The 144,179-nt window shown below is 33.9% G+C and overlaps 4 protein-coding genes and 8 long non-coding RNA genes across 68 annotated transcripts; 8 read left to right on the forward strand and 4 right to left on the reverse strand.

Moving 5' to 3' along the window:
* Positions 1 to 10,157: 10,157 nt before the first annotated feature.
* LOC144556443 (uncharacterized) lies at positions 10,158 to 15,020 on the reverse strand. Of its 4 annotated transcripts, none has more exons than XR_013512451.1 (9): positions 14,706 to 15,020; positions 14,012 to 14,101; positions 13,627 to 13,731; positions 13,324 to 13,410; positions 12,633 to 13,216; positions 11,987 to 12,100; positions 11,068 to 11,215; positions 10,357 to 10,821; positions 10,158 to 10,285 (listed from the first exon to the last, which is right to left on the reverse strand). It is a non-coding gene; the product is annotated as an uncharacterized LOC144556443 (long non-coding RNA). The 4 variants fall into 4 exon arrangements; XR_013512449.1 differs by lacking the exon at positions 10,158 to 10,285 and having other exon boundaries at positions 10,293 to 10,821; positions 12,633 to 13,061; positions 13,144 to 13,216; XR_013512450.1 differs by lacking the exon at positions 10,158 to 10,285 and having other exon boundaries at positions 10,293 to 10,821; positions 12,633 to 13,061.
* Positions 15,021 to 24,942: 9,922 nt separating this feature from the next.
* On the forward strand, positions 24,943 to 25,749 carry LOC144556607 (disease resistance RPP13-like protein 4). The gene has a single exon (XM_078304988.1). It carries the CDS (start codon positions 24,943 to 24,945, stop codon positions 25,747 to 25,749), a length of 807 nt encoding a protein of 268 aa, XP_078161114.1.
* A 29,085-nt stretch (positions 25,750 to 54,834) lies between these two features.
* On the reverse strand, positions 54,835 to 55,289 carry LOC144556542 (uncharacterized). The gene is made up of 3 exons (XR_013512473.1): positions 55,233 to 55,289; positions 55,075 to 55,149; positions 54,835 to 54,933 (listed from the first exon to the last, which is right to left on the reverse strand). It is a non-coding gene; the product is annotated as an uncharacterized LOC144556542 (long non-coding RNA).
* Positions 55,290 to 55,642: 353 nt separating this feature from the next.
* On the reverse strand, positions 55,643 to 56,697 carry LOC144556608 (uncharacterized). The gene is made up of 3 exons (XM_078304989.1): positions 56,432 to 56,697; positions 56,226 to 56,353; positions 55,643 to 55,883 (listed from the first exon to the last, which is right to left on the reverse strand). Exons 1-3 carry the CDS (start codon positions 56,561 to 56,563, stop codon positions 55,643 to 55,645), a joined length of 501 nt encoding a protein of 166 aa, XP_078161115.1. The 5' UTR covers positions 56,564 to 56,697.
* A 1,074-nt stretch (positions 56,698 to 57,771) lies between these two features.
* Positions 57,772 to 67,742, reverse strand: LOC144557383 (uncharacterized). 2 transcript variants are annotated; one of them, XR_013512642.1, is made up of 7 exons: positions 67,629 to 67,742; positions 67,152 to 67,424; positions 66,578 to 66,674; positions 60,322 to 60,474; positions 59,475 to 59,797; positions 58,780 to 58,875; positions 57,772 to 58,057 (listed from the first exon to the last, which is right to left on the reverse strand). It is a non-coding gene; the product is annotated as an uncharacterized LOC144557383 (long non-coding RNA). The 2 variants fall into 2 exon arrangements; XR_013512641.1 differs by lacking the exon at positions 67,629 to 67,742 and having other exon boundaries at positions 67,152 to 67,589.
* An 18,427-nt stretch (positions 67,743 to 86,169) lies between these two features.
* On the forward strand, positions 86,170 to 87,992 carry LOC144556890 (uncharacterized). The gene is made up of 4 exons (XM_078305381.1): positions 86,170 to 86,223; positions 86,530 to 86,775; positions 86,973 to 87,083; positions 87,474 to 87,992. Exons 2-4 carry the CDS (start codon positions 86,575 to 86,577, stop codon positions 87,618 to 87,620), a joined length of 459 nt encoding a protein of 152 aa, XP_078161507.1. The 5' UTR covers positions 86,170 to 86,223; positions 86,530 to 86,574; the 3' UTR covers positions 87,621 to 87,992.
* Positions 87,993 to 109,554: 21,562 nt separating this feature from the next.
* Positions 109,555 to 112,302, forward strand: LOC144557331 (uncharacterized). The gene is made up of 4 exons (XM_078305898.1): positions 109,555 to 109,696; positions 110,179 to 110,304; positions 111,111 to 111,521; positions 111,915 to 112,302. The coding sequence occupies exons 3-4, from the start codon at positions 111,113 to 111,115 to the stop codon at positions 111,926 to 111,928; spliced, it is 423 nt and encodes a 140-aa protein (XP_078162024.1). The 5' UTR covers positions 109,555 to 109,696; positions 110,179 to 110,304; positions 111,111 to 111,112; the 3' UTR covers positions 111,929 to 112,302.
* A 992-nt stretch (positions 112,303 to 113,294) lies between these two features.
* Positions 113,295 to 115,654, forward strand: LOC144557370 (uncharacterized). Its single transcript, XR_013512638.1, has 4 exons — positions 113,295 to 113,765; positions 114,278 to 114,670; positions 115,347 to 115,420; positions 115,513 to 115,654. It is a non-coding gene; the product is annotated as an uncharacterized LOC144557370 (long non-coding RNA).
* A 2,938-nt stretch (positions 115,655 to 118,592) lies between these two features.
* On the forward strand, positions 118,593 to 119,842 carry LOC144556456 (uncharacterized). Its single transcript, XR_013512458.1, has 5 exons — positions 118,593 to 118,680; positions 118,959 to 119,066; positions 119,186 to 119,287; positions 119,377 to 119,518; positions 119,734 to 119,842. It is a non-coding gene; the product is annotated as an uncharacterized LOC144556456 (long non-coding RNA).
* A 4,933-nt stretch (positions 119,843 to 124,775) lies between these two features.
* LOC144556536 (uncharacterized) lies at positions 124,776 to 125,642 on the forward strand. The gene is made up of 3 exons (XR_013512472.1): positions 124,776 to 124,936; positions 125,182 to 125,260; positions 125,539 to 125,642. It is a non-coding gene; the product is annotated as an uncharacterized LOC144556536 (long non-coding RNA).
* A 696-nt stretch (positions 125,643 to 126,338) lies between these two features.
* Positions 126,339 to 128,558, forward strand: LOC144557645 (uncharacterized). 4 transcript variants are annotated; one of them, XR_013512729.1, is made up of 6 exons: positions 126,339 to 126,421; positions 126,706 to 126,808; positions 127,087 to 127,195; positions 127,474 to 127,617; positions 127,861 to 127,969; positions 128,477 to 128,558. It is a non-coding gene; the product is annotated as an uncharacterized LOC144557645 (long non-coding RNA). The 4 variants fall into 4 exon arrangements; XR_013512728.1 differs by having other exon boundaries at positions 127,117 to 127,195; XR_013512731.1 differs by having other exon boundaries at positions 127,117 to 127,195; positions 127,867 to 127,969.
* A 122-nt stretch (positions 128,559 to 128,680) lies between these two features.
* Positions 128,681 to 134,282, forward strand: LOC144556433 (uncharacterized). Of its 50 annotated transcripts, none has more exons than XR_013512425.1 (13): positions 128,681 to 128,742; positions 129,027 to 129,734; positions 129,824 to 129,902; positions 130,186 to 130,893; positions 130,983 to 131,061; positions 131,346 to 132,053; positions 132,143 to 132,221; positions 132,506 to 132,831; positions 132,917 to 132,995; positions 133,280 to 133,382; positions 133,496 to 133,765; positions 133,883 to 133,984; positions 134,074 to 134,282. It is a non-coding gene; the product is annotated as an uncharacterized LOC144556433 (long non-coding RNA). The 50 variants fall into 50 exon arrangements; XR_013512432.1 differs by having other exon boundaries at positions 132,506 to 132,774; XR_013512423.1 differs by having other exon boundaries at positions 132,506 to 132,608; positions 132,727 to 132,831; positions 132,917 to 133,382.
* The last annotated feature ends 9,897 nt before the right edge of the window (positions 134,283 to 144,179 follow it).

Here is a 144,179-nt window from a genome sequence, read left to right on the forward strand (position 1 = left end):
GTACTAAAGAAGAGTGAATGTTGTCAGACCTGACCACCTAAAAAAAACTATAACCTAGACCTATCAGCTCAAACAAGTAACGGCCAAGTCAGCTTTTGCTGACTTCTACCGGTTATGTACACCAAACACCTACAAGCAGAAAAAATAAGCCGTGCAACAAGAGTAGAAGGGATATAGTGTGAAGGAAACTTAACTTACAAGCGAATCGCGAGGAAGCCATGGCTGTTGCATGCGTGCCGATCCAAGAAAGCATCCCAATTGAAGAAATACTCCATCTACATAAGCAAAACCACAACTCAATTATCGGTACTAACCAAGAGTGAATGTTGTCAGATCCGACCAGCTAAAAAAAACTATAACCTAGACCTATCAGCTCAAACAAGTAATGTCCAAGTCAGCTTTTGCTGACTTCTACCGGTTATGTACACGAAACAGATACAAGCAGAAGAAATGAGCCGTGCAACAAGAATAGAAGGGATATAATGTGAAGGAAACTTATCTTACAAGCGAACCGCGAGAAAGCCATGGCTGTTGCATGCGTGCTGGTCCAAGAAACCATCCCAATTGAAGAAATACTCCATCTACATTAGCAAAAGCACAACTCAATTATCGGTACTAAAGAAGAGTGAATGTTGTCAGACCTGACCACCTAAAAAAAACTATAACCTAGACCTATCAGCTCAAACAAGTAACGGCCAAGTCAGCTTTTGCTGACTTCTACCGGTTATGTACACGAAACAGCTACAAGCAGAAGAAATGAGCCGTGCAAGAAGAATAGAGGAGATATAGTATGAAGGAAACTTATCTTACAAGCGAATCGCGAGGAAGCCATGGCTGTTGCATGCGTGCCGATCCAAGAAAGCATCCCAATTGAAGAAATACTCCATCTACATAAGCAAAACCACAATTCAATTATCGGTACTAACCAAGAGTGAATGTTGTCAGATCCGACCAGCTAAAAAAAACTATAACCTAGACCTATCAGCTCAAACAAGTAATGTCCAAGTCAGCTTTTGCTGACTTCTACCGGTTATGTACACGAAACAGCTACAAGCAGAAAAAATAAGCCGTGCAACAAGAGTAGAAGGGATATAGTGTGAAGGAAACTTATCTTACAAGCGAACCGCGAGAAAGCCATGGCTGTTGCATGCGTGCTGGTCCAAGAAACCATCTCAATTGAAGAAATACTCCATCTACATTAGCAAAAGCACAACTCAATTATCGGTACTAAAGAAGAGTGAATGTTGTCACACCTGACCACCTAAAAAAAACTATAACCTAGACCTATCAGCTCAAACAAGTAACGGCCAAGTCAGCTTGTGCTGACTTCTACCGGTTATGTACACGAAACAGCTACAAGCAGAAGAAATGAGCCGTGCAAGAAGAATAGAGGAGATATAGTATGAAGGAAACTTATCTTACAAGCGGACCTCGAGGAAGCCCTGGTTGTTGCATGCGTGCCGTTCCAAGAAAGCATCCCAATTCAAGAAATACTCCATCTACAAAAACAAAAGCACAACTCAATTATCGGTACTAACCAAGAGTGAATGTTGTCAGTTCTGACCAGCTAAAAAAAAACTATAACCTACACCTATCAGCTCAAACAAGTAACGGTCAAGTCAGCTTTTGCTAACTTCTACCGGTTATGAACGCGTAACAGATACAAGCAGAAGAAATAAGCCGTGCAAGAAGAATAGAGGGGATATAGTGTGAATGAAACTTATCTTACAAGCGTATCGCGAGGAAGCCATGGCTGTTGCATGCGTGCCGATCCAAGAAAGCATCCCAATTGAAGAAATACTCCATCTTCATAACCAAAACCACAACTCAATTATCAGTACTAACCAAGAGTGAATGTTGTCAGATCCGACCAGCTAAAAAAAACTATAACTTAGACCTATCAGCTTAAACAGGTAACGGCCAAGTCAGCTTTTGCTGACTTTTACCGGTTATGTACACGAAACAGCTACAAGCAGAAGAAATAAGCCGTGCAACAAGAATAGAGGGGATATAGTTTGAAGGAAACTTATCTTACAAGCGGACCTCGAGGAAGCCCTGGTTGTTGCATGCGTGCCGTTCCAAGAAAGCATCCCAATTCAAGAAATACTTCATCTACAAAAACAAAAAGCACAACTCAATTATCGGTACTAACCAAGAGTAAATGTTGTCAGATCTGACCAGCTAAAAAACAACTATAACCTACACCTATCAGCTCAAACAAGTAACGGCCAAGTCAGCTTTTGCTGACTTCTACCGGTTATGTACACGAAACAGCTACAAGTAGAAGAAATAAGCCATGCAACAAGAATAGAGGGGATATAGTGTGAAGGAAACTTATCTTACAAGCGAACCGCGATGAAGGCATGGTTGTTGCATGCGTCCCGGTCCAAGAAAGCATCCCAATTCAAGAAATACTCCATCTACATAAACAAAAGCACAACTCAATTATCGGTACTAACCAAGAGTGAATGTTGGCAGATCTGACCACCTAAAAAAAACTATAACCTATACCTATCAGTTCAAACAAGTAACGGACAAGTCAGCTTTTGCTGACTTCTACCGGTTATGTACACGAAACAGCTACAAGTAGAAGAAATAAGCGTGCAAGAAAAATAGGGGGGATATAGTGTGAAGGAAACTTATCTTACAAGCGAATCGCGAGGAAGCCATGGCTGTTGCATGCGTGCCGTCGAAGAAAGTATCCCAATTGAAGAAATACTCCATCTACATAAGCAAAACCACAACTCAATTATCGGTACTAACCAAGAGTGAATGTTGTCAGATCCGACCAGCTAAAAAAAACTATAATCTATACCTATCAGCTCAAACAACTAACAGCCAAGTCAGCTTTTGCTGACTTCTACCGGTTTTGTACACGAAACAGCTACAAGCAGAAGAAATAAGCCGTGCAACAAGAATAGAGGGGATATAGTGTGAAGGAAACTTATCTTACAAGCGGACCTCGAGGATGCCATGATTGTTGCATGCGTGCCGTCTAAGAAAGCATCCCTATTAAATAAATACTCCATCTACAAAAACAAAAGCACAACTTAATTATCGGTACTAACCAAGAGTGAATGTTGTCAGATCTGACCAGCTAAAAAAAAACTATAACCTAGACCTATCAGCTCAAACAAGTAACGGCTTAATCAGCTTTTGCTTACTTCTACCGGTTATGTACACGAAACAGTTACAAGCAGAAGAAATAAGCCCTGCAACAAGAATAGAATGGATATGTTGTGAAGGAAACTTATCTTACAAACGAACCGTGAGGAAGCGATGGCTGTTGCATGCGTGCCGGTCCAAGAGAGCCTCCCAATTCGATAAATACTCCATCTACAAAAACAAAACCACAACTCAATTATCGGTACTAACCAAGAGTGAATGTTGTCAGATCTGACCACCTAAAAAAAATATAACCTAGACCTATCAGTTCAAACAAGTAACGTCCAAGTCAGCTTTTGCTGACTTCTACCGGTTATGTACACGAAATAGCTACAAGCAGAAGAAATAAGCCGTGCAACAAGAATAGAGGGGATATAGTGTGAAGGAAACTTATCTTACAAGCGGAACTCGAGAAAGCCATGGTTGTTGCATGCGTGCCGGTCCAAGAAAGCATTCCAATTCAAGAAATACTTTATCTACAAAAACAAAACCACAACTCAATTATCGGTACTAACCAAGAGTGAATGTTGTCAGATCTGACCACCTAATAAAAAACTATAACCTAGACCTATCAGCTCAAAGAAGTAACGGTCAAGTCAGCTTTTGCTGAATTCTACCGGTTATGTACACGAAACAGCTACAAGCATAAGAAATAAGAATAGAATGGCCAAGTAACGGCCAAACAAGTCAGCAAGGACCACAAAAACAATGCAGAAAATTCAAATTATTGTGCAAGAACAACAAAAATTGTACAGCTGGAAGTATTAGATTGTTGTATAGGGGCATGATAAAAATCGTGTGCAGCTCAATGATCAACATGCATGTTCTCCTTCCTCTAATACAATATAGATACAGTATCTAGCTGAGTGTTAATACAAAGTTATATTAGCAAATTTCTTTTAAATCATTTAGGACAGTTGGTGATGACAATATGTAGTTAGATAGTGTGCAGTTTTCCGTTTTCATTTGTTATTGTCATTACTATAACAAGGGATGAATACAATAGTATTATGCCTATGTTGGCTTTACCAGCTTTTATAGTTTTTCAAATCAGATTGGCCAGAATGAACAGATCAATTGAGATCGGTTATTATATAATTTTGTCCCCATATTTATAAACTCTAGACATAGTTTTAAAATGAAATAAATCATATTGAACAGTTATCTCCAACTTTTTCTTTCAGAAAAATGTACAGCAACTTGCTTGGTCTTTGTTGGGTTCAAACTGCGAATTCAGGAACTATACTAACTGACATTTTAAAGAAACATTAGTTAAAAAAATAATGATGTGTGGTGCATGTCCATATTCATGCTCTCTAAAGATGTGAGTACTTTTTAGTTGATTGTCGACTTCTTTTCCGTCAATTAAGAAAATTCATAATACAATATGTAGGTAGCACTACATTCTACAATACTGCTTAAACATTAAGCATAAGCTCTTTCCTAAGAAGAAAAAAAAAATTCAGTTGGGTGTATCAACAAATTATGAAGCTTGTACCATGCAGAGAAGTCGTCTGCAATGCACAGATCATCATCTCCTAGACCAGCTGGTATTATGCGCTTGGCACCTATTTTATGAAAATTAATATTAAAACTTTTCAACCTAATTACTAAATGACATAATATAAATCATATGTATGTGGTAAGTACAAATTCAGTACGTCTACTACCTTACAACCTAGTATCCACATCAACAGTAAAATATATCAAGGCATAAATAAAAAAAAATTTAAAGCACACTACAGTTTCGAATGAATTTCCATACAGTAAGTCACATACTAACCTTATTGAAATGCTCATATTGCCTATTTCCAATGCCAAACACAGCATATTGAAGACTGTTCAACCAAGCTCCTTTGTCTTCACCCTATGATTAAACCATAATGAAGCGCCCAAGTCCCAATTAGTATATAACAGCATTTTTTTTTATCTAAATGGTGTGAGCTTGATGTTTTATAGATGGCCTGTGCAACAGACATGAAGGGGATGATGAATTGGCTTTTCTTGATAACAATTCTCCCAATGGACATGAGCCTAAGATTATTATTTACAGCTCCCTTATAGCTCCCTTATAGACAGGCTTGCAAGAAAGAAAAGTGAAATTGAGAACCCCTTGGATTTTCTAAATGCCAAACATGTTAGTTCTTTCTTTCTCTTTGTGTTGTTTGAGGTCTTGCACTAAATTGGCTGAGTAAATCAATGCTTTCCTTTATCAAGATTTATATAGTGAAATCTATTGCAAGACCCTAAACCCTATATTGGTATAGCTGGGATTTATTGGAAAGCTGAAATTGAGAAGGTAGTGGTTTTTGTGGGTGATTAGATTTGAAAATGACATGAAGCTAATATTGTGATCTGCAACATTCTTATAGATCGAACCGTGCAGTAAAGGTGGGACTAAGAAGGCATTGGATACACAGGCAACATCTGATACATTTAGATCAATTGGTACAATACTAACCTGTATTAATACCAATTGTGTTTTTGTTAATGGATTAATACTACCTTAATACCCGATTGATTACGCCGAGGAAAGTTCCTGTACAGCTGTACCAGAGTTATGTTCTTTAAGGAGTTGTAGTATGAAAGTGTTGTTTTACCATGCACAACAGGTATCAATTCAAAACAAAGATTATTATAAGTTAGCAGCACTGAAATTAGTTCCATTCAAAATTGAATGTGAATTGAGGCCGCTATGAAATTCAATGGGTCGAACTCGATGTACTTGAGGTTTGCTGCAAAGTTGAGAGCAATAAATAAACATCCAAGGTTAAATATATCACAATAGATTTTAACAGTACATAAGGGAAAGAATTTCAGCTAAACTCTAAATTGGGTGAGAATAGAGAGTATTGAGGAAAAAAAAACAATTTCAGTTCGTGAAATGACACAGTGCAGCAAGGAGTGAAACAATTTTGGTTATCATCAATTAAACCCAAAATGAGTTGAGGAAATAGAGAAACATGTAGAAATAGGAATACCTTTGTCAAAGAGAGAGCAAAGCTGTTGAGACACGCCAAGATTAAACCCTCGTGTTGGAGCCTCTTTACCTTCAGTTATTTCATCCTAATAACCCATCTGAAATCATGTTAAAATCTAGATTGTATTAATCCTGTAATGAATAAATAAACAAATGAAAAGTCAAGTAAATAATTAGTTAGATAATAGAAATATAGTGTCAAGCTGTTAAGAGCTCAGGTTTTGTAGATTATTAAAAAAAAAAAAATTTAAGAAGTCACACTCAATAAATTATGATTTTTAAGTATCATGAAACTTGAACCTAAATTGAACTTAAATCAAGCTAAATTGATTTAGATACTGGGTTCCAAGTCTATAAATTGATTTAGAAACACACATGATTATTAAGACTAATTGATCTCTAATTGATTATTTGATCTTCAACAAAACAGACCTTCCCCCAAATAATTTGGCAAGCCAACCACCAGGTAATTGGCTGAGAGCATAGCCCCAGTAGAAAGAGGATTGCACCAATCCTGCTGTGGTTGAATTCCACCCAAATTGGTGTGACATTGGAATTATTGCAATGCTCAAATTCGCCTAAAATTGTCAACAATGCTTTAGATGCCTGAAACCGAGTGGTACCAAGAATGCATAATTTTTCTGTGACTCTATTTGTTTACCTTGTCCATGTTGCATATGACGAAGGCAGGAGAGGTGGCACCAATAAGCTTGTATTGCTTTGAGCTCCTTCAACCATCACTTACCTGGCTCCTCCTCTTGGACCTCTTCCTCAACCTTGTGAATTTTATCAATAACTGGGACGCCTCACCTGATTTGAATTTTTCTTCCTCAAGCTTGTATCTATTTCCTCTCTCTGGACCAAGACCTCACCTGATTTGAATTTTTCACCGGTGGAGCAGGAAACCCTAAAGCGATGATCGAGGTACAGAATTGTCGTAGCACAGGGTACAAGTAATAGAGGCCGGTAGCTCGCTACTGTAGCGGAAGAACATAGTTTAGAAATGTTTCACTTCTTCTCCCCTACGAGGTCAGGGTGAGGTTTCAACTGGTGAGAAGGGGACGGAGAGGGGTGAGGTAAGCGAGGCTGAGGCGGCGAACTCGATTTTGGGATTTTGGGAAAAAACGCAAGAGAGGAGTATTTGAAAGAGAATTTTATTTTTTTGATGAAAGAGAGAAGGCCAGTTCGATTTGGGATTTTGAGAAAAAAGCGCTGGATATCATCTGCCGAGGCGGTGGAAAAAAAGGCCGTTAGGGATAATTAATACCAAATCTATGCATAATCAAATCAAATCAAATCTCCTGTCAAAAATTATCTCTCAGATTTGTCATTTATTTGTAACGACAAGGTAAAAAACAAAATTAAAATTTTCTTTTCTTAAAAGTTAAGTATATAAAACTATGTCATTTTACCTAAATTCTTTTTTTTTTATCTTGTACATTATTTAATTTTCTAGATTAGATGTAAAATAGAAATAAATACAATGTTCATTATTTGTATTTCCATAAAACTTAAAAAAAAAAAATAAAGCTATCCCAAAAACAAAATATTTTATTATATCATATAAATCAGGCTTCTAAATAGCTAGCTATAGTGGCGCTATAGCTACGCTATAGCTTTTTCGGACAATAAACGCTAAGCTATGAGATAAAATTGCGCTAACTCAGCTACGACCGCTATAGCTATAATAGCTGACCGCTATTACCGCTATATGAGACCCGCTATAGCTACCGCTATGCTACATGGTTTTTTTTTTTTGCAATTTATATGGACTTCTGTACTTCTATTCTTATTTCTAATGCCACATGGTCTTCTACGATAAGTATACTAAACCAAACTATAAGCTTCTATTTTTATTTGTGATTTATTCTATCATTCTATATCGAGAAATATTCAAATACTAATTATTCATTTTGATTACTCTTTTTATAATATTCGTTTGTAAAATTATTATCGTTCGTTTCAATTGAAAGCTGATTTTGATTATTATTATAATTATAAAATGTTTAAATATGTATATTGACTTCATTTACCTTATAAAATTAATTGCTCTTTGTCTATTATAATATGTAATACCATGAAGTATAAACTATTAAATAATATTACTTTTTAGATTTTTTTCATTCTTATTTGCGTAATTGATAAAAAGTATAGACTTAGATTAGTTGTCATTTAGTTGTTACATAAATTCTCTAATATTGATTATGTTGATAATTAGTAGAAATATAGAATATAAAGTTTGAAAAGAGAAAATCGCTACGTGTGATAGCTTTCGCTATAGCTACGCTATTCGCAATAACTTTTTTTTTTGGTCTCCCCGCTATGCCGCTATAATCGCTATTTAGAACCTTGATATAAATACATTAATATTGTATACATTGATTATCGGTCTCCAATGACATTGACATTGGTCTTACTTGCATTAGTTCTACTCTAATTTTCTGGTGTCTTCACAAATTTATATTATATTTTTTTTCGTTTTCTGATTACAAGTTGAAAAGTTGAATTAATTTGTATTAATTGGTGGATGACAGTTACATTTTGTTGTATTATTTTATTAAATAATACAACAAAATTAAAATAGACTGGTATGAAATCTTAGCTAGATTTTGTTGTATTATTTTATTACATAAGATTATATTGATAATTCCAAATTTTGGCAATTCAATATGATACCGAGAAATTTATGAGATATCCTATCATTTTAAATTAGGTGCAAATAATTTTACCATAGTCGGTGTACACTTTTTTTATTATAGTGTTAGTTTAGATTGTTATTTTTTTTTTAATCATAAGGCACTTGTCATTGACCACGATTATTTGCATTTAATTAGTATATTTTATGGTCAATTCACGTTTAATTTATATAAGTAATAATGCCATTTTCTTTAGTGATTTTGTAAAAATAAAGATAAATGTTAATTGCCAATTATTTTTTTAAATTAAATTGTCAATAAAATTTAAGCATAGATAAAATAAAACAATATATAAAATGTTAATATATTTTTATAATATAATAAAATAATTATCTCTTTCATTATCTATACAAAAATTAAAGACGTGACGAAATAATTAAAAACCAAGTTGAACGGTTTATAAGTACATATTCAAAGTGGACCAATGGGCGCTATACATAGTACCATAGCCTCAATATATTTTTACCTGTACGAAGCAATTCATGGAGTTTCTTTTTGTAATAAGTTTTTAAATTCTCATCGATATGTATGTTTTATACTTAGGGCATGTAAACCAAATTGTCATGTTAGGCTATAATGCTAATTTAATAACATTTCTTCTTCCACTGCCCTTTCTGTGTTTTTTAGTACTTGCACCAGTTTTATAATAAGTAGTTATACGTATATAGAATAATTTGTGTGTATATATAGGGGAGTACATGATCAATTGTTTTATGGTATTCAACTGTACTAGTTCACAGGGAACCAAGTGTCTTGATTTTTGAAGGGCGCGCAGATTCGTTGTTAATAGAAATTTTACTTATCACGATAAGCTTTTGGTTGGGTCGCTAGTTGTAAAAATATCTCAGTATCTTCTGAAGAAATTTCTATGAGCTTATTCTTCATTTCATGAATTTATATATATGTTCGTATATCTGGTTAAATTTTCAAGTCCGTCATGGTTGGCAATTAAGTATTATTGTAGCCTGTTCCTTGGATACAAACCAAAACAACCAACTTTGAGAAAGATGAGAAAATATTGTATTGTACCCTAAAACTAAAAGGGTGTGGGCTGAGAGTGACCGCGATAAAGGACATATCAATCACGAATGACAGAAAACGACATACAATGATGGAGTATGCATGATAGCTTATCAATTATCATGTGATGTGCCCAATATTGAACCCAATAACCAACAATAACCCCAACATTTTAAAAAATTAGCGCAAGGAAATGACAAATTAACAATTTATCACATGCATGCTAATCCCCAAACCCCTTAAAAACACTTAAAATTCATAAAGGTAAACCCTAAACCCGCCCAGACCCGCCCGGACCCAGACCCGCATCAGGAATTTACAAGTCAGGTACTTCACATGACAAGCTGCTATTTCATGTTAAGAAGAAAAAAAATTGAGAAATTAAACACAAACTAGCTCCAAAGAACTCTGCATTTGCAGCCATCTGACAAAACCCAATGATGTTAGTTTGTTCATTAAAATTAAGATATAAGAAAAGATAATTAAAATTTTGACCTGGAAACCTGAGAAATCGAGGTTTTAGATCAGCTAGCATGGAAGCCAGATCTATCCTAAAACCATGTCTCTAAAATATGACAACAAAATAGTTTAGGAAAAGTAATGTGTACCTTACAGTAATCAAATACAACGCACAACATTGTGAAACAATGAATTTCTTATAGACCCTTTAAAGAATAAAAATTTCACATATATCCCTCCCATTCATTGTTTTTCAATTTTCACAGAACTGAGGAAGAAAAAAATATTCTGGCACTGAGGAACTATTAATGATTTCTAGGATATAATGTAAACAACAATAAGAGTATGCATGGTAAATTCTTGCTTTAAAGACTACATTACACTGACATTACTGCAGTTCTGTTATGTGTTATCATAGAACAGCTTACCATGAAGGTATCTGATGGCATGATTGATAAAGGGTGTATCTGTGTCTACACCAATCATCCTGATTCACCACCCCTACAATCAATTATGAAGACTCGGATAATAATGGAAAGAGCCAAAAGAGGATGGAACAAATACCAGCACTAACATACACGCCTATGGTACCAAGTGGTTCCAGTAGAATAGGTTAATATTACTGAGAAATACTTGCCTAAATCGTTTCAATATACTACAGTGGCTTTAAGGTAGTGAATATAGACACCAATACTCAATTTTCTCTTACTATTATACTTTTTTTCACTCTTCTCACATAAACCCCACCTGTCATTTATTTGATTCTGACCAATCTATTGTGAGAGCTGGAAGAATTTTTCTTTTTGCAAAAGCAGACGTAGCACATTCCCCACCGGCAGCCATATCAATTCGAAGCTTCAATTCTACCTGCTTACTAATAGCCATTGTGCGTCCCCTCGTAGCAATAAATTCCAAGAAAAATGATTAGATTAAGTAGGTAAAATTATAATCAAATGCAATGTGTAATGCTTATTATCTAAAAAGAACAAGTCACAAAAACAACCAAAGTAACTGAAAGCTTATCCCAAACAACAAAGACTGAGGCTATGGTAATACTTACTATGCATAGCGCGGATTGGCCTGTACTATGAATCAATATTTTCATTTTCAAAGTTCAAATAGTCGATCTAAACCGTTCATCATGATCTCCTAAATGAGAAGAGAGATGTTGAATGAAATGAATTCTCTATTATGATTCAACATATTACAATTGACTGTTTATATAGGCTACAGCTCACTGGTTCTATTGTAATTACATTCATCTCATTGATCTAACTACTTAGAGTTACACGACCAAATCTAGTCCAACTAATCTAACTGCCTTCATGCCTCTATTATCTCCATATGAATTTGTACTTGCAGACTAAATTTTACATTTTCTAGAATTTTTTTAAAAAGGTAGAAAATTACTACTTGTGAATGGTCTAGAATATTTAGCTGAAGTGATTTCTACCTATCTAAAAAAATAGTAAAAAAAACTGTTAAAAATTAAAAAACAATTCATATGGAGATATGTTGAAAGGTTTAGATCAACTATTTGAACTTTAAAAATAAAAATACTGATCCATAGTATAGACCAATCCTCCGCGCTATGCATGGTACCATAGACTCACTAAACAACAAAAATAATAAATAGATAAATAACAATAAAGGAAAAAGAATGCACCTCAGCTCTAATAATAGCACTCTTCATGTCCAGCTCAGCCTTTTCAAAAATGAACTTAGCAAGCTCCGCCTCCTGAGCAGCAACCTGCTTGGCTTCAATGGCACGAGTAAACTCCTTGCCATATGAAATAAATGATAAAGTTAATTTTCATGTCAATTGCATGAGCTATTCTATTGTATGCACTACTTTATCTGTTAGCATATATTTTCAATTTTGGAATGAAAACAGAAAGATTTCAAATAGAAATCATTAGGATCTTTACAATTACTTTCATGAAGAAAAATGATAGTAAATTAAGCTGTTCAATAATGCTTAAGACATCAGATACTTGTTAATAGAGAAATAAGACAACAAGACTTTGTGTATTGGGTCAAGATCCAGTACAGATGCTTTATTATATAATTTTATAGTGCGGTTTACTCCAATTTCACTTGGTTAATCATTCACTTAATCTTGCTATCTTTTGACTATTTTCAATCCGTGAAAAACATTTCAGCGTCTATTTATTGTCCTGAACAGCTCACATTAATTTCTAAAAAAAATGGACATACCTACTCCTAACAAGCACGGAAATCAGACAAACTAACTAGTGTCAAGCAAATTTCTTATTATTTTTCAACTTGCATTTACTAATAAAGAAACATACCCAGTGAGCACATTTGGAAGCCTGACTTTCATCCGGTTCCTTATCTGCTTCCCCAACATATCCACCAATGCCACTCTCCCTAGCTTGCTTGGTGGGGCCCCGCTCAAAATTGATTTCAGACTCTCGCTCTCGGCCCGCCAGGCAGTTTCTAGAGAATTTTCAGCCCCAGCTGAGCCGCCTGATTGTGCTGAGGCGAGCCAAACAGACTGCCCAATGAGCACAACCCAAGGAATGTCAGCTGTGTTGTGCGGGCCCTGGCCTGCAAGCAAGGCCTGCACTGCAGCCAGAGACTTCAGCTTTCCTGTCACCTGGTCGATCTTTTGACTATTTTCAAGCCCTGGCAGTACGTATCAAGCATGTGAGTGCATCCAGTTTTCTGAAGATACCTCGCTAGACCTTTATACATGTCCCAGTTTGGTTGATTTATCCCTGACAAAGCGCTGTATGAGTAACTGTCTTTACACATCATTTCATATGATCTACCAATATTTCTAGCTGGAGCTGATCTTACAAGCAAATCATAGTACTCTTAAGGATTTGCTTCAGTTACCCCCGTGCTCAAATATAACTATTTGAGATGCCATCTGTTTTTATATATACAAAAGCAGCAAGTAAAAGACAATTAAATAAACCAAAAAATAAGAAAAAGAACAAAAAGAAACATAGATTAAGTACTCAATTAAAGACCAACCTTGTTAGTTTGTACAATACCATAGATGTTATCTGGTTCATTGATTTGCTTGTACACTGCAACTAATACATCTATGTGAGGAGGCAACTAGAAAAATATGTAAACAGAGTTAGGAAAACATACAAGAGTAAACATACTAGCTAGCCCCTTGAAGAAAAAGATACCGGTAAAGCCTGGTACAATTACCAACTGCTATGTAACAACTTATTATCTAGCTTTTTGATACACAATTAACACAGCCTACTTTTTTGGGTTTTCCACATCTAAAAAAAATATAAAATAAAATAGGGCCAAAATAATAACCAGCTCTTCATGAGAAAAATCGGGTGAGCCGAGGGATAGAGTAGTGAAATGCTCTTCACACCATAGCTCAGCATATGGTACTGCTGTGAAGTATGATCCACACCTCTAGAGAAAATGTGAGAACCAGCAAACAATTTTTAAGTAAAGAACAAAAAAGAAAATTAAGAAACAATGAAACTGATTTTTTTGCTTTTAAAAACGAGAATGTGGTTCACTCGCCATTGCTTCTTTGGCGACCTCTAGGTAGCAATTGAAAGCCAATACACCTTTGACAATAATATATTGGTTCAGCGCAAAAGCAATACTAAATGTTTATGTATATCAAAGAAAAGTATAAAATAAGCAATTTTCTTGAAAGAAAGAAGAAAAAGAAGAAGAACTTCACCTTTCACCAAGAGGATGTAAATTGTTCAAGTTTAGGTGACTTGTCTTTTGATCTCACTGATGCTCTGTGCGGCCTCAAGGAAGAGGAGGCCTACAAAAGCTATCTGATTAGACATCACGTAATTTCATTATTGATATCAGATTTTGCCTGTTAAGGGAGAAATAGAAAACCATGCACAAGTATTCCACCTGAAGCACAAAATCAAAGATGCTACCAAAAATTCATTAAATAATTTATATAATTAGATACTCCAGATGATAAAATGCCCTTTCAGCCAAGGCAAAATAGAAAACTATACTACCGATTTGGTCCCTACCATTCTCTCCTTTATTTTGTTTAATGTCTTGGTGTAATAATTGAGGCTAAAGCATGGTAAAATAGCCCGAAAAGAAACACAAATCAGGTACCTAGCATACATCCAAGGTTTCGCTTAGGTGTAGATGGGACTGATCTAGCCTTTACAGCAATATAAAAAGACCTAACTTTGTTCAATGCTTCCAAAAAGAGCATAAACCAGCAACCTAAGAATAAACCAGTAACTATGCACGCAGGCACCAAAAGAGCATAAACCAACAACCTAATTAAGAATGTAAATATCCAATTTTTCCCAGAACAGGTCACAAAACCCTAGAAAAAATGACATCAGTGATAAATTCAGAGATAATAGGAGAACATTACAGAGCTATTGCCATACCTGACACCTCTTTTGGCGAATAGAAGGGAGGAGTTTCTCGGAACGAAGAGAGAAGAGAGCTCTTTGCTTGCTTGGGAGAGGGACAGCAGCACGACTCTTTTGCTTGCCATGGCAGATAGGGTTTAGGTCTAGGGTTTACGTCGGCGCGTCGCCAGAGAAGGTGGTCGCTCACTCTCTCTCTCATCTCCGATCTCTTCCCCGATCTTTCTTGCGCGCTCTCTCTCTCTCTCTCTCTTCTCCGATCGCGGTTTAGGGTTTAAGCTGGAATGAAGCTGAGAGAGAGAGCGGAGCCGTTGCGATGGAACGGAAAGGAGCAGAGAGAGAGAGAGAGAGAGAGAGAGAGAGGAACAGACAATCGGCATTCCATCAACTGACTTAGTGCGCTGGATGAAGTAAAAGATACTCTGTTAATATCTTTACCATTCAATTCCCGTTTGCTCCGACATCAAATGCTATGGACTTTTCTCATTTTGACCGTTGTTCCATCAAACGGTTCATATTTCATTCCGATCAATTAATTTCTCCGTTATATTTAACGCAACGTTTTGTCAGGGTTTAGGGTTTAGGCTAAATAAAGTTGGTACAACAACGTTTTCACAAAACAGTGAGCTAATTTAATTCTACAATTAATATTAATATATATGGCCAAAGTTTTAATATAAATAGTAAAAAAATTCAGAAAAATGTAAAATTTGGTCTCCAAGCAGATATTAATATGGAGAATAAGATAAATGGTTCGGATCGACCGTTTGGATTTTGAAAACTTGAATATTGAGCTGTAGCATAGAGGCCTCTATGCTATCCATAGCACCCCAGCCTTACTCTATATATATATATATGTAACTAAATTTCGTACATGACCATGTGAAGTTAATTACAATTCGCATTCCTCAGTCAATTAAATTAATTTTTAGTTGTTACGTACGTGCAAAATTCGGACCATTCATATCTTTTATGCACGAATCTCAAATATATATATATATATATATATATATATATATAGAGAGAGAGAGGAGGGTTTAAATGCACCCAAATGCACCCTATCCTTTTTCTTCATTTTCAAAGTTCAAATAGTCATTCCGAACCGTTAGATGCGATCTATATATTAAGATGTACTTGGAGACCAAATTTTACATTTTTTGGAATTTTTTTACTATTTATTAAGCCACTTTGAAAATCGCTGATCCAATGGTCCAGAAAATATAAAATCAGCGATTTTCAAAGTGGCTTAATAAATAGTAAAAAAATTCAAAAAAAATGTAAAATTTGGTCTCCAAGCATATCTTAATATATAGATCGCATCTAACGGTTCGGATTGACTATTCGGACTTTGAAAACGAAGAAAAAAAATTTAAAATATAGGATGTATTTAGGTGCACAAAAATTTGGGTGCATTTGAACTCTTCTCATATATATATATATATATATATATATGAATTTGGCTAATATGATATAATAACTAGTGTCTTGTGCATTCGCCATTCGCATTAAATTAATATGATATACTTGTTTTAGATAAACTATTTATCTTCAGTTATCTCAGAGGATGCACATAAATTAATTTGAAGATAAGTATTTTTTGTTTGGTCATGCGAAATAAATGTTTCAATTTAGTTCGGTGAAAATTAAGGAAAGATACCGTACGTGTGACGGGAATCTTTTTTTTTTTAATTAATTTCTTGCAACTTTGAGTTATGGACTTGCAGGAAATTGTCCAGCATAATCACAAATTTATAATCTATATAAAAAGAAATTAGATTCCCGAATGATTAGTGGTTACTTATTGCTAATGATTTACAGTTTGGCTATATTCCTATGTGTTAATTAATTAAGAAATTAATTTTTTTATTTATTTATATTGTGATACTTTTTATTAACTAATACATATTTTAAAAAAGAAAAACCTAACATACACAGTGACCAGTGAATTTAATTTACTGATTCAATTAAAAATGCCGGAAAAATGTAAAGAATAATAATTTCCAAGTTAACTTTTTGAACAAACAAACTAATATTATATAGTAGTATTAGTATACACTATACACCATGTTTTCACCCAATATTACCACACAAATGAATTTATCTGTAATCTTAATATTCTCCATAGGAATTAGCTAGGGATCGTATATATTATTTAATAATTGGACTCAATATATCTACTTTATTGAACTTTTTCTTTTAATATAATTGAAAGTTCGGTTTAATATTCTATGAAGAAAAATACAAAAATTCAAGTTAGGATACAATTAAAAATTGAATACTAGTTGTAGTGTTTGGTAAACGGGCCGGGCCGGGCGGTCCGGGCAAAACCCGGGCACAGGCACGGGTAGCCACGGTCACGGGCGTCACGGGCACACGGGCAAAACGGGCCGGGCATCACGGATTTTTTTTTCAAAAATCCTGCCCTGCCCGTTTAATACCCGTGCCCGTCACGGGTTCGGGGGCAGGACGGTCCGGGTACGGGGGGCCGGGCGGTCCGGTCCGGGTCCGGATCTGGTTTTTTTTTTTTGTTTTTTTTTTAAAAATAGAAATAAAAAACAGAAATAAAATAAACAGAAATAAAAAAACAGAAATAAAAAACAGAAATAAAATAAACAGAAATAAAAAAACAGAAATAAGAAAAACAGAAATAAAAAACAGAAATACAAAAAAAAACAGAAATACATAAAAACAGAAAAACAGAAATAAAATTCAGAAATAAGAAAAACAGAAATAAAAAACAGAAATAAGAAAAACAGAAATAAAAAACAGAAATAAGAAAAACAGAAATAAAAAACAGAAATAAAAAAAACAGAATTTAAAAAACAGAAATAAAAAACAGAAATAAGAAAAACAAAATTAAAAAAACAGAAATTAAAAAACAGAAATTAAAAAACAGTATTTAGAAAACAAAAATGGAGGGAAGTTGGGTTTAAATTTTGAATTTTAGACCAAAAGTAAAAAAAAAAAAAAAAAATATGCCATGGGTTCACGGGCACGGGCACGGGCGTCACGGGTACGGGTTACGGGTCCGGGGGTCCGGGTTCTCACGGGTATTTTTCTAAAAAACCGGGTCCGGCCCGTTTAATACCCGTGCCCGTGTACCCGTGTACCCGTGCATACCCGTGGCACGGGCACGGTCCGGTCCGGGCACGGGCACGGGCGGACCGGTCCGGGTTGAGCCCCCGGGGGCATTTACCAAACACTAACTAGTTGATCTCCGGTGAAATTTATATATCAGACAAAAAGCAATGATTTTCAGAGACCAATTTTCTATGGAATTAATTGTTGTAAATTTGTAAATTAAATTAATTGTTGTAAATTTGTTGGACTCAATTAATTTTGTGGATACTCAATTAAAGTTCGCTGAGATGTTGTAAATATCATAAATGCTCCTGTAAAACTTCAGATAATGTGAATACCCCTATAAATAGTAATCTGCTTGATTGGTATTTACATATGAGGAAAATAATTGTTTGTCTTCAAAATAAATTAATGTCTTATTTAGAATTGTATTAGCTTGGTCACACTAGAGTAGGAATGAAATTTTCCTTTTAGAATTTGTAAAGGGATGTGAATATTTACCTGACAAGTTTTGAAGAACGATTCAGATCGTCTGTTTGAATGCGTTACAAATTGAGATGACATCAGCGAATGTCATAGAAACATATCCAGTCCCTTGATTTTGCATCGAACGGTAACCAGAGGGTGTGCTACTGTTCATTGATGACGTCACAAACATCCAAAATTAAGGTATTTATAATAACAATAAAACAAAATCTCAAAAAAAGATGGTCTACTACAAATATGTACTCAAACTATCCATCAATTGTTAATAAAATGGGACCGTATATGGATGTATCTACTGTCTCTAATTCGTGTAGTACCTTGTTTTTCTTTTCTTTTTCTTTTTTTCTTTTTCAACACTGTATAAATAAATTAGAGATTAACATCCATGTAAACATTAATTATTATAACCCATGTATTTTAAATATTAAAATTAGAATTAGGATCATACAAATAAATATACAATCAGCAATTTGTATTATTGGCTCCTATTAGAAAATTCTCTGTCTGTGCTGCCTAAGATTTAGGCTCTGATTGGTAACAAAATTAACAATAATATTGTTTAATTCAATGAAGAAGAGATGAAAAGAGTTGATTCAGAATTGAATTTTGATGTTCTGATGAGGATATTATGATATAATGCATGGAAATTCCTATTATATTCAAAGCACACTAAAAATTCCTATTATATTGAAATACATTTAAAGCCCTACATAATTGAAAAGTAAATAAATCTTTATTAATTATCAGTTAAAAGATATATGAATCCTATTGTGTTGAAAACATAAGCAATTTAACATTATAATTTGTAGCAATTTAGAAAAGAGAAAATGTTTCTGTCCATTGGGTTTTGTCCACCATTTGTCCACAACACTATCCATTCCCAGTTTAACTGTCTTCAACTGTCTCCCCGCTATCCAATTTATAACGGCCTATTTAAACATCGACAGACGACGGAACCTTTCTTTTTTTGAATTTCATTTCCGATATTTTCAAATCCGATCTGATTTTCTCCGCATTTGGTGTTTGCCTTCCTCTTTCACGCGACGCCAGTTATTGATGGATATGGACTGGCGCATCATCTCGATTCCTTTGCTCCGGTTCCTGATGAGCAAATTAAGGTCGGTGAACAGTTTCAAACCAATCCGGCCTTCACTTCTTGGAGGATGCAAGATCGATTTCTTCTCGGATGGCTTCGTTCGACCATTTCTGGCTTCGTTCTGACTCAGTACGTCACGAGGCTCTCCTTTTACTCACGAGGCTCTCCTTACTCACGAGGTTTAGTTCTGACTCAGTACGTCAATTGAATCATGTATACGATATCGTAATTTATATGATTTTTTTGTATTTTTCTCCTCTCTCTCACCTCTCTACCGACGGCCGCAACGGCAACGAGAGTGGATAAGAAAGAGATGATCGGATCGGAAGAATAATCTGGATCGGTCGCGACGGCAAAATTCAAATCTAGTAAGTTATTTCTGTTGAATTTGTTGTTTTCGTTGTATGCAGTAACAGATCTAGCATTTCAAATGAAATCTGGAGAAAAGAGATGATAGAGGCGATATGGAGTATTGATATGTTAATTTTATTGTATTGCCCCGTTAATTTTACAGTATTCATCTTGTCATTTTACAGTATTCATCTTGTGAAAATCTGGAGGAAATAGATGATAGAGAGACGATATGGAGTATTAATCTGTTAATTTTACAGTATTCATCTTGTCATTTTACAGTATTCATCTTGTGGAAATCTAGAAGAAAGAGATGATTTGTTAATTTTACAGTTTTTATCTTGTAATTTTACAGTATTCATCTTATAATTTTACAGTATTCATCTTGTGAAAATCTGGAGGAAAGAGATGATAGAGAGGCTTCTTACTCATCCGAACAATGAACACAAGAGGTTTCTAATGTAAAAGTTATTTGTCCATAGTTTTTGTTGTTGCTATTATGCTATTCTGAATGTTGCGGTGAATATTTTTATCTTGTGTTGAACAGATGTTGTTTGTGGTGAACATATGTTGTTTTGTGGTGAACAGATTTTTTGTGTGATGATGGATGTATGTATAGATTTAGCAATTTTAGAGTATACATGGTATTATTTTATGATTTATATTTTTCAATTTTACAGTATACATGATTATTTGTAGGTTGTAGTTTAAACTGAAATGTAGCATTTGTTACATTTTATCTTACAGTATAGATGGTATTATTTTATGGTTTAGTTTTAGAAATTTTACAGTATACAAGATTCAATTGAAAATTTACAGTATTATGTGAAAATTTTACGGTATACAAGATTCAATTTTACAGTATACAATATTCAATTGAAAATTTTACTGTATACAAGATTCAATTTTCCAGTATACAAGATTCAATTTTACAGTATACAAGATTTAATTTTACAGTATACAAGATTCAACCCAGTGCAGACGCTAATAATTAACTCTAACTGCTAATAACTTCCTATAACTGTAATTTCCGAAAGTACAGTTTGAAAGTACATTTATTTTGTCATGTTGTGCAAGTTGCAATCTTTTTCTAACTATCATGGGACCACTTCAAATAGTTGCGGAATGTTTTGTGATTAACTGATATATTTTATGTGATATATTGTATAATTATACAACATGTAGAAGTAATTTTACAGTATTCGCGCAAGTCAAAGCTGTGGATAAATGGTGGACAAAAGGCTGTGGACAATTAGACGCTTCCTTTAGAAAATATGAGATATATATAACACCAATCTCTTTGCCATCTATCAATCCAAAATAAAATAGAATTTTCATTACCTACTATTTTATTTAGTCTAATATTAAATTATATTTTGCACTTGTTTCTTTATTTCTAAAATAAGATTATGAAATGAGATATTTTTATGTATTAAATTTTCGGCAATTTATGTCTTGACAAAGTTCCAAAAAAAAAAAGGTCTTGTAATTATCATTTCGATATTTTAAATTACTATTTGATAAGCCTTATTAAATTAGACAATCATGATAATAAATACAAGATATTTTGCAAACAAATACATTATAATTGTAACTAATATTTTAAATACAGATTATACCCCCTTTTGATTAACAACTCTATTTTCAAGATGATCGGCCTCCAAACCGACGGAGCATGAGATTTTCTGGTGAATTTAAAATAGCATTTCATTCTTTAAATTTGGAACAAATCTCTAAACATTTATACTTCCTATATTTTCATTAGATACCGATTTTTTTTTATCCGGTTAGAATTAAATACATATTGTTCTTTTCTAATCGTATCCTTAGATATAAGTAAGGAGATATGAAAAACATAGCCATTTTTAAAAAGGAATGAATAAATCAAGTGTATCCATATATTTAGAGAAAAAAAATAACATACAGCTCACGATTTAACAAAATATGAAAGGTTGTATTTTAAAAGAAGTTTTCTTCTCTCAAAAAACTCAAATGGCTCAAGATTAAACACACGCATATATTGTACAATTCTAATGAAATATTGGTCATTCAAAATATATTTTTTGTGAGAAACTTTGTAATATATTGATGCTATTCTAATTTTTGAAAAGAAACTTTGTGAAAACCTTCTTTTTGTGAGAAACTCTGTGAGCTTCTGCCTCTATGTTACTACGGGTTTTTACTGTCATAAAAAAAGTTAAATGAATTATGACAATTTAATAAATTATGTAACTCATAACTCGTGACTCGCTCACTAAAATTTTATTAACAAATCACTCATTATCAACTCGCTTATTAACTTAATGAGCCGAGCACGAGCATACCCCAACTCGCTCATGCTCCCTCATTAATCACCTCACTCGAGATACACAAAATTAAAGGACCGACCTTTCCGTGTTGAATTATAAATATGAGAGCACGTAACAAGATAATAAATCATTAATTTCTTACTTACATATAAATCAACAAATAATTTTATTTTTTTTGCTAAAAATGGTCACAATTAATATTTTAGAAAAATGATAAAGAAAATAATGCCCCCTAATACTAGCTCACATAAAAGCGCATAATTAGAGGAGAAAAAATTGGCCATAAGAAGTACAAAATTGTTCATGAAATAAAACTTTTTGCAGATAATTACAAAATCAAGGTAACATTATATATAAAGCTGTAATGTTGATATCGAGGCGTGATGTCCTTGTCTTTCACTAAATCATAATTTTAAGTGAGTTGGATGAACACAAATTTTTTAAAGAGTAAATTTTAAAGCCGTCCTCTTTTTTTTTTTTTTCTTTCTCTTTTCTTATATGTTTCTTAAAATTTTAAATTGGTCGAGTCAGGCTATGTTATGCATAGTACATTCTTATGTCCAAGTGCCCAAGTGCTAGATCATTGGACGAAATGGTATGTCATGAACAAGCAAAATTAATTAAAATTTAACACATTTATATACATGATTCAACGTATACATATCATGTCAATAAAAAACAGTGTTCTAAATAGTTAGTTATAGCTACGTTATAACTGCGCTGTAGCTTTTTCAAACCCTAAAAGCTATGACGCTATGGGCGATATATAACTAGCTACTTAGTGCAATCACTTTTTTTTTTAAACTGTCTCGCTATACCGCTATAATCTCTATTTAAACCATTGATAAAAAACGATGAGATTTGATTCATGTGTTTTATCATTCAATAAAAAATTAACAGATTATAATTAATGATATTTTGAGGTGATTTAAGAAACATATATGGAACAATTGGTAAAAACATTAATTTCTTTCGTGTTACTATTTTGATAATATACTATGAATTATTTCTGACAAATTGTATAAATAATGCATTAATATTATTGTATATTATTCACTAATTGTACGAACTTTTTGTTTGTTTCATAAAAATGTGGTATAATAATTTGTAATGGGAACTAGTGAGTATACACATTGGCCTTAATTTCTAGTAGGCTAGGCTATATATATATGTATAGAATTATAGAGAAACAATCATAGAAAAAGAGAAAAATGAAGTGCATATATAGTTGCATACAACATGTCAATGATGGATCACAGTCACAGAAAATGACAACTTGCCCAGGTTTCAAATCCATCATCTCTGAGTAGTTAAATTTGAAATGGTGAGAGATTGAGGCTCTGGTGTAGTTTACAGATGCTGACTTATTCATGAGTTATGAGAAGACAATTTATAATAAAGGAAATTTTGTGGAACTCAGATTGAAATAATAGATGACATATATATGAACTGACATGAAAATTAAGAGAGATTTTAGCACCAATATATAGAACCATAGACGGTGCCTTATCGTTTCCCCTAGAAGCCAACGAGGCAAACTTTCAAACCAAAATTATCAATGTAGTCCCATTGTCATTCTTTTATATAAATTTTTGGAGTGCAAGTCCCAATGTAGCTTTCGCAGGAATTTAAATTTTGGTCTTCAAAGTAAAGATACATTTACTAGACTATGCCCTTACTGTATTTAAATTCTAGTATATGGTTCTGTTTAGATAAGGGAATGAAGGGGAGCGGCAGTTGTATAGTGCCTACAGATTGATAACATTGAAATAAAATAAAATAAAATAAAAAAAACTCAACTAAATTTTAGTGACAATTATGTTCTTAAATTTTAGACACTATTAAAACGATAATAACAATAATTAACAAGAGTTCATAGTTGAAACCTATGGGGACATTGATCGTGATTCATGATCATATAAAAAAAATTTAAGCATTTTCCACACTACTTTATATTGAAAGTAAGCTACTAGCTTAAGTTAGTCGAGATTGTAATTTTATTCCTTATGAATAGGTATTAACAACTTAAATAATGATCATAGTTAAATTTGAAATGTTGTGAGAACTAATTTGATGTATTTTTTTTTTCTGATAATGAATTTTCCATAAGTTCTGAGAAGAGTATTACGAAGAATATATTTTATTAGTACATATTACGAAGATGGCATATGTGTATATATATAGAGCCATAGAAATTTGAGAGATTGTTCAATAATTAAATTACCTTTAATATTTTGATATTTGCAATTAATTTAAAAAAAATAAAAACATATGTGGGACGAAAATAATTAACACTATTCTATTTTACTCCTATTCTTAAATTAAGTTACAGCACTTCTAATGATAACAAAATTTGTATGGATTGCTTGAAACAATTCATATAAAATAGATACATATATCAGACTGAACTAACATCACTAACAAGCTTTCTAAAATTAACAACTCACTACTTTTTGAATATTAATTATATTATATGACTTCAAATAAATAATTAACTACATGTACTGTAAACATTATAAATTGAGTAACTAACATATGCAACACAAAATATAAAATTTGATTTCCAGACACATTTAATATAGATATAATGTTGTGCAATTTGAGTTAATTATTTGGGCTTAAAAAAAATGTGAGAAATAATTGAAACACAAAAACCGTAAAGCATTTTAATCCCCATTGGACAACGCTATATATGACGATCTGAGCCAATTAAGCCCCCCTTTTCCCCCACACTACAAAGTACAAACAGATCAAAGCGAACCCTCCCTAGACCCTAGTGACTACATCCTTTTTTTCTTAAAATTAAATTAAAAACATTACTCGGAGAAGAGAACCAATTGACAAGAACTAGTCGATCAAGCATCAGCATAAAGTCCTATTCAGCTACTGAGAGTGTGAATTAAGTTATGAGTCGACACAAGACAGTGCTGCCATGTCAGAGGTCAAGAATACAATAGACTGCCTCGACGGCCGCTTAAAGCAGTGTCTCTTATGCCTTGCCATCTTTCCAGAGGGTGCTGTCATAAAAAAACAGCTGTTGATTCATTGGTGGATTGGTGAGGGGATCGTGCTGGATACTGAGATCGGTAAAGGACGCTTTGAAGAGTTCGTGTACCATGGTCTGATAGTACCAGTCAAACATGAGCACTGTGATGAGGTCCATGCATTCAGAGTATATCCATGGATCCGTCAGCAGCTGATCGAAGCAGCGAAAGAAAACAATTTCTTGGAGCTTGATCCCATGGGAAATCCTGTTGTCGGTACAACTAATTGTGTGATTCTGATGAAGGGGCAAAAACATGTGCGAGCACGAGTGCGGTCTTTTGGTAGGTCCAGCAATCAGGGTTTGCTATCCGTATACAATGTCGACCAACAATATGTGCATCTCGACAGGTCATGGTTCTCTGGCCAGAAAAAAATGGGCACTTTCCAGGTTGGGAGGTGTACTGCCTCCAGCGAACACCATACCGAGCTTGTGAAAGAATGGTTGTTGAAGGGTATCGGGGCTTGTAGGAACTTGAGGTATCTCAGCCTCAGAGGAATCTCTAGAATTGAGTCCCTTCCTGTTTCAATTGGAGATCTTTACTGTCTCATAATTCTCAATGTTAGAGCGTGCCACAACCTCGAAAAGTTGACTGTTGCTGTCACATCATTGAAGAAGTTGCAGTACCTAGATGTATCAGAGTGCTATTTGCTTGATCAAATGCCTCGAGGCCTCGGTCAGCTCGTCAACCTATAAGTGCTAAAAGGATTTGTGATTGGGAGCATGAAAAGCAAAGACCCGTGTGGTCTGACAGAGCTGACGAGGCTAGAGAAGCTAAGAAAGCTCAGCATCAGCATAGGCTGTCAGTCGGTGGCAACCGATGAAGAGCTCCAACAATTGGCCAGGTTAGAAAACCTGCGGTTTCTTTCAGTAACATGGGGAGTGGTAGCATCACACAAGAAACAGTCACTTGTTTCAAATTCTGGTAAAGTCAAGACAGCTGAGAGCATTGCAGACATGCGCCTCTGTCTTCCCCCGAAAATTGAAAAACTTGATCTTCGCTGTGTACCGTTTAGTGTATTAATTAATTTCCTGATTGGCTTTCGGCGACAAATTAAGTTGGCGGCTGAGCTGTCGAGGTATTGCGACTGAGATTCCTGAGAAATCTCAAATGTGACTGGGATGCTGTTCCTAAGTATTTGGAAGAATTATAGTGGTTAATCAATGTCAATCAAAGTCGTCGTAAACTGAGTTTATTAGAGAAACAAATACAAGCTATATATTGATCAGCTCAATTCGGAAATTATAATAAATAAAAATAGAAATGAAGTTGCGCTGGCCTCAGTAGCCCATCTTATTATTATTCAATACGTACGCAGCTGAATCATCCTATTGCAACACCAATTCAGTTCAGAACTTCAGATATCAGGTCATTAATTAATTTGATTATGAAAAAACTATAGAAGACCTTTTGAACATTTAAATGCTTGACAGCTTGAGAACCACCTAACTTTTAACTTCTACCGAGTCGAAATACGTGGGCTACTGGGCTTAGATGCCAACAGGCCGAGCCCGATCTCATGCTCCGCAAAAAACCCAGAAAAAGGTCTGATATTATTATTTATCTTTCTCAAAAAACAATAAAAAAAAAAAACATAATTGATATTTGTACACTATTAAGTATTAACGGAAATAAAATATTTTATTCAACAATTTGAATCTATCCCCAAAGATGGTCCAATTATATTTTATTTGTGTCTGTCTAAAACTATTCATTAGTCCATAATTAAATTTAAATCAGAATGCTTACATATATGAAATTAGGACATTTTGTTTGCTATCTATTTAAAATTTAGAAACAATGTTATTTGTTGTAACATTTGAAGCAATTACTGATACTAAAGATTACATTGCTCGATCATTCCAGAAGCTATATATGTTATAAATTAAGTTTGTATTAATTTAAAGTACTGGACAAGATGACAAACAATGAAAAAAACAATTTTACAAAATGAAATTAATTTATACTAGAAATTAAGTACGTACGTCCTACAATTAACAATCCTAGTCCATAAAAATGAAACCACCGCTAGCTCTCTAGCTCTCTAGCTCCATCCTACAACAAATTGATCTGGTCCTTGCATTGCTAACGGAATTCATATCAATTGAGAATTAAATTCGGCACTTCGATGGCTTTGACCTTGGACTGGAGATGCTGTTGTTTTTTTTCATTTCATACCTACTATTTCTCGGCGCTTATATACAATACAAGTATATAGGAACTACCACCTCTCCATTCTTGTGAGAATGAAGTTTGACTCAAACCGATGTTTTAGACAAAAATGCTCCTCTTTATTGATTTTCAATTAGTTTTCATTCAATTACTCCTTGAGAATTTATCAAAAAAAAAAAAAAAAAAGTTGCAGCTGCTACCAAGTTATCAAAAATAAAATAATTAAGTCTCTTAATTTGTATTCTTTTATTGAAATTTCAAGAGAAATACATCAGCTTTGGGAGTATAAAGGAGAGACCAATATGATTTTGATGCAATTACTTGGACTTGTATGTTGGATTGATGAAACCTCTAATTATAATATTTTGAAAATGGTCGGACATAAATGATTTCAATTATGCGACCAAATATTATTTATTTATTTTTTGTATGATATGTATATAAATTTTCCATAAATTTCCTTGAATAGTTTCAATGTGCTTTAATTGTTCCTGATTGTGCTTTTACTTTTGCTTTCCTCCAAAATTTATACGCATGAAAGGTTTATAATTTGCTATAATTCAATTAAAAACATGCTTAGCTATTTTTTTAAGGAAAAATTCGTATAGTTCTCTTATTATTTATCCAAGTAATTTCTACATCAGTAGTGATTTATAAAATTATCAGTTTGAATATTTCAACAATTTCATAGAACTTATAATGCTTTTATTTCTAATTAGTTTTTTTTAATGTTTTCTAAGAACTTATTAACTTTTTAATAAACCAGAAATTTTAAAAAACAAAAGACAAATTCGCAAATATTATTATGGACGACTTGACATGGTAATTAAACTTCACTAGTTTTGTTCCTGCAATACCCTTGTCTAGAAAGGTTAAAATTAATATAATTATACTAGTCTTCAAAGGACTTCCTTAATACAAATAAAAACTTTTGAATTAATTTTTAGAAATAATGGCAAGTTTCTTTATATCTAAATTCTAATTCCGTGCTCGGTAGTAACTATATCTAAATATTAATTACACATAAATAGAAGTTTCATAAAAAGGTATGAAAAGGAAGGTAGGCATAGTTTTAAGATTTTGCAAGAAAATGATGTAATGGAAGAAATGAGAAAGATGTTTTTTAAGCAATTAAATCATTTGCCATTCCAAATTCAACCACCCAAAAACTATATAATTACATATTTATCATCTCAAATTCTATAATTACATACTTATCATCTTAAATTTTAATATTTACCCAATATAATTAAATATATATCAAATATCTGTTAGTGTTAATGCCTCTCCTCATATCTCCCACTACAAGAATCAAAGACTTTTCGCGTGGGATGATAAAGAGTCATGAAGAGAGGCATTAACACTAAAAGAGGGTGGGAGAGACAAGGAGAGATTTTAGCACAAAAGGAAAAGAGTTATGCCAAAATAAAGCGGAAGCTATTATGTGAAGAAGAAGAGAGAAGGGACTAATTAAGTAAATAATTATATCTATATAATTTTAAACATAATTTTATCTCAGTTTTTAATTAATTGAGTAAATATATGTGTTATTAAAATTTAGAATGATAAATATGTAACTATAGAATTTGAGATGATAAATACTATAGTTTTGAGTAATATATATGAAATTCTCCTTCTTCTTTTTTTAACTAATTCTCAAAAAATAAAAGTGGTCATTGCAACTTCAAAATGCACCAAACATGCTACTAAATGATGATGTACAGATACTTAATTATTTCAAGATTTGCAGCTCTCCAACTCGAAATAGAATCTCAAACAGTGGGCCTACGGTCATGAACTAAGCCCAAAATTAAAAAATCTCAAACAGTCAAACACACCAAGTTTTTAATACTCTATTAATCATTTCTGCAGAAAGACTGAAATGAACCATCATCTTTCGTGCAAAAAAGAGAGAGAAGGTGACAAGAACTTTCAACTAATATTCATCGTTTTTCTGTGACAACACGTACGGTTTAACATGACTGTGTTATATATCGGTTAACATTGCTAACAAACAATCTGGATTCTACTTGTTTTTGTGTGCTGTCCCAAGAATGTGAAAATCATAACACATTATTAGGGGTGCACAAAAAATTCGAGATTCGTGATTCGATTCGAGTTCGATTCGAAAAAATTCGATTCAAAAGTAATTTGGTTCAAAATTAATTCAAACCAGTTCGATTCGAAATTAATTCAATTTCAAATTCGAACCAAAGTAGGTTCGATTCGAGACTTCGCGAATTGTATTCGAAATTAAGTCGTTAACATCCGAACTGATTTAGAACTTTTCTTGGGCTGAAAGCCTCTTCACAAGGCTTTAGTAGCCCAGCACGAATCTCATTCGTCTTGGCCTAACAAGACCCGTCTCCTCGCCTTCTCTGTTCGTCTTTTCCCTCTTCAATCTCCAGTTCTAGAAAGCACAGCACAAGATTGAGCGAGGTGAGAGCGCATGTGAATGGGAGGAGACGAGATGGACGAGGCAATGAGGACTTACTTCCCTATCTCTTTCGGAAAAACCTCGAAACCAGTTGGAATTGCTCTCAATTTAACCGAATTACTCTCAATTTCGAATAAAATCGAACTAGTTCGAATTATACCGAACCAAATTCGAATTGCCCTTTTAGGTTGAAATCTATTTCAATTTCAAACTGGGTTTGGTTCGAAATAATTTCGAATTCGAACTAGGCCCAATTCGATTCGGTTCGGGTCGTTTGCAGCCCTGCACATCATTGATAAAATTGATGGCAGAAACTTGCCACACCATTACATACTCCAGCATGTCAACAGATAATCCTTATCATTTACAGCCGTTAATTTAATGTAGCACGTTTTCAACGCTAAACGAGGTAGGTTGGCCTTCCCCTTTCCGAACTGCCACTGGGCCCCAGCCCAACTAAAAAACCTTTTACCTAGCCTCATAATCATATAATCCATTTTAAAGAACTTAATTTATAATTAGATCACACAGATCCGCATGTTCTTACTAATATAGTAATATTATTATTTTTCTCTTTCTTGTTTATTTGTTAATTGTATTTTTCTTGTACAGAGTCTTAGCATCTTCTAAGAAGTCAACTTCAAAACTTTTCAATTTTATCAAGATTCGTACATTTAATACGTACAAATTTTAAAAATATTCATACAAATTTTGATATGAATCAAACAACTTTAACGATCCGAACTACCTCCGATTCCAATCCCGAATTTTAAAAATATTCGTACATAATTTAGAGTACAATATCATCAATACTATAAATTGACTTTTATTTTTAATATAATTTTTATATAATTGATCTCTAATGTATATTAACTCAAATATTTTGGATAAACGTGAATGTCTCAATGTGTATATATCGGTTAGAGGTGTTTGCTTTCCAAAATTATCACCATTTTAAATTTTGTCTCTTTTTTTTGTGATTTGGTCGTCAAAAATATATAAAATTGTATAGAATTTCATGTAGGAATCACAATTTTTATCTCTCTCTTTTTTTCCTTTGTTTTCTATTCCTATAAATTTAGCATTTCTTATGCATATTCTAAAAATATATGTACATTAATTTGTCATAATTTTTCTAATTATAATGTTAGAAATAGTGTATACATTTTGGAACATAATTTTATTTGTAATACTAATAATTAAGATACATAATTTAATTATATTATGAAATAATTATATTCTTTTCAATTGTGAATTCTCCTTGTTCAAATTGCTTCATGTATTTTTAAATATTTGTTAATTATTTTACTAGAAATTCTTTGTTAACTATAAGTTTTTGTTTTATTAACGTTATTGAATCATTTTAATTTTATACTCTATTATATTATCTGAAATTTTTACACTAAAAAAATATTCTCAAATTCATAGCATTTTAAAAAATCAATGTTTTAAACCATTTATATTTATGCTGACTTATTATTATTCTTGTTATTTTACGTGTTTTAAGTATGTTGTAAATTTACTAAATAAAATTTTGTCAGAATTACAAAATATTTTAAAATTTTACGGTTTGTGTTGACTATACATTTTTTTTAGTTACAAGGTGTTCACATTTTTTCTAAATTTTCCTTTGGTTCTATTTTTATATACATAATATTTTGTTTATAATACATGTCACATGTATATACGTTTCTTTCTCTTTCTTGTGAAACGTCGTGTGTGATTTTAATTAAATTCTTACATTATTACAACAAAAATATCATATTATAAAAAAAAAGCCTTCAATTCAATAGTAACTAAATATGATTAATGTAATGAAAGAATTCAAACTGTAATAATAAATATTATAATATTGTATATTTAAATTAAATAGGGCTAAAATGCCTCATATATATCTTTCATGTTTCATCAGTGTCTCACATTTTTGCTTATGAGTGGACCCAGTAAGAGTCGGGAGGGGAGGATGGGCAACTGCACCCCCTTATTTTAAAGTTTTATGGAGATTTATAGATCTATACCAACTTTGCTTTCTTTAGAATTTTATTTGTTTTTTTGAAAATTTTCATTCGTAATTAAAATTTAAATTAGGATTAAAATTACAATAAGTTCCTTGAATTATATATGATTGTAATTAGGATTAGAACTTAGAGCATTCAAAATTATAAGTTAGGTTTTTTTTTTTTATCTAGTACCCGATTAGCTAATGAGTTTTAAACCATTTATTTATTTAATCCCGATTCGCTATCCCCCTCCTAATGAAAATCCCAGATACGTCCTTGTCCTTATTTATGTTTTCAGAGTATAATCAGTCGATCTGAACCGCTCAATATGACCTACATATTAAAATGTGCTTGGAGACCAAATTTAAATTTTTTGATTTTTTTTTTTAACATTTACATAATCACTATATTTGGATTGTCCAGAATATTTGAAAAACAAATGATTTCATACCTATAGAATAAAAATAATAAAAAGTTTTTAAAGAATATAAAATTTAATCTCTAAATATATTTTAATATACATATCATATTAAGACATAAAAATGAAAATAAAAATGTGAAATGCAGATTAAGACATAAAAAGATAAAAGACATTTTAATTCTACTTTTAAAAATAAGAAAGAATATTGCTGAGTCCAAATAACATATATATTTAGTGCAAAATGAACAGGAAACGTAGAAAAGACGCTCCACCAAATAGTATTCTTCGGGCTCAAACTATAGAGGCGATAAATAACGATCAACATTAATTGAAAGAGAAATTAAAGTTGCATCAAGGCTGTAAACTAAGTCATCGGAGATATTGTGACAAATTTGTACTAACAAAATTGACAGCGGTCTAAAATATATTATTCCAAATTAAAAAAAAAGACGAGTATTATTTGAAACTTTTTACTATGGAAATCAGATCCAGTGCAATACCTGACCGTTTAGAATGAAATCTGAGTCATTACTAAATACTAATGATTTAAAGACAGGATCCTTTGCACAAATTTCTCATTTATTTTTCGTCAACATTTTTTAATTTAAAAATTATGTAAAACTTGATATTTAATATAATTATTGATACTTAGCAATAATATTAGTTTGGCCACTGGGTAGACTTTAACGAAAATATATATATAAAAAAAATTAAAATTGTATTGATATATAACTAGTTGTATTGTATATATACTTCTAAAAAATGCCCCGTGAATATAATATTAGTTTGTTAATAGTAATTTGACAAACTAATTAGTAAATTTTGGTAATTGAATGTTCTTGTTTAAATAAATAAAATAATTAAGAGTAATATTAATTGAGAGGGGTGGTATTTTGTCAAGAAAATTAGAGAGAGTATTTTGTTTGAATTTTTTTAAAGGAATTAGTTTGTAAAATTTCCCCACATAGCTTAGATTTATCAAAATGTGCAAGTGAAAAAAAATCTCGATATCAATCTCTAGTACATTGCAATGTGTGGATTGATTCGTGCATTGGATTTATAACTCCATTTTCAAAGTTTAAATAATTAATTTGAACTGTTCAACATTATAACCATATGAAAATATAATTGAAGATCAAATTTTATATTATTTTTAGACAATTAGAAACAAAAAATTATGGACCATCCAAGAGAAGTGATTTTCCAAGTATCTAAAGAGATGTGAATCCTGGTACTACTAAGTACTAACACTAAAAAGGGAGGTGCTACACAAATTTGGTTTACTTGGTATCTGATTTAAACTGTAATCCAAGACATGTTAATATTTTATACTAAATCGATATTAATTGACTTTGGTGTTAATTAATTCATGTTGGTGGAAATTAAGTTTAATTAAGTAGTTTGTGTTGTTAAATTTGTTGAATTTGAAAATAAATTAAATTATTCAGGTTTCAGATGAAGTAGGTACGTGTGGAATATTGTCTGACTTGATTTCATTTTCTTATCAAGGTATAAACCTAGCTAGCTAGCTAATATGGTTGAATGTGGGATGAAATTAAAGTGTAGACCAATATTAATATCCTTTGGGAGTTCACATATGCAATTAAAAAGGTTTTAATTTGGACCTCATCCTGAATATATATATATATAGTACGTCAATATATATATATCTGGTTTGATTATAGAATTAGTATATATGGTGGAACGGGAGATCAGCCTTAGCCTTAGGGCCGGAGCCTAGAAAGACTATATATATATATATTAATGCAACAGGAGATCAACAACATTTGCAGACAAGGCAAATTAAGTCAGGAAGCGGCGACTGGCGAGGCAATGGTTAGCATTTGGCCGGGTAAACATATATATATAGTAATGGTAAAAAGGTTGTTTGTTTTGACATATTTCATTTTTATTGTTTTGTTCATATTTTGTGGCTGACGCTTGCTAGCTAGTTGTGTGTTTGTTCATTGATAAGGGTTTGTTGCTGTTCGATCTCAACCGTTCCGCACGATGTAACTGACACTCGAAGAATTGGTGAAGAATCTGCCAATCAATCAAACATCTATACAAATTATGAAGTTCAATTTACAGCTCAAGTCTTTGAAAAAATTTAAACTCTAATCTCGTTTTTGTAGTCAGCTTTAACAGTATATTTGAAATATTCTAAAATAAGATCTGTAAGTATTACTTTATCTAAGTTTGACCCTTTGAGAGAATTAAGGAAGAACTGGATTTGTCCCTCATATTAATTTTTCCATGCCTAGCTACAGTGGAATGGGAATGGCTCCAAGATCATCGATCGAGGTATAATTTTAGAACTCAGACGTCAATAACTTCAACAATGTTTTGTTTACAACAAAATAATAGAAGTACTAAGATGCTGGAGTGTAAATAGATCGGATACGGACCGATAATAATAAAATTGTATACTTATATATTAATTATAATTATTTCAATATATATATATAATATAAATAAATTGTATACAACAAAATAACCAGTGTAGCTATATATATATAGCGTGTTTTGTGTTGTTCTGTTTTAGATTATGCAATTTTTTAAATTATTGATAGATTGTAGTGGTACATACGTACTTTCGATACTGGAACAATTGGTGAATCATGAACGGTTGAGATTTTGATTGGAGATATCTCTCTAATCAGCGCACAGCTGCATATCACAGTCGTTGGATTTAACGACTCTGATTTACATATTTTCTCCTCTAAATTAAGTTCATAATATCATATTTACCCTTTTAAATCTTCAAAATCCACAAATTTACTCAATTAATCAATAACTCAAATTAATCATATATACTTGATATTCTCCTTCTCCTTGATACTTGATATTTACCCTCTTCCTTCTCCTTCTCCTTCTCCTTCTCCTTCTCCTTCTCTGGTGGCCATGGCAGATGGAGCGGATCTCTTTGGGTTGCTAGCTGTGAGAATATTAAAAAGAACAAGTTTCGTTCGATCCTTCCAACTCCTTTTCATCTTTGTTTGGATTCTCTTCACAATCAATTTGAAGGTCAGCTTCTAGCTAGCTTCAAGCAATTAATCAAGTTTCCTGTTTTGTTTCCAGTCTCTTTGAATTTCCTCTCATTTTTCTCAATTCGCAACCAATTCTCCATTTTGCATTGCACCTGAAGGCTCCATGGCAACCGATGGAGACAAACCAAGCCAACAACATAATTCCATTTCTCAAATATAAAAAGCTTTGACTAAAAGACCATCCAAGAATTGATTCGAGAGCTGCCACCGCAAATTGGGATTATCTAGTCTTACATCTATTAGAATCCAAAAAAGGAAGCTGGCTCATGTCTTTTCCAAATGCCCCAAAATTTCCAAAATCCTTTTATGGGAGCCATTCAATGGAAGGAGAAGGACATGGATTAGGGATTAGGTGATTAATTATATTTTAAAGAATATTAACCATAGTTAATTTTAGTTATTGATTAATTGAGTAAATTTGTAACTTTTGAAAATTTAGAAGGGTAAATATGATATTATGAATTTTAGAGGGGAAAATACGTAATTTTGAAGTTTTTGAGGGGCATACGTGAAATTTCTCCTTATTTTTTAAAATTTAGATAGTTGATTCAAATTGTGAAATATGATTTCTATATAAAAAAAATTGTTTTTTTTATAGATAGAAAATTGCTAATGTTGGATGGTCCATAATTTGGTTTTCCCCTTGTCTGAAAAAAAGAAATATAAAATTATGTAAAATTAATCTGCAAGTACATTTTTATATGAAGAAAACGTTAAACAGTTCACATCAACAGTTTGGATTTTAAAAAAAGTGATATGCATCCATAGCGATGGTAGTTGTGTGTTAAGGATGTGTTTGGATACACTAAAAATATGAGCTATTTGGAATAACAATGTGCACACATATAACAGTTTTGCTATCGAAATAGTTCGAACAGTTGTTATTATCTATTTTTTGTAAATGTTGGAATAACTATTATTCGAAAGTTTGAAGAGAGATAAAAAATATATCTTTCTCAGATTTTCATCCACACAGTCTCAAAATGACAAAATTAACGATAAATCTGTCATCTCCATGTCGTAACAATTCGTTTGAGACCCTGTGTAACATTCCGAAAAAAAAAAAGTTATTATTATTTTTGGTAACAAATTTTTTTTTATATTATAATAAAGATTATATGATGTTTTGAAAACATATTTTATTTATACAACACTAGATTGTCTTTGAAAAAAAAAATGAATAAAATAATTTTAGTCATTAATGCTCATGTTTCTCTGATTCAATCACTGTTAGTATAATCATAACATTATCATCATCTCTATCAGATTTAATTAATATACTGTACAACTCTATTTTGAATAATTATGGTATGTAAGTGCTACACTATATATATATAGTTTACTTTATATATATCTTCATCCTTTATAGCTTTAATAAAACAAGGTTACAAATGCTATTATGTTTAATTTCCAATTTGGCAATAACCACCATTTCACTGTACTTTCGGGAGTTTAATTTTATAAATAACCGTGTCCCCTAAACGCAAGAACTCATATATACCCTTTGATTCATTAAAGCTCACACCATGTGAAATTCCTTCTCCTGCCTTCTACTTTATTCTCTTTTCATAAAATTAAATACTATTATGATATATCTCCATGAATTATATCTTCAACTGGATTGTCAATGATGATCATTCCAGTCAACGCATATCTCATATGTCAGTAATCCTTTCTCATTTTATTTCAATTTCCAAAATTCTAATTTCAATTATTGATCGATTGTCCGTCTCATTTGTATTCTGACTACGTCGCAGTGATTTTGAGTTGTTGAAATCCGATTTGAAGTTCTGAAAATCTTGCTATCAGGTAACCGGACTTCTCTATAACTGTTTTTTCGTTTTGTATGGTTGATTTGAATATTGGTATATGTTGCATATTGAATTATGATGGTATATTTAACAGGATAGCGGGTCTGAGGTTAGAATTTGATATGTGATTGTAGCCTCTCACTGTTGGATGGATTTCCCAGTGGGTTGGCGGTCTTCCAATGTTGGATGGATTTCCCATTGGATTGGCGGATTAAAAGAATAAGAAAAGGTAATGTCCCCCGGGCTACAGTCCCCCAAAAATCTCCGTGTATAAAAGCCTTTCTTTTTTAGCTTAGTTCTGACGCGTTTTTAACTGCTACAACTGCCATAATTTTAACTGCTATAATTTCAAGTAAACTATGTATGTTTACAGAATAATATGTGTATGTTTACAGGATAATATGTGTATGTTTACATGATATTATGTGTATGTTCACAGAAATAAAAGGTAATGTTTACAAAATTATATGTGTATGTTTATAGGATAATATGTGTATGTTTACAGGATATTATGTGTATGTTCACAGAAGGTGGTCCCCAATAGCTGTCACGCGTTTTCAACAGCTGTCACGCGTTTTTAACAGCTTTCACGCGTTTTTATGTTTACAGGATTTGTTGAATTAGTTTACAGGATTTAGTATTGATGTTTACAGGATTTAGTATTGATGTTTACAGAATTAGTTGAAAATCTCCGGGAATTTTTGGGGAACTGGAGTTGGGGGACTGTTAGCTGCTTCCTAAAAGAATTGTGTTATAAGAATGTGGAAATCGCCTGTGACAGAGATTACACATGTGTGAATATGATGTGATTGGTTTTATGGATAACCTAGACCGACATGCTATTGCTAGTTAAATATGCATGCATAATTTGATGTGAATTTGTGTGGATTAATCTGGTCTATTTGAATGGTTGTTAAATTAAGCCTATTATAGAGAAGCGCATCGTTAAATAACCGGTTCCTGAGCTTTGTAGCTGACTCCGTTTTGTTGTTTTGTTTTCATTTTGTTGGCGACGTAGGTTGACGGGCCAAGAAAATGTGTGAAGATGCTTATATAATCACGCTCCGGATGGTAAAAATCTCGGTGTGACACCCTGTTTGCTTATTTTTCACTATTTCAAATGTACAATCCAAACAATATTTATACTAATCCGAATAGCATCGTTTTCACACTAATCTGAAAATCACGATTTTTTCTCTATTCTCATCTACTAAACTCAAATTTCGATATTCTAGGTTCCCTCCAAATATACCCTGATATGCATATTACCAAAATAAAAAATCTCATTATGAACTTGATTTTGTAAAAAAATAACTTAATACTGCACGGCTAATTTCTAATTTTATTTTTAAGATGAACTTGATGTCACAATGATCAAAAATTATGATAAACGTAGGAAACAAATATTGGTTTATATTATTTCATTCTTATTAAATACTATATATTATTTCAACTACTAACATTTTTGTAAGAAAAAATTTAATTTTATATATTGTCCCTACTGAGGTTAAAAAGGTTGATTAGGCTATAAATTATAAATAAAAAAATTCATTGGAGAAGGTTAATGAGCCTTAACAGAAAAAAAAAATCAGTTTGATATAATTTTCTTGTCTGAACCTGGGAGTAGGAACTCCAATTAAACTTTGATCAAATATAATTGTATATTATATATTATATTAGGCCAATTTGAAAATTTCACAAAAGAAAAGGTAATACTAATTCACTATATATTTGGCACTCAAATTTAAGTCAAATTCATTGCACAATAAAAAATAAATTTTTTGATCAATTTGTACACAAACTTCTGATTTGATAATAAAAGACCAGGACAGTTGTGCAATGTAACTTTATGTGACATATCATTTCAAATCAAAGAGAGATACGTGATACACAAATAATGTCACGTGACCAACACACGTGACGTGATGTGATGAAACTGATAATGATATAACTAATTTTCTACAATAAATATTATTATGAAAAATATGTATGAGAAAGCAACTATAAATTAATACTCTTGAAACTTAATCTATATCCTCCCAAGCACTTTAGACGATTCAGACTAGTACATTTCAACTAGTGTAGTGACAGTATTATTGGACTTTGAGATTTATGTCAAGTTAAAAGGAACGGTCTGAATCCACTAATTGTAAAAGATTCTCTTGTGTAATAATGAAGATGATGTGAATTCTCTGAAACTAACATACAATTAAATATCTTATGAAAATATTCTGATAATTATAATTAACCTATAAGAAATGGACTGTAGATATTTTCTTTGGTGCCTCTTTCGACTATTGCTCCATACACAAGAGACCTAACCAAGAGTGAAGGTTGTGAGATCTAACCACTTTAAAAAAAAAAACTATAACATAAACCTATCAGCTCAAACAAGTAACGGCCAATTCAGCTTTGGTTTACTTCTACCGGTCAGGAACACGAAACAGCCACAAGGGGAAGAAATAAGCCGTGAAACAAAAAAAGAAATGATATATTGTGAAGGAAACTTATCTTACAAGCGAAACCGTAAGGAAGTCATGGTTGTTGGATGCGTGTCGTTCTAAGAAACCAATCCACTTCAAAAAAAGTTTCATCTACATAAATAAAAGTAAAACTCAAATATTGGTACTAATCAAGAGTGAATGTTGTGAGATCTAACCACATAAAAAAAACTATACCATAGACCAATCAGGTCCAACAAGTAACGGCTAATTCAGCTTTGTTTGACTTCCACCGGTCAGGTACACAAAACAGCCACAAGGAGAAGAAATAAGTCATGCAACAAAAAAAGAAAAGATGTAATGTGAAAGAAACTTATCTTACAAGTGAAACCGCAAGAAAGTCATGGTTGTTAGATTCGTGCCGTTCCATGAAAGCAGCCCACTTCAAGAAATGCCCCATCTACATAAACAAAAGTACAACTCAAATATCGGTATTAACAAAGAGTGAAGGTTGTGAGATCTGATCACCTAAAAAAAACTATAATAGAGACCTATCAGCTAAAACAAATAACGGCCAAGTCAACATTGGATGACTTCTACTGGTCAGCAACACGAAACAACCACAAGGGGAAGAAATAAGCCGTGCAACAAAAAAAATATATATTGTGAAGAAAACTTATCTTACAAGCGAAACCGCAAGGAAGTCATGGTGGTTGCATGCGTGTCGTTCTAAGAAAGCAGCCCACTTCAAGAAAAGCTCTATCTACATAAATAAAAGTAAAACTCAAATATTGGTACTAACCAAGAGTGAATGTTGTGAGATCCGACCACTTAAAAAAAAACTATACCATAGACCAATTAGCTCAAAAAAGTAACGGCCAATTCAGCTTTGGCTGACATCTACTGATCAGGTACATGAAACAGCCACAAGGAGAAGAAATAAGCCGTGCAACAAAAAAAATAATATATTGTGCAGGAAACTTATCTTACAAGTGAAACCGCAAGGAAGTCATGTTTGTTAGATGCATTCCGTTCAAAAAAAACAACCCACCTCAAAAAAAGCTCCATCAACATAAATAAAAGTACAACTCAATTATCAGCACTAACCAAGAGTGAAGGTTGTGAGAGCTAACCACCTCAAAAAAACTATAACATAGACCTATCAGCTCAAACAAGTAACAATCAAGTCAGCTTCGGCAAACTTCTACCGGTTATGTCACAAGGAGAAGAAATAAGTTGTGCAACAAAAGAAGAAGGGATATATTGCGCAGGAAACTTATCTTACAACTGAAATCGCAAGGAAGTCATGTTTGTTGAATGCGTGCCGTTCCAAGAAAGCAGCCTACTTCAAGAAAAGCTTCATCTACATAAACAAAAGTACAACTCAATTATCGGTACTAACCAAGAGTGAAGGTTGTGAGAGCTGACCACCTAAAAAAAACTATAACTTAGACCAATCAGCTCAAACAAGTAACGGTCAAGTCAGCTTTGGCTGACTTCTACCGGTTATGTACACGAAACATCCAAAAGGAGAAGAAATAACCCGTGCAACAAAAAAGGAAGGGATATATTGTGTAGGATACTTATTTTACAAGGGAAACCGCAAGGAAACCATGTTTGTTAGATGCGTGTCGTTCAAAGAAAGCAGCCCACTTCAAGAAAAGCTACATCTACATAAACAAAAGTACAACTCAATTATCAATACTAACCAAGAGTGAAGGTTGTGAAATCTGACCACCTAAAAAAAACTATAACATAGACTTATCAGCTCAAACAAGTAACGACCAAGTCAGTTTTGCCTGACATCTACCGGTTATGTACACGAAACAGCCACAAGGAGAAGAAATAAGCCGTGCAACAAAAAAAAGAAAGGATATGTTGTGAAGGAAACTTACCTTACAAGCGAAACTACAAGGAAGCCATGGTAATTGCATGCGTGTCGTTCCAAGAAAGCAGCTCACTTCAAGAAAAGCTTCATCTACAAAATCAAAAGTACAACTCAATTATCGGTACTAACCAAGAGTTAAGGTTGTGAGATCTGACCACTTAACAATAACTATAACATAGACCTATCAGCTCAAACAAGTAATGGCCAAGTCAGCTTTGGCTGACTTCTATCGGTTATGTACGCGAAACAGCCACAAGGAGAAGAAATAAGTCGTGCAACAAAAAAAAAAGATATGTTGTGAAGAAAACTTATCTTACAAGCGAAACTGCAAGGAAGCCATGGTAATTACATGCGTGCCGTTCCAAGAAAGCAGCCTACTTTAAGAAAAGCTTAATCTACATAAACAAAAGTATAACTCAATTATCGGAACTAACCAAGAGTGAAGGTTGTGAGATCTGACCACCTAAATAAAACTATAACATAAACCTATTAGCTCAAACAAGTAATGGCCAAGTCCGCTTTGGCTGACTTCTACCGGTTATGTACACGATACAAAAACAAGGGGAGGAAATAAGCCGTGCAACAAAAAAATAAAGGATATAATGTGAAGAAAACTTATCTTACAAGTGAAACTGCAAGGAAGCCATGTTTGTTAGATGAGTGTCGTTCTAAGAAAAGAAGGGATATATTGTGCAGGACACTTAACTTACAAGCGAAATTGCAAGAAAGTTATGGTTGTTGCATGCGTGCCGTTCCAAGAAAGCAGCCCAATTCAAGAAAAGCTTCATCTACATAAACAAAAGTACAACTCAATTATCGGTACTAACCAAGAGTGAAGGTTGTGAGATCTGACCACTTAACAATAACTATAACATAGACCTATTAGCTCAAACAAGTAACGGTCAAGTCAGCTTTGGCTGACTTCAACCGGTTATGTACGTGAAATAGCCACAAGGAGAAGAAATAAGCCGTGCAACAAAAAAAGAAAGGATATGTTATGAAGGAAACTTATCTTACAAGCGAAACTGCAACGAAGCCATGGTAATTGCATACGTGTCGTTCCAAGAAAGCAGCATACTTTCAGAAAAGCTCCATCTACATAAACAAAAGTACAACTCAATTATCGATACTAACCAAGAGTGAAGGTTGTGAGATCTGACCACCTGAAAAAACTATAACACAGACCTATCAGCTCAAACAAGTAACGGTCAAGTCGGCTTTGGTTGACTTCTACCGGTTATGTACAGGAAACAGCCACAAGGAGAAGAAAAAAGCCATGCAACAAAAAAGAAAGGATATATTGTGAAGGAAACTTATCTAACAAGCGAAACCAGAAGAAAGCCAACGTTGTCGCATGCGTGACGATCCAAGAAAGCAGCTCACTTCAAGAAAAGCTCTATCTACAAAAACAAAAGTACAACTCAATTATCGGTACTAACCAAGAGTGAAGGTTGTGAGATCTGACCACCTAAAAAAAACTGTAACATAGACCTATCAGCTCAAACAAGTAACGGTCAAGTCAGCTTTGGCTGACTTATACCGGTTATGTACACGAAACATCAACAAGGACAAGAAATAACCCGTACAACAAAAAAGAAAGAATATATTGTGAAGAAAACTTATCTTACAAGCGAAACCGGAAGGAAGCCATGGTTGTCGCATGCGTGCCGATCCAAGAAAGCAGCTCACTTCAAGAAAAGCTCCATCTACAAAATCAAAAGTACAACTCAATTATCGGTACTACCCAAGAGCGAAGGTTGTGAGATGTGACCACCTAAAATAAACTATAACATAGACCTATCAGCTCAAAAAAGTAACGGTCAAGTCAGCTTTGGCAGACTTCTACAGGTTATGTACACGAAATATCCAAAATGAGAAGAAATAACCCGTGCAACAAAAAAGAAATGATATATTGTCAAGGAAACTTATCTTACTAGCGAAACCGCAAGGAAGCCATGTTTGTCGCACGCGTGCCGATCCAAGAAAGCAGCTCACTTCAAGAATAGCTTCATCTACAAAATCAAAAATACAACTCAATTATCAGTACTAACCAAAAGTAAAGGTTGTGAGATCTGACCACCTAAAAAAAACTATAACATACACTTATCAGCTCAAACAAGTAACGGTCAAGTCAGCTTTGGCTGACTTCTACCGGTAATGTATAAGACACATCCACAAGGAGAATAAATAACCCGTGCAACAAAAAAGAAATGATATATTGTGAAAGAAACTTATCTAATAAGCGGAATCGGAAGGAAGCCATGGTTGTCGCATGCGTGCCGAGCCAAGAAAGTAGCTCACTTCAAAAAAAGCTCCATCTACAAAAAGAAAAGTACAACTCATTTATCGGTACTAACCAAGAGTGCAGGTTGTGAGATCTGACCACCTAAAAAAACTATAACGCAGACCTATCAGCTCAAACAAGTAACGGTCAAGTCAGCTTTGGCTGATTTCTACCGGTTATGTACACGAAAGAGCCACAAAAGAAGAAATAAGCCGTGCAACAAAAAAGAAAAAAATATTGTGAAGGAAACTTATCTTAGTAGCGAAACCGCAAGGAAGCCATGGTTGTCGCATGCGTGCCGAACCAAGAAAACAGCTCACTTCAAAAAAAGCTCGATCTACAAAAACAAAAGTACAACTCAATTATTAATACTAACCAAGAGTGAAGGTTGTGAGATCTGACCACCTAAAAAAAACTATAACGCAGACCTATCAGCTCAAACACGTAACGGTCAAGTCAGCTTTGGCTGACTTCTATCGGTTATGTACACGAAACAGCCACAAGGAGAAGAAATAAGTCGTGCAACAAAAAAGAAAAGATATATTGTGAAGGAAACTTATCTTACTAGCGAAACCGCATGGAAGCCATGGTTGTCTCATGCGTACCGATCCAAGAAAACAGCTGACTTCAAGAAAAGCTCCATCTACGAAAACAAAAGTACAACTCAATTATCGGTACTAACCAAGAGTGAATGTTATGAGATCTGACCACCTAAAAAAAATTATAACGCAGACCTATCAGTTCAAACAAGTAACGGTCAAGTCAGCTTTGGCTGACTTCTACCAGTTATGTACACGAAACATCCACAAGGAGAAGAAATAACCCGTGCAACAAAAACGAAAGGATATATTGTGAATGAAAGTTATCTTAGTAGCGAAACCGCAAGAAAGCCATGCTTGTCGCATGCGTGCCGTTCCAAGAAAGCAGTCCACATCAAGAAAAGGTCCGTCTACATAAAGAAAAGTACAACTGATTTATCCGTACTAACCAAGAGTGAAGGTGGTGAGATCTAACCACCTAAAAAAACTATAACATAGACCTATCAGCTCAAACAAGTAACGGTCAAGTCTGCTTTTGCTGACTTCTACCGGTTATGTACACGAAACATCCACAAAGAGAAGAAATAAGCCGCGCAACAAAAAAAGGGATATATTGTGCAGGAAACTTATCTTACAAGCGAAACCACGAGGAAGTCATATTTGTCGCTTGCGTGACGTTCTAAGAAAGCAGCCCACTTCAAGAAAAGCTCCATCTACATAAACAAAAATACGACTGAATTTTCCGTACTAACCAAGAGTGCAGGTTGTGAGATCTGACCACCTAAAAAAAACTATAATAGAGACCTATCAACTCAAATAAGTAACGGTCAAGTCAGCTTTAGCTGACTTCTACCGGTTATTTACACGAAACAGCTACAAGAAGAAGAAATAAGTCGTGCAACAAAAAAGAAAGGATATATTGTGAAGGAAACTTATCTTATTAGCGAAACCGCAAGGAAGCCATGGTTGTCGCATGCGTGCCGTTTCAAGAAAGCATCCCACTTCAAAAAAAGGTTCATCTATATAAACAAAAGTATAACTGAATTATCCGTACTAACCAAGAGTGAAAGTTGTAAGATCTGACCACCTAAAAAAACTATAACATAGAACTATCAGCTCAAACAAGTAACGGTCAAGTCAGCTTTAGCTGACTTCTACCGGTTATGTACACGAAACAGCCACAACGAAAAGAAATAACCTGTGCAACAAAAAAGAAAGGATATATTGTGAAGGAAACTTATCTGACAAGCGAAACAAGAAGGAAGCCATGTTTGTCGCATGCGTGCCGATCCAAGAAAGCGGCTCACTTCAAGAAAAGCCCCATCTACAGAATCAAAAGTACAACTCAATTATCCGTACTAACCAAGAGTGCAGGTTGTGAGATCTGACCACCTAAAAAAAACTATAACACAGACCTATCAACTCAAACAAGTCACGGTCAAGTCAGCCTTGGCAGACTTCTACCGGTTATGTACACGAAACATCCACAAGGAGAAGAAATAACCCGTGCAACAAAAAAGACATGATATATTGTGAAGGAAACTTATCTAACAAGCGAAACCGGAAGGAAGCCATGGTTGTCGCATGCGTGACGATCCAAGAAAGCAGTTCACTTTAAAAAAAGCTTCATCTGCTGAATCAAAAGTAGAATTCAATTATCAGTACTAACCAAGATTGAATGTTGTGCGATCTGACCACCTAAAAAAAACTATAGACCTATCAACTCAAACAAGTAACGGTCAAGTCTGCTTTGGCTGACTTCTACCGGTTATGTACACAAAACATTCACAAGAAGAAGAAATAACCCGTTCAACAAAAAAAGAAAGGCTATATTGTGAAGGAAACTTATCTAACAAGCGAAACCGGAAGGAAGCCATAGTTGTCGCATGCGTGCCGATCCAAGAAAGCAGTTCACTTTAAAAAAAGCTTCATCTGTTGAATCAAAAGTAGAATTCAATTATCACTACTAACCAAGAGTGAATGTTGTGCGATCTGACCACCTAAAAAAAATTATAGACCTATCAACTCAAACAAGTAACGGTCAAGTCTGCTTTGGCTGACTTCTACCGGTTATGTACACAAAACATTCACAAGAAGAAGAAATAACCTGTGCAACAAAAAAGAAAGGATATATTGTAAATGAAACTTATCTAACAAGCGAAACCGGAAGGTAGCCATGGTTGTCGCATGCGAGCCGATCTACGAAAGCCGCTCACTTCAAGAAAAGCTCCATCTACAAAATCAAAAGTACAACTCAATTATCAGTACAAACAAGAGTGAAGATTGTGAGATCTAACCACCTAAAGAAAACTATAACACAGACCTATCAGCTCAAACAAGTAACGGTCAAGTCAGCTTTGGCTGACTTCTACCGGTTATGTACACGAAACATCCACAAGGAGAATAAATAACCCGTGCAACAAAAAAGAAATGATATATTGTGAAGGAAACTTATCTAACAAGCGAAACCGGAAGGAAGCCATGTTTGTCGCATGCGTGCCGATCCAAGAAAGCAGCTCACTTCAAAACAAACTCCATCTGCAAAATCAAAAGTAGATTTTTCAATTATCAGAACTAACCAAGAGTGAAGGTTATGCGATATGACCACCTAAAAAAAACTATAGACCTATCAGCTTAAACAAGTAACGATCAAGTCAGCTTTGGCTGACTTCTACCGGTTATGTACACAAAACATCCCCAAGGAGAAGAAATAATCCGTGCAACAAAAAAGAGAGGATATATTGTGAAGGAAACTTATCTAACAAGCGAAACCGGAAGGAAGTCATGGTTGTCGCATGCGTGCCGATCCACGAAAGCAGCTCACTTCAAGAAAAGCTTCATCTACAAAATCAAAAGTACTACTCAATTATTAGTACTAACCAAGAGTGAAGGTTGTGAGATCTAACCACCTAAAAAAAACTATAACACAGACCTATCAGCTCAAACAAGTAACGGTCAAGTCAGCTTTGGCTGACTTCTACCGGTGATATAAACGAAACATTCACAAGAAGAAGAAATAACCCGTGCAACAAAAAAAAAGGATATATTGCGAAGGAAACTTATCTTACTATCGAAACCGCAAGGAAGCCATGCTTGTCGCATGCGTGCCGATCCAAGAAAACAGCTCACTTCAAAAAAAGCTCCATCTACAAAATCAAAAGTACAACTCAATTATCAGTACTAACTAAGAGTGAAGGTTGTGAGATCTAACCACCTAAAAAAAACTATAACACAGACCTATCAGCTCAAACAAGTAACGGTCAAGTCAACTTGGGCTGATTTCTACCGGTTATGTACAAGAAACATCCACAAGGAGAAGAAATAACCCGTGCAATAAAATAGAAAGGATATATTGTGAAGGAAACTTATCTAACAAGCGAAACCGGAAGGAAACCATGTTTGTCGCATGCGTGCCGATCCAAGAAAGCAGCTCACTTCAAAACAAACTTAATTTGCAAAATCAAAAGTAGAATTCAATTATCAGTACTAACCAAGAGTGAAGGTTGTGCGATAGGACCACCAAAAAAAAATTATAGACCTATCAGCTCAAACAAGTAACGGTCAAGTCAGCTTTGGCTGACTTCTACCGGTTATATACACGAAACAGTCACAAGGAAAAGAAATAACCCGTGCAACAAAAAAAAAAGATATATTGCGAAGGAAACTTATCTTACTATCGAAACCGCAAGCAAGCCATACTTGTCTCATGCGTGCCGATCCAAGAAAGCAGCTCAATTCAAAAAAAGCTTCATCTGCAAAATCAAAAATAGAATTATATTCTCAGTACTAACCAAGAGTGAATGTTGTGCGATCTGACCACCTAAAAAAACTATAGACCTATCAACTCAAAAAGTAACGGTCAAGTCAGCTTTGGCTGACTTCTACCGGTTATGTACACGAAACATTCATAAGGAGAAGAAATAACCCGTGCAACAAAAAAGAAATGATATATTGTGAAGGAAACTTATCTAACAAGCGAAACCGGAAAGAAGCCATGTTTGTCGCATGCGTGCCGATCCAAGAAAGCAGCTTACTTCAAAACAAACTCCATCTGTAAAATCAAAAGTAGAATTCAATTATCAGTACTAACCAAGAGTGAAGGTTCTGCGATATGACCACCAAAAAAAACTATAGACCTATCAGCTCAAACAAGTAACGGTCAAGTCAGCTTTTGCTGACTTCTACCGGTTATGTACACAAAACATTCACAAGGATAAGAAATAACCAGTGCAACAAAAAAGAAAGGATATATTGTGAAGGAAACTTATCTAACAAGCGAAACCGGAAGGAAGTCATGGTTGTCGCATGCGTGCCGATCCACGAAAGCAGCTCACTTCAAGAAAAGCTCCATCTACAAAATCAAAGTACAACTGAATTATCAGTACTAACCAAGAGTGAATGTTGTGCGATAGGACCACCAAAAAAAACTATAGACCTATCAGCTCAAAAAAGTAACGGTCAAGTCAGCTTTGGCTGACTTCTACCGGTTTTGTACACAAAAAAGAAAGGATATATTGTGAAGGAAACTTATCTAACAAGCGAAACCGGAAGGAAGCCATGGTTGTTGCATGCGTGCCGATTCACGAAAGCAGCTCACTTCAAGAAAAACACCATCTACAAAATCAAAAGTACAACTCAATTATCAGTACTAACCAAGAGTGAAGGTTGTGAGATCTAACCACCTAAAAAAAACTATAACACAGACCTATCAGCTCAAACAAGTAACGGTCAAGTCAGCTTGGGCTGATTTCTACCGGTTATGTACAAGAAACATCCACAAGGAGAAGAAATAACCCGTGCAATAAAATAGAAAGGATATATTGTGAATGACACTTATCTAACAAGCGAAACCGGAAGGAAACCATGTTTGTCGCATGCGTGCCGATCCAAGAAAGCAGCTCACTTCAAAACAAACTTCATTTGCAAAATCACAAGTAGAATTCAATTATCAGTACTAATCAAGAGTGAAGGTTGTGCGATAGGACCACCAAAAAAAACTATAGACCTATCAGCTCAAACAAGTAACGGTCAAGTCAGCTTTGGCTGACTTCTACCGGTTATATACACGAAACATTCACAAGGAGAAGAAATAACCCGTGCAACAAAAAAAAAGGATATATTGCGAGGGAAACTTATCTTACTATCGAAACCGCAAGGAAGCCATACTTGTCACATGCGTGCCGATCCAAGAAAGCAGCTCAATTCAAAAAAAGCTCCATCTGCAAAATCAAAAGTAGAATTCTATTCTCAGTACTAACCAAGAGTGAATGTTGTGCGATCTGACCACCTAAAAAAACTATAGACCTATCAACTCAAAAAGTAACGGTCAAGTCAGTTTTGGCTGACTTCTACCGGTTATGTACACGAAACATCCATAAGGAGAAGAAATAACCCGTGCAACAAAAAAGAAAGGATATATTGTGAAGGAAACTTATCTAACAAGCGAAACCGGAAAGAAGCCATGTTTGTCGCATGCGTGCCGATCCAAGAAAGCAGCATACTTCAAAACAAAATCAATCTGTAAAATCAAAAGTAGAATTCAATTATCAGTACTAATCAAGAGTGAAGGTTATGCGATATGACCACCAAAAAAAACTATAGACCTATCAGCTCAAACAAGTAACGGTCAAGTCAGCTATAGCTGACTTCTACCGGTTATGTACACAAAACATCCACAAGGATAAGAAATAACCCGTGCAACAAAAAAGAAAGGATATATTGTGAAGGAAACTTATCTAACAAGCGAAACCGGAAGGAAGTCATGGTTGTCGCATGCGTGCCGATCTACGAAAGCAGCTCAATTCAAGAAAAGCTCCATCTACAAAATCAAAAGTACAACTGAATTATCAGTACTAACCAAGAGTGAATGTTGTGCGATAGGACCACCAAAAAAAGCTATAGACCTATCAGCTCAAAAAAGTAACGGTTAAGTCAGCTTTAGCTGACTTCTACCGGTTATGTACACAAAAAAGAAAGGATATATTGTGAAGGAAACTTATCTAACAAGCGAAACCGGAAGGAAGCCATGGTTGTTGCATGCGTGCCGATTCACGAAAGCAGCTCACTTCAAGAAAAACACCATCTACAAAATCAAAAGTACAACTCAATTATCAGTACTAACCAAGAGTGAATGTTGTGAGATCTAACCACCTAAAAAAAAATATAACACAGACCTATCAGCTCAAACAAGTAACGGTCAAGTCAGCTTGGGCTGATTTCTACCGGTTATGTACAAGAAACATCCACAAGGAGAAGAAATAACCCGTGCAATAAAATAGAAATGATATATTGTGAATGAAACTTATCTAACAAGCGAAACCGGAAGGAAACCATGTTTGTCGCATGCGTGCCGATCCAAGAAAGCAGCTCACTTCAAAACAAACTTCATTTGCAAAATCACAAGTAGAATTCAATTATCAGTACTAACCAAGAGTGAAGATTGTGCGATAGGACCACCAAAAAAAACTATAGACCTATCAGCTCAAACAAGTAACGGTCAAGTCAGCTTTGGCTGACTTCTACCGGTTATATACACGAAACATTCACAAGGAGAAGAAATAACCCGTGCAACAAAAAATAAGGATATATTGCGAAGGAAACTTATCTTACTATCGAAACCGCAAGGAAGCCATACTTGTCTCATGCGTGCCGATCCAAGAAAGCAGCTCAATTCAAAAAAAGCTCCATCTGCAAAATCAAAAGTAGAATTCTATTCTCAGTACTAACCAAGAGTGAATGTTGTGCGATCTGACCACTTAAAAAAACTATAGACCTATCAACTCAAAAAGTAACGGTCAAGTCAGCTTTGGCTGACTTCTACCGGTTATGTACACGAAACATCCATAAGGAGAAGAAATAACCCGTGCAACAAAAAAGAAAGGATATATTGTGAATGAAACTTATCTAACAAGCGAAACCGGAAAGAAGCCATGTTTGTCGCATGCGTGCCGATCCAAGAAAGCAGCATACTTCAAAACAAACTTCATCTGTAAAATCAAAAGTAGAATTCAATTATCAGTACTAACCAAGAGTGAAGGTTATGCGATATGACCACCAAAAAAAACTATAGACCTATCAGCTCAAACAAGTAACGGTCAAGTTAGCTTTGGCTGACTTCTACCGGTTATGTACACAAAACATCCACAAGGATAAGAAATAACCCGTGCAACAAAAAAGAAAGGATATATTGTGAAGGAAACTTATCTAACAAGCGAAACCGGAAGGAAGCCATGGTTGTTGCATGCGTGCCGATTCACGAAAGCAGCTCAATTCAAGAAAAGCTCCATCTACAAAATCAAAAGTACAACTCAATTATCAGTACTAACCAAGAGTGAATGTTGTGCGATCTGACCACCTAAAAAAACTATAGACCTATCAACTCAAACAAGTAACGGTCAAGTCAGCTTTGGCTGACTTCTACCGGTTATGTACACGAAACATCCAAAAGGAAAAGAAATAACCCGTGCAACAAAAAAGAAAGGATGTATTGTGAAGAAACTTATCTAACAAGCTAAACCGGAAGGAAGCCATGTTTGTCGCATGCGTGCCGATCCAAGAAAGCAGCTCACTTCAAAACAAACTCAATCTGCAAAATCAAAAGTAGAATTCAATTATCAGTACTAACCAAGAGTGAAGGTTGTGCGATATAACCACCAAAAAAAACTATAGACCTATCAGCTCAAACAAGTAACGGTCAAGTCAGAATTGGCTGACTTCTACCGGTTATGTACACAAAACATCCATAAGGAGAAGAAATAACCCGTGCAACAAAAAAAAAGGATATATTGTGAAGGAAACTTATCTCACAAGCGAAACCGGAAGGAAGCCATGGTTGTCGCATGCGATAACCTGAATTCTGCAACTCAATGTAAACCGCTTTAGAAACTGATGACCAAATCACAATTCAAAGCACATAGGAATGGTACAAAATTTCAGATATGTAACCTTCTCGTGTACAGAAAAGCTAACCTTGACATAGGTTAGATTGTGATTTACACAGAGGGCAAGGTTGCTAAGCAAAGTCCAAGGGGTGGTGGTCCACGCCACAAGAGCGGCAGCATCAGAATCATTGACTACAGGAAACGACACCATCACTGCCGGATCAGGAACATCCTTATAATTTAGTCCTGCCTCAAAATTTGAAAGAGGTGTCTCGCAACCAGTACTGTACGGCATAACCTGCAACAGAAATAATTAGTTTACTAGCATTTTTTGTCTAAATTGGTTTACTATGTTTGGTTGCAAAACAAGTAAAGCTAGAATAGCCAAATCAAGAATAGCTATTGTTTGTCTTATTATAATAGCCAAATCTCAAAACCCTTATTAATTAGCGACCAACAAAAGAATCAGGTTACAACCTAATTAAAGAAAACTATTGAAGTAAACATGATCAGTGATGTGCTCCAGTATAGTAAAGTAGTAACCACAAGGTTCAGCACATCACTCCAAACAAATTGGATAATTAAATGCAAAAAATGTTGTTAGAAGGGAAATTGAGCAAAATTTCCAGCACATAACAGTGAATTCTAAGAAATTAGCCTGAGCTATAGATAGAATATAACAGTGAATTCTAAGAAAAATCAACCATATACCGGATTCAACAGTAGCTATAATTAAATGCGTAACTAGAGAAGAGAGATGGGGGAATATCAAGTTTGAATTACCATAAACAATAAAAATTCAAAAAGAAATGAAATATATTGCTTACCAGCTCAACGTATCATGAAAACAATTGACAATAATGATCAATTGAGAAATAGAATGAGAATACAATACCTAACAGGTTTAATGAGACAATTTTGATGAAAATTTGTAGTTATACCTATCATCTTCTATCTCGATTCTCTTACACGGACTGTTCCAGTGTTTGCCTTTATATGTCTGGCTTGATTCACATCTGCAATAATTCAAGTTTATTTACCTCTAAAGTGAAGAATTTAGAAACTATGTAGTTATGAAGGACAAATTAGTGAAAAAGCTCTTCATGTTTCAACCAATTATTTTCAGTGTTTAGACTTTAAGAGGGTTCTAAGCCAGTATAGTTTGGAATACCTTATCTAATAAAACATAGGGGTCAAACCGAAAAATTCCCAGCAGCACTTCTAAACTATAGACAAACTTGCCTACTACCCAGGACCAAACTTCAATGAACTCAATTCACTCAACATAGGAGCCAAAAACCAGCCACAAAGAAGTACCTCAACTCAATTTGAAAAGTGACAGAAATTCACTATTCTAAACAGTGCCAATTAGCACCATTGTTATTGTTATAAAGATTAAATACAGTTAAAGGTTCTTAAAATTCTTGGAAACTCCCTGAGGTTCTAGTACAGCATGCAAACCATAACCATGCTTAAACCAGACTGAAACACCCATTTTGACAATTTAAATCTTGGATCAAGGAGACCTAGACATGATCTACCTGCTGTGATTTTAATCCATACGTTTTTTCTCAATTTAAGGGAAGAAATCTACCTGCTGTGAGTTTGATCTGTGCATACATTAGATTTCCTAAATGTCATGATTTGCAAAGGACATGATCCTAATGCCGTGGCCTATACAAGTTGTGAAACTAAGGTGAAAGTGAGAAGGCATCAAATTTTCTCAATGTGATGATTTCCAAAAGGACGTGTGCCACGTTCAACACTCTTTTAGAAGAGCTACGCAAGAAAGGAGGGAACGACAAAGTATCACATTTGCTGAATGCGATGATTTCCAAACTGAAAATGAAATTGACAATGCTCATGAGTCTAATGTCATGACCTATAGCACTCTTTTTAGTGGGCTATACCAAAAAAATGAAATTGACAAGGCATTTTTTTTTTTTGTAAACAGATCAAACTAAAAATTTAAACAAATGTCAAACTGAGGAGAAACCTAATTTTCCAAATGTCATGATTTTCAAAGGGCATGAGCCTAACACCAGGACTGGCATTTGAACAGGACTATACTGACTATACTGACTATTTATCCTTATTTATATAATAACAGACAGGACTGGCACTTGAACAGCCATTCAGTAAATTGGCGGACAAAATATAAACAAAGAAGAGAAAGTCAATGCAAGTGCTTAACCAGCATGAACAAATAAGCATACCTAAATCAAAAACAAAAAAAAGGACGGGAAATTGAGGTCATCACTGGGCACAATTGTAGTAATAGATGTGAAAAGCAAGTATATATGGGATTTATGGGCCACGTTACCCAAAATGGCAGTAGGAACATACTATAGCAGTGCCTCACAACATATTCCCAACTTTTACATTATTAGTTATCAAGCAAACATCACAGACACAATTCGAAATCGCAAGTGATGCTCTGAAAATGTTGCTTAACTTCTAGTAAATATACCTTAAATGTCATTGTGTCCCAGATTGCAAGAGTTTTATCAGCACCAATGGTGATGAGTTGTGGTGCACTTCCCATTTGAGAGCTCAACTGCAACAACACCCCCGTCATGTGCCTGTTCACACCCAATAAAATAATGAGAAAATCAGATTATTATATGATAGCAGTTTAAGAACAGGCACTTTATTAGACATACTAAATTTGTGCATTTTGAGAACTTCAGACTGAAGTGCGATACATAGTATCTACAAATACAATTAAGTGCTGTCCTGAAATAAGAAAGGGAGTCCCATTCTATTCATCAAAAGCATAAATTTGAATTTTGGTTTTTCTCATTCGTTCCTCAAAATTTCGAAGTTCCATGCTAAACAAATGAGGAGGAAAAATTACCTTGAGACTAAGTTTTGGAACGAGTTCACGTGAATCATTGATATGATCAGCACTCCGTAGTATAAGAAGGCCATCACTAGCGCCCGATACCAAAAATTGCTGATAAGGTCAAAATAGACAACAAAAAAAAAATTCTGCATCAACTATAACAAAGTCTAATTTATCAAAATTCATATCATGTAGTAACAAGTACCAGTAAATTAACCATGTCTTAAAAGAAAAGTTAGTGTTGTGTGCTACCTCACCACTAGCTGCAACAAATGTCATCAAGCAAGCTATGGAGCCTTTATGACCTCCCGTGTACCTTCTGACCATCTACACAGTATACCATCTTCAGTCATGATTCATTAAAATATACCAAAAAGTTAAAAAAATCAATTTAGGAAGCTTCATATAACCTTCCATGTAATCATTGATAATACTCTTATAACATCATCAGAACCACCGAAAGCAACAAGTGGGCCATCGTTGGAAGCAGACCGAGATAAGAACTCCATACTATAATAAGAGAAAAGTTGAACATTTACTGGTGGCTCAAGTGATATTCAAACATTAAAAAACGAAAAAATGGAAAGGATAAAAGAAAAAGGTCTTGCGCACGCTTAATTAACCAAATGGGTCATGTACTACTGAATATTAACAAACATTTTATAAGAACACCAAAATATGTCCACTACCTCACTCTCGAGATCACGAGGACAATTTGGTCATATTTTTAGAAGAAATAACAAAAGAAAAGCATAACATTTAATCCTATTATGCTTAGTGATTCACAAGAAGAAGCTTTTTTCACATACCAAAGTAGAGATCAATTATCAAGCTCCTGTTTGGGTACATCCCGTCCCCGCATGGTAACAAGATCCAAAAAGATGGCCTTATTCTCACAACAAATCACGACAAAATGTCTCCCTCTAGTGGATGTCACTGGGCTACCACCAAAAGCAGAGGAGTTTTGGTTCACTGCAGTTGGGGCCTCAGAAGCCACAGCCCAGCTACGCCAGTGCTGCCAGTAATGCACGTCATCGTCAAAGAAACCAACCTGCTTCACACTTTACAGAAAGATGGTTCGTCAGTGTAAAGGCATCATTGTAATTTTCCATGTCAACCAGAAGCACTGACTGTAATAGACCAACCATTACACACAAATCAAAGTGAAAGGGGTCATCCCAGATGGACTTGAACTGGCATGTCAATACAAGCTTGCTTTAGTAAGGTACCTCCATAATTGATACCAGTATGATACAGAACTGTATACCTAATTATGGTATGAACTGAAACAGTATGTACAGTTAACTTACAAGATGGTATTATGCAATTCAGCACTGAATGTTGTATATCAGTACCAAGATTCTAGAAAAATGATGGTCTAAAGAAGGGTAAAATTGAGTTACCTGCCTCCTCCAATGGCCTCTGTGGGCCTCCCTCTGTGGGAATCTGTGTCACCCTCTGCTAATTTCTCGAGCTTTGCTCCAACTAACCGCCTCTCATCTACTCCTCCCGCTTTAAGCTCGTATATTATCTGAAATATCAGATCAGTGAAGATTTACAATGCATTGATCGTAATTCCTACAGAGAAAAAATGAAGTTGAATGGAAACCTGGCGGTGCTCCCAGTCCCAAACGAAGACGCGATAGGAGGCATCAGCAGTGACCATCCATGGATGCGTGGGATGAAGCTGGATCTTCACGATCTTGTCGCTCGTCGGGCGAAATGCCCTTAAGCGAAGCATCTTACTCTCTCACAATGACTTTCTTCACTTCTCTACTTCTCTAGAGAGAGAGAGAGGTTTGATAGATCTGAGGAAGAAGAAGAAGGAAGAGTTTCCCGAGTTGTAACAGGAAAAGGAATGAATTAGAGATCTGGAGCGCTATGTAATTACGAGAAAGTCGGTTGGCTAGCGCAAGAGAGTTCGATCGGTGTATGAGAGGCGGAGGCTTGGCGCGAGAGGAGAGGGCTCTCCCGATCTCTCTCTCTACCTCGCTCTTTCTCCGAAGAACTGAACTAAATGCCACTAAATAGATAGAAGTATGGGAGGAGCTAGCCGTTGTGATAAAATGGAAAGAATCTTCGATCTGGATTTTCTAAGATATCAAACAGATTTGGAATGGAATGGAGGAGTGAGAGAGAGCGGAGATAACATAAATTCCACCTGAGTTTTTTAGTTTTAGGAGAAAGACGATGATAGCACCTGAGGTAACATAAATTGTGAGTTTAGATCTTGACCGCTCCATCTGCTTTTGCACGAATATTAAAGGTGCCAGTGCATTCCACATGAATCGTGTTTTATTTGATGGTGATTCAACAGAGAGCCCGAATATTAAAGGTGCCAGTGCATTCCACATGAATCGTGTTTTATTTGATGGTGATTCAACAGAGAGCCACAGTCCTTTGCTTTGCGTGTAGAGCAAGCCACCTAGCCACCTACTTCAATTATTAAATTACATGACCTAATTCATTTATCTATATCTATATATGTGCATTTAAATTACATAAATGAATTAGGTTATAAAAAGATGTTATTAAATTACATAAATGTACAAATTATTAAATTAAAATTCTGTAAATAAGAATTTTCATAAAAATAACATACAATTTTTTTTGTGACATATTAAAAATAAGTAGTTTGATAAGAATAAAAATGTTAATAAAAAGTTTGCTAATAAAAAAAAGGGTAACTTAGATACAAACAAATTATAAATTGAGTTTAGAAACTTTCGTTTGATTAAATGTAATGGACGGTATTGTTCTTTTAATTGCCAGAGAAATCTCAATCGATCAATTACAACTTGCACGAATCTCAAAGCCCTTCTTACCTCTATTAAATTTGAAAGGTTGCTTCGGCAACTATTATGCAATTGTTTTTAAGACATGGAAGAACATATATAGAGATGTTATATATATAAGGTGGTGAGCTTCATAGACATTATAGAAATTGCGCAAGTAATAGATCATGTTTTCATCTTTAAACAACAAAAACTAACACTTCACAGTAGGTAAGTCTAGACTGCAGATCATGTTTGGAAGAGAGATAACATGCTCTGTGTATGCGTGCTATCTGTTTATGGCAAATCTTCCAAACATACCTTTTGTCTGACAAGATAACTGTTTTGTTGATATCTCTATCAACACAAAATAGTATTTACAACTAACAAAATATGTCAACGTTTTTTAAAAACCATAGCTCAGTTATGCCTTCTTCTCTTTTGCTTTCCTGCTGCTTTCACTGTTGTTTAAAATAAGGATATGTGTTAGTTTGTCTTGTAATTCGGAAATGATTGAACTACTTTAATTTATTCAATTGTTTTAGTAAAAAATGAAGTGCATTTTTTTTTATATATTTTTCATCCAAACTCTTAATAGGGGATTTCTTATTGTAAGGCATAGTGAATATAATTTGGTTTAACGAATAGATTGTGAAGATGTTAATAATGTGTTTTGCAATGTTTCTATATGAGGAATTGTTTAAGGCGGTTTGGAGTTCATGGGGTTTTTAGGTAGGTTGCTTAAGTTTATAATTGTTGGTTTCTGATTTGTGGTTGAGGGTTTAGGTTTTATGAGTTGCATAAAAAAAAAGTGAAATTGTGAAGGTAATGGATGTTGTAGATGACAGATTTATGAAGGGTATGTGCCATACAGGTGGAATTTAGAAGGCCATAAAGGTCATCAATCTGATATTGCGACCTATAACAATCTGATTAATGGGATGTGCATTGAAGGTAAAATTGATGAGGCCGATGATAATTTAAATAGCATGATTGCTAGAAGGCATAAGCCTAATGTTATGGGCTACATATTTTTATCGATGGCCTATGACAGAATGGTGAAAGTGATGTTATGGAGTACATTATGTAGAAGAGAGGTTAACATTACGTAACAGTCTTTTTGGTTGTTCTCTATAAAGTTTTGTGTATTGTTGAATATTATATGAATATAAGATTTCATTACCTGGTTCGTGGCTTTTTCGACAATTCTTGTATAAACAGTGGTCTGCTTGTTTTATTTGTCTCAGAAGTTGCTGGAAGTTTTGGTTGTGATTCAAAGCTGCATGAGAAAATTAGTTGTAGAAATAGATTAAATAGTGATTTCAAAGAAAAGGCATTAAGTAGAAACAGATTAAGTAGCACTCAAGCTGGTCGGAATAAAGTAGCAGGCATTTTTTTTTTAGTTGTATATACATGAGATAATTCATCAGGGAAACTTGTTTTCAGTTTTGAATTTCATCTACCTTGTACCAACTAAAGTAGCTGTAACCTCTTTATTGTTGTATATCAAAAGTGAAACTGAGAAGATATCAGACTTTCTATTTAAGACAAATCCTAAAAAAGTGCAAACCTAATATTGAAATGCAGGTTAGTAATAAGAGAACTATCACCTATAGCATTTTTATTCTTGGGATGTTTAACTTATGTGAAGCTAAAAAGACAAATAACTGAAGATATTGACATAGATTGCATTCAAAATGTGTAAGCTAATTATAATCTAATACTCTATGTGCATAATGTATCTATTAAGCACTATGCCTCATTGGCAACAATACTTGAATAAAGAAAAATGAGAAGTCACAGGTGGCAATGACTTTGTAGCATTTGTGCAGAATTACTTGAAAAACTGAGAAAAATATTGTGTTTTATTTTTAGTACCTGCTTTTTTGATATGGCGTTGCTGGTGTTGTCGGTAGTTGCTGTGTTGTTGTTGGTGGTACATCTCATATGTTAGTCACATGATAGTAGATGCATAGTAGATGCTATCTTGTGTGAACCTGTTCCTTTCCCATTTTATTGTAAACAACAATTCTTTGTTCGTCAGCTCGCTAAATTTTGGCGGTAAGTATTCCTTTCCTTCGGTTTTGGACCAGTTTAAAAGGTCTTGTGCTGAAGAGCCAACCAAGTCCTCGGCTAGTTTTCCAATAAAACTGAATTGAGCCTCACTCGTATCGTCAGTAACTATCAAGCTGAAATTGAGCCTGTAGAACGAATTTAACAAAAATATATTAATAATAATTGTAGGAGAGATTGATGAGTTTTGAAGAACTTTATTATTGGTTTCTTAATGTAATAAACTCACCATGGCATAGGTTTTCGTACGTTGGCTTTGCATTTGTAACAGCAGTAAGATGGTTTTTCTTTGGTTTTTCTTTGGTTTGTGTTGATAAGGACATATTTGGAAATATTGCATCTTTCTGACATAATTAATTGTTTTTTCGTTAAATAAAAGTAAGGTTTTTCGTGCACATATTAAAACCAATACAATAGTCTACAATTAGTTTAAATGTTGGGAGAAATGAAACATTTTTAATTGGCGAATAATAGACAGGAAGTTATAAATTACTTATGGTGGTCCTTCAAATTTAACAAAGTCTCTAATATTAAACTTATGATAAATTAACGAAGGTAAAAAAAAAATTGGTAGGAAATTATGCATGGCAATGAAAATAATTGTTGTAAATACGTTTGAAGATATGAAAAGTTTTACATAACAGTAATGTACCTCTTTGTCAACAAATATATAGTCGTGAGAAATTTTTGTTCAATCTTTTGCGTTGAGAGCTGTCCAGAATTTTGTGATTCTTCCTCTAATTCTTTGTCGATACACTCCAGGTTTAAGCATTGCAACGGGCGTTATATTTTTCCGAGCAGCCATCTGAATATATATGGTAATGTTGAAAGTGTTAGCTAAAAGTACCAAATTTGTGCAAACTAATTTAAACATGGAAGCAACTATAATTACATAATATTGAAATATTTGTTCATGCATGAGCAAGTAATAGATGATGCAATACAACTATAGTGCTTGATCGCTATCATTAAGGAAAAGTGAGACTTGTTTACTGTCATCAAGGGAAATTGACAAGAGAGATTTGCTTACATGTGAAAAGAAAGAAAAACCAACAATATTAGCCAACAAAAGTATCAAACTACAATAGGAGAGTTCCAGTTAGCAGCAAATCCGATGTAACAGTAGAATAAATACATTAGTGTTATGGTTGGCGCATCATATCGATAAGGATTCTTTGATGTTTTATATGCAAGTTTGGCAGTTCAGCAAACTGATGAAACTTGGATTTTGAGGCTCCATTTTGGGAGCTTTAGGAATTGAATTTGGTTAATTCAAGTTCACAACTTGATAGAGGAGTGAACAAATAGTCTTTGAGAGTTGAAAGCATGTCATTTGAATTTATGGTTTGATTTCTATTCAATTTGCAGAAGGGCATGTCAATATGTTTTGACTTTTATGCAATCATCAGGTTGATACTCTTTTTTTAACAATTTCTTCAAATTTCTTTAACACTACCCATCATTTTAAGTTCATAGGCATGTAGTAAATTGGTTATTAAGTGTTTGTGTAAAATTTCAGATTCTGGATCAAAAGGGAAAGCCTTGTTTCAATCCATAGCACAGTTGGTTCTCTATACTATGGATTTTGGCAGTCTGATTTGGCATTTTGTATTCCTTGATTTCTTGAATGTCAAGGGGTGATCTAAATTCGTAGATGTCTTCTAAATGCTATCAGATACACATCAGATCTATCTCATATTTTTAGGAATTTTATTTCACTTATTTCCATCCAAATTTGTATCGTCAACACAGCAGTTCAGGATCAGTGTTGGATACCACTCGGTGATTTGAATTTCTCCTTCTTTGGTTGTCATTTGATTTTGAAATTTGTCGAGGTTATTCTTTGCTATTTTTTCTTTAGGCTATAATATTTTGAGGATTTAAGGCATAGCCTATAAGATTTCATCAACGTTTGAAAACAGCAAGTTGTGATAGAATTAATCTTGTTGTTATGTTTCAGTTTGTTTTGTTTACGTTTTGTTTTAATTCTAGCAGAAGTTTAAGTTTTCTGTTTTAGATAAAGTGTACTGTCAAGAGTAATCCTAACGGATGGCTAAGAATAGAGTAGAGGTTATTCTTAGTGAGCAGTTATTTAGATTCCAGTTTTTATTTAGTGGATGTAACCTTTCTTATAGCAGTTATGATTTGTATATATAAGAAAAACCAGAAAATGATGCAGGCAGTTTTTTAAGCATCGCAAATATCTGTCTTTTGTTTTTCTCTCTGTGATTGTGTCACTGGCCGTATGCAAGAATAGCCAACATTTGGTATCAGAGCCAAGGTTGTCAAAGCAATGGCCGGTGATGAAGGAGATCAATCAAAGACACTTGCAGTTCCCATGGCCAAAAGTGTCTCTATACCGATCCAATATCCCATGTTAAGCGAGATTAATTACGGCATATGGGCTATCAAGATGAAGATAGTCCTACGTTCGCTGGGAGTTTGGTCTGTGATAGAAGGAGGGGTCAAAGATGAGGACAAGGATCAAGGAGCGATGGTTGCAATATCTCAGGCAGTGCCGGACGACGTGATGATGGCAATCGCAGAGAAACAGTCGGCCAAGGAGGCCTGGGACGCTCTCAAGGAGATGCGTATAGGCGAGGATCGTGTCAAGAAGGCACGTGTACAAGTCCTGAAACGGCAACTAAACAAATTGCATATGCAAGAATCGGAAACTGTGAATGAGTATTCGATGAAGTTGATTGGATTAGTTGGTGAGATCCGATCCCTTGGCACAAAACTAGAAGATACTGAAGTGGTAGAGAAGTTATTCAGTTCGGTTCCAGATCGGTTCCTTCAGATCATCGGAACAATTGAGCAATTTGGAGATTTAGACACGATGTCAGTCTCTGAAGCAATTGGTAGATTGAGAACATATGAAGAAGGGCTAAAGGGGCGGCATCATACAAAGGGCACAGGGGAGCAGTTGCTTCTTAGTCAAGCCGAATGGGAGGCTAAGTTCTCAAAAGGTAGAAGAGAAGAAGGTTCGGGCAGTACCAAAAGAGGAGGCCGACATGGAAGGGGTCGGGGCCGTGGACGTGGTCAAGGTGCAGGCCGAGGAGGCTTTGATCACACGGGAGATGATCGAAAACCACGAAAGTTTGATATTGCTAAGGTGAAATGTTACAATTGCAATGATTATGGTCATTTCGCTAAAGAATGTCCCAAACCAAATAGAAGAGAAAAGGCTAATTTGATTGTAAAGAATAATGATGACGAACCAGCACTGTTGTTGACTGAAACCTGTGAACTTATCCACACAATACCGAAGGAAGGAAAGGTGCTAAAAGAAGATGAAATAGCGCTAAAGGCTGTCAGCAACCTGGACACAACCTGGTATTTGGACAGTGGCGCAAGCAATCATATGACCGGCTGCATTGAAAGATTTGCAGAGATTGATACTACAGTCAGAGGCTCTGTGAAGTTTGGAGATGGTTCAACAGTAGAGATACAAGGAAGGGGTTCGATACTCTTTGAATGCTTCACTGGTGAACACAGATTACTCACTAACGTTTACTATATTCCAAGGTTAAAAAGTAACATAATTAGTCTTGGGCAGTTAGATGAGAATGGATGTAAGATAGTGATTGAAAGAGGAGTACTGTCTATCCTGGACAGAACACAGAAGGTGCTAGTCAAAGTGACCAGATCTGGGAATCGGTTATACCTTTTGCGTACTTCTCCAACCCATCCAGAATGCCTCCTGGCGAGAAGCAAAGAAGGAGCTTGGCTCTGGCACGCAAGGTATGGTCATGTGAATTTTCATGCTTTAAAAATCATGGGTAAGAACGGGATGGTGCATGGCATGCCCTTGATAGATCATGAAGATCGCATTTGTGATGGATGTTTGATTGGAAAACAACAACGAAAACCATTCCCTGCTGAATCAAATTTCAGAGCCGAGTACCCTCTTCAGTTATGGCATGTAGATTTGTGCGGGCCAATCACACCGACTACGAATGGAGGAAAGCGTTATTTTATGCTAATTGTCGATGATTGCACAAGGTTTATGTGGCAGGTTCTGATCTCAAGCAAAGCCGAGGCGTTCGAAAGTTTTAAAAGGATCAAAGCTGCAGCCGAAATGGAGAAGGGGTGTAAGTTGAAAGGCTTTCGAAGTGATCGTGGTGGTGAATTCACATCAAATGAATTCAAGAGCTTTTGTGAATTAAATGGTATTAAACACTACCTTACTACACCTTATTCTCCGCAGCAAAATGGTGTTGTGGAACGGAGAAATCAGACAGTGGTTGGCATGGCAAGAAGTTTGCTGAAAAGTAAAAGTGTTCCCGGCGAATTTTGGGGAGAAGCGGTGTCAACGGCAATTTACTTGCTGAACAGAGCACCAACCAAGAGTCTAGTAGATAAAACTCCCTATGAAGCTTATTACAATCGAAAACCAAGAGTAGGACATCTGCGGGTTTTCGGATGTATTGCTCACGTGAAGAATGTCACACCTCACCTTCCGAAACTAGAAGATCGAAGCAAACCTATGGTGTTTATTGGGTATGATTTGAATACCAAGGGTTATCGGATGTTTGATCCAAAGACAAAGAGGGTGGTAGTGACTCGTGATGCCGTGTTTGATGAAGAAAAGAAGTGGGACTGGACTGATTCATCGGTTACAGAATCTAGACCAGCAAAGGATATCTTTACTGTTCTGAATTTTCCTGTTGCAGATTCAAGTGCTGCTGCCCATCAACGAATTGAGGAAGAAATGCTGCATCCTAATATGGCGTCTCCACAGCAAGAGTTCAATCAATCTGACCAGCCTGAGGATACACCTACTGGTAGCAACAGAGCAGATGGATTCGACTCTGGAAATGCACAAACTCCAGTGTCGTTTCCTGTTGAGCAGAGGGCATCCGAATTGAACCATCCAGAGGATTTGGAAATAGGGCCAAGAGGAACACGAGATATCAAAAGCCTTTACTATACGGGGCTATGTTTGCTAGGAGAGGAGGAGCCTGCGAATTATGAAGAAGCAAGAACAGATTTAGCATGGAGAAAGGCTATGGAAGAAGAAATTTCCAGCATACGGGAGAATGCAACATGGAGGTTAGTTGATTTACCAGAAAAACATAAGCCAATTGGTTTGAAGTGGGTGTTTAAATTGAAGAAAGATACTCAAGGGAGAATAATCAAACACAAGGCAAGGTTAGTAGCAAAGGGGTATGTTCAAAAGCACGGGATAGATTTTGACGAAGTTTTTGCTCCTGTTGCTCGATTGGAAACTGTACGGTTATTGATTTCAATCGCTGCACAAAAGGGGTGGCAAGTGCATCACATGGATGTAAAATCCGCTTTCCTTAACGGTGAATTGGAGGAGGATGTGTATGTTCTGCAGCCACCGGGTTTTGAGATAAAAGGAGAAGAGCATAAGGTGCTGAAACTGTATAAAGCTTTGTACGGTTTGCGACAAGCACCTAGAGCATGGAACTCCAAGTTGGATAAGTCTTTGAAGGCACTGGGTTTTGAGAGATGTCTATTAGAACATGCTGTGTACACGAGAAAGGAAGGTAATTTAATTGTTGGAGTATACGTAGATGATTTGATCATCACCGGAGAGAGTATTCGAGGTGTTGACAAATTCAAATCTCAGATGAAAGGTGTATTTAGCATGAGTGATCTTGGATTACTTAGCTATTACTTGGGGATTGAAGTGTGTCAGACTCCAACAAGAATCACCTTAAAGCAATCGGGTTTTGCAAAGAAGGTACTGGAGAAATGTGGGATGAAGGACTGTAACCCAACACAGATTCCTATGGAGCCCCGTCTGAAATTGAACAAGGACAGCATTGAACCTCCTGTAGATGTAACCTTGTATCGAAGTATTGTTGGCAGTATGAGATACTTACTGCACACACGTCCAGACTTGGCATTTGCCGTTGGAATGGTAAGCCGATTTATGGAGAAACCCACGCTGGAACACATGGCAGCAGTAAAGCACATACTAAGGTATGTGAAGGGAACATTGAATTTCGGTTGTGTGTATGAGAAGAAAGAAGAAAATCCGGAACTGATTGGATATTCTGATAGCGATTTAGCAGGTGATGTTAATGACAGAAAAAGCACCTCAGGTTCGATGTTTTTCTTTGGGTCAAATCCTATCAGTTGGTGTTCACAGAAACAGAAAGTGGTTGCACTGTCTTCATGTGAAGCAGAGTACATCGCTGCATGTGCAGCAGCGTGTCAAGGAGTATGGTTGGGACGATTGTTAGCTGATTTGCTTAAGACCGAGGTTAAGAAAGTGGTTCTAAAGATCGATAATCAGTCCGCAATTGCCTTAAGCAAGAATTCAGTTCATCATGAGAGGAGTAAACATATTGACACTCGGTTTCATTACATAAGAGATTGTGTGGAATCGGGATTGATTGAAGTTCAGCATGTTCGTACCGAAGACCAGCGTGCCGATATCCTAACGAAGTCACTGGGAAGGATAAAGTTTCAGGAGATGAGAGGAAAGATTGGTGTACTGGACATCAATAAAGAACAACAAGCTTAAGGAGGAGAATGATAGAATTAATCTTGTTGTTATGTTTCAGTTTGTTTTGTTTACGTTTTGTTTTAATTCTAGCAGAAGTTTAAGTTTTCTGTTTTTAGATAAAGTGTACTGTCAAGAGTAATCCTAACGGATGGCTAAGAATAGAGTAGAGGTTATTCTTAGTGAGCAGTTATTTAGATTCCAGTTTTTATTTAGTGGATGTAACCTTTCTTATAGCAGTTATGATTTGTATATATAAGAAAAACCAGAAAATGATGCAGGCAGTTTTTTAAGCATCGCAAATATCTGTCTTTTGTTTTTCTCTCTGTGATTGTGTCACTGGCCGTATGCAAGAATAGCCAACAAGTTGGCTAAATTTTATGGTAAAAGCAAACTGCAACTTTCTCTGATCTTCTAAAGTACTGACCTTGAGAAATGGAAAATAGAGGCACGGTTGCAGTTCAAAACTTCTTTGAATTAGCTCTTAATGGAAGTATTGACGCCGTCTTTTTTAAGATCGGATCCTATGAGAAGGGAAAGGGAAAAATTAGTATAAAATTGCACAAAATAATTTTACACGACAAATTTCGAAAATAGAGTGAACACGCCCTTCTTCGATGGAAGATGTATATGTTGATTTTTTCTTCGTATGATTAAATAATTCATTGACAGGCGAATTTCTTGAAGGAGGGAAAAATTGAGAAGCTTTAATGGTTGTAAAGCCTCAGTTGCAAATTCAGGCAAATCTGAAAAAATTAGCGTGGCCGATAACTAAAAAGGAGTCACTAGTGTCACAGACCAAAGCACATTTTCATATGGAGATCATGTTAAGCTGAACAGATCGATTATTTGAACTTTTAAAATGGAGCTAAGCATCCATAGAACAGACCAAAGTGCGCTATGCATAGTACCATAGCCTCACACTCTCTTCTAAATACAGAAAAGGAAATAACTGACAGGTAGTCTGGTGTCATAATTACTCTTTACTAATTAAGTAGTACCTTGTTGAGTTTGACTCGCCAGTTGCTTCAGTGTCTCCATCAGTTGATCGCACATTGTGTTAGTCGAGGAGAGCTTTGAATCTAACCCAAGCCAGAGCTTGGCATTCTCAGTCTGTTTTGCTTTCAGCTTTGCATTTGCATTTATAGCATGTCGAAACTTGGTTTCTACAGTTTGCATATGCTCTGTTGCCCTTTTTAGCTTAGCATGCTGCTCAAATTGCATATAATAGAGTTGAGCAGTGAAATCGTGACCCTTCCTCTTTAATGTGTCATCTGTATAATCAATCAAAAGAGATTCATTCACTCATCAGCTGAGGAAGAAATGATAGCTATTTGTGTAAAAAATAGGAACTTGTTTGATTTGATCGAAATCAACGGTTGCTTTTGCGGCAGCAGAAAAATTAGAGGCAATCATATACTTAAGAGGCACAGTAGCTTAGGGTTTTAGCTAAAGAGATTAAAGATCTGCACACTCACCGGTAGAGAAGCTATCGATCGTGTGAGAGAAGCCGATCCGAGTCAGATTTGACGCCAAGGGTTAGTGTATGGAAGTGCATTGAAAGGAGATAACGATCGACGAACTGATCAGTGGTTATGTTGCGTGGAAGAGAATTTGCCCCGACTCCTCTCTCCTCTCTCTCCTCTCTTCTCTCTCGCACCCTTTTTTTTTTAGAAAATGACTTTGTATAGGTTACCAAGTTTCTCTCTCGCACCCTTTTTTCTCTGTCCTCTCTCTCTCTCTCCCTCTCCGAGTCTCAGTTACTTAGAAATGAAATGAACTGGGAAAAGAACCGACTACTACTATATGTCCCTTTTTTCGGTTTTTTTTTTAATTTCAGTAAGAATTTTCACAAATAATGTATTAAATCGGTGACAAGTCTACTAAATTATTGATTTTACGCAAATAACAAAGTTGTATGCATTTTTAGTATTAATGATTGTCATCAAATATACTTGTAAATATATTTAATAAATAATGGGTTTGTAATTTTTGTCATGAAAATGATATTCCTCTTCTCCTCTCCTGTGTTCAATTTTATTTTTTACATCTTATTTGAGTGATATTTTTTCAAGAATAATAAATAAACAAGTAGCGAAACTAAAGCATCATATATATATAATTATGTAAGTTTTAAATCTCATGTCTTTCATCCTTTATTTGTATTTTACATTTTTTTTCAAAATTCAAATAGTTGATTCGAACTGTTCGGAGTCATTGAACAATTATGAGAAGATTTTTCATCAATTATGAAAAGATTTTCAAACTTGTGATGGAAAATATATTTCCAAACCTGTGATGGAAAATCTCTCCCATTGATCTGATTTTCATCACAGGTTTGAAAAATCTTCTCATAATTGATGGGATTAAAATATTTCATGCCTTATTCGTGTTTTACATTCTTAAATAGAAAAGGTTTGAAAAGGTTTGAAAAGGTCTGATAAGAACATCGAACCAGCGATCAATTGATGTCGAGAAAAAAAAAACAAGAATACTATATAAGGAATTTGATTATTTGAACAAAATTTGACAAGTTAGACTCTTCGAGAATATATATTTGATAATGTTTTTAAGGGTGGGGATTTAAAAGTTTTACCCTTGAAAAATAAAAATTGGGCTTGCAAGCTAGGTAATAGAAAATACATATGCTTGTGGCCGTACAATCAACCAACAAGCTTAGATAAAAAATTTAGTCTGTGATGGAGAGAAAAATCATAAGAGCCAAATTATTTTATTTCAACCATTATTCCTGAAAATATTTATCATAGATGCACAATTTTTTACCATATTAATTTGAAATCTAATTGGCTCATTGTCAGTATTTGTAATTTTTAACGAAGCACTTTTCTATATTACAGTTTTTTTTTTTTGAGGAAAAATATGGGTCTTGTCCACATTAAATTCCTTTTCTATATTACAGTTGTTTCTAGCATTGTATTATTTCTCTGAAACACTAGAGAATGGTATTGTGCTAATTACCAGTAGCAGTACCTAATTAAACTAAATATTTAATTTTTTTAGATGCAGCTAGTCAATACTCAATACGTTCTATTTTTAATAAAATTAAAATTGAGGACCGAAAATTTTGTTTCAAAAGAATATTAGGAAAAACCACCTTCAAAAATCAAATGGAATGCATGCACTAAACAGGCGCTTCAAAAATCAAATGGTGATGCAATTTATACAGAAAATTAATGAAGAAAATCCAAAGGCAAAATGAGATGTGCACAATTACAAGAACTAGTAGAAGAAAATAAATGTACATATATAGATATGTGAGATTCCAAAATAACGTATAAATTAATTATGTATGCTACAAAAAGAGAAGAACAGACATATATTAATTCTCGAGACTCCTCTGTTCTTCTCTTTTGTTGACATATGAATAAATGGTTTGAATGATCCCATCAGAGCTGTCAGGTCCCACCATATTTGTTGCCTAGAATATAAAAAGTATAGACCTATCTATATTCGTTAACTGTGAATATAAAAAAGCTTAACTAAAAAATAGTTTGTAAAAGAGGTAACTCAAATTATTTGAGTGCGATCGATATATATTTGTAGATATTTGGTTGTATATTAATTATTTAATTTATATATAAAGATATGGTTTTCGGATTTATTTAATAAATTAACTGACACTTTCCAAAAATAAAACCGTTCAAAAAAAGAAATTATGCTCAATCAAATTATTCTAAGAATCTTGTATCGGTTCCAATTTACTAGCTATGAGTCCGGATTATCTGACGTAACTCAAATTTTGAATTTAGATTTTAGGTTTTGAGTCCGGACAAACAATCGGCTAAATTTTATTAATCATGAGATTACAAATTAATTTTCTACAAAATTTAAATCTAAAAAATATATAATCAAACCGTCAATAAATAAATGAGAATGATCAGATGTGAGTTTTCTCTAAACTAATTAGTGATAAAACAATTATATAGCAAGTCTATTTGTTTAAACTAGTTTCAAGTTTATTATTAATGTTATTATGCAACACTTTTTTTGTTTAAAAATAAATAAAATTTTACGAAATTAGAATATAAAAATTATCCAATACTCATAAATAACCTATGTTATCCGGATACTCCACTTAGGACGTGATCTAGTGTCAAAAATCATTTTTTTTTGCAATAAGCGAGAATTGAACTCGCGCCCTCTAGTGAAGGAACATACCACTTTGCCACTGCACCAAGTCAATTTTACTGTTAGAACAAAGTGTCATGGTATTTGAGATACTATATGATCCCCATCTAATATTTTTGATATTTATTAAGTGTTAGATTAATAATATAATTAAAATAATAAAAAATATTATATTTAATAAGCGTATCGTATCCAAGATTTTTTAAATTTACCGTATCACCGTATCCGTATCGTATCCAATACGATACCTGTATCCGTATTCATGCAACATAGTAAATAACTCACATCCAAATATAATCCCAAGCATGATGACTTGAAATTCTATCCAGTCCAGTCAAGATGCATATGATTAAAAACCCAACAAGAATCTAAAGTCAAACTGATATCATATGATATGATCTAACATGTCTTCTTGTTGTTGCCACGTCTAGTTATGACATTATGTATATATGGACTACTTCAGTATTCACTAAAAATTGTTTAATTTGACAATCTTAACAATTGTCAGAATAAAATAAAATAACAAATCCAACATCCTAAGTATATAGTATAGTATATAGCATGCGTACTAAAAGTGATGATATTGACATACTTTTCATTGTTCACAAAAATATTTGGCTATGAACGACATAAAAAAATAGATCCTATTTTCACTTTAGTTACAACAAAATTTAGTTATGATGGCATAACATGCATAGAAGATTATTTAAAAAATAAATATGCAAAAGTATAACCATTACTGAAGTTACTGGTTCATTAAAAAAAATATTAATGACTTGTGTAACAATTTTTTTTTATATACAAATACTACATCAAAAGATTTTTAATAAGTATATTATATATTTTATTTGGCTCCATTAAAACTTACAAAGAGAATATCTATATACATTAGGCCAAATATTCCCATTACGATTGACAACAATAAAACTTTAAAAAACAAAAATAGCAGTGCTGCATAAATACAATACAAGTTGTTTTCCAAAAAGTTCGTTTCTTGAAACTTCTTTTTTTTAAACCTCGAATTTTATGCACCAATTTCTAGGGAAAATTTTTAGACTGGAGTTGTATGAATCTTACAGTGACCGATACTTATAGTGTAAAAAAGAAAAAAAAATGTATTGTAGCTTCATTTTTAACGTTATCGTCTTTCGTAGAGATGATTTCAAGATCTGTTATTTTTGTAAGACAAGCACTGCACATCTGCATTGATCAATACTCTTTGACTTCTGGGCTTTAGTGATATTAGATATCTTATACCTATGCAGATATACCCATTTGTAGCCGAAAATTTTATTAAATATAAAAAAAAATCAAATTCTATCCATTTTTGTGGAGAATTTAAAAAAATGTCCAAGCTGATTAAATTCTCACCGATTTTAGAGCTACTTTTCGGTTAATTTTTCACCGGTTCAAGAATTGGAACCGGTGAGATTCTACCCAGTTTCAAAGAAAGGAATCGGTGAGATACCGGTTATTTTTGTTTGATTTTTTGTTGGAGATATTTGACCGGTTTTAGTGTACTTTTTAGCATGTGTGTTGTTGTTAGGGATGTAAACGGTTGGATACGGATCGGATAGTGGTCTAACCGTATCCGTTATAATTTTTCTGATACGGATACGGATCGGATATTAAATATTATGGATACGGATCAAGAATACGGATATTTTTCATAATTAGTTTGTTGGTTACAAAACATCTATTATATTATTAAAATATTAATCACTAACTATGTCATAGTGTTATATTGTTCATCAAAATATATACATATATGCAATTTAATAAATTATTGGTACAATATGTAATTTAACAAATCAATTTTAGAACATATAGCACATTTATTGTGGTCTAAAAGTGCAAACGGTCGGATACGGATAGTTAAAAGTCTTATCGTATCTTTATTCGTTATAATTTTTCAAATACGGATACGAATAGTTTTGAATACAGATACGAATCAGATAATTTAGATAATTTTCTCGATTCGAATTCAAATGAAATCGGATAATATTCTATCCATTTACTCCCCTAGCTGTTGTGTATGTTGTTTGAGCGCAAAAAAAAGAAAAAGAAAAGAAGAATACTATACCTCTGACATTAGTCGTTCAGAAAAGAGCTGTGCATAAAAAACAAAATCTTATGTTCTTTTTTTATTGATAGAGTGACAATTTATTGCTCTCTGATAGAGCTGCAAATGAATCGAATCGAACCGAATCGAAATTATTTTAGTTTGAATTTAGTTTCAATTAATTTCAAACTAAGTTTAGTTTGAATTAATTTTGAATCAAATTTTTTACGAACTTAATTTTTGAATCTTTTACAAATCTTTTTACGATAAAGAAGAGTAATCGTAGTCGCCGAAAGCGAGAGATGAAAGTCGTCTAGAATTTTAAAATTGAGAGCTAGAATTATAATTTATGACTGGACAACCTTATGTTTTAACTTATAGCTGGGCGGCACTCGATCTCTCTTGATTTTGACAATTTGATTAATCTCTATCCTCTCTACGGTATTCGAATAAAACAAATAAGAGACCATTCAATACAGAAAATGAATGATATTGATTCGATATTCGTCGTACTGATCCAATTCCAAATGAAGACGGGATGATTGGTCAATCCGAACTTAAGACTCACAGAAAAGTAGATATTGATTAGGAATAATAACCCTCCTAATTAAAAATAGTGGGTTCAAAGATTAATCCAGCGAGGAATAAATTAACAGAGTTGGAGACTTTACCTTTTTCCCGTTATTTAACATGATGTATCCTAATTAATATGTGCTCCAACTCTAGTTTTAATTATATCGATTGATCATATATGAACAGCTTTTAAGCAAGCAACTCTCATTGCAATTCTAGTTTTAATTATTTAATCAACATTTCACGTGCCTGTTCAAGAAGAAATATATATATATCGCGATCGATACACACAGTCAAGAATAACACCAGAGGAGTACATCCACCTCCCATTTAATTTATTCTTGTTCATCTCAATTATATATATGTCTACTTTAAAAGAACGAGGCTTTCTTCCTAGCTAACTGTTTTTGCTTTCCCTTTTTAACAATTTTATTTTTTATTCATGCTTCCAGCTTTTAAATATATAATATTCATCTCTCATTCATTCAATTCAATCGTAATGTGAAGTCTTACACCAAAACTTCTTTAGTAGTAGTAGTAATTTTCTACACATAATTAAATTAATGAACCATCCGTTCCGTTGGTTGATGGAAATAATTAACCTTTTTCACTTAATTTTTTTCAAATTTGTTCATCTTCTCTCAAGTCTGCAAAAAGCGCACACAATTTCATTCCATCAACTTAAAATTATTTGGAGGATCAAGATATATCATCTTCTTAATTTCTTCATAGATTTGTTTGATCTGGATGAAGGATTTATTATAGCAAGCAATTCGCTGAATACCTCGTCGGCACAACTAGAAACTAATTATGCACATATATATAAACTAGTAATTAAGCAGACCATCTAATTGTTGCGGTGGAGATTAACAATATTACATTATTATTGTACCTCAAATGCATTAATGAGTTTATTACATTTTGTATATTTTCTTAATTACTATCTCGTTTGCAATCGGTATTATATATATATGTTGCAACATATATTGCATAAAAATTTAAGAGAGCAATAATTTGTTAAAAGAATAAAAGAATAAATTAAATGATTAGATGCAAATTAACCAGTTGGCCGTGGCACTGGACCTCTTGTAATAAGGCTTGATTAGATGAAATTAATTAATATATATTGAAATACCTCAATATTCCTCAATGACGTAGCAAGTTAAAAAAAAAAGGCTTTAGATATTTTTTTTAGAATGATGATTGATGAGATGAGAGGCCGAGAGGGTCGGTTAGTAACTTTGTTTTTGAGAATAGCCCGTAGGCCGTAGGCCCTAGGCAGCGCCGCAGCGGTAACTAGGGGTGAGTAAATCGCTCATAACTCGTGAGCCGCTCATAACTCGCTCATTAAAAGCTCGTCTAAACTCGCTCATTTATCCGCTCATTTAAACTCGCTCATTAACAACTCGCTCATTTACTTAATGAGCGAGCATGAGCATGACCCAACTCGCTCATAACTCGCTCATTAAGAATTTGCCACATCTAATCCCTGTCACATTTAATCCTATGTAATTATGTGTAACATCAACCTTGCCTCATTAAGATTGATAGATAGTGAGCATAGTTTCATATTTAATCCTGTGTAATATAGTAAGCACAATATAACATTTAATCCTGTGTAATATACTAATATTCATAGTTTCATATTCATTTTTTTTTTTGTAAATTGGCAGAACCAAAACCTCCGCCTAAAGCCCAAAACAAGTAATAGTCATAATAACTCATTTAAATGAATTATGACAATTTGTTGGATTTTGTTATGATGACTTTTAACAAATTTTGTTATGCGTGGCACACTATATAATTTTGTTTTGAGTCATAAGTCATAACTCGTGAGCTGCTCATAACTCGCTCATTAAAAGCTCGCTCATTTACAACTCGCTCATTTATCCGCTCATTTAAACTCGCTCATTAACAACTCGCTCATTTACTTAATGAGCGAGCATGAGCATACCCTAACTCGCTCATGCTCGCTCATTAATCACCCCTAGCGGTAACTATAGCAGGCTAGGTAGAGTGCGATGTACAAGGATGTAAAGAGTTTTGGTGCATTAAGTACTTAATTTTGTCTTTTCTGTGATGAGAAGAGAAACTTAATTTTGCTTCATTCGATCGATCGGTACCCTTAACAGTGTTTCGTCTCATTTTGTCTTCAAACATGTACACTAGCAATTAATGTATATATTTTCATTTATATATACTAGAGATGTATGGTAATTTTATAAATATAAAGATTTTTTTTTCATTTAATTGTTGTCATAACGTTATGCTAGCAAAATTATTAATTTACATTCGCTCGTTCATTTTAAAATTGAAATTTTGAGTTGTTCTAAATTTCTGAAAATTAAAAGAAATAAAATAGTTTATTATATAAGTGAAGTTATATATTTTTATTCTACATAGATGAGATTCAGCCTGTATTATTATTGGAACTCAAAATAAAACAAAATAAAATAGTAAAAAGGAATACGATCATATAGGCAATACATCATCATCGTTATATATAGTTATTATTATTATTTTCGTTATTAGTAATATTTTGTTATATTAGATTGTATATATATTGATAATTACTCTTTGATTTACTAACAAAGAACATTATCTCTATGAATTGTCACAAATTTGATATTTAGATGGAGGATCCTTAATTTATAGACCAGTATAGTTAGTTAGGGGTGTAAAGGATATCCGTTCCGAATCCGAATCAAACGGATACGGATCCGGATATTTATAGGATAACCAGTACAGGGATGTCTAAACCGTTTTCTAAACGGAGTGGATATCCAGATCTATCCGGAACCCGTTTTCTAAGGGTGTTAATAGAGCCTAAACGGATTTAAGTTGGAACCCGTATTATCAACGCCTCTCTAATCTCTACAGCGCTTCTCTCCAAATTTGCTGTGACCCGACCTAAGGAGTTATATACTACCCTCATTGTTTATCTTCGTCTGTTGTGGGACTATTGAACACATCCTATCCGGACAGCCATTTTCTTCTTCTAATATTTGAATATAGTTGGACCGGACAAAATTGATGGGCCTGATCAGCTCCCCATCTCAAATTTCAATTTGTTTTTTTTTTCTTTTTTTGCGTAATATAACAGCTATTGAGTCAATCGACTCAATCGGTCAATCCTCATCCCAATTTTAATTTTTTTTTACTAATATTTCATGCAGCTTTCTTCCGGTACACTTTATTCCTATAAGGCATATTTTTTTTATTGATTTTTTTGCTGCATTACAAAAACATTTTAAATTTTGTTAATTAGTATTGTATTTTAAAGTTCACATGACTCAATTATCCGATGATTATTCGTCTTATTTCCGTATTCGAATCCGTATCCGTGGACTATCCGTTCCGTATCCGTATCCGTTTAAGGCGGATTTGGTTTTGAATTTTGATATCCGTTTACTATCCGTATCCGCTCATTATCCGAAGGATATGGATATGGTATCAGCATTATCCGCTCCGTATCCTCTCCATTTTCACCCCTAAGTATAGTGTATGTGCATTGCAACTGTAACACTTATTGATTAATTATATTTCTAACGTATAAAAGTAATTAGAAGTTAGTATTTGAATTTTGAGGACAAAATTCTTTTTAAGGGTGGAAGGATGTAACATTTTGCCATGTCTCGAAAAATATCAAGTCAATGTTAATTATGATTACAAGATGTTTCATAATATAATAAAGACTGTGTTTTTTTGTAACGTATTTTATTTATACTGATAAGACTAGTATGTCTCTTTTTTTAAAAAAACGAAGAGTTTCTAAACCAATATAGTTATTAGTATTTAAAAATAAGAATAATAAAATAGTAGAATTGATATATTTGAAGAGAGAATTGTGGAACTCAATTAACAGAATTAATTGGTTTGCATTTAAAGTAAGAACTATTCACGCGTTGGAATTGATTAATTATCATTATTCATTTATTTGGATACTCCCCTTAATACCAAAAAGGAAAGCATATGTATTTTTCCAAGTAAGCATGAAAATTCCTTTTAATATTGATTGACTACATGCATGCAGCGAGTTATTATTTTTTTTCTAAACCTCTATTTTTGCTCTTTTTCTAAATTATGAATTTTATATATTTCCATTTCAAATCTTGAAAAATAAACCACAGTGGCCTCATGAATTAATGTTGCCCCCTCGTTCTCATAACTTTCATATTTTCCCAGTTTCCCTGTTACCAATTCTAAACATAAAAGTAAAACATGTTCACGATTACGACAATCCGACATGGACAATTCGACATGTTCTTATACAAATTTGAAGGGAATGATCGATGTTCAATCCATGATGCTACTGGGACGTTGAAGGGCTCAAGGTAAGAAAAGCATCTTGAGTTGTACGAGAGATATGAAGAGAATCTTGTTCAGGAGACTGGACAAGGATTTCAAGAGGGGAGGATGTAACATTCTGTCACGTTGATTTTATTTCGATAAACATTTTATATATAAATAATCATAAAATACAAATTAATAATATTGAACGTATAAATAAATTATAACTTGATTTCATATTTTCAGAAATTATATGTGCAATGCCTAGTTGTAATTGAATTGTTGATTCATACAACAGACATAATTTCTAAAATATATTGTTGTCGCATAATAAATTTTATTTTATATATATGTGTGTATATATACCAGCGTATATTATTTGTATTATCAATTAATATACAAGGAAATAATATTTCCATCTATATATATAATGTTCATTTGATATATGTACTAGATATACAAAGGATCTTTCCAAAATATTAAGATTTATTGAATATCGCTGTTTTTTATGGTCCATATTTGTCTGAAAAACAGCGATTTTCAATAAATCTAAAAAAAATAATAAAAAATTTCCAAAAAATGTAAAATTTGATCTCCAAACACATATTAATATGGAGAACAAGATGAATAGTTCGGATCGACCGTTTGAATTTTAAAAAGTCGAATATTGAGCCGTAGCACGGGAGGCCTCTATGCAACCCATAGCACCATAGCCAAGTCCTATCTATCTATATATATATATATATATATAAAGGAGGGATCAAGTTACAACAAGCATTTTCTACATTTTCAAAGTCCAAATCGTCGATCCAAACCATTAGATGTGATCTCTACAATAAAATGTGCTTGGAGACCAAATTTTATATTTTTTGGAATTTTTTTACTATTTATTAAGTGGGTATAAAAACTAGTCAAATTCAGACCATTGAATTTTGTACCCATCTTAATAAATAGTAAAAAAATTCTAAAAAATGTAAAATTTGGTCTCCAAGCACATTTTATTGTAGATATCACATCTAACAGTTTGGATCGACGATTTGAACTTTGAAAATATAGAAAATGCTTGTTGTAACTTGTTGTAACTCAAAAATTGTTGTAACTTGATCCCTCCTCATATATATATATATATATATACTGCGATAGTGATCATGCTATGGAACAAGTTGCATGCTACTATTCGATTATTTTTATCAATATTTATGTTCCAACTTATACAATCTTAAAAACTAACATGTGCTCATCAGCAATGTATCAATTACTCGCTCATAATTTTATTTGTTCTAGTGCCAAATAACGCATCAAATATATATGCAAACAATGATACTAGAATGTCTCAAAAGCATATTGGAGCGTGTTCGTCTTCTTAAATTTTTTTAGTTGTATTTTGAATTCTAATGTTAAAAAATTGACAAATAATCTTCAAGTTCATCAAGTATCAAAAATTGAATTTACGACATGTTGTGTATAGTATTTCATGCTTTTAATCAATTTCATATACATTTCGAGTTAGAGTCATATGGTACGTAACTTATATTAACTTATTTGAGACAATTCAAAATGATATAATAATTATTGAAGATTAATACATAGTCACATACTTTCAATGTACATCTATATTGTGTTGCGAGGACAAATAGGTATTTAATCTATACGGATCATATTTCAAGTCATAAAGTAATAATAACATAACAATCATGTATTATGTTATTATTAATTTATTATTGATGTCTTTGGGGATACATTTATTTTTTGATACTGAGAAACGCATAAATTTAATTTAAAAGTTTGATCAAATTGCACGAGTTTTCATGTCGATTTTGTAGTCGATGAAAATAATAAATATTTATAACATGTTTATATGCATCTTCTGATTGTTTTTTAAATATAATTAAACAAAATTCTTCAAATGAAAGGAAAAATGTTATTTACAAAAAATAACTTCATTGAAACAAATGTTCGGTAGAGATAGAAAACAAATTTATCCATTGCATGGAACAATGGTTCCGTGGATCTAACTAGGTGCTACAAAAAAATATCGAGTCTCTTCTAACTTCTCCATAAAAATAATTACATAAGCTTTGTATCTTCTCAAATAATTGATGAACATATATGTTGATTATTGTTTTTTATTAACATTAACTACTAATTAATTAAGTAGCCATATTCCCAAGCGCAAGGCACATATTTACCAGTGAAAACATTGGGAAACAGAAATCAGCAGAAATCATATTTAATTTCTTGAGCTCCGCAACATGAAATGAATAATTGAGAGTGTGACGCAGGGGCTTCGTTTGTTGAAACTATGACCTTCATGTTACTTGCATTTTTATTGATTTGTTCATTTATTTATCACATGCTCAAATTAATTTTTCCATCTTTCTGTACATGTAGCTAGGTTGCTCATCTCTCTTAAAATAAAAAGATAATTCGATCGATTTGCTAGAAGATAAAAATTTTACTTTTGAAGTCTCGGAGATATAGTTTCTGTTTATTATTATTATTTTATTTTTTTGTCTACTTTAGTTCAACAACTTGTAACAATAATATTTTATTAGAAAATTTTAACGACTTTGTAATATATTTTTATTTTAACACATTCATTAATTATTTGATTGACTAATATATTTACATAGGTAAATATATTTTGTAAAAATACAAAAAACAAACTTACAATGTATTGAATGCATCCGTTCACAAAATAAAATACAAATTAAGTTGTTAAAATTTAAAATATTATTATAAAAGTTTCTAAAAATCAAAATATATTATTACCAAAAAAAAAATTAGATTTGGGAGAGTAAAAAGAGAATGTACTTAATTTCCATTATCTAAACTCTCGTCTTCTTTCTTCCAAGCAAACAATATCTGGAAACTTATGATGACTCCTAACACGTTGTTTTGGTTTGATTATTTGGACGCGCACACAACTCCTGCGATAGACGATTTCAAAGTTTGACCCTGCTCAATTCTTAAAATCCAAAAAAAAAATATAATATATATATATATATATGTAGCACATAAAGTAAAAATAATTCTCAAATATAAATATGACTTAATTGTTATTTATCATGGACGAAGCGCGAGACTAACATCGTGTCAAGTGCGGATTTTACCTTTCTAATGTAAGAAGACTAGGGGAGTAGGGGATCTATATCCATCCTCTATATTATATTATATTATATTATATTATACCTTAGAATTCGATCCACATTTTTGTCCTCAACAAGAAATTAAAAAAGAGATTTTATTTTTGGAGGGAGGATATCCATCATCTCTAAAATCTAAACCCTGGTACTCCTACCGAATGTGTTTTTTTTGTAGTGGTGAATGTTCCATTGAAACTTTTTATTTGTATATATAACTACAAGTCCATAGGAAGTAGACACACACAATTCACTCACAAATGCTAGAAAAAAACATACAATCCAATGATTTTAATTTTCGAATTTTAGAAATTAAAAGATTAAAAAATCACTTATGTGTTGAATTCAACAATAAGATGAATAATTTTCCTTCTGAGTTTTTTGTCGAGAATTTGTAGGTAGCAACTAGTGTTTTGCAATTACTCCCGGGGTTCGAATCTGGACTGGTCCATCCATGACCTGTACCCGACTGGACGGACCCGTGCCCGGATTTGGAAGGGTACACAGGTAATTCGGGTGGGGTTAAAATGGGCCGGGATCGGTTTTTTGAAAAATAACCCGTGATTACCAGGACCGTTAAAAACCCGTACCCGCCTGGACCGGACTGTCTACCCGCCGAACCCCCCACCCGGACCGAACCCGCGTACCCTTATCCGCCTACTCGCCTACCCGTGCCCAGGTACCGTACCCGCCTACCCTTTACCCGTGCCCGGGCCCAAATTCAAATTTCTTTTTTAAAAAACGTTTTTTTTTTTTTTTTAAATTCAAATATACTTCCCCAAAAAATTAACTTTTGTTACTATGGTTATTACTATGAAATTAATGCTACATCCGTGATCAAACATTAATGCTTTTATTATTCTTGGTTACTAGAGTAAAAATATTTACAATATTAATGCTAAAGCATTTGATTAATATATATGTTATTATTCTTAGAGTTAATATATATTGTCATGCTAACTTAATTATCTGATAGTTATTCGTTTCGTATATGTATTTGTGAATTAATAGCTCTGTATCTGTATTTGTTTAAGGCAAGTTTAGTTTTAAATTTTGACATATGATACTTGTATTTGTACCTATAAATTGAGAAGTGGATACGACTTAATTTGGTATTGACATTGTCTGCTCCAAATTCGCTCCGTTTTCACTCTCAAACTACCCAATTTTTAGCTTAATTTCAAATATGACTTACATTTTTAACTATTAATATTTTTACCTATTAATATTGCCAAACAATCTTAAAAAATTTATAAATTTTTCTATTGTCAAGTGTAACATGTGAAAAATTGTGAAAACATGACAATACTCGTTCAAGTTCAATTGATTTTAATTCAATAAAATTTAATAAATATAAATTTTAATTGAGCAAATCAAAATGAAGAATAATTTAATAAATATAAAATTTGGTCTCAAAGCATATTTTATTATGAAGATTATGTTGAGCGGTTCGGATTGACTGTTCGGACTTTGAAAACGAAGATAAAAGATGTGAAACTTATTGGAACATAAAAATTATGATGCATTTGAACCCTCATTTAAAATGAAAAATTGAAACTTGGAGTTTAAATGAAATTTATACTTTGAATTTATAAGAAATGAAATACTCAGCCACACGAATTGCCACACGAATCCCATGTCATTTTTCTCTCCCCCATTCCTTCCTCTCTCTCTCTCGAGTACCAGCGGCACTCAGTCCCTCTTCTCTCTGACAAGGGCATCCCACACCCAAAACACATCCCCATTTTTCTTTCTTCTCCTTCCAGATGATAGATCAACCCCAAAACAAAATTGGAGAAAACTATTTAATGTAATTAAGTCTTATATAGTTACGAATTAACAAAATTAAATTAAATTAATTAATGTTAAAGAATTAACAATTAAATAAATTTATATTCAAGATTCCGTAGTCAAGAACAATATATAGATGAATAGAACAAGTTATAAATCAAATAATGTTATAATCAGTCAATCGTATTTATGTCCATTTTTAATTGAGACAGATTTGTGTATCTGCTTAAATAAATTCAAATAACTAACAAAAATATACTAAAATTACTAAAAAAGTAGACACCTCTAATAAGTATTTTAAAATATTAACATAAGAAACCAGAAGTATAAAGAATAAGATTCTTTCAATAAAAAATAAAAGTATGAAAATAGATAGGATTCTACAAATTACAGATTTATGGTCGGCACGTGTTGCAAGTATTATTAGACATATTTAAAAATGTTTTGCTGGAAGTTTTATGCATATTAAATTATACTTAAAAAATATATTTATTGTAATAACTATATTTGTAATTGTACTGGTGGCTCGATCGGGACTTATACCTGACTCGCTCTCTAACAACCCGCTCGTTACTAGACGGACCTATTAATGAGCCAGCTCGCCACTAGCTCGATTCAAAATTAACGAGTTCAAGCTGAGGCCTAGCTTGTTCGTCATCTCGCGAGTTAGCTCGGTTAGGCATCAATTTGTGAATTTGTGTGCATTTTATACTGTCTAGCTCGATCCAAAAAGTTTCAGCTCGATCCAAAAAGTTTTCAGAATTTATTTTCTTCTTAAAATAAAATCCAACCAGACCCAGCTCGTCTGCTCGCGAGCTAGCTCGGACTGGCTTATCTCGATTTCAAGCTGAGGCTTTAGCTCGGATGCCCTAAGTCCAGCTTGCTTGGCTGTAGCTTAGTCCAGAATTAACGAGTTCAAACTGGGGCCTAGTTTGCTCGCTATCTTGCGAGTTAGCTCGGTTAGGCATTAATTTGTGAATTTGTATGAACTTGTGTGCATTTTATACTGTTTAGCTCAGTTCAGCTCGATCCAAAAAGTTTTTAGAATTTATTTTATTCTTAAAACAAGATCTAACCAAACCCAGCTCGTCAGCTCGCGAGCTAGTTCGGACTGGCTTGTCACAATTTCAAGCTGAGATTTTACCTCGGATGCCCTAGGTTCAACTTGCTCGGCTGTAGCTCAGTCCATAATTAACAAGCTAAGGCCTGAGTCCGAATCATCTGAAGCACCTCAAATTTTGAGTTTAGATTCTAACCGTCTGATAAGAATCTAACCTAATTCGGTCTAAGATGAAATGCGCAAGCTTCTTCAATATTGGTGCTAAAACAGATTTGACGGTCCGGATCTAAAATTTTGAGTTAATTTAGATGATACGAATTCTTTGGAAATAAATCTGCTGTTATTCCTTGAGAATAACGGAAACCTGTTATTCCAGTTGAAATCGGAATAATTCGGCGTTGAAGGATTCAATGGGATTTTGAATGGGTCTTGATTAGACATGACTATGAATATAATTCTAATTGGTGTTCGGCTGTCAAATTTTATTCATAGGAAATTCCTTAGTTCCCAATCATTCTCTCATTTTTTTTTTCCCAATTCCTCTCTCTCCTCACTTCTCTGCCATCTGTCACTCCGCGTGAAATGAAACACTCTCTCCTCTCATCCTTTTTACACATCATGGGTCAACGGATGAGTTATATAAATAACGAGTTGTAAATTATTTAAACAACACATATGGGACTAATTTTACACTGATCCGGACAACAATTTTTTTTTCTTTTTTTTCTAACAAGTCACAACAACTTTTAGAATTTCGGACCAAAGTGATTCTGACAACTAAAAATAAGATATGTTTGAATCATTATATAAGATAGAACGTTTGTTAACAATTTCATTCAATTAATTAATAAATGCAACAACTAACAATTCATTTTATTAAATATAAAAGTTAGATTATATTCATCTCATCTCTTTAAATACACTTTATTTAGTTGTAAGAATAAATATTTATATTCCATAAGTTAATAATTAATAAATATTTTTTGTAATTACATATTTTAAATGTTTGTTTGTTTATAAATGTTAATTATTTAAAAATGTTTTAAAATGTTGTCTCCTTTTTATTTTCTTTTTTTAAATATTTTCTTATTTTATTTGTACTCATTTTAATAATAATTTTATTAGAAATATTTCATCTATTTAATATATTATTTAATTGCATTATTATAAATTTTTAATAAAAATAATTGATAAGTGAGAAGTGAAGTGGTAATCTAGTTTGACTGAAGATGGTTGTCCTTATTTTGGATTTCTAAATTTGTTATCTTAGTAATTAACCATGGTTGTCTCTAACTTAAGTGAAGTTGTTGTCTGTTTTGAGTCTTTAATTTAATGGGCTTTCTAATTTGTTTTGAGTCTTTTAATTGTGAACTGATCGATTGCATTGAAGTTGCCTAAACTATATATGCATGGTCTTTAATTTGAAACTTTATAAGTTAAAAATTTTAAATTAATGCCTTGGTAACAAAAGATGTATAGGCCTGGTGCCATGTTTTCCTTCTACTAATTAATATTATCTCTTTAGGATTGTTATATTATAGAAGCAATTAATATTTAAAATTTAATAGTTAAGTAACAGTTTAATTAATTATAATCTTGTTGTCTACACATAATGAATTATACATTATACTATTCACGGTTATAATTAATTAGATAAATATTATGAACTTTTTGATATTTTTAATAAATATTCAATCCAATGACCATGTTGTATTGTTTGTTCCGTGACATATATATGTTGACTTGACATATTTTTTCAATTGAAAAGTTACTCATTTTATAATTAATTGTCCCGTCCGCCAATTTCTCATTTTTTGTTCATTGCTCGGACGTGCTTAATTGAAACGTCACATTTATTTTTTTTATTTTTTTTCTATTGGTTAGCGCAGTTAAACTTTAGCCTGGAATTAGCTTATGGTTAATTCGGACGGGATAATTATTTATACCTTCCCCCATTTAAATTGCTGATTTGATCCATCCGTTGCCCATTAGAGAGACGAATCGCTGCAGCGCAGGTCCCACATCGTCAGGACGTACGGGAAAATAATTAATGGAGCGATTCAGCTTAATTAAGATCTAGCTGACATGACATGGATGTCCACATGTTCTTCTGTATTTCATTTGAGTAATGTAAACGGTAGATTATATAATTTTAGTACTTTTTTTTTTTTTTCGTATATGATATGATAGCCTATAAAATTAAGGAAAATGATTGCCAATTAATTTATTGAGTTCATCATTTCAATTTCATGGCTTCCGCCATTATTGCTGCTCTATAGTTTAATTAGTGAATTGATTTCGCGCACCATATCAGCTAATTCTGATTCATCACATTGTTTGTTTGTTTTGTTTTTTTTTAATTAACGATCTTCTTATATATGAGTTTCTGAAATTGTTCCCCTCCTTTGACGTTCTCTTTCTTGATAAAAATAGCTTGCTATTGGAGGAAAGAAATAAGAATAATTAACATGTTATAACTTAATTTTAAAATAATAGTTAGATGTAATTTATATAGTGGGTAGTGGGTACATATATGAATTGATGGGTGTATTTATTATTAAAATAAGTTTAAATTGGTTATACTTATATATAGTGTACTGTAGTGGATGCAGTAGGCTTTATAATCCGTTCCGTTGTGATCTTGGTTGGTTTGTGTTTTTGACGCTAACAATGACAACTTGCTATATACTATTATACTATATAGTCGCTCGCGCCACATGCTTTTTATTTTATAAATAAAAGATAAAAGAAAAGAAATGTGTGTTTTGGTCTTCTGATGAGAATCTCTGTGGGTGTCGGTGAGTAGTAGTATAGCAGTGGCGCCTAATTCACCGACTGCAATCTCCTCAAAGGTTTCCTTTTCCTCATTGTTTACTTCCTCAGGATAAATTTATCATCTTTTTACTTCCTCAAGATAGATATCTAACTCTCTTCTCTTCTCTTCTCTTCCCTTCTCTTCTATTTCACAGAAGAAATCAGCATTGCCAAAACCCTCTATTCAACTGGTAATTAACTTAGCTGTTTTTTCTGTTATGTGCAAAATACTGGTGCCTTTTCCTAATGCACGGTTACAGACAAGTTGGGATTCCACAGACCACCACAAGTGCTATCCAAATAACCTAAATTAGTTCGGGGTAATACGCATTTCTGCAATTAAAAACCTAAAAAAGGTCAAATCGATTGCTAGACCAGCATATCCACCGGATTAGGTTCTTCAATCATGTACCAGCTAAATACCTTCTGCTGACAAAATGAATCTTTCTTCTGACTATAACCTTGCTTCATTCATTTTTCTTTCCTTTTTATTTTAGTTGAAACAATCTGTTTCAGGACCTAATGCTAAACTGCATTCCACAATGGAAAACGGTTCTCCTTCAAGTCATAGGCAAAAAGATAATGTTGTAGACGATGAACAGGAGATGATTACCAGCCCTAGGTCGGGTGGTATGGCAGGGCCTATGCACAATGATGCCTCACAAAACTTGTCTTCTCAGAATGCCCTTGATGCTGATAAGACAACCAGTGAACCTTTGCAAGAAAATAATCCCACAACAGTGGTACTATTTTTCTTTTCTTCTTTCTTTTACTTTTCAAGTTGAACACCTCAAAATTACCGAATAAGTGTCTTGGGGGACTTATTTCAGGATCACTCGAGCTTATTTGGTAGATTGATGTAAAAGAAACTTCATACATTTTGAAGAGGAGAGCTGCATATATATTTTTTTTATTTCTATTTATGCATTTATTGTGCCAGATAGGAAATGTATCTAATTTAGAAGCAGCGAGGAGTGAGCCTTTAAGTGATGACATGAACAAGTTTATTCTGAAGAGGAGAGATGCTGTGTCAAAGACATCAGTCGAAGAGGTACTTTACATGCCACTCTGATGTTATTTTTAAGGGGAAATCGTGCATTTTGTAGCACTTGTTTAATTTCAATATCAGTATGGCCTGTACCCCTGCTTGCTGACTGAGTTTCTCCATTTTATGCAAAAGGTGCTTATTATCATCATCAACGGGTTAAGGTTCATTAGGGTACTTTAGAAAATTTATGAGAGAGGAGAGGTTCAGATCATATTTTCTGAAGGTGTTTAGGTGATTTGATCTTTTATGTTATCTGTTATCTCTATTTTTTTTTTTTTGTGGGGGGGGGGGATCTTTGGGAGCTCATATGAAGTGTTTTCTTTGTTATATAGATGATATAATCAACTGTTTGCTACTTATTTCTGTAATTATACTTCTATTCTATTATTACAGCCTAAAGAACCTATCCCAGAGACGAGCATTCCAATTAAACCCTCGAGAAATGAAAATGATAATAATTTGAGGTCCAATGCCGATTTTCGAGATGATGTGAGTGATTGCGAGAGATTTATGGGTTCTCCGATACCCTTCTCAGAATAGAACCAGTGCATTGTATGTAACAAGGGAGGTCAATTGTTGACTTGTTCCAGAAAAGGCTGTGGAATAACTGTGCATGAGAGCTGCATTATGACCACCCCAATCAGCTTTGACAAAGAAGGTCGGTTTTACGGCCCCTGTTGTGTGCACTCTAGTGCTGCACAAGCATATGCCAGTGCTAAAAAGGTCTATTCCCTTGCCTGGGAGAGCCTGTTCAGCTGTCCTCCTTTCTTGAAATGAAGAAAGATGAAAACCAAGAGAAGGGTGAAAAGGGCAAACAAAAGGGAGAAAAGAACATAACTGGTAAAAGGAAGGGCAAAAAGGCTGTATTCAGTGATGATGATACAGCAGAGGATGAAAATGGTGATGCTACTCTCTTGACTTCACCCTTTTAGTCATAGTTAGTGCTGGTTGAGCTTAATTTGTGCTATTTTATCTCTTAAATTTGATTGATTTAGATTCTGAAATTTTTTTTTGTTAAATTCTGACAACCATACGTGATTTTGCTCGGATCCTCGGTTGCCACTTCCTATGTTAGTAATTGCAAGATACATCTTGGTATGAAATAAGGTATATAATAGATGTACACTGGATTCATCTGTCGGATTTAAGGCCATAAACTCATCGGTGAAAAAATAGAAAATTAATAAAAGTTGCGAAATAATAGCATGGAGATAAAATATAAAGGTTGATTGGATTGTTTTTGTTAACAACAATATAAGAAAAAAAAGACACAAGCGAGAGTAAAGTAAACATGCTTAATTAATACAAGAACACTTGTTTAAAGAAGAAATTATATAAAGAAAAAAAAAAGATTGCATCCATATTAACAAAATAGGGAGAATTTTAATTTCTGTCTTTCCTTTTGAACGGGAGATATTGAGAGATATTGGTGAAGAAATTTCATAAAATTCAAAGAGCCTTTTTGGTCATCTCATTTTTTTTTTGAGAAAAGCTTTTATGGTCATCACATAACTAATAACGCCAGGTATAACAAATCCCAAAACGGCACTCGCAATAAGGTTAATAATTGTGCCTACAAAAAAGTAAAATTAAATTAATTTATTCTAATTAGAAATAACAAATGCGATCACCAATTACCTGTAAATTAATGAAGTTAAGGTTGCGAATTCGAGGCGTTAATTGTTGTAAGTAATATATAACTTTTTTGAGAGAATGTGGTTGGGTCACTATTTATAGACTAGTATCTAAAAAATATTGAATTTCATTTTGTTTTCGGTTTCGTGTGTTATTTTGAAAAAATAGCAAAATATTTAAAATTATATAAATGATAAAAGGCAACGATGGGTTTTTATCAAGCTTCTAAATAGCGTTTATAGCGGTGTAGCGGGGAGACCAAAAAAAAAAGCTTTAGCGAATAGCGGAGCTATAGCGAAAGCTATTATAAATAGCGTTTTTTTATTTCAAAAATTATATTTTATATTTCTACTAATAGTAAAAAGAGTGATGCTTCTATGGACATAAGGGCCTATTTGTAAAATGAATATATTTTTATTTTCAAAGTTCAAACAGCCGATCCGAACCGTTCATCTTGTTCTCCATATTAATATATCTTTGGAGACCAAATTTTACATTTTTCTGAATTTATTTACTATTTATTAAGATGGGTATAAAAATTATCAAATTCAGACCATTGAATTTTGTACCCATCTTAATAAATAGTAAAAAAAATCAAAAAAATGTAAAATTTGGTCTCCAAGCACATATTAATATGGAGAACAAGATGAACGGTTCGGATCGACTGTTTGAACTTTAAAAATAAAAATATGTTCATTTTACAAATAGGTCCTTATGTCCATAGAAGGCTTTGCCTAGTAAAAATGTCTCATCAAGAAAAAAAATATCAAATTAATTAAGAAGTTCTAATATTATTCATATTAAACCAATACAAAGTTCAAATTGTCATTCAAAATATCCCTAATTCAAAAACTATCGATATATTTTATATTCAAAATATACCACTACCATATATTAATGCATGATACAAAATTTAATTGATATAGCGGTATAGCCCGCACATGTTCCATTGTATTGATATAGCTTAATAAAGTAAAAAAAAAAACCAATCTAGATATTAAGGCCCATTAAAATTGCAAAATCATGTTTTCAGAAAAAAAAATTTGCAAAATCATAACCCATGTAGCATAGCAGACCGCTATTACCGCTATTGCCGCTACGCGCTATAGCGGACCGCTATTACCGCTATAGCGGTCGTAGCTTGATTAGCGCAATTTTAGCCCGTAGCTTAGCTTTCTGGGTCCAAAACCGCTATAACGGCGCTATAGCTAGCTATTTAGAAGCTTGGTTTTTATATGGCAACTAATTATGACCCGAATATTCTCGTGAAGTAGAAAAAGGAAACTATTTATTAAAAAAATTCCTTTGCAGATATGTATAAAAGACATATATAGGAATCGGGACGGAAGGATTCCGTAAAAAAAAAATTCCTTAATAAAAATATATTTATTAATTAAGTTCTTGAGATTTGTGCGAAAGAACTTTATAATTAAGTTTATTAAATGACCCATAAATCTAATTTGATGTGAATCGGACAGTTTAAATATGAATTTGGTATGACTTAGCCCAAAGCTCCTTGGATAAAAACCCCCAACCTAAAATTAAATATGAATGAGAAAGGGAAGGTAGCACAATTGGCTAGGAATAAGTTCTGAAGTTGTTGTACTCAAAAGTCGAGAATTCGATTCCCTCTCACAACTTTGCAGCTTCTGTGAAGATTTAAAAAAAAAATTAAATTAAATATGAATAATTATATTTTTATTATAAAAAAGTTTCTAAGCTTCGGTACTGGTACACCACCAGAAGTATATCTCTTGCATTAATTGTTCGCCAAAGATGAATGCAACCGAATGACCGATACATCATTGGGTCCTATATATATATATGTAATGAGATTGCAACGTGACACTGGTTTCAAGTAACAAGAAACCCCACTTATTCATAAAAAGAAAAGAAAAGAACCTCATACGGTATACGAGTGATAGATACTATATATATATATATATATATATAGAGGAGGGTTCAAATGCCTCCATGTTTTTGTGCCTCCATCTCTCTCCATCATTTTCAAAATTCAAACAATCGATCCGAACCGCTCAACTTAACCTCCATACTAAAATATGTTTGGAGACCAAATTTTATATTTTTAGGAATTTTTTTACTATTTTTTTAGATAGGTACAAAATCAGTAAATCTGAACCATCTAAAAATAGTATTTTTGTACCTATCTAAAAAAATAGTAAAAAAATTCCTAAAAATATAAAATTTGGTCTCCAAACATATTTTAGTATGGAGGTTAGATTGAGCGGTTCGGATCGACTGTTTGAACTTTGAAAAGGATGGAAAGAGATGGAGGCACAAAAACATGGAGGCATTTGAACCCTCCTCATATATATATATTCTCTTTCTTTAACCTATTGAAAATTTCAAAGAAAATGAAACTGACCCATCTTACTAGCTAGTTACGTACTATATATATATATATATATATATATATATATATCATCTTTTAATTTGAAATTATTATGGCCGAAAAGGTTAACAGTCATCATTACTTGAATATTCTGTTAATTAAGTTTGTTAATTTGTTCATGTCTAGCTAGCTTCCGGCCGGCCAGTTAGTTGTTTGCTGTATAAAATATGGTGCCTTACCACAATATAGCAAATATAGCAAGAGGAGGGATCAAGTTACAACATTTTTTGAGTTACAACAAGTTACAACAAGTATTATTTACATTTTTAAAGTCCAAATCGTCGATCCAAACCGTTAGATGTGATCTCTACAATAAAATGTGCTTGGAGACTAAATTTTACATTTTTTGAAATTTTTTTACTATTTATTAAGATGGGTACAAAATTCAATGGTATGAATTTGACTAATTTTTGTACCTACCTTAATAAATAGTAAAAAATTTCAAAAAATGTAAAATTTGGTCTCCAATCACATTTTATTGTAGAGATCACATCTAACGGTTTGGATCGACGATTAAGATTTTGAAAATGTAAATAATGATTGTTGTAACTTGTTGTAACTCAAAAAATATTGTAACTTGATCCCTCGTCGTGTAGCAAAGCCACTGACAAATGTAGAAGAACAGTAAATTGGAAGAGAAATATTTCTGTTATTAATGATTTCTTGTTCTCATTACATTTACAAGGAGGCTTTATATAGCCTTGTAGAATCTTGTAGAATCATCTACAGAAAGCCTAACAGCTGTCCTAACAACCTTGCTTAACAGCTGTCCTAACAGTATTTCCTAACAACCTTTGACTGTGGTCAAACTTATGTTACATCTATCACCCCCCCTCAAGTCCTGTGTAGCTGGAAGAACACAGAGCTTGGTACGTAAGTCGGTAAATCGAGAAGATCCCAAGCTTTTGGTGAGAGCATCTGCAATTTGGTCATTTGAAGATAGAAATCGAACTGAAAGGCGACGAGAGGCCACCAAGTCACGAACAAAATGAACATCAACTTCAATGTGTTTAGTGCGGGCATGATGTACTGGGTTGGCAGCAAGGAAGGTCGCACCCAGATTATCACACCACAAAACCGGGGGAGAAATGGAATCAGGAATGAGTTCTTGAAGGAGAGTTTGAAGCCATACCACCTCAGCAGCAGCTGTAGCAAGGGCCCTGTATTCAGCTTCGGTACTCGATCGGGCAACAGTTGACTGCTTCTTAGATGACCAGGATACAAGAGAGCTGCCAAGAAAAACACAATACCCAGTAGTGGAACGGCGGTCATCAGGGCTGCCAGCCCAGTCAGCGTCAGAAAAGACCTGAAGAGAAAGATTTGAGGAATGGCGAAGAAGCAACCCATGGGTGATGGAGCCTTTGAGATAACGAAGAAGGCGCTTAACAGCTGTCCAGTGGATGTCTGTAGGAGAATGCATGAAAAGAGAGAGACGGTTGACCGCAAAAGCTATCTCAGGACGGGTAATGGTAACATACTGAAGTGCTCCTACAATGCTCCGATATAAATGAGGATCTTGGATAGGATCACCTTGATGTTTAGAGAGTTGAAGACCGGTTAGCATAGGAGTGGTAACGGGCTTGGCACCTTCCATTTTAGCACGGTGTAAGAGATCATCAATGTACTGGCTTTGAGAAAGAAGAAGACCAGCACTAGAGTGAGTTGCTTTAATGCCCAGAAAATAAGATAGAGAGCCAAGGTCTTTGATAGTGAAGGTGGCATGCAATTTGGTGATGAGGTGATCAACAAGAGAGGTGGAAGTGCCGGTGATAATAATATCATCGACATAAACAAGGAGGTAGACAGCATCATGAGAAGTGCGCTTGATAAAGAGGGAAGAATCAGATTGGGATGCCACAAAGCCGAGAGAGGCAAGAAAATCTCGAAGTCGATGAAACCATGCTCGTGGGGCTTGCTTAAGACCATATAGAGCCTTTTTTAGTCTACACACATGATGGGGAAAATCGGGATCAACGAATCCAGGAGGCTGTGCCATGTAAACAACTTCTTTGAGGTCGCCATGAAGAAAGGCGTTATTCACGTCAAGTTGACGAATGGACCAGCCTTTGGAGAGAGCCAAGGAGAGAAGAGTGCGAACCGTCACAGGTTTCACCACAGGACTAAAGGTTTCGGTGTAGTCAATACCCTCCTCTTGAGTATAGCCTTTGGCCACAAGACGGGCTTTGAATCGCTCAATAGACCCATCAGATTTTCGTTTAATCTTGTATATCCATTTGCAGCCAACAATGTTGTGGTGGTCAGGTGGTGGGACAAGTTCCCAAGTGTTGTTTTGAGCAAGGGCAGTAAGTTCAAGAGCCATGGCACGTTGCCATTCAGATGAGGCTTTTGCTTGAGTAAAACAGGTTGGTTCAGACTCTGAAAAATCTGAAGCTGTGTAGGTAACAAAACCAGGAAATTGGCGTGTAGATCTGGTGTTATCCCTAGTTCGAGTGGTCATATGATGGGTATAAACAGGAGAGGTAGAAGGGGGAGAAGGAGTAGAAGGGTGAGAGGTAGAAGATGGCAATGAAGGTGCAGAGGAAGGAACAGGTGGAGTAGGGGAAGTAGGTAGAATGGTTAAGGTATTGAAGAAGGGTGAAGATGGTGAAGAAGAGGTAGATGGTAGAGATGAATTTGAGAAAGGAAAGGTGGTTTCATGAAAAACAACATGCCGAGAAATATAAATCCGATTAGTCGGTAAGTGTAAGCACTTATACCCTTTGTGAAGGGAAGAGTAGCCAAGAAAAATGCAAGGCATAGAACGAGGTTCCAATTTGGTTTTCGCATAGGGCCGTAGCCAAGGGTAACATAAGCAGCCCAGAATCTTGAAAAATGAGTAATCAGGTGCTTGGCGAAAAAGAATCTCATATGGTGACTGAAAATTCAGCAAAGCAGAGGGTAGCCGGTTAATAATAAAAACAATGCTCTCAAAGATATGATCCCAGTAAAGAAGAGGAATAGAGGCATGATTCATTGTGGCCAAGGCCAACTCCACTACATGGCGATGCTTTCTCTCAACAACACCATTCTGCTCAGGAGTATAAGGGCAGGAAACCCGAAAAGTCAGTTCAGGAAATCGGGTCATGAGAGGCTTAAACTCAGTGCCACCATCACACTGTAAAGTTTTTATAGAAGTAGAAAGAAGATTTTCCACTCGAGTTTTAAAACCCGCAAAAATATTGAGTACGTGGGACTTGGCAGAGCATGTAAACAGCCAAGAAAACCGAGAAAAGTCATCCACAAACAACACATAAAATCTATTGCCAAGTTTAGAAATTTCGGGAGAAGGCCCCCATACATCAACATGCACAATTTCTAATGGCTGAGAAGTCTTATTTGTAGACAAAGAGAAAGGTAGTCTATGAGATTTGAATTTATTACAAGCATCACATGGAGAATTATGTGAGCCAGAGGAGATAAGCTGATGAGAAGTTAAGTGCTTGATGACAGGAGCAGAGGTGTGACCAAGACGATAGTGCCAAAGGTTGCCATGAGACACATCAGATAGAAGAGCAGCAGGACTGGGAAGAAAATAAAGCCCTTGAGAGATTCCTCCTTCAAGCAGCACCCTTTGGGTCTTGAGATCCTTAATCACACAACCAGAATGGTTAAATTCAATTATGACATTATTATCCCGAGTGAGACGAGATATGCTAATAAGTTTTTTGGTGATGTGAGGAACATGAAGAACATTGTTAAGAAGCAGGTTATGATGATTAGTGACAAGGCAAGAGGAACCAGAGTGCAAAATAGAGAGGCCATGGCCATTACCAACTCGAACTACATCATTACCTTGGTAAGGAGTGTAGTCAGTGAGGCAGTTCAGATCCGGGACAATATGAGAAGATGCGCCGGAGTCAAGAAACCAGTCACTGGTAGGGGAAGAAGAAGGTTCAGCCAGGTTGACCTGAGGTGCAGGAGAGGGATCATCATCATACCTGTACCAGCATTCTTTGGCGACATGACCAATCTTGGAGCAGATTTGGCAAGTCTGATTGATAGTGGGCCCCTTGCTGCCAGTACCACCTGAACCTCCATAGCCCCTATTGCCTCGTCCTTGTGATGCTCCAGAGGATGCATAAGAGTTGCCACGACCACGGCTACGGCCTCGGCCCCTGCCACCACGGTGGTTAGAACGAGTAAGTTGCTGAGAAATATAGGCGGTTGCCAACTGTTGCTGAGTCTGCCATGGAAGAGTGGAAAGAAGGGCGGGAGCCAGAACCTCAGTCAAAATTGGGGCTGTAGAGTTTGACCTGGGAGGTAGGCTAGTAGAGAGAGCAGCGGAAATAGGGGTAGGAAGAAGCGGGTTGGAGGATCCAGGAGAGGTAATAGCGGGTCCAAAGTAATTAGAACCCGAACCAGACCCATTGGAAATAAAAGAAGGCACAGGGACTGTTCTGGAAGAGTCGCCAATAGTGAGGTGAGCTGTCTGGTTGCAAAGATCTTGAGAAGCTAGGCGAGCCTCAAAATTTAGGAGATGACTATGGAGATCAGCAATTGAGAAAGATGTAGATTGAGAGGTGAGAGAAGTCACCAAGGAGTTGTACTCAGAAGGCAATCCAGCGAACAGATAGAGCGTCAAGTCTTGATCGCTAATGTCACAGCCAATAGACCGAAGCTGCAAGGCAACCGAGTTGAGGCGGTTGAGAAACTCGGTGCAGGTAAGGTTCCCTTTCTTCAAGGATTGGAGCTGACGCTTGAGCTCAAGAATCCGAGAGGATGACTGCGCGGAATAGGTGGAATTGAGCATACGCCAGAGATCAGCTGAGGTATCGCAGCTAATAGCTTGAGGAAGGATATCTGTGCCAAGGCTGGAGAGTAGCCAAGCCAAAATGAGCTGATCTTGGCGATTCCACGAGTCATGCTGCTGGTTGGAGCTGGAGGAGGTGAGAGCAGTACCATCAAGAAAGGGAAGAAGACCATGACCCCGAATCACAGGTAATACTTGCGATCTCCATAGCAAGAAATTAGTTCCATCAAGTTTCGGATTGATTGAGTAATGAAATTGAATTGGATTGATAATAGTGGGTAGAGAAGAAGAGATTGGGGCAGATGTGGTGGAGGAATCAGTCATGATTCCAAGAGAAAGAGAGTACTGGTAAAGAAGAAAAGAGAGGATCAGTTCAAGGCGTTGGCCATGAGACGTCTGATACCATGACAAATGTAGAAGAACAGTAAATTGGAAGAGAAATATTTCTGTTATTAATGATTTCTTGTTCTCATTACATTTACAAGGAGGCTTTATATAGCCTTGTAGAATCTTGTAGAATCATCTACAGAAAGCCTAACAGCTGTCCTAACAACCTTGCTTAACAGCTGTCCTAACAGTATTTCCTAACAACCTTTGACTGTGGTCAAACTTATGTTACATCTATCAGCCACCCATATATATAGAGTTAGGCTAATATGACATTGGTGTTATTTGAAACTAAATAATACCAAATCTTAAACCCTTAGATCTGCTTTAAGATTCGTACAAAATAAAGTACTTGAACAGTAAAAGCGGATATTACGAATCTTAAAACAGATCTAAGGGTTTAAAATTTGGTGTTATTTAGTTTCAAATAACACCAATGTCATATTAGCCTAACTCATATATATATGAGAGTATGAGACCATGACGTACACACGATGACTCATGGGCCCGCACTAGCTATATATCATTATCAACATCCTGCGGGTCAATTCACCTGGCCAGATATTATATATTATTATATTATACTGTGCTTTGAAGACCGACCCGCAAGTACACAGAGGTCAACACATGCTCTTTATTTTATATAGCTTACCCATATTTTGTTTTCTGGATTAATTATATTATCGCCAAGTGTCGTATTTAATTTCTTCCTTGTAATTAATTTCTTCGATGATTTCTCTTCATTGTTAAACTTAAACTGTAATCTAGCTTATTATATGATTAATTGTTTGTTCTATATATGCTTCAAAATCTTATTACATTATTTCAATTTTCTAAGCCGGTCTCACTAGATGCATTTAACCATCAATACAATAAATAGGAAATACAATCAACTACTGCAAAAACTGCATTTACTTATCAGTTGAGATTGCAGTAAAATTTCATAATTGCGCGTATTTTCCATTACATCATCAATTTAGCATCATTAAAAAACTCTCTCTTTATATAGCAAAATATTTTTCTTAGTTGATTCCCCGTTCCGATGGTATGACGACAAATATAAAATCCCGTATTTTTTAGCATACTTGATTTTTCCCTTAATAGACGATCCAAGTAACTATGAAACCCCGTAAAAACAGGCATACTGGCTTTTTCACTAAAGAAATTGATTCAAAAAAGTAAAAAAAAAAATTAGGACTTATATATATGATTCTAACTTGATGCCAATTTTTGATCTGCTTCTTCAAGGAAAAGACGCTTTCTTACTCTTGCCCGAGTATGTAGTAAGTTGGAAAATGGATTCAAATTTTATATTACCATTATCTGCTCCGAATTTGCTCTATCTTCTCAATTACTTGTAGCAACTTAATTAATATATTATTCTCAATAACTTTCTAATATAACTCATTAAATTAAAGAAAAAACTATTTTATTAATAAAAAAAGCAACATAATAAACAAAACTATATTTTATTACTTCTCACAAATTACAAAGTATCATGATTTTTTTACAGTAAAAAAAAATAGCATCAGCATCAATTTCACTAAACATTTAATTGAACAAAAAAAACAAATCTATGTGGAGGACTCCACTTCATCCATAGAATACTAATTTTTTTTTTTTTTTGTCGATAAACCCATACTAATTTTTGCTATTGTATATGTTTCCAGATTCAACAATTGAACTATCTATCTTCAATCGGTGGGTCAACCTGTGGTAACAGTGACACTCAGAAGGAGATCTGGAGTGTAAGAAATGGGAAAAAAAAAACAAAAAGAAGAAAAATGAAAAAAAAAATCAATTATTCAAATAAAATTATTTAATAATATGAAATTTGTTACCATCGCTTTTTCCGATTCCATTTTACTGATGAACTTTGCGTGATGAACTTCTCTATCTCCTTAAAAACACTCATTGCTTTTCAATTTTATTTGAGCAGTACAAATTTTGATGAAAATTATTTGTATATTAATTGCTAGCATGAATAAAAATAATACAATGAAACCTTTGGTAAATTAATAAATCAATGAAACCTTTGGTAAGTTCAATTGTTGAATCTTGATATTAGAGAAAACTATATCAATGAAACCTTTGATAAGTTAATTACTAAATTGATCCTAAATTGATTAAAAAGAAAAAAAAATGAAAAAAAAAACGAAAGGAAAATCAAAATTGATTCTAAACTGATCTGACATAAACTAATACCTTTGCCATACCTATTTGAACTAATAAGTATTTTATAGCGCATGACATTATCTTTCTTCATCTACAAAAATAGGTGCAATGATCTTTATTTTTGGATCTTTGTGATGAACCAATGCTTGTAAAATAAATCAATATATAAGATAAATATGGTGAGCTTGCCTGCTTCGTAAATATTTTTTCACTAATTAAATTTGAAAATGTAAATATATCAGATTTTGTGCAAATGTAAAATCAAAATAAACACCGATTGTGAATTTCGCCTTATAATTGTCATTCTCGGCCTTGTAGTTCACAGTTCCATTATTCATGCTTGTTTTCTTCTTTTCACTGTCGTTGTCTGTGTGAGAATTATAGAACTATAATTGTTGTGGTAAATGAACTGTCGGCTGTAAAATAATTTGAATACAAAATCACAAGTGAGAAATATAATTAAATAATTTGAATAACAATAATAAAACACCAATTAAAGAGGATATCATGCATAGTAATTAGTGAAATCCATTTAAATCTTGTCGGATTTATTGTCATGTTTGCAAACTTCTATAATTGCTAGTTTTTTATTATAAATAAATTCTTTGGTAACTAAAGAAGAGACAGACTAGAGTCTTTTTTCTTTTTGTCTTAGTGTGGTGCTAAATTTAAGGTGAGTGAGTTCTCATTAGATCTCTGTTGAGTGAGCGAGTTTTTTAAAAATTGAGTGAGTCATCTTTCAGTTGATTGGCCTCAACAAATATTTTTGTATCATTACTATTTTATCAATATAATTTTTTGTTTTCTAAATTTTTCACAATTTTCATTATGTTTGCAATATTTTCCGCTATCAAGGACTAAATACAAATTCAGACAATTGTTTAAGAAAAAAAATATAACAATATTTTCTACTAGTACGAAGTTGTCCGTACTTTACATCTATATATTTTTTATTATAAAATCCAAAATGTTGATCCAAGCTACTCAACACGACCTCCTTATATAAATATATAATTTGGAGATAAATAAATTTTGTGTTTTTTAGAATTCGTTTGTTATATCTTTAGATATGTCGAAAACCATTGTTTAAAAAATGTCAATAATATTTAGGTTAATCTCTTTATGTCTGAAAACAGAGTTGTTGCCACAAAAATTCTTAAAAAAGTATTAGTAAAATCAAAGAAAAAACAGAATGATTGCCAACAAAAACTGCAAATTAATGAGGGCTGCAATTTCACCACATATTTATAATAAAGCCTTTTAAAAGGTAATAAATGACATTTAAAACATTTAGATTGACCGTCAAGAGCTGCAAATTTCTTTCACTGTGACTGTCACCGTTTTTTTTTTTTTTGCGTGACTGTCACCGTTACCACAGGTAATAAATGACATAGATTGACCGATTTGATAATATATAGATGATTTAATTGTTGAATCTGGATAGATAAAAGGTTGACGGATAGTTTTGAAAACTTAGTTTCTTTTAAAATTTTTGTTTTTGTTTATTAATAATAAATAACAAAATTAGTATTATATCTTTTTAAATTTTAGCTTTGGTTTATTAATAATAAATAATAAAATTAGTATTTTATGGTTCAGTGTTGTAAAGAACGTCTGTTTAGGCTGATTAATAGACTGATTAGTTGTTGGCGGTGATCAAACCGTCGTGAATTTTTTTGGCTAATCAACTGATTGTTTTTTATTATGGCCGAGTATTCTTGATTATTCTCAATTAATCGCTTGGCGGTAATCTGTCCGTCCGATGACCGCATACCGTTATTTACAACACTGCTATAGATGGATGAAGTAGAGTTCTCCACTTAGTTTTTATTTTTGTTTAATAAATGTTTAGTGAAATTGATGTTCACAAGACCCTCAAAAAGAACTGTGTCCATATTAACAAACTATGCAGAATTTTTTTTTTCTTCTGAACGGAAGATTGATGAAATTGCATAAAAATCATAGCACTATTTAACCGCAACAGTTCTAAAAAGATCACTGCAAAAAGGTAAATATAAATGAATTAATTATTGCGGGGACCAATTTATTTGTGCATAATAATCTAAACTGTAGTCTTTATACAGTTCGTAATATTTTTTCTCATCAATATTTAATTAAGGTTTCGTTGATTTGCTTGAACTTGTGTGGATATAAATTAAAAAAGCTAGTTTGAGAATGTTGTACGTACAATCTTCAAACTCTTTCTTCTTATCGTTCCTCTTAAAATTCCACTTTGCTACTTTGCTTTCTACGGTTTTCATTAGTCGTCTAAGCGCCATCTAAAATAAAATAAATTTAAGATAAAAAAGTTTTAATTCATTATACATCCATGCGTACACATTCAGCTATCTAAAAAAAACACTAATTGATAAAATTGAAAGTTTCATTATGCAATATGCGTACACATTTTTTTGTTTAAAAAAAATGCAAAATCCACAAATCCAGTGCACCATTAACCGGACACATAAACCGGTTAACCAACAACCGGAAATTCCCCTCTTTCTGGTTAATCATTAACAGGTCTAATTCTCAAATTCCGGGAATTGGAGGACCGGAAAGAATGGATATTTCCGGTTATTGGATAACTGGTTTGGATAGTTTTCGAATTTCAGTCGGAATTTAGATATTTTTTTTAAAATTTTATTTATTTTTTGGATATAAATAAAAAAAATCGGAGAATTGTGGGTTCTAAGTGTCAGGCTTTAGGTGTTTGGGATTTTGATGTAGATGGTGTAATTAAGGAGGACACAGTGAATACAATTAATTAATGCCTTGTGCAGTAGAATCATGAATCATCAGAGGGTAGCGTAAGAGAAGGAATAAAACAAAACGAATCGTCGGAGGGTAGCGACTACACATTAATTTCTACTAATAGCTTTGCGGATATTCGCAAATGTGAAAAATTAAATTATCTGAATTGGCATTTAAAAGTATCCATATCTATATGTATCTATATCCGTATCCGAACATTAAATAATATGTCTTAAACTAACTCATTTATTTTATTATTATTATTATTATTATGTTTTTTTAATTAAGTAATTAAATAAAAATTAGGCCGATTTCAGCCTTATATTATATAGGGAAAATTTCTGGTGTACCCATTCAAACTTTCAAAATAACCAATTTTCCCATGAATATCTCATAATAGCTAATATCCCCATATAAATTAAATTTTCTTTCTTTTATCCCCTTTCTTTTATTTTATCTTTTATTTAATTATTTTGAAAATTACATTGACCAATTTACCCTCCTATTAAAATAAAGATCAATTAAATATTTAATCTTTTCATCAATCAAACTAGTTTACTGCATCCCATCTCTCTCTTCTTCTCTGTTGGAGCGGTACCTCACCTGATAGCACCGTAGTTCTCTAGATCTCCTTCTAATATTCTCATCCCTGGCAAGAGAGTTCACAAAGACCGGATTTGTTTCCTTTCTTCTCTATTCTTTTGCTCCCAATTGGCACACCTCGTCAGAGCTTCCTCAGCTTCCTCAGTTCCCAATTGGCACAAAGGAAATTTTCCCTAATTTTTACATACCTCTAGTTGTAATGAAAGATAGTTAATTCCTCTAAAAATTTTAACACAAACAAATTCAAATTAAAAAATTTAATTGTATAATTCCTGCTAACAAATTCAGTTGGACTGTCGAAATTTAACCAACACAAAGGGACACACATATACACAAACCTACTTGAGAATTATAACGTCAAGTTACCATACTCTATCCGAACTGAAATTTTGAAACACCAACCAGTTCGTTCAGTTCACATTGTGTCAGTTCGGTACCGAATCAGTTTACCAGTAAGATCCACTACCTGGCAAATTAACCCGAATCGGCTAATTCTGTGATTTCTAATCAGGATCAGGTCTAAGGTTATCTCCCATCAACCATCTCATGCCAGTGTTACAGTATTTGAGCCATAAACTTCCTTCTCTACCATATATGCCAGCAAGCACATAGGAATAAGGAGCTCCATTCCTTGTAACGGCGTTTCCCTCATAGACTTGCCATTATTTGCCTAAATTTGAGCCAAACATTCTCAATATTGTCGAGGCCAGTATCATCAATCTATATTATGTCCAATCTTGATCGCATTTTCACACCAAACTGAAGTAGCATCAGGCCATAGAAATATGAGATGTGGAGCCGATTTATTGGATAATTGCTGGCACATCCTACATCCCACATGTACACCCATTTTTCAATTTCTCTTGGTGATTCATAAAGCCATCTGCTTAGGATATCTCTCTCTCCCACAACTATCTACCTTGGTGTCTAAAAGAACTTGGCAAGAGTTATTAATTTCATTTAATTATGAGAAGAATCACTACATTGTTGCACTTGATTCTATTAGACAACCATAAACTTTTTCATTCAATCAGTAAAATGAACAGTTGTTGTTGGTTCAATTAGATTCTTTAATCAATGCCGTACTTCAATTAATATTGTGATAATGGATTTTTGTAATGCAGGTAAGATTGTTATAGACAAGGCTCATGATTTAAACGAATTTGGAACTGTCAATTCAGAACTTATTTGTTAAGAAAGTTCCAAGAGAAGTGATAGCAAAGAGAAATGAGGAAGCTCTGACGAGGTGTGCCAATTGGGAGCAGAGAATAGAGAAGAAAGGAAACAGATCCCGGTCTTTGTGAACTCGCTTGCCAAGGATGAGAATATTAGAAGGAGATCTAGAGAACTATGGTGCTATCAGGTGAGGTACCGCTCCAACAAAGAAGAAGGGAGTAGAGTGGGATCGAGGGGAGAGAGATGGGATGCAGTAAACTAGTTTGATTGATGAAAAGATTAAATATTTAATTGATCTTTATTTTAATAGAAGGGTAATTTGGTCAATGTAATTTTCAAAATAATTAAATAAAAGATAAAATAAAAGAAAGAGGATAAAAGAAAGAAAATTTAATTTATATGGGGATATTGGCTATTATGAGATATTCATGGGTAAATTGGCTATTTTGAAAGTTTGAATGGATACACCAGAAATTTTCCCTATTATATATTATATTATTCTCTTGGTATAAAAAAAAAGTATAATAACGAAACATGGGTATTGATTGAATTGTGTTTTTATTTACTATTTTATTTTAAAGATAATTTTCACTGAGGCCTCGCCATATATAGTCTTTAAATATGTTCCTATTGTATAAGTGTCCATATTACTGATACTTAGTAAGTCTAATTTTTGTTATGTACTAATTTTTTGTTCAAGAAGAACAAAAAATAATTTGAGTTTTTTCTTCTAAAAAAATTCTAAATCTAATAATTTGTATAGAGAAAAGTTACACTAACTCTAGTCTCCATAAATAGTGCAAAATTGTAATGATAAATTACGGAGTCCTCTTCACGCGCAATGAAATGTTTCAAATTAAAAGCTCTAGTCTATATTAACTATATTTCTTGATGTTGTGTTTTTTTTTAATAATGAATTGAAATTAGAAGTTTGCTTTATGGACAAGTATATATCAGAAAGTGTTTGCTAGAGATTTAATAATAGTTTGGAAAATCCTTTGTAGACGTTATCTATTAAAATATATTTGCAAGTATATTTGATGACAATTATTAATAATAAAAAAATTTACAACTTCGTTATTCGCATAAAATCAATAATTTAGTAGATCCATTTGATCTATATATAAGCATTTTCAGTGCCTGTCATTAACAGTAAAATTTTATCCGATTTAATACATTATTTGTGAAAATCCTTACTGAAATTAAAAAAAAAAATCTCAACGAAATTTATAAATGTGGGCTGAACATGTGACAAACGGATACATAGCTGGCATGTGACAAACGGATAGCATAATGTTGTTTCTTGTTCAACTTTTGAAATGGTTTTATTTATTCAATAAATAATATTATTTAAATTAAAATTAAAAATAGTTGACATGTTTTTAATTATTCGGATGGAGGATGTGTATCAGATCGAATCTATTTGAAATTTTATTTAATCCTCTACTCTAAAAAAAAACTTAAATTGTTTGATAGAAACCTAATATTTTCAAATTCGCTCAAAATTATTTTACAAATAATAAACACATTTACAATTTTATTTTCTAATTTAAGTAATAATTAATTTTATAAATATTAAGAGGAGGGATCCACTTACACCGTTTTTTAGTGACAGCGGATTATACTCTATATTTTCAAAGTCCAAACAGTCAATCCAAATTGTTCAACATGATAGATATATTAAAATGTGCTTGCAGATCAAATTTTACATTTTTTTTATTTATTTTTACTATTTATTAAGATGGGTACAAAAATTTAATGGTCTAAAAACAACGATTTTATAAAATACTTAATAAATAGAAAAAAAATATAAAAAATATAAAATTTGATCTGCAAGCATATTTTAATATATCTATCATGTTGAATAATTTGTATCGACTGTTGGAACTTTGAAAACTTAAAAAATATAAAGTATAATATGACGTCACCAAAAACATTACAAGTAGATCCCTCCTCAAATATTAAATGCATACATGTAGTTCATTTTACATATTTGCTTTTGCTATCCCCACGTCGTCAACCAATTATGCATCCATGAAAGCTGTTGGGCTCTCTCCCTGTTAAATTCCAATTTAAATTGTGCATGTAGCATGCGTCAGAATTACAAACGAGTAGATCTAAGATATTTTTGAAATCATAAAGAATTCTTGAGGAATTTAGTTTCAAATCTATTAAAATGATTTTAAACGATCAATTTAAATAGGTTTTATCGAGTTATGTATTTATATTAGGGCCGAGTCAGATGTCCAAAGAATGAGGGTTAAATTTAAATGTAAATTAATCATATAAAATTTTTGTACTGATCAATTTTATAGTATTATATAGAAAATTATATATGATTTCAAAAAATAAAAAATACAAGGGGTCAATTGATCCCATAGCTTCTTACTCTATCCGCCCCTGTTTACACAAAAATTATAAATTTTTGAATTAAATTAGTATAAAATCACGTTCAAAAAATGAATGTATGGAAAATAAATTATAATTCTTTTTTTAACAGCTTTATTTTATAATAAATTTAATTTATAATTTATAAAATGTTCATAAAAACATAGCATTTCTAAAGTAGATCTGTTTCAACGGTTTAGTTTAGAGTAAAATCATATGAGTATTGTAAAACTGACTCCCTTAACGTGAAAATTTTATGTAATTAATCATTATTGTGTGTTTGAACTGATGACTTGAAACCCCTGCAATCCGAATCCAGCCGTCGAATTTTTTTCGAGAACACATCTCGAAACAATAGGATTTTCCTTACACGCATCTCGAAACAGTTCGACGGCTGAATTCGGATTGTTATTCACTGGTCCCAGATTTCAGCAGATTCAGATCCTTGTTTGAAAACAATTCAATAAATTTTGAAATTAAAGTTGCTAAAAATTTGGTTAACTTTTATATCTGACAATAGTTGATGAACCCTCTCTACCATGGTCGTTCATTAAAATTTTAAAACAGTGTTTATTGGTTGCATTGCGAATTGTGTATTAAATTAAAAGCATAAATCTTATTCAACGAAATCAAATCAGACATCAAATCGAATTACCGGAAGAAAGAAGAAAAAGGAAATAAAATAAAATAAAAGGTAAAATTTGCTTGCCTAAGGTGGGACCCACCATCTCAGAAAGACCTTTCTCCTTCTGTGTTTAGTGTTTACATCTACTGCCCAACTCATCACAATTTTTGTTCATCTTTCATAATTAAATAAAAAAAATTGATTTTTTGCTTTTACAAAAAAAAGAAAAAGATTCGGTACTGCCCTTCTCACACGAAAATATAGAACAAAACAAACCAAAATATAAATCTCACCTAAAAAGATTAAAAAAAAAGGTGTACCGTACGAATCGGTATGACCTCAGGTACATGAGGCGCAAGTGTTAAATCCAGACCGTTATTTTTACTTGGCATGAATCTCTACAGTCTTCATAGACACTGGAATGAATTTGATCCGCTTGAATTAATCTGAACTGTCTATTTTTCTAAATTATACCTCAGGTACCGTGGGGGACAGGGATTCAAGTGTAGTATATAATAATAATAATTATTATTATTTTTTTAAAAAGGTGTAATGAAACTATGATGCTACATATTGTTCGCCAAGGTCAAATTTTGTCGAGTACCATTTATAAACAAATTAGGCAAAAATACAAAGATGATATATGCCAACACAAAGCCAATTCAAAAATCGTATTTTCCATGCAAAAGTGATTTAAAAGTTCCAACAATTTACATTTAACATTTTTTTTCCTGTGAATAACTAAAAAAAATTTGAACCCAATTTGACTTGCGCTTTTTTTTTATTTTTTATATTGGGAGTATCTGTAAAGGCAATTCTAGTTATTTCCCAATTCAGTACCCAATCAACCGTATAAATCGAAAACACATATTATAAAGAAGTTTGATTACTTGTTAGCGATCAGTTCAAAAATCCAATTCAAGATACAATAGCTATTCGGAATCAACGCAACATAATCAGAATTTCAATCGAATATAAAATCAAATATCCACATATTTATCACAATATTTCCTTCATTTTTTTTTCTCTCTTCCATTCTCTGTTTCCATTTACCTTTATTTCTCGATTTTATTTGTTTATTTTTCTTTTTTCTTTACAAAAGCGAGAAAAGGAGGCCTTTTATAAGGGTTACGTGGATAGCCAAAACAAGCCGCGTGGCATGGGTGCCACGTTGGCCCTTTTCATTTTTTTTAAAATTTTAAACCTTGACTTTATCAAATATTACAAACAAGTCCAAAACAAGTATTACAAAATTTGTAAAAATTTTCGGGTGTTACATTTATCAAAAGAAAAAAAAAATCTCCCACACAAATCTTAGCACATATCAAACAATTTAGTTTTAACATTAAATAAAAGAATAGGATTAAAATGCCTCGTTGGTTTTGTGTTCCATCATACTCTAACATTATTATCTCTATTTTCAAAGTTAAAACAATCGATCTGAACAATTCAACACGATTTCCATATTAAAATGTGCTCGGATACAAAATTTTATATTTTTTAAAATTGTTTTGCTATTTTTTAAGATAGATACAAAATCAATGTTCTTAGAATATTATGGATCATTAAAAAATAGTGATTTTTTTTATCTCTCTAAACAATTAGTAAGAAATTTCTAAAAATTATAAAATATGTTATCCAAACACATTTCAATATGCAGATAATCATGTGATGTATTTATGTGTGAAACTGAACAACTTCACAAGTGATGTATTTATGTGTGAAGTTTATAAATTTTTACATAAAGTATAAGTCAAGCGGTCAAAAAATAATGAAAAATAAATAAATAGATTAATTCAAAAATTTATAGATTTAACATGTAAGAGCATTACTACTGAGATTAATTGATTTCTGCATTATAGATTTGTAGTTCAAAATCAATCCGATAAATCTTAATGCAAATCAAACTGTTCAGATCGAACATTAGACCAAATACCATCAGACCACTCCACTCATTGTTTGAAGGACATTCAATAATACATGCATTTTACAATTTGGTGTTTCAGTTTTGATTTTTTTTGTCAACAAGTTAAATTTTACTCACCGATCTACTTTATAAATGACATACTTACATGAAAATTTTTAATTTTCGAATTAATTTAGTATAAAATCAAGCGGTATAAAGAAGAAAATTTATAAGTTAAATTTGATATATTTATTTATTACTTGATTTTATACTAAATTAGTTCAAAAGTATAATTATAAATTTTACATATAAACACATCATTCACCAAATAGATTAGTTTCAATAGTTTGAGTTTGCCGTGTGAAATAAATCCAACTAATTTTTGAGCTTAATAATATTTAATGGCGCACCTGTCTGTGTGCTATCAGTACTTTTATTTTTCTATTGCAAATAATCACATCAGTACGTTCAGAATCTTTGTAGCAATTACCAATGATAGAAATATTAAGGCTCCTATCAACATAAAATATTCATTAATATTTTATTAATTAGACAAAAAGAGTATTCAATGATCCACTTATAAACAAGATATGTGCTCAGGTGATATATATATATATATATACTAACAATCCACTAAACTTAATTATCATATTCTCTTTCTAATTTACTATTATTTATATTTTCTACGTCATTAATTGAACTTTGAAAATGAATGAAAATCTTTGTGAGGGTGTCTTTTATTTTGATATTTAAAAAAAAAAGAATGTGCCTGAGGTGATCGTGGTAAAAAAAAATCAGAGTAAGAATGATAATAGAAACTACACAATGTGATTATGAATATATATATATATATATATATATATATATATATATATATATATACACACGATGCCATAATAATGACCGTCTGAAGCTTTTAGGGTATGTATATGATATGAAAAAGATGAATTTAAGATGATTATTATATTTTTCTTAAAGCAATTATGCACCGAAATTTTTAGTTATACCATATTCCAAAAAAACAAATTAACCAAAAAACCACATTTTTTGGAGAATTATAAAAATACCCGGGCCACCAATTCAATCTGCAGTCCCATTCGGACAGGGCTGCAAGTTTAATTGGAGGCCCCTCTAAAAATTCAAAAATATATTATAATATAATGATATTTAGGGTTTTTGGAGGCCTCTAATTCAATCTGTGCTCTCTAAAAATAGTGCTGCAGATTGAATTGGCAGTCTGGATATTTTTAGAATTCCTCAATTTCAAAGATGTTTTTTTTATTAAATGATATGAACAAAAATTTCGGATACATAGCTGGCACGTGAGCTTACATTTATAAATTTTATTTTACAAACGATACACATTTTTACTGAATTCCGTTTGTTAGTGAAATAAAAGTGAGCTGATGTTGGTGGCTTGCTCTACACGCCAGATCAAATTAAATCGAATCCACATCATTTATAACAAATATTCTGTTTTTGAGATATCGCCATCTTTTGAGATCTTTTTCTGTAAATGGAAAGGAAATCTATTCTATATACTTAATAGTTGATGGCGTGCTACAGTAAAATAAATAGTGTCTTCTTCCTCCGCTTGGAGCAGCTCTCGAATCTTGTCTCCTGTCCTTCAATCCCGAACTCTCTTTCCCAAATCGGACCAAATAACAACCCCTTTCCTCCACCGATCTGTCCAAAGGCCATGCTCTCCTCTCTCCGCGTTCTCTCTTCCTCCTCTCCGGTGGTCCCATCCTCTGCCTCCGCTCCACCGCCGCCTCCGAGCTCCCTTCACTCATCTCCTCCACAGTAGGTATCCTCTCTCTCTTTGAAAATGTTGGCAGGAACTGATCTCTCTCTCTCTCCATCTCTTAGAAATTAGTTCAGTTGTTAAGCTGATATTGATGTAGAACCGTATAAACCGGTCTATTTGTTAAGCTAGTCGAAATAATAGTCACGGTGGTAAGCGGTAACATTGCTGATATTGATATAAAAGCTTCCTATTAATGCCATGTTTATTTCTGTTTTTATTCTCTCCTTTTCACTTGATGCTCTTATCATTTTTCTCACTAAATCTCATTCAAAACTAGATAAAAACAACTTTCTCATATGAAAATTCTAAATTGAAGAAGATTTCATTGATATACTGACCTTAAGCCCTACATAGTTGATAGAGAAAAGGAATTCTGACATCATTAACAAAATTATAAAAAAAAGCTGTATTATGGTAATTATACATTCAATCTGGTATTATGCTCATTTCTGACATCATTAACAAAATTTCCATACAAACAGAGCTTGATCAGACGGTCGAACAGTTGAAGCAGGCATTAGTCGACCAGACCGGCATACCCTCTGATGAGCAATGTTTGATTCACACTGGTCGTATCCTCAGTAATCCTGATACGCTCAGGAGCTATGGTATGTTCATCTCTCCTTTTTGTTTCCTTAATTCTTGAATCTTGTACGAACCAAGATTTCATAATGAAGCAGTTTATTTTTTTTGTTCTTTCTCTTTTGGTATCTTTTGGAAATCTTTGTTTTTCTTTCTCTCATTTACTAATGCATGATAAGTTTTTGTTATAATGGTGCTGAAAGCTGAAAATCACTATCAAAAGATCAAATATATCCTTGTAATTAATGGTCATTTACTTCTATATATCGGAATCTATATATCCTTGTTCGGCATTCCTAGTAATTATTGCAGAGAGCTGCAATTCTGGTTATATGGAACTTTTACTGAAAAAATAATATACAACTCTATAGATATCTTTCTTTTTTACTATGTAAACCAGAGCTAGGAGTTGTAATCAAGGTTAGTACAGAGGTTAAGAGGGATTGTAATATGCTATAAATAGCAGACAGAGACACTTGTAAATTCATTCAAAAAGGAAATACAAATTCCATTTCTCTTTCTAAAATCTTTTAGTTTGTTTCTCTCTTCATTTCCTTAATTCTTGAAAATCTTGAACGAACCAAGATTTCATAATGAAGCAGGGTTTTTTCGGGTAAAAATTTTAACGGAGTAGTTTTTGCTTCATGCAGCACACTAACCCTATGCAGCAATGTTTTTATTCTATAGTATGTGTGCTGCATGAAGCCAAAACTGATCTTTCTCTTTTTGGTATCTTCCGAAAATCTTTTGTTAATCTTGCATGCTGAATATCTCTTTAAACTTGTAATTTTGAACATGTTTTACTAATTGATTGTTCTTTCTCCTTGTGCAGAAATGGATCTAGATAAGGATATACACTTGTTTCGTATTGGACCAGCATCACCCAGCACATCCACTGGCTCTATGTCAAAAGAAAGCACTCCAACAACACCCACTGATCAGACCTATGAAGAGGGTCCATATAAAACCCATCCCGGGTTTATCAATAAAGTTGCCATAGCCAAACTAATGAAGAATATGCCCAATTTAAGTAATCTTGCAGATTTTCCAGATTCCTGGGCTGATTGGCTTGAAAGCCCAACTGTACTACATACCTTTTTATTACACCAGTTGCATGACACTGTGCGCAGGGAAAGTTTAAATGCTCAATCTGGTATCAACATCCAGTATGAGGTTCCAAAGGTGGAATGCATGTATTATGCTCAATCTGGTATTCCGCATGGAAGAGAGAAGTTGAATTATGGTATTATGCTCAGAATTTTGTTAATGATGTCATAATTCTAATAATACTACATACCTTAATGCATGTACATATGGTAATTATACAGTGTAGCATAGATTCACTTCTAGAAAAAAGCTGTAAAGCACATGTTGTTTCTTGAGAGTGTCACTAACAAGCAGAGAAGTATAAACAAATTGAATCTTCTTTAATTTGCAAAAATGTTAAATTTTATAAAATGAGAAAGCTAGAAATGTACAAATGGTGCAGATAGCTACAATGTTTGTCAGGACGGGTTTGGAATAAGAATAATACACTTGGGGCTGCACCACTGTCTATATCAGGCCAGGGGTAAAAAGGTTTCCTTTGTTTGAACAATTTAAAAAATCTCTCATGATCTGTGCCTTGACTGTCCAGGTGAAAAGAGCTGAAAACAAGCACAACAACCAATTGAGGGGTGACATGTGCAGTTAACCTCTTCTGATTGAACAATATAGGGTAGGTGGGGTCTGGTCCCTTGCTAGCAACCTCCTTGATTCGTCTCTGTTGGAGAGTTTACCAATCTCCTTTGTTGAGCTAAAAATGAAGGCATCCATTGCACAATCAAGCAAAGTTGATGATGAGAGCAATTCAAAAGGTAAGAGACTTTCCATTGAATTTATACTATTTGATAGAGTTAGTTATTTGGAGATCTAGTCGACAGGACCAAAATTTCATAATATCACTGTACCAATTTTATGACATGATCTAATGTTATTATTTCAGATGCCTGCTATGTCATGTTTCACACTGTGCGTTGGGCCTGTACCATTGGGGTAAATATCCAATTTTTTCATTTTTTTTTCATTTTTTTTGCACCATGAATGTACTGCTTTTTTGTTATCCTGCTTTGAGGACCATACCAGCGTATATAACCTTAAGCAATGAAAAACACTGTCTAATTATCGATTTTTTAAAGGACATGCATAGAGAAGTACCAAAAATGATGAAATGTAAAACAAGCAGAATGGGTAGGTCAGATGAAATGTTTGAAACTTGAGAGGATAATTTTATTTTAATTTAACATTCAATTAGTGGACCTTTTCCTTCTGTTGCACATCTATTTATAACAATATTGTATTATTCCTACATTTTCAGAATCTCGAACATTCAATCTTAAACCTGGTATGATGTTGACTGGTCTGATGTGATTTTCTAATCTAATGATCTTGAATATTATTCTTTTGATTTCTGTTATTTACTAAAGCTTTACTTCTCTCGTCCTTCAGCTTAGTCATCGACACTCTCGCTAGCCCAACAATTCCAAAGGTCTACCTCTCTTCTCCTTCAGCATAGTCGTGTTCTCGCTGACCTTTACTTGCTCTATTGGTAAGATTTCTGAAATCTATTGTTGCATTTTTTTTAATCAGCTGATTAGGATCATGGTTTACAATATTGCTTCCACAAGAGTCGCTTAGGCCAGTTGTTCACTACTGCTAGCAGTTGAACCATTGTGCAATTTTCTCTCCTCTATATTGCTATTCTATCTTAAGGTATTTTTGTTTCTTATTGTTTGCCTCTCTTATGTCGCCCAATTTAGGGTTTCATTGATTTTGCTCAAAATTTTTTTCTTCTCTTATGCTTTTTCCATGCGAGGTCATTCGCCTGCAAAGTTACAATTTCCAACTCTGTGCCTTGCCCTATTTGCAATTGGACCAGTTGGGTAGGTTAGGCCTTTTTATTTTGGGTTAATGGCGGTTCAAGAGGTCACGTAGGTAATTGTTTTTCTTTCATTTTCTTATGCACTTTATTCATTTATTGAAATTTCTTACTCCTTGCACATTAACTGTTCGTTGTAATACCCGATTCGATAGAGAGCCTACAGAACAAAGCAACAAAACATTGTAGACCACAATAGGAACACAAGGAAATGGAGCATAGGACTGCTATAAACAAATCAAACAAATGTTTTAATTTATTTCCCTTTTTTATTCTTATACTTAAAAAATAAAATATAGCCCACATAGGGGTTTATGTGTAACAAGTCTATACTGGGCAAGTCTATGTTAAACCAGATTAGACATATCTTTCATGACTAACTGAAGACTTTTTGAATTCGAAATAGGAAATGGCATACACTCTTTTCTTTGATACATGGAAAAGAAAGAACATCAACCAACTTCCTCCGTGACAATTCTCTTTCCAACAGGGGGGCAATCAGAAAGTTTATCTATTTAATAGACCACCAGAAAGCCATTTGATATCTGATCAAGTACAGCAAACTACAAGGTATACTTGCTTATATTCATTTTGTTTAAAATACAACTCTCTGGTTTATTTCCCTTTCTTCACTCTTATGCTTTTCTTAAAATGAAAATAGGCCAAATAGGAATTTATGTTCTTACATGCACCAATTATTTATTTAAAAAAAAAATGTGAACCAATTTCCTTCATGGCACTTTTCTTTTGACATTCACTGAAATGAAATTTGATATTAATTGTAAAAACATAATGCTTTCTGTGAAATTTTTGTTGACAGAAATAACCTTCAAACTATGGTACCATTTTTACTTTGCATTTTGCTTAGCCAAAGCAATAGCAACACCATTAGCATAATGATATGATAGTTCACTATATTCGTACACACTTATTCAACATTTGTTGTACTTCCACAACCAAGGCATAAAAAGGAAACAAACACATTTTATACAAATATTAAAAGCATGCTAAAATCCAAATATCCTGTTACATTACTTGCACTCCACAAAACAAACTAACACGTTTATTTCTCCATTTTACAGCAGTAAAAGGAGCAAAGCAAGAGAAGAAAGTGAATATTGTATCATCATACAAACAATTTCACATATTTTGTTAATTGGAAATATTGTTGTGTTCAAAACACTTGAAATCATTTTTGATAAAACATTGTACAAAATAGTTGTGTTTGGCAGTATAGTAACAAAAGTTAGCATGCTATCTCATAGCAATATAGCATAGTGCTTATCCATCTTCCAATTCCAAACACAACTGATAAGTTGATGTTAATTTATCTCAGGTAGCATAATAATCTAATACTTTGTGATATAGTTTTAGTTATATCTCAGTACAATTGTTCTCGCTTTCTAACTATCTTTTATTTTTCTTTTTCGCCTCAACACCCGATACCGAAGCAAAGCGAGGCATGCATCTAGTTAGTAAGATTTTTGAACAAATTCTGTTAAGTGTAGTTCAATTAGGTAAAAAAAAATGGCTGGTACAGATACATTTCACAATCGGTTTTGCTTCCTTTTAGAACTAATTTGCTATTGGAATTTGTACTGATCCTTTTTATCTTATCTCTTTCCCATACTTCTCTTAGGTAATTAATATATTTTTTAAATATTTGTACTTGTTATAAAGGACATTGAGATTTCAGGTAAAGATAAAGTTTATGTTTTATATTTTTTTTCAACAAATGCTAATTTTATAAATATTTTAATAACTTCTATAAATTTGTTTAATAGCTTGAACAACTAATCTTTTCAGTCTTCAATCTGAACCTATGACCATAGAGTAAGGTACATTATATTGTATTTTCATTTACTAGTAATTAGAAATTATTACTGACTCAAAATTTTGGCACTTTTACATAGTATAAATCAATTTAAATTCAACAACTCAATTTAGATTATTTGCACCCTATGCTAAATAAATATCAGCCAATAAGTGATAAAACGAATAGAATTTGCTCTAATTGCACCGTATGATTCAAATATAAATTCAAGAAGCGATAAAACAAATGTAAATTCGACAACTCAATTTAGGTTGCACCCTATGATTCAATGTGATTAACTTCTAATTGCTCTAATTGCTATCCGTATGTTATACTAGGTGAAGAATTTGCCAATGTGAAGTTGATTACCTTGAATAGGCCTTGTCAATTGAATGTCATCTCTTCTCGAGTGGTACGTCCTTTGTATTAGTTTTAGTTTGCAAGTCGGGGAAGCATTTTTTTTTCCTTTTAAGTCAAGTAAATATTTTTTTTCTGATTCAGCAGATTGCTCTTTTGGCTCAATATTTAAAAAAATGGGACAGAGATATGATGCGAAGTTGGTCATCTTCCAGGTATACATTGATTTGTAATTTTCTTGTATCATATAATTCTAGGTTACTCAAGTATCATTACTACATTAATTATATGCCATGTTGTTTACTTTTTTTTTTACATTATTTCTATTGTATTAGATAGCTAAGGAATTACTGGCCTGTGTGCTTGCTTCCCATTAGATGTGCAGTTTCGTGCACCTGACCGGTAGAAGTCAGCTAAAGCTGACTTGACCGTGATTTGTTAGTTATTTCTGTTTTATCATCTCATGCAACTGAATTCACTTTTTGTTGTATTTTAATTAAAGGGTTTTTCTTGTGTCATTTTTAAGGAAGTTGAGGGAATATTTCAAGGGAGGAGTCCGCGGCACGTGAGCTGAGAAGCACAACTTGATTGCATTGATTTTAAAGGTAACTAAACTGCAAATCTGATTGGTTTGATTCAGGTATTCTTCTTGTCAGAGTTTATGAAAGGTACGTTTCAATTATTGTTGTTTACTTTTTTGTACCTTCTTTCTATTGCATTAGATAGCTTAGGAATTGGTGGTCTTTGTGCTTGCTTCTCATTAGATGTGCAGTTTCGTGTACCTGACCGGTAGAAGTCACCTAAAGTTGACTTGGCCGTGACCTGTTAGTTATTTCTGTTTTATCATCCCATTCAACTGATTTCACTTTTTGTTGTATTTCAGTTTAAGGGCTTTTCTTGTGGAATTTTGAAGGAATCTGAGCGAGTATTGGAAGGGAGGAGTCCGCGGCAGCTGAGCTGAGAAGCACAACTTGATGGCATTGATTTTGAAGGTAACTAAACTGCACATCTGTTTGGTTTGATTCAGGTATTCTTCTTGTCAGAGTTTATGAAAGGTACGTTTCAATTATTGTTGTTTACTTTTTTGTACCTTCTTTCTATTGCATTAGATAGCTTAAGAATTGGTGGCCTGTGTGCTTGCTTCTCATTAGATGTGCAGTTTCGTGTACCTGACCCGTAGAAGTCAACTAAAGTTGACTTGGCCGTGACTTGTTAGTTATTTCTGTTTTATCATCACATGCAACTGATTTCACTTTTTGTTGTATTTTAATTTAAGGGCATTTCTTGCAGAATTTTGAAGGAAGCAAAGGGAATATTTCAAGGGAAAAGTCCGTGGCACGTGAGATGAGAAGCACAACTTGATGGGATTGATTTTGAAGGTAACTAAACTGCAAATCTGTTTGGTTTGATTCAGGTATTCTTCTTGTTAGAGTTTATGAAAGGTACATTTCAATTATTTTTGTTTACTTTTTTGTACCTTCTTTCTATTGCATTAGATAGCTTAGGAATTGGTGGCCTGTGTGCTTGCTTCTCATTAGATGTGCAGTTTCGGGTACCTGACCCGTAGAAGTCAACTAAAGTTGACTTGGCCGTGACTTGTTAGTTATTTTTGTTTTATCATCCCATTCAACTGATTTCACGTTTTGTTGCATTTCAGTTTAAGGGCTTTTCTTGTGGAATTTTGAAGGAATCTGAGCGAGTATTGGAAGGGTGGAGTCCGCGGCAGCTGAGCTGAGAAGCACAACTTGATGGCATTAATTTTGAAGGTAACTAAACTGCAAATCTGTTTGGTTTGATTCATGTATTCTTCTTGTCAGAGTTTATAAAAGGTACGTTTCAATTATTGTTGTTTACTTTTTTTTACCTTCTTTCTATTGCATTAGATATCTTAGGAATTGCTGGCCTGTGTGCTTGCTTCTCATTAGATATGCAGTTTCGTGTACCTGACCCGTAGAAGTCAACTAAAGTTGACTTGGTCGTGACCTGTTAGTTATTTCTGTTTTATCATCCCACTCAACTGATTTCACTTTTTGTTGTATTTTAGTTTAAAGGCTTTTCTTGTGAAATTTTGAAAGAAGCTGAGCGAATATTTGAAAGGAGGAGTCCACGGCAGCTGAGCTGAGAAGCACAACTTGATGGCATTGATTTTGAAGGTAACTAAACTGCAAATCTGTTTGGTTTAATTCAGATATTCTTCTATCCATATTTTATAAAAGGTACGTTTCAATTATTGTTGTTTACTTTTTTTTGACTTTTCTCTATTGCATTAGATAGCTGAGGAATTGCTGGCATGTGTGCTTCCTTCCCATTAGATGTGCAGTTTCGTGTACCTGACCCGTAGAAGTCAACTAAAGTTGACTTGGCTGTGACTTGTTAGTTATTTCTTTTTTATCATCCCATGCAACTGATTTCACTTTTTGTTGTATTTTAATTTAAGGGCATTTCTTGCGGAATTTTGAAGAAAGCAGAGGGAATATTTCAAGAGAGGAGTCCGCGGCACGTGAGCTAAGAAGCACAACTTGATGACATTGATTTTTAAGGTAACTAAACTGCAAATCTGTTTGGTTTGATTCAGGTATTCTTCTTGTTAGAGTTTATGAGAGGTACGTTTCAATTATTGTTGTTTACTTTTTTGTACCTTCTTTCTATTGCATTAGATAGCTTAGGAATTGGTGTCCTGTGTGCTTGCTTCTCATTAGATGTGCAGTTTCCGGTACCTGACTCGTAGAAGTCAACTAAAGTTGACTTGGCCGTGACTTGTTAGTTATTTCTGTTTTATCGTCCCATTCAACTGATTTCACTTTTTGTTGTATTTCAGTTTAAGGGCTTTTCTTGTGGAATTTTGAAGGAATCTGAGCGAGTATTCGAAGGGAGGAGTCCGCGGCAGCTGAGCTGAGAAGCACAACTTGATGGCATTGATTTTGAAGGTAACTAAACTGCAAATCTGTTTTGTGTGATTCAGGTATTCTTCTTGTCAGAGTTTATGAAAGGTACGTTTCAATTATTGTTGTTTACTTTTTTGTACCTTCTTTCTATTGCATTAGATAGCTTAGGAATTGGTGGCCTGTGTGCTTGCATCTCATTAGATGTGCAGTTTCGTGTAACTGACCGGTAGAAGTCAACTAAAGTTGACTTGGCCGTGACTTGTTTGTTATTTCTGTTTTATCATCCCATTCAACTGATTTCACGTTTTGTTGTATTTCGGTTTAAGGGCTTTTTCTTGTGGAATTTTAAAGGAATCTGAGCGAGTATTGGAAGTGAGGAGTCCGCTGCAGCTGAGCTGAGAAGCACAACTTGATGACATTGATTTTGAAGGTAACTAAACTGCAAATTTGTTTGGTTTGATTCATGTATTCTTCTTGTAAGAGTTTATGAAAGGTACGTTTCAATTATTGTTGTTTACTTTTTTGTACCTTCTTTCTATTGCATTAGATAGCTTAGGAATTGGTGTCCTGTGTGCTTGCTTCTCATTAGATGTGCAGTTTCGGTTACCTGACCGGTAGAAGTCACCTAAAGTTGACTTGGCCGTGACTTGTTAGTTATTTCTGTTTTATCGTCCCATTCAACTGATTTCACTTTTTGTTGTATTTCAGTTTAAGGCTTTTCTTGTAGAATTTTGAAGGAATCTGAGCGAGTATTGGAAGGGAGGATTCCGCGGCAGCTGAGCTGAGAAGCACAACTTGATGGCATTGATTTTGAAGGTAACTAAACTGCAAATTTGTTTGGTTTAATTCAGGTGTTCTTCTATCCATATTTTATAAAAGGTACGTTTCAATTATTGTTGTTTACTTTGTTTTTTGACTTTTCTCTATTGCATTAGATAGCTGAGGAATTGCTGGCATGTGTGCTTCCTTCCAATTAGATGTGCAGTTTAGTGTACCTGGCCGGTAGAAATCAGTTAAAGCTGACTTTTCCGTGACTTGTTAGTTATTTATATTTTATTATTCCATGCAACTAAATTCACTTTTTGTTTTATTTTAATTTGAGGGCTTTTCTTGTGTCATTTTTAAGGAAACTGAGCGAATATTTGAAAGGAGGAGTCCGCGGCAGCTGAGCTGAGAAGCACAACTTGATGGCATTTATTTTGAAGGAAACTAAACTGCAAATCTGTTTGGTTTGATTCAGTTATTCTTCTTGTCAGAGTTTATGAAAGGTACGTTTAAATTATTGTTGTTTACTTTTTTGTACCTTCTTTCTATTGCATTAGATAGCATAGGAATTGGTGGCATGTGTGCTTGCATCTCATGAGATGTGCAGTTTCGTGTACCTGACCGGTAGAAGTCAACTAAAGTTGACTTGGCCGTGAGTTGTTAGTTATTTCTGTTTTATCATCCCATTCAATTGATTTCACGTTTTGTTGTATTTCAGTTTAAGGACTTTTCTTGTGGAATTTTGAAGGAATCTGAGCGAGTATTGGAAGGGAGGAGTCCGCGGCAGCTGAGCTGAGAAGCACAACTTGATGGCATTGATTTTGAAGGTAACTAAACTGCAAATTTGTTTGGTTTGATTCAGGTATTCTTTTTGTAAGAGTTTATGAAAGGTACGTTTCAATTATTGTTGTTTACTTTTTTGTACCTTCTTTCTATTGCATTAGATAGCTTAGGTATTGGTGGCCTGCGTGCTTGCTTCTCATTAGATGTGCAGTTTCGTGTACCTGACTGGTAGAAGTCAACTAAAGTTGACTTGGCCGTGACTTGTTAGTTATTTCTGTTTTATCGTGCCATTCAACTGATTTCAGTTTTTGTTGTATTTTAGTTTAAGGGCTTTTCTTGTGGAATTTTGAAGGAATCTGAGTGAGTATTCGAAGGGAGGAGTCCGCGGCAGCTGAGCTGAGAAGCACAACTTGATGGCATTGATTTTGAAGGTAACTAAACTGCAAATCTGTTTGGTTTGATTCAGGTATTCTTCTTGTCAGAGTTTATGAAAGGTACGTTTCAATTATTGTTGTTTACTTTTTTGTACCTTCTTTCTATTGCATTAGATAGCTTAGGAATTGGTGGCCTGTGTGCTTGCATCTCATTAGATATGCAGTTTCGGGTACCTGACCCGTAGAAGTCAACTAAAGTTGACTTGGCCGTGACTTGTTAGTTATTTCTGTTTTATCGTCCCATTCAACTGATTTCACTTTTTTGTGTATTTCAGTTTAAGGGCTTTTCTTGTGGAATTTTAAAGGAATCTGAGCGAGTATTGGAAAGGTGGAGTCCGCTGCAGCTGAGCTGAGAAGCACAACTTGATGACGTAGATTTTGAAGGTAACTAAACAGCAAATTTGTTTGGTTTGATTCAGGTATTCTTCTTGTAAGAGTTTATGAAAGGTACGTTTCAATTATTGTGGCTTACTTTTTTGTACCTTCTTTCTATTGCATTAGATAGCTTAGGAATTGGTGGCCTGTGTGCTTGCATCTCATTAGATATGCAGTTTCGGGTACCTGACCCGTAGAAGTCAACTAAAGTTGACTTGGCCGTGACTTGTTAGTTATTTCTGTTTTATCGTCCCATTCAACTGATTTCACTTTTATGTGTATTTCAGTTTAAGGGCTTTTCTTTTGGAATTTTAAAGGAATCTGAGCGAGTATTGGAAGGGTGGAGTCCGCTGCAGCTGAGCTGAGAAGCACAACTTGATGACGTAGATTTTGAAGGTAACTAAACTGCAAATTTGTTTGGTTTGATTCAGGTATTCTTCTTGTAAGAGTTTATGAAAGGTACGTTTCAATTATTGTGGCTTACTTTTTTGTACCTTCTTTCTATTGCATTAGATAGCTAAGGAATTGGTGTCCTGTGTGCTTGCTTCCCATTAGATGTGCAGTTTCGGGTACCTGACCCGTAGAAGTCAACTAAAGTTGACTTGGCCGTGACTTGTTAGTTATTTCTGTTTTATTGTGCCATTCAACTGATTTCACTGTTTGTTGTATTTTAGTTTAAGGGCTTTTCTTGAAGAATTTTGAAGGAATCTGAGTGAGTATTCGAAGGGAGGAGTCGGCGGCAGCTGAGCTGAGAAGCACAACTTGATGGCATTGATTTTGAAGGTAACTAAACTGCAAATCTATTTGGTTTGATTCAGGTATTCTTCTTTCAGAGTTTATGAAAGGTACGTTTCAATTATTGTTGTTTACTTTTTTGTACCTTCTTTCTATTGCATTAGATAGCTTAGGAATTGGTGGCCTGTGTGCTTGCATCTCAATAGATGTGCAGTTTCGTGTACCTGACTGGTAGAAATCAACTAAAGTTGACTTGGCCGTTACTTGTTAGTTATTTCTGTTTTATCGTCCCATTCAACTGATTTCACTTTATGTTGTATTTCAGTTTAAGGGCTTTTCTTGTGGAATTTTGAAGGAATCTGAGCGAGTATTGGAAGGGAGGAGTCCGCGGCAGCTGAGCTGAGAAGCACAACTTGATGGCATTGATTTTGAAGTTAACTAAACTGCAAATCTGTTTTGTTTGATTCAAGTATTCTTCTTGTCAGAGTTTATGAAAGGTACGTTTCAATTATTGTTGTTTACTTTTTTGTACCTTCTTTCTATTGCATTAGATAGCTAAGGAATTGGTGTCCTGTGTGCTTGCTTCTCATTAGATGTGCAGTTTCGGGTAGCTGACCCGTAGAAGTCAACTAAAGTTGACTTGGCCGTGACTTGTTAGTTATTTCTGTTTTATCGTGCCATTCAACTGATTTTACTTTTTGTTGTATTTCAGTTTAAGGGCTTTTCTTGTGGAATTTTGAAGGAATCTGAGGGAGTATTCGAAGGGAGGAGTCCGCGGCAGCTGAGCTGAGAAGCACAACTTGATGGCATTGATTTTGAAGGTAACTAAACTGCAAATCTGTTTTGTTTGATTCAGGTATTCTTCTTGTCAGAGTTTATGAAAGGTACGTTTCAATTATTGTTGTTTACTTTTTTGTACCTTCTTTCTATTGCATTAGATAGCTTAGGAATTGGTGTCCTGTGTGCTTGCTTCTCATTAGATGTGCAGTTTCGTGTACCTGACCCGTAAAAGTCAACTAAAGTTGACTTGGCCGTGACTTGTTAGTTATTTCTGTTTTATCGTCCCATTCAACTGATTTCACTTTTTGTTGTATTTCAGTTTAAGGGCTTTTCTTGTGGAATTTTGAAGGAATCTGAGCGAGTATTGTAAGGGAGGAGTCCGCGGCAGCCGAGCTGAGAAGCACAACTTGATGGCATTGATTTTGAAGGTAACTAAACTGCAAATCTGTTTGGTTTGATTCAGGTATTGTTCTTGTCAGAGTTTATGAAAGGTACGTTTCAATTATTGTTGTTTACTTTTTTGTCCCTTCTTTCTATTGCATGAGATAGCTTAGGAATTGGTGTCCTGTGTGCTTGCTTCTCATTAGATGTGCAGTTTCGGGTACCTGACCCGTAGAAGTCAACTAAAGTTGACTTGGCCGTGACTTGTTAGTTATTTCTGTTTTATCGTCTCATTCAACTGATTTCACTTTTTGTTGTATTTCAGTTTAAGGGCTTTTCTTGTGGAATTTTGAAGGAATCTGAGGGAGTATTGGAAGGGAGGAGTCCGCGGCAGCTGAGCTGAGAAGCACAACTTGATGGCATTGATTTTGAAGGTAACTAAACTGCAAATCTGTTTGGTTTGATTCAGGTATTCTTCTTGTAAGAGTTTATGAAAGGTACGTTTCAATTATTGTTGTTTATTTTTTTGTACCTTCTTTCTATTGCATTAGATAGCTTTGGAATTGGTGGCCTGTGTGCTTGCATCTCATTAGATGTGAAGTTTCGGGTACCTGACCCGTAGAAGTCAAGTAAAGTTGACTTGGCCGTGACTTGTTAGTTATTTCTGTTTTATCGTCCCATTCAACTGATTTCACTTTTTTGTGTATTTCAGTTTAAGGGCTTTTCTTGTGGAATTTTAAAGGAATCTGAGCGAGTATTGGAAGGGTGGAGTCCGCTGCAGCTGAGCTGAGAAGGTCAACTTGATGACATAGATTTTGAAGGTAACTAAACTGCAAATCTGTTTGGTTTGATTCAGGTATTCTTCTTGTAACAGTTTATGAAATGTACGTTTCAATTATTGTTGTTTACTTTTTTGTACCTTCTTTCTATTGCATTAGATAGCTTAGGAATTTTGTGGCCTGTGTGCTTGCATCTCATTAGATGTGCAGTTTTGGGTACCTGACCCGTAGAAGTCAACTAAAGTTGACTTGGCCGTGACTTGTTAGTTATTTCTCTTTTATCGTCCCATTCAACTGATTTCACTTTTTGTTGTATTTCAGTTTAAGGGCTTTTCTTGTGGAATTTTGAAGGAATCTGAGGGAGTATTCGAAGGGAGGAGTCCGCGGCAGCTGAGCTGGGAAGCACAACTTGATGGCATTGATTTTGAAGGTAACTAAACTGCAAATCTGTTTGGTTTGATTCAGGTAATCTTCTTGTAAGTGTTTATGAAAGGTACGTTTCAATTATTGTTGTTTACTTTTTTGTACCTTCTTTCTATTGCATTAGATAGCTTAGGAATTGGTGGCCTGTGTGCTTGCATCTCATTAGATGTGCAGTTTCGGGTACCTGACCCGTAGAAGTCGACTAAAGTTGACTTGGCCGTGACTTGTTAGTTATTTCTGTTTTATCGTCCCATTCAACTGATTTCACTTTTTTGTGTATTTCAGTTTAAGGGCTTTTCTTGTGGAATTTTAAAGGAATCTGAGCGAGTATTGGAAGGGTGGAGTCCGCGGCAGCTGAGCTGAGAAGCTCAACTTGATGACATAGATTTTGAAGGTAACTAAACTGCAAATTTGTTTGGTTTGATTCAGGTATTCTTCTTGTAAGAGTTTATGAAAGGTACGTTTCAATTATTGTGGCTTACTTTTTTGTACCTTCTTTCTATTGCATTAGATAGCTAAGGAATTGGTGTCCTGTGTGCTTGCTTCTCATTAGATGTGCAGTTTCGGGTACCTGACCCGTAGAAGTCAACTAAAGTTGACTTGGCCGTGACTTGTTAGTTATTTCTGTTTTATCGTCCCATTCAACTGATTTCATGTTTTGTTGTATTTCAGTTTAAGGGCTTTTCTTGTGGAATTTTGAAGGAATCTGAGCGAGTATTGGAAATGAGGAGCCCGCTGCAGCTGAGCTGAGAAGCACAACTTGATAGCATTGATTTTGAAGGTAACTAAACTGCAAATCTGTTTGCTTTGATTCAGTTATTTTTCTTGTCAGAGTTTATGAAAGGTACGTTTCAATTATTGTTGTTTACTTTTTTGTACCTTCTTTCTATTGCACTAGATAGCTGAGTAGTTGATGTCTTGTGTGCTTGCTTCCCATTAGATGTGCGGTTTCGTGAACCTGACCGTTAGAAGTCAGCCAAAGCTGACTTCGCCGTGACTTGTTAGTTATTTTTGTTTTATCATCCCACGCAACTGATTTCACTTTTTGTTGTATTTTAATTTAAGGGGATTTCTAGCGGAATTTTGAAGGAAACGGAGGGAATATTTCTAGGGACGAGTCCGCGGCACGTGAGCTGAGAAGCACAACTTGATGGCATTGATTTTGAAGGTAACTAAACTGCAAATCTGTTTGGTTTGATTCAAGTATTCTTCTTGTCAGAGTTTATGAAAGGTACGTTTCAATTATTGTTGTTTACTTTTTTGTACCTTCTTTCTATTGCATTAGATAGCTTAGGAATTGGTGGCCTGTGTGCTTGCTTCTCATTAGATGTGCAGTTTCGTGTACCTGACCGGTAGAAGTCAACTAAAGTTGACTTAGCCGTGACTTGTTAGTTATTTCTGTTTTATCATCCCATTCAACTTATTTCACGTTTTGCTGTATTTCAGTTTAAGGTCTTTTCTTGTGGAATTTTAAAGGATTCTGAGCGAGTATTGGAAAGGAGGACTCCGCTGCAGTTGAGCTGAGAAGCACAACTTGATGGCATTCATTTTGAAGGTAACTAAACTGCAAATCTGTTTTGTTTGATTCAGGTATTCTTCTTGTCAGAGTTTATGAAAGGTACGTTTCAATTATTATTGTTTACTTTTTTGTACCTTCTTTCTATTGCACTAGATAGCTGAGTAGTTGCTGTCTTGTGTGCTTGCTTCCCATTAGATGTGCGGTTTCGTGTACCTGACCGGTAGAAGCCAGCCAAAGCTGACTTGGCCGTGACTTGTTAGTTATTTATGTTTTATCATCCCATTCAACTGATTTCACGTTTTGCTGTATTTCAGTTTAAGGGCTTTTCTTGCGGAATTTTAAAGGAATCAGAGCGAGTATTGGAAAGGAGGAGTCCGCGTTAGCTGAGCTGAGAAGCACAACTTGATGGCATTGATTTTGAAGGTCACTAAACTGCAAATCTGTTTGGTTTGATTCAGGTATTCTTGTTGTCAGAGTTTATGAAAGGTACGTTTCAATTATTGTTGTTTACTTTTTTGTACCTTCTTTCTATTGCATTAGATAGCTTCGGAATTGGTGGCCTGTGTGCTTGCTTCTCATTAGATGTGCAGTTTCGTGTACCTGACCCGTAGAAGTCAACTAAAGTTGACTTGGCCGTGACTTGTTAGTTATTTCTGTTTTATCATCCCATTCAACTTATTTCACGTTTTGTTATATTTCAGTTTAAGGGCTTTTCTTGTGGAATTTTGAAAGAATCTGAGCGAGTATTGGAAGAGAGGTGTCCGCGGCAGCTGAGCTGAGAAGCACAACTTGATCGCATTGATTTTGAAGGTAACTAAACTGCAAATCTGTTTGGTTTGATTCAGGTATTCTTCTTGTCAGAGTTTATGAAAGGTACGTTTCAATTATTGTGGCTTACTTTTTTGTACCTTCTTTCTATTGCATTAGATAGCTAAGGAATTGGTGTCCTGTGTGCTTGCTTCTCATTAAATGTGCAGTTTCGGGTACCTGACCCGTAGAAGTCAACTAAAGTTGACTTGGCCGTGACTTGTTAGTTATTTCTGTTTTATCGTCCCATTCAACTGATTTCATGTTTTGTTGTATTTCAGTTTAAGGGCTTTTCTTGTGGAATTTTAAAGGAATCTGAGCGAGTATTGGAAATGAGGAGCCCGCTGCAGCTGAGCTGAGAAGCACAACTTGATGGCATTGATTTTGAAGGTAACTAAACTGCAAATCTGTTTGCTTTGATTCAGTTATTTTTCTTGTCAGAGTTTATGAAAGGTACGTTTCAATTATTGTTGTTTACTTTTTTGTACCTTCTTTCTATTGCACTATATAGCTGAGTAGTTGATGTCTTGTGTGCTTGCTTCCCATTAGATGTGCGGTTTCGTGAACCTGACCGTTAGAAGTCAGCCAAAGCTGACTTCGCCGTGACTTGTTAGTTATTTTTGTTTTATCATCCCACGCAACTGATTTCACTTTTTGTTGTATTTTAATTTAAGGGGATTTCTAGCGGAATTTTGAAGGAAACGGAGGGAATATTTCTAGGGACGAGTCCGCGGCACGTGAGCTGAGAAGCACAACTTGATGGCATTGATTTTGAAGGTCACTAAACTGCAAATCTGTTTGGTTTGATTCAGGTATTCTTCTTGTCAGAGTTTATGAAAGGTACGTTTCAATTATTGTTGTTTACTTTTTTGTACCTTCTTTCTATTGCATTAGATAGCTTCGGAATTGGTGGCCTGTGTGCTTGCTTCTCATTAGATGTGCAGTTTCGTGTACCTGACCGGTAGAAGTCAACTAAAGTTGACTTAGCCGTGACTTGTTAGTTATTTCTGTTTTATCATCCCATTCAACTTATTTCACGTTTTGTTGTATTTCAGTTTAAGGGCTTTTCTTGTGGAATTTTAAAGGAATCTGAGCGAGTATTGGAAAGGAGGACTCCGCTGCAGTTGAGCTGAGAAGCACAACTTGATGGCATTCATTTTGAAGGTAACTAAACTGCAATTCTGTTTTGTTTGATTCAGGTATTCTTCTTGTCAGAGTTTATGAAAGGTACGTTTCAATTATTATTGTTTACTTTTTTGTACCTTCTTTCTATTGCACTAGATAGCTGAGTAGTTGCTGTCTTGTGTGCTTGCTTCCAATTAGATGTGCGGTTTCGTGTACCTGACCGGTAGAAGTCAGCCAAAGCTGACTTGGCCGTGACTTGTTAGTTATTTATGTTTTATCATCCCATTCAACTGATTTCACGTTTTGCTGTATTTCAGTTTAAGGGCTTTTCTTGCGGAATTTTAAAGGAATCAGAGCGAGTATTGGAAAGGAGGAGTCCGCGTCAGCTGAGCTGAGAAGCACAACTTGATGGCATTGATTTTGAAGGTCACTAAACTGCAAATCTGTTTGGTTTGATTCAGGTATTCTTGTTGTCAGAGTTTATGAAAGGTACGTTTCAATTATTGTTGTTTACTTTTTTGTACCTTCTTTCTATTGCATTAGATAGGTTAGGAATTGGCGGCCTGTGTGCTTGCTTCTCATTAGATGTGCAGTTTGGTGTACCTGACCCGTAGAAGTCAACTAAAGTTGACTTGGCCGTGACCTGTTAGTTATTTCTGTTTTATTATCCCACTCAACTGATTTCACTTTTTGTTGTATTTGAGTTTAAGGGCTTTTCTTGTGGAATTTTGAAAGAAGCTGAGCGAATATTTAAAGGGAGGAGTCCACGGCTGCTGTGCTGAGAAGCACAACTTGATGACATTGATTTTGAAGGTAACTAAACTGCAAATCTGTTAGGTTTGATTCAGGTATTCTTCTTGTCAGAGTTTATGAAAGGTACGTTTCAATTATTGTTGTTTACTTTTTTGTACCTTCTTTCTATTGCATTAGATAGGTTAGGAATTGGTGGCTTGTGTGCTTGCTTCTCATTAGATGTGCAGTTTCGGGTACCTGACCCGTAGAAGTCAACTAAAGTTGACTTGGCCGTGACCTGTTAGTTATTTCTGTTTTATCATCCCATTCAACTGATTTCATGTTTTGTTGTATTTCAGTTTAAGGGCTTTTCTTGTGGAATTTTGAAGGAATCTGAGCGAGTATTTAAAGGGAGGAGTCCACGGCTGCTGTGCTGAGAAGCACAACTTGATGACATTGATTTTGAAGGTAACTAAACTGCAAACTGTTTGGTTTAAATCAGGTATTCTTCTATCCAGATTTTTTGAAAGGTACGTTTCAATTATTGTTGTTTACTTTTTTTTGCCTTTTCTCTATTGCAATTGATAGCTGAAGAATTGTAGGCATGTGTGCTTCCTTCCCATTAGATGTGCAGTTTCGTGTACCTGACCGGTAGAAATCAGCCAAAGCTGACTTGGCCGTGACTTGTTAGTTATTTCTATTTTCTTATTCCATGCAACTAAATTCACTTTTTGTTGTATTTTAATTTAAGGGCTTTTCTTGTGGCATTTTTAAGGAAATTGATCAAATATTTGAAGGGAGGATTCCGCGGCAGCTGAGCTGAGAAGCACAACTTGATGGCATTCATTTTGAAGGTAACTAAACTGCAAATCTGTTTGGTTTGATTCAGTTATTTTTCTTGTCAGAGTTTATGAAAGGTACGTTTCAATTATTGTTGTTTACTTTTTTGTACCTTCTTTCTATTGCACTAGATAGCTGAGTAGTTGCTGTCTTGTGTGCTTGCTTCTCATTAGATGTGCAATTTTGTGTACCTGACCGGTAGAAGTCAGGCAAAGCTGACTTGGCCGTGACTTGTTAGTTATTTTTGTTTTATCATCCCATTCAACTGATTTCACGTTTTGCTGTATTTCAGTTTAAGGGCTTTTCTTGCGGAATTTTAAAGGAATCAGAGCGAGTATTGGAAAGGAGGAGTCCGCGTCAGCTGAGCTGAGAAGCACAACTTGATGGCATTGATTTTGAAGGTCACTAAACTGCAAATCTGTTTGGTTTGATTCAGGTATTCTTCTTGTCAGAGTTTATGAAAGGTACGTTTCAATTATTGTTGTTTACTTTTTTGTACCTTCTTTCTATTGCATTAGATAGGTTAGGAATTGGTGGCCTGTGTGCTTGCTTCTCATTAGATGTGCAGTTTGGTGTACCTGACCCGTAGAAGTCAACTAAAGTTGACTTGGCCGTGACCTGTTAGTTATTTCTGTTTTATTATCCCACTCAACTGATTTCACTTTTTGTTGTATTTGAGTTTAAGGGTTTTTCTTGTGGAATTTTGAAAGAAGCTGAGCGAGTATTTAAAGGGAGGAGTCCACGGCTGCTGTGCTGAGAAGCACAACTTGATGACATTGATTTTGAAGGTAACTAAACTGCAAACTGTTTGGTTTAAATCAGGTATTCTTCTATCCAGATTTTTTGAAAGGTACGTTTCAATTATTGTTGTTTACTTTTTTTTGCCTTTTCTCTATTGCAATTGATAGCTGAAGAATTGTAGGCATGTGTGCTTCCTTCCCATTAGATGTGCAGTTTCGTGTACCTGACCGGTAGAAATCAGCCAAAGCTGACTTGGCCGTGACTTGTTAGTTATTTCTATTTTCTTATTCCATGCAACTAAATTCACTTTTTGTTGTATTTTAATTTAAGGGCTTTTCTTGTGGCATTTTTAAGGAAATTGATCGAATATTTGAAGGGAGGATTCCGCGGCAGCTGAGCTGAGAAGCACAACTTGATGGCATTCATTTTGAAGGTAACTAAACTGCAAATCTGTTTGGTTTGATTCAGTTATTTTTCTTGTCAGAGTTTATGAAAGGTACGTTTCAATTATTGTTGTTTACTTTTTTGTACCTTCTTTCTATTGCACTAGATAGCTGAGTAGTTGCTGTCTTGTGTGCTTGCTTCTCATTAGATGTGCAATTTTGTGTACCTGACCGGTAGAAGTCAGGCAAAGCTGACTTGGCCGTGACTTGTTAGTTATTTTTGTTTTATCATCCATTCAACTGATTTCACGTTTTGCTGTATTTCAGTTTAAGGGCTTTTCTTGCGGAATTTTAAAGGAATCAGAGCGAGTATTGGAAAGGAGGAGTCCGCGTCAGCTGAGCTGAGAAGCACAACTTGATGGCATTGATTTTGAAGGTCACTAAACTGCAAATCTGTTTGGTTTGATTCAGGTATTCTTCTTGTCAGAGTTTATGAAAGGTACGTTTCAATTATTGTTGTTTACTTTTTTGTACCTTCTTTCTATTGCATTAGATAGGTTAGGAATTGGTGGCCTGTGTGCTTGCTTCTCATTAGATGTGCAGTTTGGTGTACCTGACCCGTAGAAGTCAACTAAAGTTGACTTGGCCGTGACCTGTTAGTTATTTCTGTTTTATTATCCCACTCAACTGATTTCACTTTTTGTTGTATTTGAGTTTAAGGGTTTTTCTTGTGGAATTTTGAAAGAAGCTGAGCGAATATTTAAAGGGAGGAGTCCACGGCTGCTGTGCTGAGAAGCACAACTTGATGACATTGATTTTGAAGGTAACTAAACTGCAAACTGTTTGGTTTAAATCAGGTATTCTTCTATCCAGATTTTTTGAAAGGTACGTTTCAATTATTGTTGTTTACTTTTTTTTGCCTTTTCTCTATTGCAATTGATAGCTGAAGAATTGTAGGCATGTGTGCTTCCTTCCCATTAGATGTGCAGTTTCGTGTACCTGACCGGTAGAAATCAGCCAAAGCTGACTTGGCCGTGACTTGTTAGTTATTTCTATTTTCTTATTCCATGCAACTAAATTCACTTTTTGTTGTATTTTAATTTAAGGGCTTTTCTTGTGGCATTTTTAAGGAAATTGATCGAATATTTGAAGGGAGGATTCCGCGGCAGCTGAGCTGAGAAGCACAACTTGATGGCATTCATTTTGAAGGTAACTAAACTGCAAATCTGTTTGGTTTGATTCAGTTATTTTTCTTGTCAGAGTTTATGAAAGGTACGTTTCAATTATTGTTGTTTACTTTTTTGTACCTTCTTTCTATTGCACTAGATAGCTGAGTAGTTGCTGTCTTGTGTGCTTGCTTCTCATTAGATGTGCAATTTTGTGTACCTGACCGGTAGAAGTCAGGCAAAGCTGACTTGGCCGTGACTTGTTAGTTATTTTTGTTTTATCATCCCATTCAACTGATTTCACGTTTTGCTGTATTTCAGTTTAAGGGCTTTTCTTGCGGAATTTTAAAGGAATCAGAGCGAGTATTGGAAAGGAGGAGTCCGCGTCAGCTGAGCTGAGAAGCACAACTTGATGGCATTGATTTTGAAGGTCACTAAACTGCAAATCTGTTTGGTTTGATTCAGGTATTCTTCTTGTCAGAGTTTATGAAAGGTACGTTTCAATTATTGTTGTTTACTTTTTTGTACCTTCTTTCTATTGCATTAGATAGGTTAGGAATTGGTGGCCTGTGTGCTTGCTTCTCATTAGATGTGCAGTTTGGTGTACCTGACCCGTAGAAGTCAACTAAAGTTGACTTGGCCGTGACCTGTTAGTTATTTCTGTTTTATTATCCCACTCAACTGATTTCACTTTTTGTTGTATTTGAGTTTAAGGGTTTTTCTTGTGGAATTTTGAAAGAAGCTGAGCGAATATTTAAAGGGAGGAGTCCACGGCTGCTGTGCTGAGAAGCACAACTTGATGACATTGATTTTGAAGGTAACTAAACTGCAAACTGTTTGGTTTAAATCAGGTATTCTTCTATCCAGATTTTTTGAAAGGTACGTTTCAATTATTGTTGTTTACTTTTTTTTGCCTTTTCTCTATTGCAATTGATAGCTGAAGAATTGTAGGCATGTGTGCTTCCTTCCCATTAGATGTGCAGTTTCGTGTACCTGACCGGTAGAAATCAGCCAAAGCTGACTTGGCCGTGACTTGTTAGTTATTTCTATTTTCTTATTCCATGCAACTAAATTCACTTTTTGTTGTATTTTAATTTAAGGGCTTTTCTTGTGGCATTTTTAAGGAAATTGAGCGAATATTTGAAGGGAGGATTCCGCGGCAGCTGAGCTGAGAAGCACAACTTGATGGCATTCATTTTGAAGGTAACTAAACTGCAAATCTGTTTGGTTTGATTCAGTTATTTTTCTTGTCAGAGTTTATGAAAGGTACGTTTCAATTATTGTTGTTTACTTTTTTGTACCTTCTTTCTATTGCACTAGATAGCTGAGTAGTTGCTGTCTTGTGTGCTTGCTTCTCATTAGATGTGCAATTTTGTGTACCTGACCGGTAGAAGTCAGGCAAAGCTGACTTGGCCGTGACTTGTTAGTTATTTTTGTTTTATCATCCTATGCAACTGATTTCACCTTTTGTCGTATTTTAATTTAAGGGCTTTTCTTGTGGAATTTTGAATGAAGCTGGGGGAATATTTAAAGGGAGGAGTCCGCGGTAGCTGAGGTGAGATATACAACTTGATGGCATTGATTTGTAAGGTAACTAAACTGCAAATCTGTTTGGTTTGATTCAGGTATTATTCTTGTCATATTTTATGAAAGGTAAGTTTCAATTATTGTAGTTTACTTTTTTTTTACCTTTTCTCTATTGCATTAGATAGCTGAGGAATTGCTGGCATGTGTGCTTCCTTCCCTTAGATGTGCAGTTTCGTGTACCTGACCGGTAGAAGTCAGCCAAAGCTGACTTGGCCATGACTTTTTAGTTATTTCTGTTTTATCATCCTGTGTAACTGAATTCACTTTTTGTTGTATTTTAATTTAAGGGTTTTTCTTGTGGCATTTTGAAGTGAGCTGAGGGGATATTTGAAGGGAGGAGTCCGCGCCAGCTGAGCTGAGAAGCACAACTTGATGGCATTGATTTTGAAGGTAACTAAACTGCAAATATGTTTGGTTTGATTCAGGTATTCTTCTTGCCATAATTTATGCAAGGTACGTTTCAATTATTGTTGTTTACTATTTTCTACGTTCTTTCTATTGCAATAGTTAGCTGACGAGTTGCTGGCTTGTGTGCTTGATTTCCATTAGATGTGCAGTTTCGTGAACCTGGTCGGTAGAAGTCAACCAAAGCTGACTTGGCCGTGACCTCTTAGTTATTTCTGTTTTATCATCCCATGCAACTGAATTTAATTTTTGTTGTATTTTAATTTAAGGGCTTTTCTTGTGGCATTTCGAAGGAAGCTGAGGGAATATTTGAAGGGAGGAGTCCGCAGCAGCTGAACTGAGAAGCACAACTTGATGTCATTGATTTTGAAGGTAACTAAACTGCAAATCTGTTTGGTTTGATTTAGGTATTCTTCTTCCCATATTTTATGGAAGGTACGTTTCAATGATTGTTGTTTACTTTTTTTTTCTTTCAATTGCATTAGATAGCTGAGGAGTTTCTGGCTTACGTGCTTGCTTCCCATGAGATGTGCAGTTTCGTGTACCGGACCGGTAGAAGTCAGCCAAAGCTGACTTGGCCGTGACTTGTTAACTATTTCTGCTTTATCATCCCATGCAACTGATTTCACTTTTTGTTGTATTTTTATTTAAGGGCTTTTCTTGTGGCATTTTGAAGGGAGCTGAGGGGATATTTGAAGGGAGGAGTCCGGGGCAACTGAGCTGAGAAGCACAACTTGATGTCAATGATTTTGAAGGTAACTAAACTGCAAATCTGTTTGGTTTGATTCAGGTATTATTCTTGTCATATTTTATTTAAGGTACGTTTCAATTATTGTTGTTTACTTTTTTTTACCTTCTTTCTATTGCATTAGATAGCTAAGGAATTGCTGGCTTGTGTGCTTGCTTCCCATTAGAAGTGCAGTTTCATATACCTGACCCGTAGAAGTCAACTAAAGCTGAATTGGCCGTGACTTGTTAGTTATTTCTGTTTTATCATCCCATTCAATTGAATTCACTTTTTGTTACATTTTAATTTAAGGGCTTTTATTGTGACATTTTGAAGGAAGCTGGGGGAATATTTGAAGGGAGGAGTCCGCGGCAGCTGAGCTGAGAAGCACAACTTGATGGCATTGATTTTGAAGGTAACTAAACTGCAAATCTAATTGAAAGAAGCCAGTAAACAATGAGTTGATGGCATTGTTTTGGGATGTTTTTGGATGTTCGGATGTTCGGATGTCAAATCACAACTTGATGGCATTGATTTTGATGGCATTGTTCCTGTTATTCCCAGTAAACAAAAAGACAAGTTTACCAGAACTAGCAATGCTATGTTCCTTATCTTTTCTCGTGCTAACTTGAGTAGTTGGTCAAGGTAAACTATCAACCTATCAAGAGAGCAACAAATAAAATTCGATAATGCATTGTCAACTTAGTCATAGAAAGGTTAAGAGTCTTCACAGGACACAAGTATTCAAATAAGAAAATAAAAACACAATACAAATAACTCCTATTTGGAATATGCGAGATCATGCTTCTCTTATTGGGACTCATACATGAATTTCCTGGTTCCTTTTCCACGTTTGATGTTGTCTGGTTAAGCAGAGAATTTCACGACAAATTCATATATCTGATAAAGATGTTAATATTTTGCATATCTGGAAGTGTTTTGAAATTGTACCAATCAATTCAGTACCTGACAATTTATCATTAAGGGATTTTAGTTGAAAGAAAAGAGACATCAAGGAAGTTAACTTGTCTAAGTATCAAAAACCAGTATATACGAATTTTAATTACATCTACAGTTATTGTGCTTTATGCGATTCTAAAATAAATATCAGAAGCAAATGAAAAGGTAAATATTGGGAGCAGTTCATGTAGTTAGAATTTGACAGGGAATAAGGGATTTGAGTTGTGTAGATATAAGGAGCCAGCATTCTTTGTTAACATAATATCATGCCTAAGGAGCCAGCATTCTTTTAAGTTAAAAATATCATGTCTAATATAACTTGAGTCAATATTATTCAAATTATCAAGTCATTTTCTGTTTTCTAAAAAAACAGTACATAAAGAAATTACCCAATATCAAGGTAATTTGCTCATGAAAGTCAACTGAGACAAATTGCAATTTCAGAGAGTATGAGCATGTGTGTATAACTACATACCAGCCAATAGTGATGCTTGCTCTTCAGTTAATTTTTGCAGCGAAACCCCTAAAACCTTCTTGACATGTATATATATGAGATGCTTGTGCTTTCTCTAAACTGAATCATAAACAATTTCGATATCTCACTGATTTATCTCAGCGATACTGGCCATATTCCTACAATAGAACTATATATTGATTAATTTGATGAAATGCCTGAATCAAAATGGTTCAAAATTGTCATGCTTTCTTGCTATTTGATAAAATGTTTCAACCAAGAGTTTATGTTTGGTTAGTCTTCAATTCAAATGCTAACCAACAGTGCTAAACCAAAAAAATATAAAACTAGTAATTTTTGAAATTAATTACTGCCTTATTACCTGATTGGACAAAAACAGTTGGTCCGCTAGAGAGTGGGCAGCGGAGGTGGTGGCTAGGTTTGGGAAAATAAAATTTTGAGATTTTGGTACTCAGCAAGAAAGAGAGAAGAGTTAAATTTTTGGCAGAGGGTCAAATAAAAAATTTTGACAAAGAGGGAAACACAAATTTACCAAAATAATTCGTTTATTTAGATTCAATTTTGTTTAACAAAAATATCGTTTGCAAAAATTTAAGAAAATTCAGATCAAATGATTTTCTACCTATCTAAACAAATAGTAAAAAAAATTCTAAAAAATGTAAAATTTGGCTTGCAAGTACATATTCATACGGATATCATGTTGAACGGTTCGGATCGACCATTAGAATTTAAAAAACTCAAATATTGAGCCGTTGCACGGAGGCCCTCTATGCTATGGGTAGCACCCACCTTAACCAACCATCACAGACAGGAGGGCTCACAACTAGCTTAGATGAGTCCGGAGGTCCACATAAATGAATGAGGCAACTGGAAGCATAGTGACAAATGAATTATTCGAGTTCAGTTCGGTGAGGTCAAAAGTTCATGAGTCGAGTATAATTCGGATATAATTCGGAAATTATACATTATGTTTAGATCAGAAATCTTAATTCCCAAAAAAAGAAAAAAAAAAAGAAGACAATTTAAAACATTTGATGAGATGTTTTACATCACTACAAAAGCAGTAACCATTGAATATATATGGATTAGTGGATAATTTATTTTCTTAATCAATTAACAAATAGTTTTATTTGGAATTTAAACCATATGAATTATGTGGACATAAAAGTTTTAGAATTTGAACTTCCTTTTCTATGAAATTAGGCTATCAATATAAAAGCCTTGAAGGATGGCAGTGTGTGTAGGATATAAATCCCCCTAAACCAATGCAGCGTGTAATTATTTACTTTTGTATAATAAAATTTTACTTGGCAGCTTCTGCCAACTCATGAAAAAAAATATAAATGTCTTGAAAAATTGGAGCAAAAACCTTGTCCAGTTTCTATTGCTTCTTGCGCAAGCCTAGTCCCACATGAAAGAAAAAATATGATGAGAGCGCTAAAGTTCCTATAATAAAAGGCAGGGGCGGAACATAGTGGTGGGGAAAGGGTGCTAAGCACCCCTTATAGTTTGAAAATTTATAGTTTGGTCCATTAAATTTTGTAATTTTTATATGCATTAATATCTTTTAGCCCCCTTTATAAAATGATATTACACTATATTTGATTTTTCAGCCCCCCCCCCCCCCCAATCTCTATTTTCTAGTTCCGCCTCTGATTGGAGGTTGGGATGCATAAGAATAGGTACAATTTGAACAGGTTCAGGGCGTGTTCGGATGTCACGGGATTACGGAATGAGAATAGGAATGGGAATGAGAATTCACTTTTGAAAAAGTGGGAATCCACAGGTACGGAATGCACGGGATTAATTATGAGAATATGAGAAAATAAGTGTTCGTTTGTATCATGGGATTAATTGTGGGAAATCTTTATTTATTTTAAAATATGTATATTTATTTGATTGTTTTAGTTTAGTTTAGTATAAATGATTTTTTGTGAATAGTATAGCATTATGTTCTGTATTGATTTTAACAAATTATATTAAAGTTAACTTAATATAAGAAAATAATTCAATATAAAATTACAATGGAAATTTTTTTCCGTGCCACCATCTATTTATTTAGACCAATAATATACTATAAATTTAATATTTTAATGAGTTGTAAATTGTAACATTTGATAAACATATTTTTAAAAAAAATTATATTAATGAAATTAAATAAAATTGTGGACGATTAATACAATATTTTCGTTTGCTTTTTTTTTAAATTATACAATTATTTTTATTAATAAAATTATAATAATGTAATTAAATAAATTTGATTAAATAATAATATTAAATAGATGAAACATATCTAATAAAAATTATTCCTAAAATGGGTACATATAAAATAAGAAAATATGTAAATCTTGAAAAAAATAAGAAAATAACAATTAGAAACATATACAAAAAATAAATATTTAAAAACATTTAAAAATATTAAACATTTTTAAACAAATAAACACTTAAAATATATAAACAACCAATTTGAAAACAAACAAACACTAAAAATATATAATTAAAAAATAAGAAAACAACAATTAAAATCATTTAAAAAAATAAACATTCACCGAACAAAGTTTTAACAGTTTGTGATTTGTTTTACAAACAACTTATAAATTCAGCAATTGCAAAAAAGAAAAAAAATCCGGTTCCACAATTTGGTTAGTCCCACAATCAATTTTGAAGAAGAAGAGGCATCATTTATATATACCCATCTCCCATGAACATGATGGAAAAAAGGAGAGAGGAGAGAGGAGAGTCAAAAATTCATGTGTCACGTGGAGAAAGAGAGAATATTTTAATTAGGGGGTCCATGCCAGCGGAGATGGAGTAGATGGGAACAAAAAAATGCACTCTGAGGTCGGGAATTTTGAGGCCCAAAAATGCATTGAAATGGGAAGAGTGGGTTATTCCCTCAGAAAAAATTTGGGTAAAAAATTGGTCTGCCGAACACCCTCAAATGGGAATAACAGGAACATCCCAAAACCCATAAAATTTCCTGTAGGAATTTGACATCCGAACACGCCCTCAATGAGTCATCTTTTCAAGAGGAGACTCGTGGCCTACTGGGCACTTACAGTGGCCCACAAAAATGAAATTTCTTTAAATATCGTGAATAATCTTTAAAAAACACGAATAATTTGTAAAATTCGTGTTTTATTCGTAAAATTTGCATTTTATTCGGTCAAAGGTTTGGTTAATCAAATAGTTTGATGTTTAGTGTAGAAATCTCCTAAAAACATTTTATTTGCAAATTAAACGCGAATCTTGTTACTATGACTGAAAGTGAAATTGAACGGAATGTGAAATGACTAATTAACAACTCGTTTTAACTGAGCCTACCCCGTACCCTCAAAGAATTGCAGCTGCCTCATTTTTATTGTGCACACATCCAAAGGAATACTAACCCTTTGAGATATTTTCACAAGAGAAGAGAAGACTTAATTGCCTTGTGACCTCAACTTCCCATCCCAAGAATGAGTACGAGATCCTTAGGCTTAGCTCTCTCTTAACAAGTCTGCTCTTGATTTCTTGGGAAAAGAAAAGAATGTGTGACTTATTTAACACGCTACCTTCTCTTGATTTCTTGGGAGAAGATTTTGTTTTCGCTTTATTACCGCTAGTCTATGCATTAAAGTCATTTATCAGTCACCTAAATATTGTAAACTAAATCTCTACACAATCAAATCCGACATAATTAAACAAACAAACAAACAAAATCACAACTACATATCTCAAAATATTTCAACCAATGTTTTCAGCGCTGTTTTTTCAATAAATTAAGCAGACTAATTTTTATAGGCCATGTTTCTAAGTTATTCGATTTCGATACAATCTTAGTAACTCACTAATAAATCTACAAAAGCACCAATGTTCCAGTTTTTATTTAGAATTTATTTGGATTATATATTAATTATAATTTTTTTTTAGATTGGGAATAAAAGTAAGTAATTTCTCAGTTTTTTTTTTTTTGCATCAACATCTTTTAATTTAAAAATTATGTAAAACTTGATATTTAATATAATTTTTTATTCTCTTTTTAGTTTGAACAGTGGGTAGACTTTAACGAAAATATATAAAAAAAAAATGTATTGATACTAGATATAACTAGATGTTTTTGTATATATACTTTTAAAAAATGCACCGTGAATATTAGTTTTTTAATAGTAATTTCACAAACTAATTAGTAAATTTTGGTAATTGCATGTTCTTTGTTTAAATAAATAAAATAATTAAGGGTAACATTAATTGAGAGAGAGAGGGCGGTATTCTGTCAACAAAATTAGAGAGGGTATTTTGTTTGATTTTTTTCGAAAGTATTAGTTTGTAAAGTTTCCCAATATAGCGAAATGTGTAAGTAAAAAAAAGAATCTCAATATCGATCTTTAGTACATTGCAATGTGCGGATTGGTATGTGAATTGATTTCATATCTCCATTATCAAAGTTTAAATATCTAAACCGTTCAACATTACTACCATATGAAAATATAATTAAAGATCAACTTTTATATTTTTCGAAATATTTTTACTATCTTTTTAGGCAATTAGAAACAAAAAATTTCTGGACCATCCAAGAGGAGTGATTTTCCAACTACCTAACAAATATGAATCCTGTTACTATAATTCAATAGAATTTTAAAAACAAAGATATGAATCGTGTTAATACTAACACCAAAAAGAAACTTGCTAATATTTGGTTTACTTGGTATCCTATTTAAACTGTAATCCAAGACATGTTGATATTCATCTCAAAGGAATAAACAGTGGAAATGAATTATCCTACTAACGCATTTTATGATTGTTGAACTCCATTCAATTTTGATTAATTTCAAAACTTGAAGATCATATATAGCTTCATTTTTTTTTTAATTCGGTATGCTCATTGTTTAGTATGCATATATAATTTATAAGGAAGAAATGGCTAGTTACTTTTCAGCCCTGCAAAAAAGATGGGGGATGGGATCATGATCATATATGGGATCCCTTAAAAAAGAAAATTGCAAGTAACTATTAGATTTCCTGAAATGTATCACATCACATAGCATGAATCCTTATTCTCTGCAACTATGTATAGAAATAAGGGTGTCAACGAGCTAGCTCGGTCCAAGTTAGGCCCTAGCTCGGCTTGTTAATTATGGACCGAGCTATAATCTAGCGAGCTAAATCTAGAGCATCCGAGTTAAAACCTAAGCTTGAACTCATGACAAGTCAGCCTGAGCTAGCTCGCGAGCTGATGAGCTGACTCTGTCTAGATCTTTTTTTAAGAAGAAAATAAATTCTACAAACTTTTTGGATCGAGCTGAACTGAGCTATACAGTATAAAATGCACACAAAATGCATACAAATTTATAAATTAATGCCTAGCCGATCTAGCTGGCGAGCAAGCTAGGCCTCAGCTTGAACTCGTTAATTCTGGACTGAGTTAGTAGTCAGCTGGCTCATTAATAATTCAGTCCAATAACAAGCAAGTTATTAGCAAGCGAGTCAGATGCGAATTACGATCGAGCCACGAGCTACGAATTTTTTTGCCACCCTTATATAGAAACAATTTAACATACATGCGGACCGTAATCGTCTCTTGAAAAAAGCGCTAGCTAGGAGCTCCTTTAACAAGATATAGGGCCAGGAGTTTGTTTCTGGAAATTAAAGATTTTATTCTCTCCAGTCCAGTCCAGGTAAACCTAATCGCATTGATTTGTTAATATTAATTTAATAATAAATCTATATCATATAATTAAATACATCGATATTAATTGTATACATTGATTGTCATTCACTTTGGTCTTAATTAATTCATGTACTTGATCCTTTCTTTTCGATTTCTCATCACAGGCACGTACAGGTTGAGAAGTTTAATTAATTAAGTAGTTCGTACAGATAAAATTAATGCATTGGTTGGTGGAAAGGAAAACACATATCGTAGCGTCTAAAAGTCTTATATTAATTTAATTTACTCTATCTTGTACGAATTAATTAAATTATAATATTAAAATCTGATTTTGCTATTATCTAAATGTTGTTTTTAATAATATAACTAGTCGAGTCGAGTTGCCGTTTGCTTTGCGAAAATAAACAATTCAATGATCGAGCATATATATAGCAAGCCTTTCTTTTCTTTTTTGCTTGAAAGAGGAGAGGAGGAAAGTGAATGGACAAATAGATAGATAGATAGATAGATAGATAGATAGATAGATAGATAGATAGGTAAGATAGATCATTTGTGTCGAGTTGCCGTTTGCTTTACAAAAATAAACATTTCAATCATCGAGCATATATATACAAGTCTTTCTTCGATTTTTTGCTAGAAAGAGGAGAGGAAGGAGGTGAATTGACAGTTAGATAGATAGATAGATAAGATATACAACATTGTTAATATATTTACTCTTTAAACCCTCTTAATAAACATTAAATAGTTTTACTAGATCATTTTTTAAAATAAAATCAGACACATGGACAAGCAGTGACTATTAATTATTATACTGTCCAGTTTAATTAAAACGTCAAATCTTAAATGAATAAAATCTATACAATTTCAACCGATCAGGTCCAGAATTCATTTTGGTGAGTTTGCAATTCTTGGTAAAGAAACCTCTACAAGAGCCAGATCAGGAGGATCCTTGCGGGGTTCATTTTTACCATTAGATTAGGATCAGACAGTTTGAATTACATCAACGATAATCTTTTTTGGCAACTAGCGTCCCTTGGTGCGACTTCAAAGTTGAGATATCTCAGAGGATTATACGCACTCTGATAGATGGTGTAGTAACCGTCCGTAGTATTCTAGTTGTCAATTGAGTGGTATCATTATCATATATAATATAGCTGATAGGCTTATAGACCCGGTTCGGCTAGACAAGATTAAGGCTCCTTAAGCTCTTAAGGATTCAGTACTAGAGGTGGCAACGAGCAGTTAAAGAGCGAGCTAGGTCACACTCGTATTCGGCTTGTTGGTGTATCAAGCTGAGCAAGCGAGTTTGGATTTTACATTCCAAGCTAAAACTATTGCTCAAGACCGACCCGTGGCTTGTCTGAGCGAGCCGACCTAGCTTGTTACTAGCTTGGCAGATTTATAAATTTGTATATTTTCTTTTCTGCTATATCTTAAATTTTCATAACACATCTTATTAATTATGACTAAAATAAAATAATATTTATATGACTAATTACTGAGGAATACTCTTAATTAAATTGTAATTATACAAATCAACTACTATAAATTAACTTTACAGCTAAATTCATACATACAAATATATCAAAATTTTAAATTCATACAAACATATTTACAGATTAAATTCATGCATACCAAATCAAACAAATTCATATAAAGTAACTTAATTGCTTATAATTAATTCACACACATTCCATACAAAATTACCAATCAACTTAAACACAGTCCAAAGTGCAATTGCCATAATATTGGCTATAACATCCATAGACCATAATATCCCCAATCTGAAGTGAACGGATCCGATTAAACTATTAAACTATGTATATTAAATAGCTCGTTAACGATCGAGCTGGCTCGTGCTGACACTAATACTTTAGTGTGGGCTGTTTATAAAGAACTGACACTAATAACAGACAATTAGTGTGGGCTCTTTATAAACAGCCAACACTAATCTTTAGTGTCGGCTGTTTATAAAGAGCCCACACTAATTGTCAGTTATTAGTGTCAGCTCCTTATAAACAGCCGACACTAATAAGTCAAATTCTCCTTCCCTCCATTCCTACGCGAATAAATTACCTCTCCATCTCTCTCTCTCATTTTGCGCCGCTCACTTAGGGTTCCCTCTCCGTCTCTCTCTCTCGTGCCCACTCCGAGTGACTACACCAGGCATCGCACCTCAGCCTCTCTCTCTCTCGCGACACCAAGCGCATTGCACCTCCGCCCCTCTATCTGGCGACACCAAGCTCTGCCCCAAGAAGGACAGTGGGAGAGAAATAAGGTTTGTGTTAAAATTGTTATTATTAAGAGGTTTGATTGCTGTGTAATGATGCAATGGTCTGTTTCTAGGTGGTACAAAATTTGCGAGTTGCTTTATCTGCAAACAATCAGGGCCCTTGAGCAAGAACTGTCCCCAGAATGAACATGGCATATATCCAAAGGTATTTTATAATTGTTTTGTACGACAATATGACAGACATATAGTTTGCTGATTTGCTTAGTGTCAGGCTGTTTTGGTAAAGTTTAGGGGCTGATTTGCGTACTGTCAGGTATATTTGGTTTGTAAAAACTATACTGGTACAGTTCCAGAGATTTGTTAAGATAATTTAAGAATTTTTGATAGTTTGTTTATTAGCTTATTTGTACTCTGATTAAATCTGCAAAGAAATCAGAGATAGAAAGCCTAGTGGAGATGCTGGCAAAATATTAAAAAAAAAATTTTAAAAAACATTTAGTGTGGGCTTTTTATTAAATAGCCGACACTAATGCCTTACTTTTAGTGTCGGTCATTTACAAAGTATTAGTATCAGCTCCATTAGTGTCGCCCAATGTCCGACACTAATACCCATAAACAGCCGACACTAATTCTAAGTTTTCCATTGGTGAAAAGACAAGGTTTTCATTTTGAAATTTATTGTTTGCTTTAGATGTGAATTCTAAAAGTTGCAATATTTGGTTTTCGTGTTTGTTGTTTTACATTTTTCTTAAATTGTCTCACAGGCGACTTATATGTTATCGTTTGGAGCAGTGTTTTAATATTCGGTTCTTATTTGATATTCGGAAAGCCACCGAATATTGAATATACAGTATGCGGCCAGATATTTGGATTTTCAAATGAAAAATCATAGGCATTAACTCTAATAAACATAGATAAACATTACAAATAAACATAAATAAAACATAACAAAAGTTAGAATAAGTTAACAATCCACAGTACAAATTACAAAACTACAAATAAACATAAATAAAATATAAGTTCAAATTTAAATAAATGAAATTATAACTTATTCGGTTCTTATTCAGATTATTATTCTCTATTCGAAAATATTCGGTTCATATTCGGTTTTTATTCGGATTCTT

The sequence above is a fragment of the Carex rostrata genome, chromosome 7, assembly GCF_964058835.1.
Source record: "Carex rostrata chromosome 7, lpCarRost1.2, whole genome shotgun sequence".
NCBI classification, from domain to species: domain Eukaryota; kingdom Viridiplantae; phylum Streptophyta; class Magnoliopsida; order Poales; family Cyperaceae; genus Carex; species Carex rostrata.

Bases quoted from the DNA above. Each gene is read 5' to 3' on its own strand.
- LOC144556607 (XM_078304988.1), top strand. From the start codon at position 24,943: ATGTCAGAGGTCAAGAATACAATAGACTGCCTCGACGGCCGCTTAAAG.
- LOC144556608 (XM_078304989.1), bottom strand. From the start codon at position 56,563: ATGCTTCGCTTAAGGGCATTTCGCCCGACGAGCGACAAGATCGTGAAG. The intron at 56,354-56,431 runs GTTTCCATTCAA...CTGATATTTCAG, and splicing joins GGGACTGGGAGCACCGCCAG to ATAATATACGAGCTTAAAGC. The intron at 55,884-56,225 runs GTAACTCAATTT...CTTTCTGTAAAG, and splicing joins GAGGCCATTGGAGGAGGCAG to TGTGAAGCAGGTTGGTTTCT.
- LOC144556890 (XM_078305381.1), top strand. From the start codon at position 86,575: ATGGAAAACGGTTCTCCTTCAAGTCATAGGCAAAAAGATAATGTTGTA. The intron at 86,776-86,972 runs GTACTATTTTTC...TTATTGTGCCAG, and splicing joins AAAATAATCCCACAACAGTG to ATAGGAAATGTATCTAATTT. The intron at 87,084-87,473 runs GTACTTTACATG...CTATTATTACAG, and splicing joins CAAAGACATCAGTCGAAGAG to CCTAAAGAACCTATCCCAGA.
- LOC144557331 (XM_078305898.1), top strand. From the start codon at position 111,113: ATGGATCTAGATAAGGATATACACTTGTTTCGTATTGGACCAGCATCA.